The sequence below is a fragment of the Myotis myotis genome, unplaced genomic scaffold, assembly GCF_014108235.1.
Source record: "Myotis myotis isolate mMyoMyo1 unplaced genomic scaffold, mMyoMyo1.p scaffold_m19_p_5, whole genome shotgun sequence".
Lineage (NCBI taxonomy): Eukaryota > Metazoa > Chordata > Mammalia > Chiroptera > Vespertilionidae > Myotis > Myotis myotis.
Window position 1 is genome coordinate 83,571,631 of NW_023416357.1, and position 113,081 is coordinate 83,684,711.

Below are 113,081 nucleotides of genomic sequence, written 5' to 3' on the forward strand. Positions count from 1 at the left end.
TATCTCCCACCATGGTCAGCACAGCGCTCACCTGGGGCTGGCTCTTTGTAGACTGACAGAGAGTCCCATCCAGACTCGATAGCAGGGCCTGTGGAGACATCCCCTGGAGGTCACCCTGGGACCTCGCTCACTGGAATGAGAGGAGCAAGAGGCACATGCACACATTCAGGGAGAGGCTCCGAGAAGCAGAGACAAGCATGGCGAGAGGACCTTTCAGGTGCTGGTGTGCCTCTGCTGTGGGCGGAACGACCTTAACTCCAGGCCCCCAAGGCCCCCAGGAAGCTCCTGGAGAGGCCAGATGTCCTTAGAGAGGCGGGCACGAGAGCAGCTGCTCAGACACGGCAAGGCGCACAGGCTCGCATCGGACCTCTAGGTTGGATCACAGCCCCATCTTCTCCTCATGGAGATGTACGGTGAGTACCATGGGCCTCTGTTTCTAAATCTGTAATGGAGATAATGACAGCCTCGCAGCGGGGTTTCAAGGAGAAGTGTAAAGCCCCTTCACGGGGGGCCAATTGCTAGTTACTATTACTGATCCTCAGCGGGGCCTGAAGACTAGCAACAGCCCCAGACTCACCGAGGGGATGCCAGGTGCCAGAGGGAGAGGCCGCTGCCGAGGTGGGAGGAGCAGGCCCCAGGTAGGAGCTGGGGCCTGAGACCCGCTGACTCAGCGTGCATTTGTGACAGGGCCTCACTGAATCTCAGCAGCCATCAGTTTTCTCACCTGTCATAGCGCTTGGCCATTGAATAGCACTTTAAAAATTACCTCCTGCCCTGGCTGGTTTGGCTCAGTGCATAGAGCGTCAGCCTGTGGACTGAATGGTCCCAGGTTTGATTCCGGCCAAGGGCATGTACATTGGTTGCAGGCACATCCCCAGTAGGGAGTGTGCAGGAGGCAGCTGATCGATGTTTCTCTGTCATCGATGTTTCTAACTCTCTATCCCTCTATCTGTAAAAAATCAATAAAATATATTAAAAAAAAAAATTACCTCCTGATACCGCTGGTAGGATTGTATGTTAGCACAACCTTTCAGGACACAAGTAGCAACACCCACCCCGTGTATTGAAACGTTTATCAGAAAGTTACATTGGTTTTGCCTTGTGAAAATTACACGTTTGAAAAACCTCATTCTTCCTCAAGGTTTCAAGGTCACTCTACAAATCTTATTTTTCTTTTAATAACGCTGCCAAATTTTGACAATAACTTTTCAAGGTCTTTTTAGATAGAACATAATTAAATTCTCAGAAACATTTGAAATTATATTTACCAATTTAATATGTTTGATTTCCTTTTTAAGTATCTCCGTTATCTGACAAACCTTCCAAGTACTTAAATATATCTTACAAATCTAATAAATTAAACTTGTAGTATGTTGAATCTTTATTTTAATATATTTTTATTGCTTTTAACAGATAGGAAGGGAGAGGGATAGAGAGTTAGAAACATCGATGAGACAGAAGCATTGATCAGCTGACTCTTGTAGGACCCCTACTGGGGATCAAGCCCACAATCCAGGTACATGCCTTTGGCCGGAATTGAACCTGGGACCCTTCAGTCTGCAAGCCAATGCTCTATCCACTGAGCCAAACCGGATAGGGCAGTATGTTGAATCTTAAGTTTTCTTAAACATCCTAATGAATTTGGTAAATTTCAATATCAAATCACTTGTTCAACTTAATTTAATTTTGCATTTAAATTAGAATTATACATTGTCCCTGTTAGACATTAGTATGCCAAGTTCTCATAAGCATTTCAAATCCTTAATATCTATAATAATAAAAGGGTAATATGCTAATTAGACCGATATCTTTCAAATGTCCTTCCTGACGAAGTCGGGGCCCAAGGGAAGCCAGCCCGGGTGCCGGGTGCCGGAGGGAAGCGGGTGCTGGCAGCCAGGGGAAGGAAGGCCCACTCTTGCACGAATTTTTGTGCATTGGGCCTCTAATATCAAATATATAACAATTATCTATGAGTTCTACAAAAAACACTAATGTAAATTTTTTACTTTCTTCATCATGTCTGTACTTCCGAAACTCTGAGATTATTCCTTCATTCGAATATCCATGTCTGTAAAGTGCCAAGCACTCACAGTTCAAGGCACTGACCACAGAGTGGCTGCAACAGAGAAAATCCTTGCCACCTAGAAACCTATTCCAGTGGGGGACACACACAACGCACACATAATACACTACCAGCTAGTTATGCTATAGAAAAAGGAAAGCAGGGCAGGGAGGAAAGGACTTGGTGGGAGCAGGGAAGCAGAAAAGCCTCCGTGAGCAGGTGACACCAAGCAGGGACCAGGATGCGACAAGGGGTGAGCCATGTGGACAGCCAGGGGAAAGCGAGGGCAAGGTCCTGGGTCAGGATGTCCTTGGGCCTTGTCATGTGGAGCACGGAGGCCCATGTGACTGGAATCAGGTGTGTGAAGGTGAGGGTGGTGGAAAGGCAGGTCAAGAAAATAACGGAATGGAGGTAAGACATACGGGGCCTGTGGGGATTGGGGTTTGTTTTTTTTTTTTAATATATTTTTATTGATTTTTTACAGAGAGGAAGGGAGAGGGATAGAGAGTTAGAAACATCGATGAGAGAGAAACATCGACCAGCTGCCTCCTGCACACCCCCCACTGGGGATGTGTCCGCAACCAAAGTATATGCCCTTGACCAGAATCGAACCTGGGACCCTTCAATCCGCAGGCCAACGCTCTATCCACCAAGCCAAACCGGTTTTGGCGGGCTTGGGTTTTTATTCTACCCTGACCCTGAATATTCTGTGAGGATTTGTCTGGAGACCTTCTACAGAAAGTCATCCTCAGGATCCTTATTCAATGGAAGATGCCCTTACCGGGACCCAACAGCTCCATTTCCGGGTACCTGCTCCAGAGAAACTGTCTCAGAAACCCAATGGGATAACCTGGCAGAACACAAACGGATTCACTTGGCAAGTTTTATTGAGCACCTATTCTGTGCCAGGCCGTGAACAAAAGAGGTAATCTTACATTTTATAGGATGAAATAGACCGATATAAGTAACTCAAAGACATAATGCTAAGTGGGGAAAAAATAAATGGAAAGTTATTCGTAGAAGGATTCAATTGATGGAAATTTTTGAAACCCACCAAACAATAGTACATCATGTTAACAAATAATGTATGTCTCATCGAAGTACAAAAGTACATAAAACATACAGGTCCTGGGCTCAGACCGCCTCATCTAGATGCAGAGTCTACTTCCTACTCACCAAGACACCCTGGAACCACAGCTTGACCTCTTTGTGCCTCAGTTTCCTCTTCTGTAAAGTGGGAGTGGAAAAGGGAAGAGGAAAGAACATGGTGGAGAGCTTTAGCAGTATCCATAATGTTTTATTTATTTTTTTATAAAAGGAGGCAAAATTTAACAGCTGTCTTGACTGTGAGCACATGACTGTTGACATTATTTTCAATATGTTTTAAATGTTTTATAATTTAAAATTTAGAGATTATAAGATCATAAAACAACCCTAGCTGGTTTTGCTCAGTGGACAGAGCGTCGGCCTGTGGAGTGAAGGGTTCCAGGTCCAATTGCGGTCAAGGGCACATTCCCAGGTTGTGGGCTCAATCCCCAGTAGGAGGCATGCAGGAGGCAGATGATGAATGATTCTCTCTCATCATTGATGTTTCTATCTCCCTCTCCCTTCCTCTCTGAAATTAATCCTATATAATAAAAGCCTAATATGCTAAGTGTCCAGTCATCTGGCCAGCCGTTCAACCAATCAAAGCATAATATGCCAATGATATGCTAAGGCCACTCAACAGCTCACTATGACGTGCACTCACCAGCAGGGGCAGACAGTCAACCAGTTGACCAGTCGCTATGACCTGCACTAACCACCAGGGGGTAGATGCTCCGACTGGTAGGTTAGCTTGATGCTGGGGTCCAGCCAATCAGGACTGAGCTAGACGGGCTGGACACACCTGGAGTCCTCCTGTGGTCCCTCCCCGGCTGGCCAACCTCCCGTGTCCCTCCCTGGCCCTGATTGTGCACCGGTGGGGTCCCTTGGCCTGGCCTGTGCCCTCTTGCAATCCGGGCTGAGGGACCTGCCCCCCAGTGCACGAATATTATGCACCAGGCCTCTAGTGTGTGTGTCTATATATATATATATATATATATATATATATATATATATATATATATATTAGTATATGTATGATCATAAAACAAAACAAAACATTTCTACACACCTTTCCTCCACATGCACCCTTGCCTCCCTCTAGACTGCTTGCCACTTGGCAACCAGAGTGACCTAAAATGTAAACTAGGTCATGTAGCTTTTACCTGGCCTTCTCCAGGGGCTCATTGCTCTTGTCCTGTACTAGACTCATCTCTCTCCAACCTGACTCCCACTCATCCAGATCCATCTGGCTACTGGGTGCCCCCTCAGGACATATGGTGCACCAACTCTGGGCCAGACATATAGGCAACAGGGTACCATGGTGACCAGGACAGAGAGAGTTCCTGTTCTCAGAGAGCTGCTATTGGTGGTGGGGGTGGGGTGTGTGTGGGGGACAATAAACAGGGCAATAAATCCAGATAATTACAGATTGTAGGCAACTACTGAAGAAATGCCATGGGGGAGAGCAGCGAGAGACAGGGAGGTGGTTAGCAGGTGCCTTCCAGGCAAAGCCCACAGGTGTTCAGATCTCAGATTCAGGGTTCAGATCTTGGGTCACATGCCTGTCCCCAGCAAGGCCCTTTCAGATCTCCTAGGTGGGGCGGTACCCGATTGCTGATATCCTGACAACCAATCAGTGCCTCTCCTAACACATCATAATTATAATTAAGTAAACATATGATTGGCTGCTTGGTATCCGTTTCCTCTCTACCATCTAAGTTTCTTGAGGGCCGGAAGCTTGCCCTGTTCACGCATCCTGTACCTATCACAGTGGCTGTAGGCACTTAATCAACATTTGTTAAAGACAGAAACCAAGAGTCAGGCTTAATGATTACCAGCTTCCAAACTCCACAAACCTATTCAGAGTGATATTTGAGGACAAATGTTGCGCAAATGACAAATACTTGTACCATAGATATATTTAGAAAAATGCTTTTTCACTACATAATGAGCCTTTTAATGTTGAAAATGGAAATGTCAGCCTGGCTGGAGTGGCTCAGTGGTTGAGCATTGACTTAAGAACCAGGTTCAATCCCTGGTCAGGGTACATGGCCGGGTTGTAGGCTCCATCCCCAGTGAGAAGTATTCAGGAGGCAGCCAATCAATGATTCTCTCTCATCATTGATGTTTCTATCTCTCCCTCTCCCTTCCTCTCTGAAATCAATAAAACTGTATTAAATTTTAAAAAACCAAAATGTTAATGTCAGAAAAACTCTCACGGTGATGGAACACTGCAGTGTCTGAGAGAAAACAATTATTTCAGTAAAAGTATCACCTTTGAAAATAGCTAAAATTAATAAAGAAATCCACTGGAAAACAAGCGAATTTTTAAAAATTCAATGTAAACAAGGTAAACAGCATCAAGCAGGTCAACATTCTGGGCCAATGGGTGGGTTGGAAGCAGGCGTATCCAATAGCCCTGCTCTTGAGATGCCACCAGATTTTCAACCCCATCCAGCAACAGGGGAAGCGGGCTACATCTATTGGTAAAAGTCAACGTGTCATTTTGTTGTTGTTGTTAATCCACACCCGAGGATATTTTTTCCCCATTGATTTTTAGAGAGAATGAAAGGAGAGAGAGAGAGGAACATCGATGTGAGAGAGACACATCCATCGGTTGCCTCCCGCATGTGCCCTGACTGGGGCCGGGGATCAAACCTGCAACCCAGGAATTAAAGCCACAGCCCTTCCACTTGGGGGTCAACGGCCAGGACAAAGTGTCATTTTAACCAAGATTTATTGCCCGTCTCATGTGATCATTTTATTGGAAGGCTCTGGCTTTAGGCAAGGATTTTTGTTTTCTATTTTATCTCCTTTCCAGTCTTTCCTCTTTTGTATAACTAATTGCCCTCTTGTGAGAAAATACTCTGGAAGTTTAGCCTGGTGGTGAATTCAATATCCTGGGATTTCACAGATCTTTGGTGGTAAGAGCAAGAATTCACTTTGGCCCATCTTTGCTCTTTCACAAGAGCCTGTGGATTCCCCAACATGCCCTGGCTGCTGTGTGGCCCTAAGCAGTGATGGCGAACCTTTTGAGCTCGGCGTGTCAGCATTTTGAAAAACCCTAACTTAACTCTGGTGCCGTGTCACATATAGAAATTTTTTGATATTTGCAACCATAGTAAAACAAAGACTTGTATTTTTGGTATTTATTTTATATATTTAAATGCCATTTAGCAAAAAAAATCAACCAAAAAAATGAGTTCACGTGTCACCTCTGACACACGTGTCATAGGTTCGCCATCACTGCCCTAGAGGGTGCCGTGTGACCTTAGAGCAGCGGTTCTCAACCTGTGGGCCGCGACCCCTTTGGCAGTCGAATGACCCTTTCACAGGGGTCGCCTAAGACCATCAGAAAACACATATATAATTGCATGTGGTTTTTGTAAGTTAATCACTATGCTTTAATTATGTTCAATTTGTAACAATGAAAATACATCCTGCATATCAGATATTTACATTGCGATTCATAACAGTAGCAAAATTACAGTGATGAAGTAGCAACGAAAATAATTTTATGGTTGGGGTCACCACAACATGAGGAACTGTATTAAAGGGTCGCGGCATTAGGAAGGTTGAGAACCACTGCTCTAGGCTGTTTGATAGGTGCTTGTTGCTGTTTTAAATATATTTTTATTGATTTCAGAGAGGAAGGGAGAGGGAGAAGAGAGATAGAGACATCAATGATGAGAGGGAATCATTGATCGGCTGCCTCCTGCACACCCCCTACTGGGGATCGAGCCCACAACCTGGGACTGTGCCCTTGACTAGAACAGAACCCAGGACCTTTCAGACCACAGGCCGACGCTCTATCCAGTGAGCCAAACCAGCTAGGGCTGTTGTTGTTTTGCTTCCTGTTGGGCTCGCTGCTGTGTGGGATATTTGAAGTGCTAGATCATGGAGCCCACGTTAAGCTAAGAAGTCTTATAGGTACTGGGGAAAAATCTACATGTGCACACAGGATCAAGTAGGGGTTGATTAAATCTAAGAAACCTCCCCTAAGCCGGTTGACATTTCTTTCAATAGCAATCTGTCCGAGACGTTATTTCTCAGCCTGTGGCCGCACCTACCATTTCAACGCCACCTTCACTGCAAATGGGGTCGTTCAGCTGGGTCCAATCTGGCGGCTGGTGGTCCAACTTTGGGGGTGTCGTTTATGTCTTTCCTAATCTCCGAAGGACCCAAGTGTGGTCTCATTATCTGAAGAGTGTCATGAACATGTTGAGCAAAGCTTAGTCCCAGCACGCCCACTCACGCACGTACCTGCTCACCACATCCTTTGGGAATCCCCAGAGGGTGTCCTTTCCAAGAAGGTTACGTTTTCCTCATGCCTGAGGCTGTTGGGTGCAGGGTGTAACTTTGAAAAGCCTCCTTACCCTGGGAGATTCCAAGGCTGCCACTTATTCTGCTCCAGGAAGTGTCCTAAGTGCACAGGCTGTGGGGGAGGGTGTGGGGGACACAGGCAAGAAACAAGTGACTAACGCACAGCGAGTGTAAGGCATTAACACAGCGGGTCTGGCCTCCATGAGCAGATGTGTGGGAGTGAAGGGTTCCATCTGGGAGCGGTGGCAAGTCGAAGAGAGCCACAGACACAGGCAGTCACGGCTTCATCCACCCACCCATTCAACCATCCACCTATTTATCCATTCAATTATTCAACAAGTGTTTACTCCGTGAACAGGGGTGAACAGGGCCGGAGAGCCTGGGCCCTATCAGAGTGTGGGATAAGGAAGGGAAGGGCTGGGGGTCTGCACTGCAGGTGCTAAAATAGGAGAAATCTGTTCTAGGGACAGGGAGGAGGGGCTTCCCGCCCAGGTTCGGAGGGGAGGCCTCAGGACTGTCTCCTGGAGGAAGTGATACCCAAGCCAGGCCCTGAGAGCTGAGCAGGATCATTCTCCTCCCAAGGAGGCCCTGAGTTCCGGGGAAGGGTGCTGTCTGTCCACGCCAACATCTGGAGGAGGTCTCAGAGACCAGGGGGAGCCCACAGAGGTAAGTTCACACCAGGTGGAGCACCTGGAACAAGCAAAGGGACAGCACCGTGCGAGGGTACAATTTGGGGAGTGGTAGAGGGCTCCCCAAAGCTGAAACAAGGGGTGCCCAGATGTAGGAAGGGCAGGTGAGGGCTAGAGAGGAGGCCGGTCCTCTTAGAAAGCCAAACCTCAGTCTCCAGCTGAGGAAGGAAGCCCGCGATTAGGGAAATGGGATGAGGCAGAGGTGAAGCAGCAGCCCCTCACTTCAGGGAGCTGGAGTCCCAGCCCCGTCTCCAATCAGGGGTACAGCCTCCCCCTGGCCCCCACCCCCCATCCCATCACCCCACCAAGAGAGGAGATGGAGGTGGGCGGGTCCCAAGCCAGCATTGTCCTGCAGGTCCCCACATTGGACAGTCCCCGCTCAAATACCACCTCTCGGCCACCGCCCGCAAATATTTACATCCTGTTTATGCCGAGGCCTCCCAGGGCCTCAATTTTCATGAATAAAATATGAGTTTCTAGGCCGAGCCAAGAAGGGAAGAAACCCCGCCAGCTGGTAGGGACCAGAAGCAGTTTAGTGTTTCGGTTGTTGTCGCCGACCGTGTGGAATTTGGGGAAATTTAAATTGGCTCGTCAAGGTGACAGGGCAGGAGAATTGGCATTTTCTATACTGGGGGCAGGGCGGGAGGGGCGGGGCGGGGGGGGGGCATTTCCCCTGGAATTAAACTACTTGCAGCGCACATTCCCTGTTTCTTGAGAAACTCAGACGTTCGCTCAAAATTTTAAAAATATATTTTTTATTGATTTCAGAGAGATAGAGAAACATCAATGATGGGAGATCATTGATTGGCTGCCTCCTGCACACCCGGAGCCCCCAACCCCAGCATCTATCCCAACCCAACCAGAATCCACAGAAATCCACCTTGACCTCCTGGTTCATAGGTCGATGCTCAACCACTGAGCCAAGCCTGCCACGTAGACTTTCGCTCTTTAGCCTTCTGAAATGGATTTATATAGTCTCTTCAGACTGGCCTCTTTCGCTTGGCAATATTATGCACAAATAAGTGGAATGACAAATCAATGTTTCTCTCTCTTCTCTTCTCTCTCTCTAAAAATCAGTGGACAACAGTGTGGTGGTTGTGGGGGGTGGTGGTGTAAGAGGGCACAGAGGGGGTAAATGGTGATGAAAAATTAAATTAAATTTTTAAAAATGAATAAAACCGTACACTTGGCAAAACCTGCAAAAATAAAAATGATTTAAAATTTTTTAATAAAAGTTTTATCCAAATAAAAAGTGTTCAAAATTCTCCTCATTTGCAGAGTGGGATCAGTGTCAGTTATCTAAAGAAATACTCTTTTATGGGAAAGAAAGTTTTGGTTGAGAATTGCTTATGGAAAACAAAACAGGAAGTCAAGCATTCCAGCTTAAATGGACCATCTGGGAATATACTAGATTAGTCCTGCCATAGGCCTTTCGGTGCAGGCTTCACCCTGGGCTCAGGGAGAGGGGTTAGAGTCTGCAAACGGCCCGGGGCCAGATCTGCCTTCCATGGGGGTGGGAGTCAGGGTGGTCGGTGGGCAACATCTGGGCTGAAGCTGGTGGCACGGAAGAGAAGCAAGGAAGGCAGGAGCATGACACCACTCACCAATGGGGAAGCAGTGTGTGTGTGGGGTTTCATGGGTGTGTGTGCGGGGGGGGGGGGGGTGGGGGGGGATGGGAGGGCTGGGTAGAAGAGTTAATCTCAGGGGCATTGGAGAGCCTGCTGGAAGTGCACTGTAGGCATTTCCTCCCAGCAACCCCTTCTCCGGGAGCACATAATATGTGCACTGACAGCATGCCTGGCACTGTGTGAAGAGCCCTAGAGGAAATGCTCTCTCAGAGAGGGAAACTGAGGCACAGGGCAGGGAAGGTCGTGGTCCAAGGCCACAGAGACAGTGAGCAGCAGGACCGGAATGCTAAGGGAGGTTGCCGGTCCCCAGAGGCTGCATTACCCAGCCCTGCAGCCTCTGTGTTTGGAAAGACACCCTAGACCTCCCATGCTTCCCCAGAAAGAACAGCCGGACATGGGCCGGAGGTGTCATCTCATCTCCTACCTGGGGCAACACATTGAGGAACAGGGACGAGGGGTTCTGTGGCCTCAGTCTGGCTGGATGGTAGGAATGAGCAGCCGTGGGACAGGGGCTGCCTGGGAAACAGGATTCATGGGTACTTTCCCAGCCAGGGCCTCCTCGGGCTGGGGCCTCAAGGCTGGAAAGCTGGCAGGGCCCATGGGGCAGAGCCCTCTCCACCCCAGCCCACCCCTGGCTGCTGCCACAGGAAGGCTGAGCACCCAGTTGGAAGACAAATGGCCGTGTCCCCATTGTAACAGCCAGAACATCACCCAGGCGGAAGGAAAGGCTAGGTAAGGTTGGTGGGGACCCTCACCTTCCTGCTGGAGGTGCTGCTGTTGGCAGGGCCAGGGAGGTGAGGGAGACCCGGCCCAAAGAGCTCCTTGGTGGCCTTCCACGCCAGGCCCACAGTCAGGCCCAGGGAGACGGGAGGTCAGGCACCTCACTGGATGGAGGCCCCTGGCTGGGGTGACTGAGGTGAGTGTCAGTCTTCCACTTGTCCACATGCAGCCATTCGGGTTTGAGGAGTCCATCCAAGGGGAGGGGCTTCCCTTGGTACTACCCTCCGTGTCTAGGCAACTCATCGTCTGGAGGCCTGCTGTGGGCTCCTTGCATCTCAAGATCTCCAGAAAATGGACCTCTGTCTCCTACTTAATAAAATGAGGATATTTGGTCAAAATGTTCCAGGATCCTATAACATTCCAAAATACCGTGATTTACAAAATATATGTTTATTGATTTCAGAGAGGAAGGGAGAGGGAAAGAGAGATAGAAATATCAATGATGAGGAAGGATCACTGATAGGCTGCCTCCTGCAGGCCCCACACTGGGGATTGGGGCATGTGCCCTGACCGGGAATCGAACCATGACCTCCTGGTTAATAGGTCGAGGTTCAACTACGGAGACACACCTGCCAGGCTAAAAGGCCGTGATTTTTGTGTCATTTATACATTTGTTATTTAAAACAAGTACTAAGCTTACTCAGTTATTTTTTCTGGAAACTTGGATGAAAAATATATCTATATTTTAATTGCACAACCAGAAGATATTTACCAATGTTCTGAAATTACTTCCCCAAAACAAAGAATTATTTTCTAAAGTAAATTAACTTAATTTTATCTGGGAAAAAAAAGTGGCCGCGGAGTCAGCACACTCCCACACTCCGGAGCCCGGCCTGGTGGCGTGTGGCCGGCCTGGTTTCCGAGCTGAGCGCTGGGCGACCTGGGGCAGCGTGTGGAGAACGTCATTGATTTCTTTGTCTTTACTTTTCTTGGTTTCATTGCTGTCGTTGCAATAATGATTCAATTATTGAAACAAAATAAACACGAACATCGCATGTTTATTTTGTTAACTATTGAAAAATGTGTAGCATTAATCTCCCTGGCAATTAGAGCTTTGATTTATGATAGTTAGCCCAGGAAATGTTCTTTAAGGAAAGAACTGGCCCCAGAAGAGGGTGGGCATTCTGTGTGGGGATCTTTTGAACAAGGAGCCATGTTGCTAAAAAGTAAATTGAAAATCTCTGACTTAAACACGTTCCCAAAGACTTAAACTGTGAAAAAAAAGATAGTCAATTTTACTACATTCATATTAAAAACTCCTGTCCGGTCACAGAATATGATAAAGTTAAATGACAAGTCACTAACTGGGAGAGGTCTTGGCAATTCTTCAGACTGATAAAGAAATAGTGCCTAATGCCCTAGCTAGTTTGGCGTGGTGGATGAAGCCTCAGCCTGCAGACCTAAGGGTCCCAGGTTCAATTCTGGTCAAGGGCATATGCCTGGTTGCGGGCTTCATCCCCAGTAAGGGGCGTGCAGGAGGCGGCTGATCCATGATTCTCTCTCACCATTGATGTTTCTCTCTCTCCCTCTCCCTTCCTCTCTGAATCAATAAAAATATATTTAAAAAAAGAAACAGTGTCTAAGGCATGTAATTGATCCTACAAATCATAAAGAAAGAAGACAAACCACCCAATAGCCAACAAATGCATGGATGACTATTTCACAGAAGAGGAGACTTTTGAAAGCTGCCTTATTTGAGGTCAGGTTCTGGTTGCTTGTTTTGCTTTCTTTTTGTTTTTGTTTGTTTGTTTGTTTTTGTTTTTTTTAAAAAGTATTTTATTGATTTTTTTACAGAGATGAAGGGAGAGGGATAGAGAGTTAGAAACATCGATGAGAGAGAAACATCGATCAGCTGCCTCCTGCACACCCCTACTGGGGATGTGCCCGCAACCGAGGTACATGCCCTTGATCAGAATCGAACCTGGGACCCTTGAGTCTACAGGCTGATGCTCTATCCACTAAGCCAAACTGGTCAGGGCGCTTTCTTTTTGTTTTTTACAACAATCAGACCGGCAAAAATTAAAAGGTCTGACAATACACAGTGTTATTATGGACACTGGACCAAAAGAACGTGTACCCTCCTAGCTGTGCACCCAGCAGACGCCTGTGCAAGGAACGCCATGAGTTTTGCAAAAGCAGCAAAACTAAACACGACCCCAAACTGGAAGCAACCTAAGGTTCCGTCAACAGGAGGAGGATGTTGGGGACAGCACACAGTGGGACACTCCGTGCCACCCCCATCTGTGTGGCTCATTCCCGAACATCTGTTTGCAGCACAAGAGCAATCACAAGAATCCTACGGCAGGCTCCACGTACGTACGGGGGGAAGCATGCAATATGAATACAGCGCTGTTTGAGGGGGTGCACATGTAAAGGGAAGCAGAGCAAAGGGAGGGAAACCAAATTCATGACAGCGGGTACCTTTGGGGAGGAGATGGGACGGCAAGGTGCGTGTCGGGGATTCAAGGTCCTGGTAAAGTTGTCTTCTCCCCCCCACCCATTGATTTTTAGAGGGAGTGGAAGAGAGAGGAAAAGACAGAGAGAAACATCGATGTGAGAGAAATATATTGATTGGTTGCCTCCTGCATGAGCCCCAACCAGGGCCTGGGCCGGGGAGGAGCCTGCAGCCAAGGTATGTTCCCTTGACCGGAATTTAACCTGGGACTATTTGGTCCACAGGCTGACGCTCTATCCAGTGAGCCAAACTGGCCAGGGCAAGGTTTTATTTCTTAAGCCAGATGTTCTTAACATGGCTGCTCATTGTATTATCTTTGAGTCACGCTTATAAATGCGCTTTATATGCGTGATGCTTTATAATCAAAACCAAAGCAATGGACCCCACAGCTCTCCCATCTATGAACTAAGGGTGGCGGGGGCAGAAACCTGCCCAAAGTCACACAGTGATTCCGCCCTCACCCCCACCCTGACCTACAGACTCGGCCACTATAGGAAAACTCCCCGTGTCTCCTTGCACAAGCTAATTCACTTCTGACAGCAGATGTGTGGGTTTCCCACACCAAGCAATTATCTACAACTATTGGGTGACTTACAATGTCATTCAATTCTGACACTATCTCTCTGTACAGAGCTCACAGCTAAAGGGCTCAGTCCCACCAGCCTGCCGCCTCCCTCCACCTCAGACGCCAGTCACAGTCCAGGGGGTTGCCTGTGCTTCCGATGGGCTGGCTGAGAGAATACCCTCTAGCTTTGTGCAGCCCTCTGACATCTGCTGGGGCCTCCGGGGACTTGCCCTCCCAGGGCCGAGTGGAGGCTGGAGATGCAGAGAGGAAAAGGCGCGTCGGAGCAGGGGGGTGAGAGGATCGGCGGGGCGCTGTGGGACAAGGGATCCACGTCAGCACCCCCCCTGCACCGGCTGCGGCACGCTCGGCTGTGCAGGCCACCAGCCCTGGGAGCCGGCGGGGAAGGCTGGGGTGGAGCTAAAAGAGAAAAAGGCGAGTGGCAGTGATACACAGTGAGTGTAAGGCATTACTGAGTGGGTCTGACCTCCATGAGCAGATGTGTGGGAGTGAAGGCTTGGCTTGGTGGATAAAGTGTTGGCCTGCGGACCTAAGGGTCCTGGTTCGATTCTGGTCATGTGCATATGCCTGGTTGCGGGCTCAATCCCCAGTAGGGGGGCGTGCAGGAGGCGGCCGATCCACGAGTCTCTCTCATCATTGATATTTCTATCTCTCTCTCCCTCTCCCTTCCTCTCTGAATCAGTAAAAATATATTTTAAAAAAGAAATAGTGTCTAAGACATGTAAATAATCCTACAAATCATAAAGAAAGAAGACAAACCACCCGATAGCAAACAAAGGCATGGATAACTATCGCACAGAAGAGGAGGCACGTCTTCATAGGCCCTATGGAAGGTTTGCAGCGGCTGCTTACAGCGTCCAGGCTGCGGAAGGAGAGGAACCAGCTCCCTGATGACATTCACAGACACCCTCCCTCCGGCCAAAGACAGAAAAGGTTCATTTTGGTTCCTTCCTTCTCACCCTTTCGCTAACCCTTTGACCAGGGCTGACCGCTCTGGACTAACATTTCTGTTTCTTCCTCTCCTCGTTCAACCAGTGAGAAAAGGCAGGGGTGACCACGCTTTGTGCAGGAACAGCCCCGGGGCCCTGAGCTGCTGGCGCACCTCTTAGTCCCGCAGGTGAGAGTCAGACGTGGCCCCGGGCGCCCTGGCCGTGCTCCCATCAGAGCCGTGTGGCTGGACTGTCTGTCTGTCCTTGTGTGTGAGGCGGAGCCTGCTGTTTGCGTTTGGCGGACAAGGAGACTGAGGCCGCAGCCCGAGGCCCTCACGCAGGGCCCCACACCTGGTGCATCACATGCATGGGGCGCAGCTCCAGGCCCACAGGTCTGTGGCTTCCCAAGCCGGTGCCTCACTCCTCCACACGTACCCTTCCCAAGCTGCTCCCTGAGCTGAGCGTGCACTGGCACCGCTGTCGCCACAGCTCCGGAGGGCCCCCAGCTGGATGCCCCTCCCCCGACTGGGCCCCCTTGGGATCATCCTGTCTGTGGCATCACTTTTCTTTGGACCCAGCCTCCACAGTCGAGGGTCACAGGAGCTCTGTCCACAGAGCGGGAGGCTCTGACACAGCGTCCCCGCAGGAGCGCGTGGGGAATGCAGACTTTCACGGTGGGGCAGCGGGTTTGGAAAACAAGTATGTTCATGTCCCTGGCCCTGCACTGTGTGTGTGTGTGTGTGTGTGTGTGTGTGTGTGTGTGTGTGTGTGAATCCTCACCAGAGGGTATTTTTTTAAAAATATATATATTTTATTGATTTTTTACAGAGAGGAAGGGAGAGAGATAGAGAGTTAGAAACATCGATGAGAGAGAAACATCGATCAGCCCCCTCCTGCACATCCCCCCACTGGGGATGTGCCCGCAACCCAGGTACATGCCCTTGACCGGAATCAAACCTGGGACCCTTCAGTCCGCAGGCCGACGCTCTATCCACTGAGCCAAACCGGTTTCGGCCAGAGGGTATTTTTTCCATTGGTTTTTAGAGAGTTGAAGGGAGAGGGGGAGGGGGGGAGAGAGAGAGAGGGAGAGGAACAACATCGATGTGAGAGAGACACAGAAATGGTTTACCTCCTGCACCTGCTGGGGATGGAACCTGCAACCCAGGTACGTGCCCTTGACTGGGAATCGAACCTGTGACCCTTCGGTGCGTGGGCCAATGCTCTAACCATTGAGCCACCGGCCAGGGCTGGCCCTGCTTTCTTAGGCAGGCAGTTGAGGTCCGTCCTTCACTCCAACTGCAGGCAGTAAAGCCCTCCCCTCAGCGTCAGAGGCATCAGGGACTGGGGTCCCTTCTCTCGCTGGGAGGAGCTGGAAGCCTAGAATGTGGGGGTCCTGTCTTCCACGACTTGCTCTTCCCCAGGTCCCACACTGCTAGGCATAGAGCAGTGGTTCTCAGCCTTCTGGCCCTTTAAGTACAGTTCCTCATGTGGTGACCCAACCATAAAATTATTTTCGTTGCTACTTCATAACTGTAATGTTGTTACTGTTATGAATCGAAATCTAAATATCTGATGTGCAGGATGGTCTTAGGCGAACCCTGTGAAAGGGTCGTTTGACCGCCAAAAGGGTCGCGACCCACAGGTTGAGAACCGCTGGCATAGAGGCTGGTGTGGCTGGGAGCCATAGTTCTCATCTCTGTCCATGTGGGCACCCCCACCCCCTCATCTCTGCTGGCCCTGCTCCTCTAACCTGTCACCACACTGCCCCTATATGACCTAGGGAGCCGGCTTCAGGTCAGGTCCAGAAGCCCTCCTCCATGGCCCAGCCATAGGAATCTCTCTCCGATGGAAGCCTGCTGCCCCCCCGCCTTCCTCTCAGCTCCATTGCCTGTGCTCTGGTGGCCCGAGTTCTTCACGGCTCCTCACAACGGCACCTTTGGGCTGCTCCCTCTGCCCGCCACTCACTTAGCCGTCAAGACACATCTGGGCTGTCACCTTGTCCAGGAAGCGGCCCTTGATCCCACACATTGAGAATGAGATGTGGCCCAGAGCACCACCCAAAGCATCACAGGCAACGCCATCAGCGCTCTTACCGCCTCACACTGTGTGAGCCTGTGCACCTGTCTTGTCAAAGTATTCTGTAGCCATACCCTGGGCAGAAAAGGGGCTGAAGGATTTGAAAACAGTAAAGGGGGTTTTGTGGCTAGGACACCAGCAGTTTGAATATGAGCTCTAACTTTTGTGTATTATACATACACGGACCACATCCGTGGGCTGAGGGGCCAGTGTATGAACAACGAAGCACAGGGGTAAGCTGTAGAGACAGGAGACTGGTTGTCAAGAGGGCTGATAGCGTTCCTAATGGTGCTTTGTCTGACCGCACTTTATCTTTCCTGCTGAAAAACAACAGGGATTGGACAAATGACCTTCCAGCTTCTCTCCAAACATGTGGCTCACAGACATCCAAGGCTCAGGGGGCCCCAGAAGGGGTGTGTGTGTGTGGGTGGGAGGGATCGAAAGGGGTGTGGATTGGTCCAAGAATAGCCAAACAGATCCCTGCAGTTCTCTCAGGAAACCAAGGTGGCTGAGAGCATCAGGACTGGGAGCGGGGACTAGGAAAGTCGTGCCTTTAAGCCAGAGTGAACCTCCTTAGGGCGCTGCTTCCCCAATCTTCCAGGAACCGCTGCCTACCTTGACCAAGTGCTTTTCCATCAGCCACAAGCTGAACAAAACAAGGCTTTCAGGAAGCCAGACTGACTTAGTTTCAAGGACTGTTCTGTATCCCCAAGTTATGTTCCTTCCTTCATCTGGTGCTAAGGCAGCCTTTCTTGTAGGAAATGATGGCGATTGCATGGTTGTTTTTTCCAATGTCTTTTCATGGTAAAATAACTAACTGGTCACATTTCTGTCAGTCTCTAATTTTGGGGTGTTTGGTGGGTGACTGATGTGTGTGACTCCTCAGAAGGACCCAAAGACCCAAAAGAAATGTCCCCTTGTACCGGCTGCAGAGGAAGTGCAGCCTCGGGAGGGACGGGCAGCCCTGCCAAGCAGCAGGGCCAGTGAGCAGTGTCCTGGCGAGAAAGACACTGGCAGCGTCCCCGTCCCCGGCGAAGGCTCACATGCCTCCGGGCGTGTCACCACCTCAGCTGACTGGCGCATGGCACTGATGTGCAAACACGGGGGCCCAGGGAATAGCAGCTGTGAAGGAAGGCCGTGAGGCTGGAAACCGGGGGGCTGAGGGGAGCTCCCCAGCCAGCACCTTCTGGGCCAGGGGTGGGGAACGCTTTTCTGCCAAGGGCCATTTGGGTATTTGTAACATCATTCACGGGCCGTACACAATTACCAACTTAAAAGTCAGCCTGTAATTAGGTCAAACATTTCATTAACTCACCTCTAATGCCTTGGCAGGGCCAGGCCAAATGATTTCATGGGCCTCATGAGGACGTTCCCCACCCCTGTTCTAGAGACTTCCCTTGGCAGAAGGAGGCCGGGTGACAACCCGATGGCCAGGACTCGATCAAGTTTTTGCCTCTTCTTCCAACTCAGGACCAATTGGAAAAAGCCAAATCTGCTCCCCTCACCAATCACGGCGGTGACACACGTCCTGCTTCTGGCCACCCCGCGTCCAGCTCCCCGCACCATCAGCCTCCCCATCAAGACACCCCCCGCCATCCTTGTCCACTGCGAAGCTCTCCCACCCGCCTGCGTGCCTGCCGGCGCAGTGCTGGTGCCTGCTGCCTACTACAGCCAGCTCTGCCTGCACTGCCGCCGCTTGTTCCCACCCGGCTGGTCTTCATTTCCACAATCCATACGCCCTTCTTAGCTCGAAACCTGCTCGTCATAAGTTTACTTACAAATGCCAGCTTTTGTTCACTCAGCAGCCCGTAGGAAATGGAGGGGGCTGCATGCAAAAAGATCCCAGGACCTTGTGCATCCACACAGTAGCAGACACTTTAAAAAATGTATGTTTTTATTGATTTCAGAGAGTAAGGGAGAGGGAGAGAGAAACATCAGTGATGAGAGAGAGTGTCATTGATTGGCTGCCTCCTGCACACCCCACACTGGGGGTCAAGCCCACAACCCCGCATGAGCCCCAACCAGAATCGAACTGTGACCTCCGGGTTCATAGGCCGACACTCAACCACTGAACCCCACTGAACCAGGCCAGCTGGGCTGGGCAGTAGCAGACACTTCTTGTCACTGCTGGGCTCCCTCCTCCACAGGCCGTATCCACTTGTACCAACTGGAGGGAGATGCCTGGGTTTCCTCTCCCAGGCAAGGAAGAGCAGGACTCAGGCGAAGACCCCTTTGAAAGTAGGGGTGTAGCCTTCAGAGTGATGGACTCAGCTGATATCTCCACGGTGATGTTAACTCCAGCACCAGGCCACTGACAGCATCCAAACAATAATTTTTTTGTGTGTGTTTTCAACAGAAAAAGGTTTGGGTTTAAATTTTTCTTTTCTTTTTTTCTTTACTGTGTCTATGAGGTTTTTTTTATTCTTTGCTTAATCACTTCACCTTTTTCACCCAGCCCTCAAGCCCACTCCCCTCTAACAGCTGTCAGTCTGTTCTGTATCTGTGGGTATGTTTCTATTCTGTTTGTTAGCTTGTTTTGTTCATTAGATTCCACATGAAAGTGAAATCATATGGTATTTGTCTTTCTCTAACTGGTTTATTTCACTTAGCATATTACTCTACAGGCCCAAGGTCCATCCATGCTGTCGCCAAAGGTAAGATTTCCTTCCCTTTTACAGCTGAGTTCTTACTCTTCCATGTGTAAAGGTACTACAGCTTTTTTATCCACTCATCTACTGATGGGCACTTACTTGGGCTGCTTCCAAATCTTGGCCATTGTAAATAACACTGCAATGATCATGGGGTGCATAGACTAGTATTCTTTCGAATCAGTATTTCGGATTTCTTCAGATATATCCCCCGAAGTGGACTCACTGCGTCATAAGGCAGTTTCATTTTTTTTTTGAGGAAATTCCATACTGTTTTCCACAGTGGCCGCACCAATCTGCATTCCCACCAACAGTACACGAGAGTTCCCTTTCCTCCACATCCTCACCAACACTTGTTGTTTGTTGATTTATTGATGATAGCCATTCTGACAGGTGTGAGGTGGTATCTCACTGTGGTATTAATTTGCATCTCTCTGACAATTAGTGATGTTGAGCAGCTTGTCGGATGTCTATTGGCCATCTGCATGTCCTCTTTGGAAAAGTGTTTATTCAGGTCCTTTGCCCGTTTTTTAATTTGATTTTTTTGATGTTGAGTTTTATAAGTTCTTTATAGATTTTTGAATATTAATCTGTTACCAGATGTATCATTGGTGACTATATTCTCCCATCCAGTGGGTCGTTTTTTTCATTTTGTTGTGGTTTCTTTTGCTTTTTAGTTTAATGTAGTCCCATTTGTTAATTTTTTTAATTTTGTTTCCCTTGCCCAAGGAAATATATCAGAAAAAAATATTGCTAGGAGAAATGTCTGAGATTTCACTGCCTAGGTTTTCTTCTATGATTTTTATGGTTTTGAGTCTTACATTTAAGTCTTTAATCCATTTGAGTTTATTCTTGTGTATGGTGGGTTCCCCCACCCAAAGCCCAACACAATGACCAGTTTTTCCCCTCTACGGTTTACACGGTTGAGATTCTACCTTATACACAAGTTTTTGATGTGTGTTTTTCATTTGACATAAATACAGGAGCGTTTCCCCATTTATTACAAATACATTATAAATAGTGATTCAGAGAATATAAAATATTCCGTCATATGGGTGTCCTATTGGTCCTAAAAATTAAAATAAAACAATACCAAAGAGGCAGTAACCTGTAGGGCAGCCAGGCCTCGTCTGTGGCTGCCCCACAGCAGGCCTCTGAGACCTCTGCCCTGCCCCCTCCCCCCCATTATTCCTGATATGCTCTTCCCATAAGCCGCCTCCCCCACCTTGCTCCTGGTCATGGCCAGTGTCAGCAAGAAAATGATCAAATCAGCACTTTCCATGGAGACAAAAGGCTTGGGTGAGAAAGTCCCCCTCCCTGTAGTCCCAGCCCCCCCACCCCCCACCCCCACCATCCACAGGCCTGATGCTGAGGCATCGTGCCCAGCTCCACCCTCCATGTCCACATCATTTGTTTGGCTGCAGGTAGTAGAAAACCCAACAAGATAGAAACCTGTAGTCTCACCTAGAACAAGCCCAGCTGCCACAAGGGCAATCAATGCTCCTCTCAGGTGAGTTGTGCCTTTGCAGCTCCGCCCACCCTGTCCAGGTAAGGAGAGGTTAGTACCAGCCGTGGGCAAGCTACGGCCCTCGGGCCAGATCCGGGCCCGTTTGAAATGAATAAAACTAAAAAAAAAAAAAGACCGTACCCTTTTATGTAATGATGTTTACTTTGAATTTATATTAGTTCACACAAACACTCCATCCATGCTTTTGTTCCGGCCCTCCGGTCCAGTTTAAGAACCTATTGTGGCCCTCGAGTCAAAAAGTTTGCCCACCGCTGGTTTAGTATTGTGCAGGAACTGGGAGCTGGAGGGGAGGGAGGGGGCTGGTGGGTGGAAGGTGGCTGACGCGCTGGCTGGACACAGGTGAGCTCAGGTGCATCACAGCAGGATCTGTGTGATCTGAAATCCCTGCCTCTCTTTGAGGCCTCAATTTCCCCATCTGTGCAAGGAGGGGCCAGGATGAAATGATGGTTTCCTTTCTTAATGAGGAACCTTCTTAATCCATCTCTGATGGGTTGTTGTCCTGAGAACTTTGGCCTCTTTCCTGGTTCCAGAAGCCTCAGGTGCCAAAGAAGGGAGAAATGCCTCCAGGGCACACGTACCATTTGGTCTGGGTCAGAAACCCACTCATTTGGGCAAATCACACTCTCAGCTACACCCCATCTGCTCTGTTTTTTATGCGCACTCTCTCCTGCCCCAGAACTTCAGAGTGTCCGTGAACTGTCTGAACTTGTCTGCAAAACACTGTGTGTGTGTGTGTGTGTGTGTGTGTGTGTGTGTGTGTCTGCACAAGCATGTGTGCATAAGCATATCACATGTTTCTGGGGAGAGTCCCCATGGATTTCAGTCTCAAAGGAGTGTCCCTAAGACCTGACCTGGAGTGGCCTCTCCTTTGGTTTGCTCTGCTGCTCCCTCACCCTGAAGGTGTCCCAGCACCCCAGCTCTAGCTTGCACCCCCACAGCCTTCCAGCTGGTCTCTCTGGTCTCAGCCTGCCCCCATGAGCTGCCAGGAGAGCCTTCACAATGGCTTCTGATTGGGCCTCACTTGCTTTCCATCATCAGGACCCCCATGGCCTTCTAAGCCTTCCTGGGCTCCCTGCCCACCACTATTCCCAAGGGAGGGAGGAGCCGGCAGAATCTTAGGAGGAGAGCAACTGGAAAAGCCCTGCACTTCGCTCTCTGTGCTTCTTCCTCTGCATGGGAGAGAAGTCCCTGTTAGAAATCTCCAGCTCACAGGAGAAGATCCAGCCTCCTAACGTACAAAGTCCTTTTATGACCTTGCTCTTTGAATGTCAACTTTGCACTAGACACTCTGTTCTAAGCCCTTCACATAGATTAACGCATTCAGCCTTGACAACAACCCTAGGAGGCAGTGTAACACCAGCTCCATTTTACAGATGGGGAAACAGAGGCCCAGAGAGTATTGCGCATCAGCTGGAGGTGAGGGAGCTGGATTCTCACCACTGCCTGATGCCTTGGTCTTATCTCTTAATTAGAGGCCTGGCGTACAAAATTCGTACAGGTGGGGGGCAGGGGTTCCTAGGCCTGGCTGGCGATCAGGGCCTATTGGGGCTGTCTCGCCCAGTCCCGATTGGGGCCAGGCCAGCTAGGGCCTACCGGTTGCCGGCTGGGACCTGGGGGCCTGCTGGCACCTGCCAGCCAGGGCCTGCCAGGGCCTTTCTGGCTGGGGCCTGCTGGGGCCTGCCGGCTGCTGAATGGAGCCTGCCAGACTGAGGGAGGCATGGGAGGGAGGGACTGCGGGAGGTTTGCCAGCCAGGGGGAGGGACTGGGGAAGGTTGGCTGTGGAAGCGCACTGACCACTAGGGGGCAGCTCCTGCGTTGAGTGTCTGCCCCCTGGTGGTCAGTGCGTCATAGCTACTGGTTGGCCAGTCTCTCTGGTCTTTCGGTTGTAATGGTCACTTAGGCTTTTATATATATAGCTATCGGACCACTCACCCCAGCCCCATCCTCCCTCGGCCTGAGCACAGCCCTTCCCACCTCGAACCCCCTCCTTTCCTATGAGGTTGGCACCTCCTCCGGAAGCCTGTTCACCTGTGGGCTCACTCTGCACCCTCCTCCCCAGCTGGTCTCCAGGTCTTGCACCCTCACCAGCTGGGGGCCTCCTCAGCACTGGCCCGTGCCCAGCCTCCATCGTTATGCCAGTACATATTTGCCAGACTGAAGTGAAACACTATCTCAGTTTATCGGTGGGGAAACGGAGTTCCAGAGGTTAATTCGTTTCTCAAAGATTCTGGATACTAGGGCAATGGAAGGACGGTTGGTGCCAACTTAGCAAATTTATTCATTCAACAAGTGTCACTGAATGTGCACCCTTGGCCAGGCACGGTGGTGGGCACCTTCGGGGACATAAACAAGACTGTGCTGGTGCCCGCCCTCCGGAGCCAGTCTCAGTGCAGACATCACAGCCTCCCCCAGTACAGCCAGGTTCCCAGGCTGGGGGGGGGGGGGGGGGGGGGGGGGGGGGGGGGGGGGAAGGTGAGTTTGAGCCAGGCTTTGAAGGGGAAGGATGATTTGTGTAAGTGGGGCCAGGGGGCAGCGTTACCGGTAGAGAAACCAGCAAGGCAGAGGCTCAGAGGTTAGTTTATCAAGGGGGAAGGGGGCACAGAAGCACAGAGGCCAACCACAGCCAGGCTCCTATGGGTGTTGGGATTCATTTATTTCTCATCTCTGGCTGCCTCTTAGCCTCTGCTCCCCCACTCGGGGGGCTGGGCCGCGCAGCTCCCTTATATCACAGGAGAGAGAGAGATCCTTGCCCCGGGGAGAAGGGCTTGGGCTTCCTCTGTCTTGGGTACCAATTTCTGCAAAGACATGTTGGCAGCAAATCACCAAGAACCCTGTGTCATTTATCACCACCCCCTCTGGCCTCGGGACATCTCAGGAGGATCCGGAGTTCGAGCCTCGGCCACACTGTCCCCTCCTCATCGCTTCCTGTCCAGTCCAAGTCACCTCTTCCGCGAAGGCTTCCTGGAATTCCCCGTTCTCCCCGCAGCTTCCCAGGCCTCCCTCTTTCCCAAAGGTCTGGGCCATCCTCGTGAGCAGAGCCAGGCTGAAGCCAAACGCGACCGAAGACCAACAGGGGGCCAGCGCTGAAGGGGGTGTCGGCGCACCCCGACACCTCCAATTGCCTGCGGCCCGAAGACCAGCAGGGGCGCCGCGCTTCCCGCCCGCCCGCGCGCTGACGGCTCGGCGCCGGGGCCCGAGAACCGCGAGGCCGCGCGCAGCGGGCCCGCCCCCGCCGCGCCGGCCCCGCCCTCCGGCGCCCTCCCCAGCGCCGGCCCCTTTTGTTCCCTCCCGGAGCCGGGCCGCTCGCTCCGCTCCGCTCGGCTGCTGGGCTCGGCCGCGGGCGCGGAGGCGGCGGCGGGGCTGCCCGGGGCCGCTCCTCCTGCTTTCCCGCCGCCAGCCGGCGCACACGCGGCGCGAGGCCCGGTGCGGAGCGCGGGCGCGGTGTCCGGGCGCCGCGGGGCTCAGCCGGGGCGGGGCGGGGCGGCGGGTCCGGGAGCGGCCGCAGCATCCTCTCCCCCCGCGGCGGCGGCCCGCAGAGGAGGAGGCCGGCGCCCGGCCGCTGCCGCTCATCCTGCTGCCCGAGGGGCGAAGGTAGGAGCCGCGGGCGCCCTGGAGGAGGGGGCTTGCCGGGCAACAAAGGACCGGGGGCTCGGGAGGCGGCGGCGGCCCCAGCCTCGGCGGGAGCGGGCCGGCCCGGGGACAGCGTCGGGCGGGGGAGAGGCCGCACGGCCGCGGCTGGTGGGTGGGCGTGAGCGGAGCCGGCCCTGGGTGCACCCCAACTTCCCTATGCCTGCCAACGAGGAGGGGTGCTCTGGCGTGGGGAGGCGCTGGCCGGGCTGCGCGTCCCCGTGGAGAGGGCATCGTCAGCGCCTCGTCCCCCCATCTACAGACCAGGATTCGGCACATCTACCGGGGCCGCCCGTCCCCTCTCCCCAGGGCAGGGCGAGGGCTCTGGGCTACCTGGCCCGAGGGGCGCCTCCTGGTGGGCGCGGCCCCCAACCCCCTTCTGCAGACCGGGGTCTGGGAGGACACGGAGCCCTCGCCCGCGGGCTGGAAGCGCCTGGCTGATGCCCTTTGCAAAACTTGGTTGAAGTGCACAGCAGAGGAGGTTAGGGGGAGACTGGGGCAGGGCGGCTCCCCGCAGGGGGTGTCCCCCCCCACCCCCCCGAAGCTGGGCGCTGGTGGCTGGTGAGGCAGCAGATTTTCTGCCCTCCCCATAGGGAGGGGCCGCAGCCGCCTAGGATGCTTCGCTGGGCCTCCAGGACCCGCCCGTTTGGGCCCTTCAGGCGGGGCCTGGGTGGGGCGGGTGCTCACTGGGCACTGCCACGCTGGCTGTAGCCCCACCCCCTCCCTGGAGAGGATGGGCAGAGGGGCACCTTGTGGGGAGTCACACACACAGCGGCCCATCCCCCAATCTCTGAGATGCTACCTCTCCCTTCTGGGTGAGAAATGGGAGTCCACATGAGGGGTGCTGGCTGCCCTCACCCTTGTAAGATGCCCAGGGAGGCTAGGGGGCTGGCCTGGGGCTGCTGGCAGAGGAGGAGCAGGGTACAGGGAGCACCACGTGGGGCCGCCTCACCTCCTGTGAGCCACACACTCCCCACCAGTTGTAATGTAAACAATGAACCCTTCATTCATCCAGCTGCTGTCACCTGGCCCAGCTCTGCCAGGCGCTGGCAGGTACACAGGACTGGGGGCATCGCTGCCACTAGGGAGCAGCGCCCATCACTGAGTGAAGTGGTGTGGGCGCTGGGAGCAGAGGAGGGACACGTGGAGGGTGGAGTGGAGAGGAAGCTTGATGGAGCCCATTGCAGAAGTTTGCTGCCAGGATGCCAAATGGGCTTCAGACAGGGAAATAGCATGGGCAGGGCCTGGAGTCAGAGAAGGGCAGGAGTCCTGGTAGCCGCTGGGTTAGAGGAGCAGTGAAGGGTTTAGGTGATGGGGCATGGGGTCTAAGGCGGGGGAGTTCTGTTGAGGGAAGGGATTGTCTTGTCCTTCCTCCTTTCCCAGGTGGGGCCCCTCAGACGTCTTTCTCCATGAGCTGTTTTACCTGCAGTGCCTGGCCTACAAGTGATGGTGGGGTGCATCTCTATAGAGGGGGTTAGAGATGCAGAGGTGTTTCAAAGGCAGAAGAGCCTGGCAGAGGGCACCTGGGGGGAACCTAGGCACACAAGGGTGCATCTGTAAGCCCCCAGGGCCACCCGGCAGGCTGGGAAGGTGGTGCCTAGAATTTTGCACCCAGAGCCTAAAATCCCAAGTTGGGGATTCACCCTTGGGCACCAATTCTTTTCCAGCATCTCCTGTCCACGTTAGTGGTTAAGAGTTCAGATACTGGGCCCTGACAGCCTGCGTTCAAATCCCAGCTTTGCCACCTACTAGTGACAAATCACTATACCTCTCTCTGCCTCAATTTTCCCATCTATAAAAATGAGGCTACTTATGGTATCTACCTGTGAGGGTTATTGAGAGAATTGAATCAATGTGTGTGTGAAGTATGTTCACTTGATGGAGACATGCCCAGTGTTGTTATTGTGGCTGTGCCTGGTGGCCCTACATTCCACACACACATACGCACACACGCATACGCACACGCTTATTCCCTCTCCATCTGTCCACTGTCAGGCAGTCCTGCCTGTTAGCCCTGCCCAGGCCCTGTTCTCTGCCTCACTGCAGCCTCCTCCCCTCCTCCCCCTCCCCCCACTCTGGTACACCTCCCTTGGCAATGGGAAGGCCACCATCCCCACAGCTCTAGCCATCCGTGTTCCCTCCACTCTGATCCACTGTAGGGGACCGTTCCCTTTTGGCCTTCCATCCCTGGCCCTGCCACCCTAAAGATTGACCTTGCCGTTTTGATGCCATCTACTCTACCTCTGCTTCTATGCCCAAAGTGGGGGGAGCTGCATTCTTGACCCTCCTGGTTCCCCGTCATCTTAGCCCCTTTGTTTTAACAAAATACTTCAGACTTATACACAACAGAAACTTATTTCTCCCAGTTCTGAAGGCTGGAAGTCTGAGGTCAGGCTGCCAGTGTGGTCGGGTGAAGGCCCTCTTCCAGGTTGCAGCCATTTCCTTGTATCCTATGGTGGAAGGGGCAAGGGAGCTTTGTGGGGGTCTCTTTTATAAGGGCACTAATCCCCTTCATCAGGGCTCCATCCTCATGACCTAATCACCTCCCAAAGGCCCCACCTCCTAACACTATCACATTCGGCATTAGGCTTCAATATATGAATTTGGGGAGACACAAACAGTCCGAACATAGCATCTGGCCAGTTCTTGAGGGGAGAACAGCAGTCTGTGTGTAGGTCTAAAATAAAACAAAATACATATTGAGTGTACGCTGGGCCCTTTTTTGAGCTTTTTAAATGTGTGTTAGTTTTTGGAAATCTTCATCACATTCCCTATATTTTAAAGATGAGGAAATCCTGTTTGCCCTCCATGCATTTGTTAGGCACCTACTGTGTACCTAGAAGACATGCCCCTTTGCCATTTGACCCTAAAGCACACTTTTGGCCATGCTGTCTTCAGACACCTCCACCTCATTTGCTGAAGTACAAAGTCCAAATGCTCTCTGACTCTCAGGGCCCCGGCTGGCGGTGCCTTGCCTTCCCAGCATGCTCTTTGGTGCTGGCCCTACCCAAACCTGCCTCTCCTTGTAAACTGAGTAGCGAGCATGGCTTGATGATGGGCCTGCCCTGATCGGGAAGGGGAGCAGGCTCTGACCGTGTTTCTGGGATCATTTTGTCAGAAACCTCCAATTAGGTTAAGTGAAAGGAGAGTGAGGAGGGAAAGGGAACTTGTATAGCAAACAAGTGCAGGCAGCCTGGCTCCCCCAGGACTCGGGAAGCTGGCAAGCAACCCCTCCTCCGGCTTTCCTCTCTGGGCTGTGGTTTCATTTTCCCCACCTCTCCTGGTGCCTCTGTCCCTTCTCTCCCTGCAGGCTCGCTCTCTCCAGGTTGTTGGTGTGACTGAGCACTGCCCTTGGTCTTGGGGTGCCAGAGAAACCGATTGGTCTGGCCTGGGTGCGGGTGTCCGCCCTGTCCACTCCGCTGGGGGAGGCAGGCCACATGGTCTCTGGGACGGGGTGGGAGGCAGTGCTGGGCACAGCTGCTACAATGTGGGCTGCATTTCTGATGCGTGGTATGTTCTGGGGAAGGACGGGCAAATGGGGTGTCACCCTCCTTGAGAGCTCTCGATATGATGGGAGAGGTAGACCCATAGCTGATTTACCAAAATGCCACAGGATACGAAGTGGGATTCCTTGGGAGAAACTGGAGTTCGCTGATCTCAGGGGAGGATGGGATGGCTGTGCCCCAGGGGTCTCCCCGGCCCTGGCTTGGAGCTGAGGAGGCTGGCGTTCCTATTTCCAGTGTAGGACCTACCCTGTCCCCCCACTCCCTGCTCTGAGCTGTGCTGCCAGGGTCAGTACACAGACACAGTAATACAAAACCCATGTTTTCAGAAGAAATGCTTCAAAATGACAGTGAAATGGCTCCCTTCTGAGTAGAGAGCGGAGCACGCAGGTGGTTTTTATTAACAAGGCATAAGTGCGGGGCCTTGTCCACTTGCCGGCTTCCGTCTTCACTGAGCAGCCCTGGCTCCGTCCCTGGAATCTTACCTTTGACCCCAGCTGCAGCCAGAAAGACTTCCACTCCCTTCTTTGCCCTTTTGCCCTCTTTGCCATGAGAGGGTGGGATTGCAGGCTCCCACGGAGTGCCTGGTTTGCCGGCTTCCCTTCCCTAAGCCGCAGTCCTGGGGGTGTCCAGGGCTGATCTGCTCCTGCTTGGACCCACCCTGGCCCCAGCTCTTCCCTGGGGGGCCCCACCCTCGCCCCCAACATGTGTCATCAAGGATGGGTGGATGGCTGTGCAGAAAGCAGCCTCTCACCCCTACCTGGTTTGGCTTGGTGGGTGGGTAGAGCATCGGGTGCGGACCGAAGGGTCCCGGGTTCGATTCCCATCAAGGGCACATACCTCGGCTGCAGGCTCCATCCCCGGCCCCGGTCTCTCTCTGTGTCTCTTCCCCCTCCTTTCCACTCTTCTTAAAAATCGATGAAAAGATGTCCTCCGGTGAGGGTTAACCTGCCGCTCAGTGTGTAGGGAGCACAGTGCACTTCAGTTTTGGACCCTGCCTTTGAGGAGCTTTCACTGAATTAGGAAGATATCAGCACCCTTCCTGGAAATGTGAACAAGATCAGCGCCTCTGAGAACATTTGAGGACGAGTAGACGAGCTGCCTCAGTGCCCAGTGGGGCCGTTGCCCTGGCAGGGGTTGCGGGTGGTCCACAGGCACTGGGTGGGTGAGATGGCCTGGGGCTCCCTGGAGGACTAGGACTGGGCCCTGCCTTGAAGGAGGGGCGGACTTGGGGGAGTTAAGGAGGGCCTTCTGAGGGCACAAAGCAGGAAAGCGAAGGAGCAGAGTGTCTGGCTGGGGGCTCAGGAAGTCTGTGTCTAGTTGTAGGACCTAGTTGCGTCTAGTGGTGAGGGCAGGAGGGACACTGGGTGTCTTCGGGTTTGGGGCTGCCCTCTATCCTGCTTCTGCCCAGGTTCTTTTCTAACGTAGACCGTTCCTTTCATAAATCCTTTGCTTGTAGCTGCGGTCACTCAGCTCACATTCAGCTTCTTTCAGACCAGAGATGGTGCCGGGCTCGGGGAACGGGGAGCAGGGGAGGGGCGACATCCGAGAGGGTCATGTGTGCACTTTGTCTGATTCTAGAACGGACTTGAGGTGATTTGCAAAGATAAACGCAGTATAATGAGATGAAAAAGACGGGAAAAAGAGGAAACGCAGGGTAGCAAAAGCCAAACGATGCCCAAGGGGTCCTGGCACCCTCTGTGGAGGCAACTTGACTCTGCTTTCCAGCGGCTGGATCTGAGGGGGAGCGGAAGTTCCGAGTGGCTTTGTAGTGTCACATTGGCTCGTGTAAGGCCATGCTATGTATGAAACGGCAGCCTGAGCGAGGGATAGCACCTCCAAGTAGGAGCTGGGTAGTGTGGTCCTGGGACAGGCAGATGTCCAGAACGCAGAGGGTGGGAGGGAGGGCAGCAGCCGCCTCTGATCCTTCTAATCCTCCTCCTGGAGGGTCCAGCCAGCAGCTGTGGCTGGGCTGCTGCCTGCAGCCAGCCCCTCAAGTGTCTAATGGGCTCTAGGGGTGGATGAGACCCTGTGAACCAGGAGCCAGACTGGTCCCTGCCCCGAGAATCCCCACATCGTGAGAAGGTGTGGAGGGTCTGATACAGGACTGTGCCCACCCACTTGGTCCCAGGAGTTGGCTAAGGGATAGAAGAGGGGTGAAGGCACTCCTGGCAGATGGCGGAGGGTGTCTGAGGGAGCACTGAGAAGGTTAGGGAGGCTGAAATGTGGGGCTCTGGGGGCCCAGGAAACAAGGCCAGGGCAGGTGAGGGCCAGGTCAGCGGGCAGGAGTGCTGCAGACCGTGGCCCTGGCACTGAGGGCTGTGGGCTGTCCTCCTAACCTTTTGCCTAAATCTTTGCCCTTGTCCCCCCGACCTGGGTACTGGAGGAGAGTTGGTCTTGTTCTGAGGAAGTAAAGAGAAGTGATTCAGAGCGCAGGCTCGTGGCCAGGGGGCCTGAGTTCCCATGAGACCTCTGCCATTTGTCAGTTGCATCACCCTGGGCAAGTGGCTTGACCCCTCTGGGCCTCCGTTTCCCCATTAGTAAATTGGGGCTCATAACAGTATCTTCTTCACAGGACTGTTGTACAGATTAAGTGGGTTAATTTTATAAAGCGCTTAGACTGGTGCCTGGAGCAGAGCAAACATTACAGATCTGCAGCTGCTTACGCTGGAGCAGTTCAGTGGAGGAGGGTCTCATCCCACCCCGAGCACACAAGTTCAGAGTCAAGGACAGCGAAGAAGCAGAGTCCAGCAGCTTTGGGTTGCCCTTCAGAGAGAGAGGTGTGGGCATGATCACCCTTGCCCTGTGGTGGGCTGGCCCTGGGAGGTGGAGGTGCTCAGCAGGTCCCTCTTAATGTGGGTTTTGACAGTAATAGCAGTTGCATGAGTTTGGGAGAGCTTCCTATGGCAGCTGTGCCACCTGGAGCAGAACCCTGCTCCCAGAGCAGGCCTTAGTCTCTGCTCAGTCCCCTCCAGCGATGGGGGCTCACTGTCTCTTTGCTCTTTGGACCCATAGCGGGTGAGCACCCTGTGTGTGCTGTGTGCATCAGATGTGCTTGGTGCCGGCTTTTCTGCAGGATGCGAGTCATTAGAACCTTGAATTGCTCCTCTCTGTCCTTCCCAGACATGGCTTCAGGCCAGCCGGTGAGTGCCACCGTGGGGTGTGAACAAGCTTCCATGGCCTCCAACTGAGTGTGGGGAGGATAAGAGTGGCAGAGGAGGGCATTTTCATTCATTCGCCTATTGATTAAACATCCTGAGCTGTGTGTGCGCTAGGCGCTGTCCTAGGTACCGAGAGCTCAGCCGTGAACAAGATACGCAAAGAACCTGCCCTCGTCAGCTGCTGTCAGTGGGAGCTGAGGGGGTTTGCCAGAGGCCGAGAGGAAGGGCATTCTGGACAGAGGGAACAGCATGTGTAAAGGCCTGAGATGTGACAGTCCGTATGGGTGTGGGGCATTCTGCCAGAATTTGGTGGCTGGGGATAGTGGAAGGCAGGGGTTGCCTTTCTGGAAGCAATAAAAACAACATAACTTTGAGGATAGCTCAGGTTAGTGACTGGCCTGTCCCCAGGGCCATCAAGTTCTGCCGCTTCTTTACTCTCCCCTCCCCTGCCTTCCAGCAGCTTTGGGTTGCCCTTCGGAGGTGTAGATGGTGCCCTGGTCCTGGTTCATCCCCCTGGCTGGTTCATGCCTTCTCCAGGCTGCCACTCCCTGGCCCTTCCTTGTGGGCCTTGGTTTACAGCTCCTCCCAGAGCTGGCTGAGCCTCTCATGCCACGGAGGGGCCAAGCCTGGACTCAGTGGGTCAGCCTCCTGGCCCGCCCCCTGCAGGGGAAGGCTCCCGTGTGAGAGGAGGCCCTGTGCTGACTCCCGACCTTCTTTAGGGAAGGTTGGTCCTGGGAAGATTGTTCAGTGCCCACAGCACCACCGAGTGCCACACCCTGGGCACCTGAAGTCCAAGGGGCTCGGGCCTTCCCCAGGGAGCTCACAGAACTGTGGGGAGGCAGACGCTCAAGTCGGTCCACATGGTTAGGTGCTACCAGCTGGGGCAGTCTGATGGGTGGGAAGGTCCCAGAGCAGCAGGGACCATCCCTACGTCCTCCACTCCTGCCCAGGAAAAGTTTTAAAACTTTTTATTGCAGTACAGCCTCCATACAGAAGAGTGTACCTGTCCTAAGTGCACTGCTTGTTGAATTTTCTCAAAGCGAATGACTGTGAAACAGCAGCCAGACCCAGAATCAGAACCGGCCAGCTCCCAGAAGCCCCTCTTGTTATTTCTTCCAGTCAATATGCCTGGCCCAAGCGTGACCCCTTCCCTGATTTCTAACACCAGCAATAAACCCACGCTGCCTGCCCTTGAACTTCATTTTAAATGGAAGCAGACAGTCATACTCCATGCACTCTTTTATATCCGGCTTTTTTTCCACTTGAGATTATAATCCCAAGATTCATACACATTGTTACCTGTGGTTGCAGTTCATTCATTCTCATTGCTGTGTTTTATTCAATTGTGTGAATTTATTTACACACGTGACTGAGTGACAACTTATGTAGTCATTCTAATGGTGGTGGGTATTTGGGTTATTTTCAGTTTGGGAGCATTAGGAAAAGAACATGTCTTTTGGTGCACACGTGTACACATTCCTGTTGTTACACAGGCTGGTGGATGTATGGTGTTACCCTGATCACTACTGAAGGTGAACATCTTTGCATGTGTTTATTGGTCTTTTGGATACCCTGTTTTTGTGAAGTGCTTTTGCTGTTTTTCAAACTCGACTTGTCAGAGTTCTTTTTATATTCTGAATATGAGTCCTTTGTAGAACACAGGAATTGCCGATGTCTCCTCCCCCTTTGTGGCTTTCCCATCCCCCCTCTCTCAGTGTATCGTTTGATGCACAGAAGCTCTTAATCTTGTCCAATTTATCTATCTTTTTCCCTTATCTTCAGCACTTCCTGTGTTCTGTTTAAGGAGTCTGTGCCTGCTCCAATGTTATGAAGGTCTTCCATGTCTTCTTCTAAAGACTGGATTGTTTTAACTTTCACATTTAGATCTGCTGTCCATGAGGAATCGATCTGTATGTGTGATGTGAGTAAGTTTATTAGTTTCCTTTTGCTACTATAACAAATGACCAGACTCTTAGTTGTTTATTTACTTATTTTTAAATATATTTTTATTGATTTCAGAGAGGAGGAGAGAGATAGAGAGATAGGAACATCAATGATGAGAGAGGATCATTGATTGACTGCCTCCTTCATGCCCCCTACTGGGGATCGAGCCTGTAACCCGGGCATGTGCCCTGTCTGGAATTGAACTCAGGACCTCTTGGTTCGTAGGTCAATGCTTAATCCACTAAGCCACCACAGCCGGGCTCACACTCAATAGTTTAAAACAACATTTTACAATTCTGGAGGTCGGAAGTCTGAAACGGATCTCAGGCTAAAATTTGGATGTCAGCAGGGCTACGTTCCTTAGACTCTAGACTCGAGAGGCTCAAGGGAAGATTCTGTTTCTTCACCTTTCCCAGCTTTTAGAGCAGCCGTGGGCAAACTACGGCCCGCGGGCTGGATCAGGCCCGTTTGAAATGAATAAAACTAAAAAAAAAAAAAAGACCGTACCCTTTTATGTAATTATGTTTACTTTGAATTTATATTAGTTCACACAAACACTCCATCCATGCTTTTGTTCCGGCCCTCCGGTCCAGTTTAAGAACCCATTGTGGCCCTCGAGTCAAAAAGTTTGCCCACCCCTGTTCTAGACACAGCCTGCATTCTTTGGCTGGTGGCCCCTGCCTCCATCTTCAAAGCCAGCAGTGTTGGACTGCGTCCTTTGCACACTGCCATCTCTGATTCTTTTGCTCCTGCTTCCCTCTTCCACTTGTAAGGACCCTGTGCTTACATTGGACCTGCCTGGATAGTACAGGATAATCTTCCATCTCCAGGTCATCTCATTCGCAACCTTAATTCCCTCAGTAACTGAACTCCCCTCTGCCATGTAGGCATGTTCACAGGTTGTGGGGGCCGTTACTGGGGAGGGGCCTTATTCTGCCAAGGAGGGAGCAGGATATTTTTCCTGTGTGGCTATCCAGTTGACCCAGCCCCATTTATTGCAGCGGTTCTCAACCTGTGGGTCGCGACCCCTTTGGGGGTCGAACGACCCTTTCACAGGGGTCGCCTAAGACCACCGGAAAACACATATATAATTACATATTGTTCTTGTGATTAATCACTGTGCTTTCATTATGTTCAATTTGTCACAATGAAAATACATCCTGCATATCAGATATTTACATTGCGATTCATAACAGTAGCAAAATTACATTTATGAAGTAGCAACGAAAATAATTTTATGGTTGGGGGTCACCACAACATGAGGAACTGTATTAAAGGGCCTCGGCGTTAGGAAGGTTGAGAACCACTGGCTTATTCTCTGCTCACAGGTAATTTTTAGTTACTTGTTCAGGCTGGGTTGGAGAGAACCCAGGAGATGGGTGGCTTTCCTGCAGCCACCTGGCCGCGATGTATTGGATGGAGCTGCCACAGAAATCAGAAGGGGATGAGGCAATCATGAAAGACGGTTGGGTCCCTATCCTGGCCTGGGAGGCAGGACACTGGAGCCCATGCCTTCCTTTGTCCTGGTTGCTGGGTCATCTCAGCAGGGAGCCTCTTGCCCCACACAAGTTTTCTTCATTTGGGAGTTGAATCTCAGTGTGCTGTTCACTTGCTCTGTGACCTTGGGCGAGTCTGCTCTGGGCCTCAGCTTCTCATTCTTTGAAATGGGAATAAAGATGGGTCAGAGGGCAACTTGAGCTGTGCTGTTCCCAAGCCCTTCTCCATTGGGAAAGGAGGGAGACTCCATCTGTCAGAGCCAGGCTGATGCCTGACCAGCATCTCGGGCCAGTGGCAGGAGGGCTCCAGTTGTCTGATTGGCAGGCCTATGGGTTACCACACAGCCAGGAGCAGGCTCTTGGGCCATGGCTGTGCCCTGGTTCTGAACATGCCAACTGTGTGTGTGTGTGCACATGCGTGCGCCTGCATAAGGCAGGGAAATATATTGATGTTCCTTCCCCTCCCTAGACCTGACAGCCCTGGTCCCCGTTGTTCTTGGCTGGGAGACAGGATCCCTCCAAACCTGAGGGAAGATGGCCAAGTCCCATGTGTCCAGCTCAGGCTGCACTGGCCGTTCCCAGGCTCTGCAGTGGCCCCAGGTTGTTGGTAGGACAGGGAAGGTGCTGACTTTACAGAGTGGAGCTGCAACCCTGAGCTCGGAGGCTGTGAGGATGGAGAGCCTGTGGGACTGCAGCCGGACGCTGGACGCAGGCCCTGCTTGTGTCCCAGCTGCAGGTGCCAGAGCAGATGGGTTGGTTTGTCCTTCCCTGCTTAGACCAGGAGTGTCCCTGCGCTCTCCTCCACGCTGCTGGTACAGAGTGCTCTGCTCTGCCCCACCGTCCTTCCAGCTCCCTCCCGTTCTCCAAGCCCCATCTGCTGGGGAGCCTGGGTGCCAGCCCAGCTCTGCTCTGAGGCTTGGGCGGGTCCCTTCTCCCAAGGTAAGGGATGGCTGGCTCTGGATGGCTGCCAGGCCCCTTGGTACTCCCAGGGCAACTTGAGACCCCAAGCAGGGTCCATCACCACCCCATTCTAGGGCCCCCTGTCTCTACCCCAGCTGGCGAGTGTGCTAAGTGTGTATGGCCCTGGCTGCAGCTCCCCACAAGGCCTCAGTGACCCAGAGTGAGCAGAGGGTGGGTGTTGGGACAGGGGCCTAGGCAGACAGGCACCATCTTCCTGGCTCTCCCTGGTTGGAGGGGCCGCTAGCCTGAGGCTCAGAGCTTTGGCTTCTGACTCAAGCTGGCAGGACTCGAGGGAGCCCGTCCCAGCCCTGCCCTGCTCTTTGCTTGTGCCTGGGGATTCTAGCGTTACCACTGGTGCATGTTCCTAAGCCTGGGTCAAATGCAGACTAAGTAAACCTCCCTTCCCTTGGGTCCCTATCCTGGCCTGGGAGGCAGGACACTGGAGCCCATGCCTTCCTTTGTCCTGGTTGCTGGGTCATCTCAGCAGGGAGCCTCTTGCCCCACACAAGTTTTCTTCATTTGGGAGTTGAATCTCAGTGTGCTGTTCACTTGCTCTGTGACCTTGGGCGAGTCTGCTCTGGGCCTCAGCTTCTCATTCTTTGAAATGGGAATAAAGATGGGTCAGAGGGCAACTTGAGCTGTGCTGTTCCCAAGCCCTTCTGGATGGGATGGGCAGGAGGTGCCAGCTGGGAGTGGGCTCTTGGAGACGGTGGTCCACACTTCCCTGGGGCCTCTGCTGGATCCGGGGGTTGGGAGAGCCCTGGGTTTCTGGTGCAGGCATGACTGTTGGGGTACCCAGTGAAGCAGGGCTATGGGTGGCCCATGCCATGCTCACATAAGAACTCACCTTCCATTTGGTGGCCAGCATCTGTGGGGGTTCATTCTGTTGGGGGACTGTTTGCTCCCCCCTCCTCTTGTGTGTGTCTTGTTTTTTGTTTAAGAAGTGAGTATGAAATATTTCAGGCATTCAGATAAAGGCATAGAGAGCATGCAATGAATACTGTGTATATCCTGCAGGACTTAAGAAACGAGTCTTATAAATAGAAATGAAGCCTCAGTTACCCTGCCCAGTCCCGTTCCCATCCCCAAAACCGCATTTCCTGGCTGTTGCATGGAGGGCTGCGATAAGCACCCTGTAGGTGCCTCCCAGGATGCAGGGCCGTGGTTCCTGGCTGGGTCTTCTGCCTCTGCAGCCCCGCCCCCCCCCCCCCCCCCCGGCTGTGCCCACCCAGCCCACAAGCCCTTGCTCCGTGGCCTTTGTAGCACTGGCATCACCAGGCTTTTTGACTTTTTGCCCATCTGATTGGGTGGGAAATGGGAGCTTCTTTTGGCTTGGACATGCATTTCCCTGAAGACTAGGAGGCCCAGCGGCCCAGCCGGACAGTCTCTCCTCGAAAGCTGCCCCATTCATGCCCTTCTGTTATTGGGGTGCCCTCAAGTGTGTACCCTGCGATGCCTTTCTTCTTTCCCTTCAGCCTCTCACATTGCATACCCGTGGGTGCCCCAGGCCTGTGCTCCTCATTCTCCCCAGCGACTCCCCCAAGGGCACAACCTGTTTCAGGCCCCCTCCCCCCAGGTCCCTTAGTCACCTCGCACTTCCAGCCCCTGCCTTCTTTTCTCCTGCGTCTCTCCCGGTGGGTCCCTCCCAGTTTGAGAGATTCTACCACCTGCTGGAACCCTGGGCGCCCCTGCCCCTTGCTGTTTGCCACCAAATCCTACCCAGACTCTTTCCCCTCCAGCCTCGGCCTCTGTCCCAGTGCAGGGCTCACTGTGTGCCCTTGTCTATCACAGCAGCCTCCTTGCCCTCATTCCTTCCATCATCCCGTCAGCTCCCGAGAGCGGTTTTGCTAATGTGCACTTCTAGTCTGTCACATCCCTTGCTGATGTCCCCCATGGCCCCTCACCCCTCCAGCCTGATGCCTGGAAGTAGGTGTGAGCATTGGGGTGCCCAGTGGGGCAAGACTAGGGGAGCCCATGCCACACCCACATAAGGGCTCACCTTTAGTTCGGGTCGCCTCAGCCTGGCGGCCAGCACTGGAAGACCCCTCTCCCATCACTGTCCCTGCCAGTCCCCGAATCCCACTCCTCCACACACATTTTAGCCACTAAATCCTCGGCTGTTTGATTGACCTGGCAGGTGTGGTGTGTGCCTGGCTTGTTCCACGTGCTCCCCCTCCCCCTGCCACCACTCTCTGCTTCCTGTTACAGAGCCTACCCCCTCCCTACCCCACCCCATGGTGTGTTGTGGCCCTCTGGACACTATAATCCCCGCATTCTGGTCACAGGCTCAGGAGGGGAGCCGAGAGCATGGGTACCCTGACTGCCAGGACCCCTGCTGGGGAAGGAGGAGCAGCACAGGGAGAGCTGCCACTCTCAGGGGTGAGCGTCCCTGAGGCCTCAGCCAGCAGCAGTGTCCTGCCCAAGCACCACCCTCCCAGCAGCAGACCCTGCTGGTGGGCCATGGCCCAGTCCCCCATCAGAGTCTGGCCTGGGAGCCCCCTTCCGAGTGCCACCTCTCTTGCCCTCTGGGCAGGCTGGCACATAGAGATGGGCTTTCCACTGCCCTATTTGGCACCAACTGTCTTTCCGTCGGGGCCACACCCTGGGCTGCCGGTTGGCAGAAAGTTCTTGGTCCTCATCTACACTGAAACTTTGGTGTGCCCTCCCACCCCCCCCCCCCCCCCCCCCCCGCCGGGGGGGGGGGGCGGGGGGGGGGGAGCAACTGAAATGGAAACCCTGAAATGCAGCCCGGGTTTGTCTTCCGTAAATGGTAATTGAGGGCCACACAAAGGGGGCCTGTTGGTCTGAATGCCACCCGCCCTCTCCCGCCTCTCCCGCACCGTTGTCTGGGCCGGAGTCCCTGGGGGAGGTGGTGTGGGCATCCCGGGCCTTCGGAGATCACAATAGAGGCCCTTCCCAGCAGCTCCCATGTGCCAGGCACAGAGGGGCAGTTGTGGACTGCTTTGAGGCAGCCATACTTTTACCCCATTTCACAGGTGATGAAACCGAGGCACTGGGCCAAGCTCCCACAGCCACTCTGAGTCTGGGGTTTGGACCTCCCCGAAGCTTAAATCTACTTCCTCCCAGGCCTCCCCCATCAGCACAGTGTGGCCAAGGGCCAGTTTATCACCATGTCTAGCTTTTTCCAAGAAACCCTTCCTCTACCCAGGAACAGAGCTGAGTCACAAAGGCCAGTTTGCCCGAAGCCTCCTCCCCCTCTTCCTCTTCACCATTCTTCTCATCTCCCCTTCCCGTGCTCCCCCAGCGTTGGAGGCTCTAGGGGAGGTGGGGGTGGGGAGTGGGCTGCTTGCCTCTCCTCCCCTGGCCCTCCCCACCCCCTCAGCAGTAGTGGCTGGGGCTGAGTCAGTGCTGCCTGGTTCTCTCCTCCCACCAGCTCCTCTGGTCTCCTTGGTCAGCGAGGCGTGTGCACGCTTTCTCCAGAGGCCAGGGGTTTCACACATGTTATTCCAGGCCTGGGCCGGGCAGGGTGCGTGGAGGGCCCGCGCGGGATCTGGTCTCAGCCACTGAGCTGCGTGTGACTTTGGGTGAATCCCTGAACTTTCTGAGCTTCAGATGCTCTGCCTCTAAGATGAGCACTGCCTCCTCAGGGCGTGTGAGGACTCATGAGGCCACATTCCCACAAGGCCTGCTGCCTAACAGGTTCTTCATACTGGAGGCTGTGGGGATCATCAGGGCAACGCCTCCGGAAGCCTTTCCTGGGAGGAGCGCCCATGGGGATTTGTCCCCTGGGCCACCGCAGGTGTGCTGTCCATGGAGTTTCTGGATCATGGGCTCTGTGCCGGACATCAGGCAGGGGCTGAGTTCTCGAGAGACTATGGCCCCACCTGGGGCTGTCCATGAGCTCTCAGGAGGCAAATGAGAACAGTATCCTCTCTCCTAGCTCAGTGTGTGTCCTGAGGTTTCTGTAGGGTAAAATCCTGGGAGACTTCCTGGAGGAGGAGGAGGCATCAGGTTAGGTGTTCTCACAGGAGGTTGGAATAGGTGAAGCAGGTGGGAGAAAAGGCACAGGCAGAGTCTGGGAGGTGGGGAAGTGTCAGTTGTGTGGTAGCAGCAGCATACTTGGTGGGGAGCCTCCAATGCAGGGACGTGGTTATAATACCTGGTCGCTGTCTCCAAGGGCACCCTGGCTAGTGGAGAGGTCAGACCAGCTACGTGAAACACCATGGCATCAGCCAGCCAGCTGGGCTGATGACCACAAGCTACTCAGTCCTGAGTAGTGGGCCCTGCAGAGGTGAGGGGGACCTCCTGGGCCTCTTCCTGCCATGGGCTAGCATCATTCATTTATTCAAAGGTGATCTATTGAGCTCCTGCAGGCACCCTTGTCAGAACTAAGGGTGCCAAAGCAAACAAAACAGACCCAAGTCCCTGCCCATGTGTAGTGGAGAAAAACACAACAGGGTCAGGGTGGGGAGGACTGGGTAGGGGTTGCAATCTTAGAAGGGAACATTGGAGCAGGTACTTGAAAGAGATGAACAGCACACCTAGATATCTGAGGGAAAAGCATTCCAAGTAGAGGGAACAGCATGTGCAAACGGCCCTGAAGCTGAAGCGTGCTTAGTGTGATCCAGGAGCTGCTGAAGGCCAGTGTGGTTTGAGTGGTGAGGGAGGGTCAGCGGTGGTGGAGGTGAGAGGTGAGGAGGGCTTTGAAGGCCATTGCACTACTATGAAGACCCTTCGAGGATTTTTTAAATATGTATTTTTTAAGTTGAGGTTTAATTTACTCATTTTAAGCTGACGGTTTGATGACTTTTAATCTAAACATACAATTAATTATGCAGCCATTACCACAATCCAATTTTAGAACATTTCTTCCCCCCAGGAAGTTCTCTCATGTGTGTTTTCAGTCAGTCCCTGGTCCCACCACCAGGCAACCGCTGATCTGCTTTCTGTCTCTACTTTTGAAATTTTATATGAATAGAATCATACAATATGTATCCTTTTTTGTCAGATGTCTTTCACTTAGTATAATGCATTTAGAGGTTCATCCATATTTGTTGTATGTGTCAGTATTTTCTTACTATTGCTGAGTGCTGTACTATTGTATAGATGGACTGTTTGGATTTATATATACAAATATATATTGATTTCAGAGAGGAAGGGAGAGGGAGAGAGATAGAAGCATCAACAATGAGAGAGAATCACTGACCGGCCGCCTCCCGCATGCCCCACACCGGGTGGGGATCGAGCTTGCCACCTGGGCATGTGCCCTGACCAGGAACCAAACCACGACCTCTCGGGACCTCCCCGGTCACAGGTTGATGCTCAGCCACTGAGCCACGCCATGTTTGTGCGTTCACCAGTGGATGGACCTTTGGGTTTTTACCATCCTTTGGTTATTGTGAATAAAGTTGCTATGCACATTTAAAAATAAATCCTTGTATGGATATATGTGTTTATTTCTCTTGGGTGTTTGGGTCGTATGGTAGGTATGTATTTAAGTTTTTAAGAAACCGCCAAACTGTCTTCCAAAGTGGTGGTACCGTTTTTCATTTCCAGCAGCAACGTGCGTGTGCAGTTTCTGTGCCTCCCACCAGCACTTGGTATTGTCCGTTTCCCTGCTGCTAAGCCTTTCTAATTGGTGTGAAGTGGTATCTCTTTGAGGTTTTGGTCCTTGTTGCCTAGTGACTGATGATGTTGCTCATATTTCCACGTGCTTATTGCTGTTTGTGTATCTTCCTTGGTTAGTGAAATGACGTTCAGCTTTTTGTTCATGTATCATTAGGTTGTCATCAGTGAGTAGTAAGAGTTCTTTATATGTTCTGAATACAAGTCTTTTATTAGATATATGATTTGTAGTTTTTTTTCTCTGGGAGGGTCTTGGGCAGAGAAGGGGCCATGGGCATGGGGAGTGGGTCCAGGCTTCAGTCCCAGCAACACACTCTTCTCTGCCTCAGGCATGTGGGCTGCATCAAGATTTCCTGGGTCAGAGGGTCCCCTGGCTAAGCCACAGGAACAGGAAGTTTGTTTTGGCCACCCACAGAGTGGCCACCCATTTGCTGTCATCAGAGACCACCCTCACATGCCCTTGTTGGCTCAGCGTGTCCCTGTCAGGCTCGGGGGTGCCACCGCAGCCTAACCAGGCTCACAGAGACGTCACCAACTATGGGGCAGTTCCCCAGTGAACGAGCTTCCTGGAGGGCCTGATTCTGGGGAGCAAGGGAGCAGCCTCATGCTCTAGCCTGACCAAGTGTCTCCAGGCCCCAGAATTCCCGGGGTGTCAGAGTCGCGGGTCAGGGGACTGTGGTGTTGGGTTTGCAGGCTCCAGGGCCAGGTCAGGGTTGGCAAGAATGCCCCGTGCTCCTGTCGGCTCACCTGGGCATGTAGGCGCGGCACTGTGTGCAGTGGGGGAGCTTATTATCCTCTGTTCGTATGGCTGGCAGCCCCATGTAAGGAGCCGACCCTTCCCATGGCTGATGTTCCCAGGACAGGTAGAAGCTGCTGGCTCATCTTGCTGGCCTGAGAGCCATTCTGAGGACACTGTGCATTCCTGTCGTGAGCATTGTAGGTTGGCTTCTGTATTACTTAGGACTTTTGTGGTTGCAAGCAATGGTGTCCCTCAGATAGGTTTAGGCAAAAAGAGGAAACGATGCGCGTGTGCGCGCGTGTGTGCGCGTGTGTGTGTGTGTGTTGTGCGTGTGTGTGTGTGTGTGTATGAGTGAGAGAGGATGTGTTGGCTGATGTAAGCGAGGGCCTCAAGTGACCGTCTTCAGGCTCAGCTGGATCCAGGCCCTCCAAGTCCAGCCACTCAGCTCTGCTTTCTCTGTGTTGGCATTGTTCCTGGAGACTCTCCCAGGCGGTAGCTGGGGTGGCCCTGCAGTTACTGGCGTCCATCCCACACCCAGGCAGCCCCGCGGCGAGGAGAGCACCTCTTCCTAAAGGTTCCAGCCAGAGTCCAGGCCCTGATGCTCCTCGGGTCACGTGACTCCCCCTCAGCGAACCACTAGGGCTCTGACCAGGTCTGCGTCATGTCTACTCCAGGAGTGTGTGCGGGGTCAGCCCCCATAAGACATGTGGACCCAGAGCGGAGAAAAGGGTTCTCTAAAGGGGTAATGTTCCGTGACCAAGGGGGGATAGGGATATGGCTGGACAGGCACAGGGTTTGGCATCCCTGACTCTGTCGGAGTGGAGTGCCCAGAAGCTTCGATTTCCCCTCCTCAGGTCCTGAGGGGGTCAGGCTTTCATGCAGAATCCTCCATTCACCCGTGGTGCTCTGCACTCCCTCTCCCCACTGGACGGTGTGCTCCCGAGCTCAGGCACAAAGGGGCCAGGCCCGTGGTGTGGCCTCTGTAGACATCGGTGCAAGAGGGTGTGCACACAGGACAGTGGGGGAGGAGGCCAGGGGACGGTGGCCTGTCCTCTATGCCTCGGAGACTGGAGGCTTCCCCTCTCAAGGGTCCCCTTTGTAAAATGCTAGTGCCCCGTGCACCCCAGACACTGTACGTGTCACGCCCTTCCTGTTTTAGTCATAGAGGCAGGGAGCTGTAATGGTGGGAGGGTAGGCAGAGGCACGTGAGTCCGTGCTGGCGAAGGATGAGGCCTCTCTGTGTGCATGTCCCCGCACCGGTGGAGTGGGCAGTGCTGGGAGGGTGAGCCCAGGAGCGGGAGTGAGGGCTGTGTGGCGAGGCAGAGCAGTGAGCTGGTTGATGACGTTAGATGTTGCTTTGTCAGACGCATCAGGAGGGGTGTGGGTTATTGGCTAGTCCTAGAGAGTCTGGGGGCTGATGGAGGGGAACTCATTGGGTTGCCGTGCATGTCAGAATCCACACCAGCCTGTGCTCTGTGGTGAGGGACACGCTCAGCTGTTGGGGGCTGTGCAGGCCCTTGTGACCCTGGCCTGGGGTTTCTGGGGTTCATACAGCATTGCTGTAGACCCTAAGCCATTTTGCTCCTGATTCTCGCCTCCTGGGCCCAGGAGGTGGGCAAAGAGAACGTGCCCAACCTCTGAGTCCAGCAGACCAGGACACTTGTCGTGGCCGCACCACTGCCACACTGGGCCCACTCTTGCTGCTGCTGCTCTGTGCCTCAGTTTACCTATGTAGGAGAAGAGGGGTGATGGTAGTCTGTGCCTCACAGTGTTGGCAGTGTTGGAGTCCCGCGGTGTTGATATCGGGGTGACCTTATGATGTGATCACTCTTATTCTCTACCCGCAGGTGAGTGACGATGGCAGGGAGAACGTGACCTGCACGGGCCCTTTTCCACCCACTGAGTGGCACCACCATGCAGAAGCCCAGCGGCCTGAAGCCCCCCGGCCGTGGGGGAAAACACTCGAGCCCCATGGGCCGGACGTCTGCTGGGTCAGCCTCAGCCTCTGCCACGGCGGCAGCCACCGGCTCCAAGGAAGGTGCGCAGGGCCAAGGGTAAGGGGCTGGGTGGGGCGTGGATCTCCCGGAAGAGCCGCTCTGTGACCGACTGGAGGCCGGCAGCACATGGACGTTCTTTCTGTCTGACTGTGATCCCTTGAACAACTAGTGACAAGCACCGATGCAGGCTGTACGTGCGCCGATCTATTCATGCTCCCCCAGCCCGGGAGGCGGGTTCTACTGTGGATGAGAAAATGGGGCTCCAGGGAGGCCTGGCATCTTGCCCAAGGTCACTCAGACTCCACCGCCTCTCTGCCCCCATTCTCCCCCTTCCAGGATCTGAGATTGTCCTAGTGGAGCCAGCCCATTTTCCCACCAGCCTTCTTGTCTGCCACCCAGAACCGTGCCCTTGAACCTTTCCTTATCTGACCCTGGTCTTTCTGTTGGTGGCAGAGGACACCCTGGCTGGAGGAACCAGCTCCGGGGGCAAACAGTAGGGAATTGCTTAGTGACTTGCTTTTTCTGATCATAAAAGTAAGATGGACCCTGTGGGATATGTGGACAGTTTGATGCAGGAGTAAAATTGCCATTCCCTGGAGGCAACTATTATTTTGGTTTATGTCCTTACTCTTTTTTTCCCCCCTTAAACCTATGTGTTATCATTCTGCATCTATAACTTGAAAATCTGCTTTTTTCCATTCAATATGATTAGGTGAATTTTTCATATCATTAAAACTTCACATGCTCATCATTTTTAATGGCTGGAAAATACTCTGTTCATTCAACAAATATAAGTCAAGGGCCTGTTTGTTGACAGAGTCCTAACCCCTGACCGCTGGACTCTCATTCTGAACAAAACCGGATGTGGTCCCAGCCCTCAGGGCTGCCTGTCTGGTGGGGAGACTGAATGTCATGAGATCCTGTAATGGGGGCCTGCCCAGGTCTGGGAGGTGGGGACGTGCAAGCTGGGGTCTGGAAGGTGATGGTTTACTAGATGAAGAAGGGAGAGTATTCCTGGCAGAGGGAACAGCATGTGCAAAGGCTCAGTGGCAGGAGGGAGTATGGTGAATACAAGGGAGGGAAAGCAAGTGAGTGAGGCTGAATATGACCAGTGGGAAGCGTGCTGGTGAGATGGTGGACTGGGCGGGGGCAGCTTGGGGTTATGCAGGGAGTTTTACTGACATCCTAAAAGCAGCAGGACGCCACTGGAGGGTTGTAAATCAAAAGGAATATGATAGAAGGAATTGGAAAAATTTCCTTAACCCATTCTCTGCAGTTGAAAATTGAGACTGACTTTTATGTTCACTTGATAAAAGATGCTGTGATGAACATCTTTGGGCACTGATCCTTGCTCTGAGTATATTGCAGCCATCAAGGTCTGATGCTTCCATGTCATCTGATTGGCGCAGAAGTTGGGGAGATAAAAAAATAGCCAGAGGCCAGACTGGGAAATCCGGGTCCTGGGTTGGGTTAAGGAGAGTTTGAGCCAAAGGCTTGGGCAGTTGGCAGAACCAGGTCCCTGGCAGAGCCAAACAGCCAGCATGACAGGGTGAGGAAGCTGTGTGGTGTGGCCACGGGGGACCTACACAGGCAGGTCCAGACTCCCCGTCTGAGGTGGCAAACCTTCCTTACCCCTGGGAGGCTCCTGAGCAATGAGAAGAGGCCAGGCGGGAGAAAACAAGGCGGGACGGACTTCTAGGTGGAGAGAACGAGAGGAGCGAAGGCCGTGAGGCAGGGATGGACTGTGTTTGTTAAGAAGGAAGGCAAGTCTGGGCGGAGAGGAGTGTGAATGAGGCTGGGGAGGGCGGCAGAGGCAGATGATGAAGGGCAGGGGCGTTGGGTTTCAGGGTGATGGGAGCTGTGGGAGGGTGTTAGCAGAGGAATGACGGCACCTGCACATCCCTCAGGCCACCACGTGCAGAACGGGCTGCGGGGGTTAAGAACGGCTTGGGGAGACCAGTGGCAGTTGGTCAGATATTTCTCATTAATATCCCAGGCGAGGATATTTGTACTCACTGCCGGGCTCTGACCACCATATGTGGGTCATCAGGGAAGACTTCTTGGAGGAAGCCTGCAAGAGCGTAGCCTTGACAGTGGGAGGATGTATTGGCGAAGAGGAGGCAGTGGAGTAGAGTGTGGGCAAAGACACCGAGTGGGCTGCACTTGGTCAGGTGCAGGGGGGCGATGACAGTGGCGGTGGGTAGCCTACTTTCTGGAGAAGGGCAGCAGCCAGGCCTGACCCTGACCCTCTTCTCTACTGGAGAGAGTCCTTTCCTCATTGCTCCCCCTGGTCAAGAGGGGCCTGAATGTAGCTCTGATCCAGATGTAATGTGCTCTGCCCCTGAGTTACTTAACCTCTCCGAGCCACTAATGGGAGCATAGCATCTCTGAGATCGTGTCAGTGAAGGAATGTGAAGTGCCTGCAGGTACAGAACTCATTAAAGAGTAATTTCTTTTCCTTCCACCCATCTGTAATCTCATTACAGAAAACTGGAAAGTGGTAAAAGAAGCAGCCCTGCCCTGAATGTAATCACAGCCACCACTGTGACGATTCCCTTCCCGTCTTTCCCTGCTGCGCATATTGTTTAGTTGTTAAATCATGGGTTGTGCCCGCATTTGCATCTTCCTGTCCCACCTTGGATGGTGCCTGCGGTGTCTTTGCCGTCCTTTAGAACAGCTGCGTTGCAGTCCCTCCAGGGAGTGGGGATGGAGCACAGGTGTGGCGTGCTGGTTGCTTCCGGGTCACACTGCCAATGGCCTGGGAGCCCGGAGGGTGGGGGCCAGTGGTCTGACTTGGCCTGGATCCCCCCCCCCCCCAAGGGCTGTTCCAGAGAGAGGAGGTGCCACTCCATGAATGTCTATGATTGATGACAGAGCCATGCCCCTGTACTCCACGTGGGCGTGAAAGGCTGCAGCTGGGCTTGGCGGTGCCCTCCCTCCTCTGGCACCAGCTGCCTTTGCAGACACCCAGGCTAGGGGAGAGCTGGCAGAGGCAGAGAAACCCTGTGAGAGGGGAAAGGAGATGTCTGCCACCCAGAGCTGCTTTGTCCCTGCTCATAACAAGAGCCTCTGGAGAGGAGGGGTGGTGGGAGCAGCAGGGCAGGGCCCCTCAGGCTGCCTTCTCTACCCACTAGAACTGGCCATCTGCTCTCTGAGGTGCTGGAGGTGCTGCCCCCATCGGAGGCAGGGACCCTGTGTGAGGGACAGGGGCCCTGAAAGATGAGCCTGAGGAGATGAGCCTGGTTGGGGATGGGGACAGTAAAAAGCTGGAATCTGTTTTGGGAATCGGGGCCGTGGCTGCTTCCCAAAGCATGAGCTCAGCTTCCTGGCAGAGGGTCTAGCCAAGGGCTGGGCCTGGACGGATGCCCCTGCCCCCTTCCCCGTGAGATGGAGGGCCTGTGTCGGTCCCAGGAGCTGTGACACACAGAGCAGCAGAACCAGGGGGCCGTTGTAGGGGGTCTCTTACACTAGCAGGTGGCCCAGAGGTGGTCCGAGCAGGTGTGCAGGAGGGTGTCTGGGACAAACCTGTGGGCAAAGGCCTGAGTGAGGCAGCAAGGTCTGGGGCATCCCAGCCGGACAGGATGGAGCACTTGGAGGCTGCTCTGATCAGGAGGTCAGGGAGGGTCTTGCTCAGGAGGTGACATGGGTACAAAGATCTGAGTGACAGGAGCCAGCCCAGCTGAGGTTAGGGGAAGAACATCAAGGCAGAGGGAATAGTGGTTGCAAAGGCCCTGAGGTTTGAGATGTCGGAGAACCAGAGAGCAGTGTGAGTGGGCAAGGGGGGCGGTCACTAAGGTCCAGGGCATGAGTCAGGGCCCCAGATGGAGTTGGGGAGCTGTGCCTGGGACCACCTGGGGGTTTGGAATCTATCCTGGGCCTGAAGGAGAAGGGGGTTCAGGCCTCTAGGCTGGCGGCCCAAGACTGCTGCTGGCATACGGCCCTCCCTTTGGGCCAGGAGCAGCCTGTAGTGGTTGGCAGGGTGGGGGCTGTGGCACACTGTGAACAGGGGCCCTTAGCCCTTCCACGGGGTTCCCTCCTGAGCCCCAGGTCAGGGCAGGCCAGGCCAGGTGTCCCATTTGCTCCAATAGGAAGGGCTGACTGCAGTGGCCTGGGGTGGACTCTGAGCTGAGTGAAGGGACAGACCACAGCCACTGTCGCCCTCCCCTCTGCCTTTGCTCCGAGGGGGCAGGCAGGCCTTGAAGAACCTTTCCCATCCCTCACAGAGTGGTCCAGCCCCTGAGGCGTCCTCTCCAGGAGGGACAAAATTTGACACTTGCTATGTCACAGGCAGGCTCTGCAGCAGTCATCGTATCACATTTCTCATTAACAACCCAGTGAGATAACTGCTCTTCTCTCCATTTTAAAGATGAGAAAACTGAGGCTTGGAGCTCTCAGCTAAGTTGCCCAGAGTTACAGGGCCAGAGAGCCACGGGGCTGGAGCTGAGACTCAGGCTAGGCTGGGTCTAAAGCTGGCTCAAGCCACTGGCATCTGGTGGGGTGGCTGGTGCCCCAAGTTCAGTCCCAGCTCTACACACTCAGCTCAGACCCCGGACAGGTGGGCAGGGTGGGAGGAGTGGGCTGTTCTCATTAAGCTGGTCACACCTGTCCCTAAAGTGCCTGCGGCCATTCCTCATGCTGCGGACCCAGGACACAGGAGGTCAAGGAAGAATGCGTGGATTTCCCCTCAGATAGGGAGCGGGCTGCTCGGGGTGGGGTTCACGCCTATATCTTCATCCCCACAAAGGGTCCACCTGGGGCTGGCCCCAGAGCTTTTAGTTCTGGCTTACTGAGTTGGGCCTGGATACCCCTGCACTTCCTGGGTGTTCCAGACATGGCAGCCAGCCTGCCCTGCCCCAACGGGGCCCCAGAGCTGGCCTCTAGTCTTAGACACTGACCCCACCCCACCCCACCCTAAAGGGTTGTCTTTCACCTTGGTACCCCTGCTCCCTGGGAGGGCAGGAGGCATCATCCCTGTTGTAAGTGACTTGTCCCAGATGCTGTGCAAACCTGGGCAGAACTAGGGCCGCCAGCCCTGCAGAGCCAGACCAGCCAGCACAGCCCCCAGCAGCACTCCCTCCCTTCAAGGTCAACCTCTCTGGCTCTCCCCAACCACATCCTAAACTTTTTAATGGCCTCAGGATGGGGAAAGCCAAGCTGAGCATTTTTGTGGCTGGGCTGTGGAGGGGAGGGGCATCGAAGCCTCCTAATGCTCCTGACGTCACTGGTATTGATCCAGGGGGTGGGGGCCCAGCTGCCAGCACTGCCTGCCCCGGTGTGTGGCGGTAGCAGGGCTCCTCCATGGGGAGCTGGCTCTGCTCTTTCCAGGGTAAGCCACCCACTTCTTTCTTCCCTGGGTCCCTGGCTGAGTCTGCGGGGAGGTGGCTTTACCCTCCTGATTTGGGGGTAGAGGGAATGGCATGGGGTTTCTGAGTTCCATTTGGCTCTAGAAGGATGATGAGCAATCCCTGGGACTGAGGCCCACCCCTTAGTGGCTGAGAGCCGTCCCTTCTCCAGGGATGGGTGGTTGGAGGCAGTGCAGCAGCGGGGTGCAGGGCCTGTGGTAGCCAGAAGGGATGGGCCCTGCCTTGGTCAGGGTGCGCTGGGACGGATGGACTCGGCTCTCCCTGAAGGCCATATTGGACTGACCTCAGGGTGAACTGGGCTGGGGGCTCATGGTGGCAAAGCCAGGCTTCCATGAGGAATGCATGGAGACCTGTCCCTTCTTCGTGCCCTATGCCTTGAGCGCCAGCTGGTGAGGAGGGGGAGCTTAGAGCAGAGAGCCTCTTCAGGGACTGTGGGCATTTATGTATGTTGCTTTGGGGCCACCAGGGAGGGGAGTTCAGCATCACGGCCAGCCTGCATTTCAGTCCTGGGGCTCCAAGGATGGGGAGAGGAGTTGGTATGGGCCCCACCTCCCAGCGCTTGGGTTCTGGGTGGGGTGCAGATGCGTATCCTGGAAGGCAGACTCTGCAGAACCAAGGAAGAATGGAGCCCTGGCGGGTGGCTGCCGATGAGGGCTGTTGGAGCTGGTCTGATGGGTAGGCAGGTTTCCTTAGGGAAATGACAGAGGGAAATGCTGTACTTCAAGGCCAGGGCGGCCATGTTCGGCCTGGGGCAGCCCTAGTTTACACCTGTGGTCTTGGCATGATGCTGTCTTAATAACACCTCCTTTCCCTCCAAGGTGCCTGGTTTTGGCTGATGAATCGTGTGGTTACCTTATTTATAGCCCTTCCCAAGTGGCCACAGTGCACTTTAAAGGCTCTGAAAAGTCCTGCAGCAACATAACCCTAGCTTTGTTTAAGCCACTGGTTCTCAAGCTTGTTTGCAGTTTGAGATTAAGTTTTACTTTTCACTGTACTCATTAACACCCTGTGGAACTATTTTCTCTGGAACATTTAGGAAACGGACCAGCTCCTAGAGGGACCAGATCCTAGCATAGGCGCGCTTGGTTCCCTCTGGCCTCTCACGGCAGGGGCAGACTTCACAGCACAGCTGTCCCTGTGGGTTCCTGCAAAGCCCCTGCTTGTGTTTTTTCAAATGGATTCTTTTTTGTCCTGACCCTGTGTTCCCATTCCCCCAACCCCAGGCATTTGTGCCTCAGTGCTGTGTGTTGGGACACCCTGAAACCTTGCTTTCTCATCAAGCATCACATCAGAGACATTTCCTTGCGAGAATAATTTTTAAGGGTGGCTTGATAATTTGCATCACTGTTCCCCTCTTTTGGGGCACTTAGACTCAGGTTTTGTTTTTTGTTGGCTTTGTGAATGACAAGACAGTGAGTTAGTTTTTTCTTTCTAAATTATTTCATTGGGAAATGGGGCAAAGATTACCTTCCTTATTTTAGTTTTTCTTCTTGAAAACATTGTACTTCATTGTTATTATATTTCATTACAAAAGTAGCATTAAAAAAGCAAAAAGGTAACATAAAAAGTGATCTGTATCTAAAGATTTCAAATGGACGGGGTGGAGGGATGATGGCGTGATTGGGTTTGCCTTGCAGAGGGCTCACTCTGAAGGCTTTGGAGGAGGGCCTGGAGCAAAGGCGGGCGACTAGAGTCTGGGAGACCATTTTGGAGGTTGCTGTGCTGAGCAAGGTGTGAAATTTCAAGGGCCTAAACTTGGGAGGGGCCTTTGAGACCCTAGACAGAAATGTGGATTTAGGAGTTATTTCTTCTGTGGAATTGCTGGATCTTGATGGGTAACTAGGTTGTTGGGGTAGGAGGGGAAGGAGCAATGAAGGTCAGGGCCTGAGTAAATGAATGGGTAGGGGGCACTTCCGAGATGGGGAGGACAGAGGAAGAGCTCTTAGAGGAGGTGGGGGGAGGGGGTCCTTTGGTTCAGGATGTCGATTGTGAGATTCTGGGGGACATCCTGGAGGAGGCAGCTGCTAGGTGGGCAGGTCTGGTATCCAGGGAAGGAATCTGAGCTGGAGAGGGCAGTTAGGGCCCAACTTCATTCTATATCTTCCGGTGTCATTTAGATCTTTTACAAGGAGGATTTATCAGTGTCTTTTAAAAAGCAGAAGTATGTCAGTATACAGGCAGTAGCTGAAGCTTCCGGAGAGGGTAGGGTTACGTGGGGGGCACAGTCACAGTGTAGGTCAGGGTTCCCCAGGCACTGACCGGAGAAGGAGGCCATTTCTCCTGCCTCTCCCCTCTCCCCCCTGCCCTCTGAGTGGAGACTATCAGGGACTTGGTACTTCTCTGTATCCTCTTCCGATCTCTCATTTGTGGGGTATGTAGAGAATGTATACGTGTCTTGGACCAGCCACCCATCCAGGGTGTGGGCTGGGCTGGAACTGGTGGTGTGGTAGTGCCAACCCATGCCCGCTCACAAGGACCAGTTGTGAAATTTCAGGAATTTTGCCAGTCAGATGTTAATCACAGCCATTATTCTTTTTAAAGCAGATGGTGTAAATTTACAATTAAGTAAATTCTATTAAAAAAACAAAGGTAATATGTTCAAAACTCATGACTTCTGGTGGTACTTCTGGTAGTGTTTGCACCCTCATACTGCTATTATTTTACTCATGGTAAGATTTATAATATCTGTGTTTTTGAGGTTATTTATTCTGTGGTGGAAATACTATATCATTTCTTCCAACACCATGTTCAGTGATATCATGCTGGTAGTTTGAAATTGGCCAGGGTGGGAAAATTTACACCATGGAAATTGGCAAATGCTACAGATCAGAGTTATTTATTTATTTTATCCCAGAGAGTTAGTTGTTCAGCCTTGACCAGCAGCTACTGGCTGGAATTAGGTGGGAGGAGGAATGGACAGAGGCTGCCCTGTTGGGAAGGACCACCAGGGTGGAAGAGGCAGAGAGGCCCCCCAGTCCTGTCACAGAAACAGGGAGCTTTCCGAGAGGGTGGACAGCAGGGACAGCAACCACAGGTCCGGAAGGGGCACTGTCGACCTCCCTCCGGCAGTGTCCATGGGGAGGGGTCGGGAGCTGAGGGTCAGAGAGGGCCTGGGAAGCAGAGTCTCCTCAGCGGATGGAGCCGCTTCCTTCGATGGTGCCGGATGGAAAACACCCACCTCTCCAAGTGCAGGAGACCCAGTCATATCTATATATGGCCTCGCTTGTGCTTTCAACTATGCAGTACATATGCATGTACATATAAGGCCTAGAGAAACACACACCAAGGCGTTGACTGTGTTATGTCTGTATGATAGGACTATTGGTACTTTAATTTTTTAAAAATCGCTAACCTATGTTTTCTAATTTTCTTCCGTGGCATATGAAAGACCTCTGCGATAAACATTTAAATAGAAAGGAAAGCTTGATTGCTGGGAAGGCGAGTGGAGGACAATAGGAGGAGAAGCTGCTGTTTCATGGGCCGGGGTGTTGATGCCACGGTGGGCTCTGTTGGAGAGCCAGTTGGGGGAGAGAGAGATGGGGAGGCAGCTCCCAGGAAGACCAAACGGGAATAGAAGTTTGCTTCTGAAGAGAGAAGAGGGCTCTTAGCTTTCCTCTAGGATAGCGGTTTTCACCAGGGTTTTGCAGCACACTGGTGTGCCACGCGAAGTTTCAAAACATACTGTACCTGGCTCTGAAGTCAGGGGCACTGACCTCTTGACCCTCAGCGGCTGAGATGGGCAGATGTGGAAAGGACCTGTCCCTGCCTCCCCAGGCAGGTGGGACTTGAGTCCTTGTGGAAAGAGGGGAGGATGCCTTCTCACCTGGGCCTCCACCCACTGTGGACCAGGCCACCAGCTGCTGTCACTCCACACCGTGTCCATTAGCCCTTTCCATCCAAGTTCTACTTTGAACTTGAAACCTGAAAGAAATGTCCTCATGCCCTCGTCTAGGAAAGGATCAGCTGCTCCTGTGAGCTTTAAGTCTCTCGCTGCCTCGGGGGTTTGCTGAGACCCCTGCTGCTCTGTGCAGGAACCTGGAGGGAGCAGGACCCAGATCCTGGCTTCAGGGAGCTTCCAGGGCCTGCCTCAGAGCCTCAGAGCCGTGAGGGGGCAGCCAGGTCCGAGAGCTGGAATACTCACAGCAGCTCCTCCAGGAGAGATGGGGTCCATAGAATATCAGTGCTGGCCAGGTCCCTGGCTATTCTGACCCAGTTCTTAGTTGTCCCACGGGGAAACTGAGGCCCAGATAAGAGAAGGGGCTTGGCCAGGCCTAGCCAGCATGTTACAATGGCTCCCTGGAGGGAAGGGGACTCTAAAAGGGTTTTGTTTTTTTAAATTATGTTTTATTTTATTTGTTTGTTTGTTTGTTTTAGTGAGTTTTAAAAAGCATTTATTGGGGTGACATTGGTTCATAAAACCATACAGGTTTCAAGTGTACAACTCAGCATAACATCACCTGCACTCTGCATTGTGTGCCCATCGCCCCAAGCAAAGTCTCTTTCTGTCTCCTTTCTCCCCCTTTGCCCACCTACCCTCCCCACCCCCCTTCCTTCTGGCTATCACCACACTGTTGTCTGTCTGTATGTATGTGTGTGTGTGTGTGTGTGTGTGTGTGTGTGTGTGTGTGTATATATATATTTTTTTTTTTTAATTTTTTTTCTTAATCCCTTCGCCTTTTATCCAGCCGTCTAAGCCCCCTCCCCTCTGACAGCTGTCAGTCTCTTCCGTGCATCCATGCTTCTGTTTCTATTTTGTTCGTCGTTTTATTTTGTTCATTAGATCCCATATAAAAGTGAGACCATGTGATACTTGTCTCCCTCTGGCTGGCTTATTTCACTTAGCACAGTGCTCTCCAGGTCCCTCCATGCTGTTGCCAAAGGTAAGAGTTCCTTCTTTCTTGGCCCTGGAAGGGTTTTCCATGCCTCCCCACGTTCAGGCTGCTGAACGCTCCCCAGTGTGAGAGGGGGATTTGATGAGGGTTTGCTAAAGAGGAAAAATGGAGCGAAATGCCAGAGTGCGGTTGCCCCAGGGTTTGACCTGGATTTTAGCAGCTGTTGAAACAACTGGTCCCTGGGCCTGTGGCCCCTGGAAGGGGCGGGTGGGGGAGAAATATTACCTGAGGGTCTGCCTGAGCCGGGACAGCTGGGTGGGAAGACAGCTGAGTAGGCAGCCTTTCGCCAAGAATAGCAAGAATAGCTGGGTTCCCTGGGACCTGGGACTCTCCTCTGTAAGCAAAGGACAGGCAGAGAAGGCTCATACCTGGACCACCACCGTTCAGTTCCGGTAACAGACATCAGGCAGGCCCTTGGCACAGGGAAGTGTTGTAGAAATGGATACTGAGACGACACTGACACCTGCTAGGCATGTGTGCCTCCTGGGGCGTCATTGAGAGGGAGGGCTCTGGGCCAGACCAGCAGGGCCCAATTCCTGCCTAGGTAACAGGGGCAAGTCCCATAGCCTCTGTTTCCTGTCTGCAAGATAAGAATGCAACATATTAAAAGCCTGTTGGGGCATGCACTGGCACTTCATAAATGCTAGTTGCTGCTTTAATGGTGATCACATCACACCTCATTGTTGATGGGCCCACCGGCCCCTTGGGCAGTGTTAGGAGGGGGTGGGGGCTTCTTTCCCTTCTGCCTGCTTTTCAGAGCAGCTTTGCCTAAGGGAGGGGCCTGCCTGACCTAGGTCCCAGCAGAAGCTCTTTGTGGTACAGGATTGTCCTAAATCCTAAATCAAGATTGAGGACTCCCAGGAGCTCGGCCCAGGCACAAGGAACCAGCAGGATGGGGTCTGTGTCAGCTGACTTGCACTCGGTGTTTTATGTCAATTTCAGAGGGTTCGGACCCCCCACCTCCCGCCCCCCTTATTTTACTCAGGGCTAGAGCCACTTGCCCAAGATCATCAGAACCTGCCTGGAAGCTCTTCTTCTGCCTCCTGTGCCTTTTGTGATTTTTAATTTTTTTCTAGCCCCTTAGTTTTTGTATAAGTCATTCTCATGAAATAACAAAAGCCAGCACTTGTGGGCACTCGTATGGACCAGGCAGGCACCGTCCCTATCGTCACACAACAGCCCAGAAGAGAGGTGCAGGTGAGCGCCACAGGTGGGCGGGGGAAGCTGGGTCCCAGAGCAGGACTGCTGGGCTCCAGGACCTGCCCCCTCAGCCACTGTGACCTCCGCCTCCTGGGATCTCGGTGGTGGAAGAGAGCCTTGGGCCCCAAACCAGGGTCCCACTCAGGCGTCTCATCTCCCAAGAAATGAAGAAGTAAGAGATGAGATTGTTTCCTGATTGTGGGGAGCCCTAGGGTTTAGCCAGATTCTGGGAAATAGGTCCATTCAGGGGAGTCCATGGTTTGGGGTGATGGTAGTTTGGGGCTGGGCATTGTGGGCACGTTTTTTAGATGATTTGCAAGTGCCCTGCACCAGGAGCCAGAGGCCTTTGGCCAGGGCTTGACTCTGCTGCCTACTGCTTGGGAGCTGAGATGAAGCACCTGCCGCCTCTGGGCCCGTGTCCTCAGCTGTAAAACTGGGACAACAAAATCCCTTCGCAGGGTTAGCTGTGAGGGCTGGGTGGCTGCCGCATGCCAGCCTCCATGCACAGAGCATCCGTCAGTGGGTCTGATGACTGTGGTTGTTGATCAAATTCAGCATTAAAGCTCGTTGATCTCCCAGAGCCCAGCTCCCAGGTGAGAGGCGGTCCCTTCCCGCCTGTCAGGACCCCGTCCTGGCTGCTGGGGCCTGGGTGCCACGTGCTTTCCCACCACCGCTGCCAGTGCCAGAGGGAGACCTGCTGCTTGGCCTCCTGTGTTGGGCCTGCCTTGGAATTGTGTGGCTTCCTCGTCCCGGAAGCTCTGTCCTTAAGGGTTGGTTTCCAGCCTGAGACAGCATCCAGCCAGGCCGGGGCCCCGGGGCCCTTGGCCTAGGATGAGAGGAGGACTCAGGTTGGAGCTGCTGCCCTGGGCCCCCTCCACTGGCTGCCCATGGAAACATCAGGGTCAGAAACACCTGCTTGCCCCGTCTCCATCTGCGTTTCACAAGCCCATCGCTTCTGGAACAGAGAAGGACGAGCTCTCCTCTGCTTGATGCGTGGTCCGGCAGGAAGGAGGGGCAGCCTCCGGACCTTGAGGTGCAAACAGCAAAGCTTTCTGAGCTCCCACCTTCCCAGGAGCCTAGGACCCAGGAGCCACACACACTCAGAGCACGGTGGGGCCAGCTCAGCTTTGTCCTTTCCTGAGTGACCTTGAGCAAGTTGCTTCCCTTCCCTACCTCCTGGGAGGTAGGCCCCTCCCAGAGTTTGAGTCCCATTTCTGCTGTGTGGCCTTGGGCGAGGCCTTTGCCTCTCTCAGCCTCAGGGTCCTCCTTCCTACAAGGAGGACTGGGTTAGGGGGCCCAGTTCAGGCCAGAGAACCCCACGGTCAGTCCTAGGAATGAGGTTACACACTTGCTTCCTCCTCCTGCCCTCCTCCCTCCCACTTATTCTGGTCTGCACAACCCTGAGGCTCAGACTTGGGAAGGAGGAGGAGAGGGGAGGTTTAGGGGTGGAGTAAGATATTTTTCCTGGCTCTTTCTTTGCCCCAAAATGTCTGTGGATGCCGGGGTCCAACCCCAGCAGGTCCAGGGGTCCCCAAAGGTGTGGATGGAGTCGGCGAAGAAGGAATGACACAGAGACAGCGTTCAGTTGATCAGCAGCCTAGCCAGGATCTCTAGCCAGGATCTCCAGCGAAGTTCTGCTGTTTATTGTCTTGTTACATCCGTATTTATCCCAGTTGATTTTAATCCTGTCAATTTCTATTACAAAGGTTAGGGCGTTTCTTATCTCCATTCCAGGGAGTAAAGATTATGTAGCTTAAGCATGATTATTCATAGTTAAAGTGATTCTCAGAGAGGCGACCTTGGTTAAAACACATAGTGCCAAGAAGGTGAGTAAACATATTAAGAACAGTATGCCATATATGCCAGGTCCCTTGAAACAGCAAGGATGGACCGGCTCCCAGCATGTGGCTATGGCCAGCTGTCAAGGAATGGCCTTTTGCTGGGGCACAAGGTCCATGAAGAATGAGACCTGCCCAAACCCACACTGCCAACCACACCTGCCTCAGTTTCCCCATCAGGTAACCAGCACTGGCACCTTCCAGCTCTCACTCAGCCCTAACCATTGCCTCTCTCCTCACTCTCCAGGCTCCCCACTGCACAAGCAGGCCTCGGCACCCTCTGTGGCTGTGCCCGCTGCCTCTGAGAAGCCTGGCCCGAAGGCAGCCGAGGTGGGCGATGACTTCGTGGGGGACTTTGAGGTCGGCGAGCGGGTATGGGTGAATGGCGTGAAGCCAGGTGTGGTGCAGTACCTGGGCGAGACACAGTTCGCACCCGGCCAGTGGGCCGGTGTGGTGCTGGACGAGCCCGTGGGCAAGAATGATGGCGCTGTGGGCGGCGTGCGCTACTTCGAGTGCCCGGCCCTGCAGGGCATCTTCACGCGGCCCTCCAAGCTCACCCGGCAGCCCACGGCTGAGGGCTCGGGCAGCGACACCCACTCGGTGGAGTCGCTGACCGCCCAGAACCTGTCGCTGCACTCGGGCACAGCCACACCCCCGCTGACCAGCCGCGTCATCCCGCTTCGGGAGAGTGTCCTCAACAGCTCCGTCAAGACAGGCAACGAGTCGGGCTCCAACCTCTCGGACAGTGGCTCTGTGAAGCGGGGTGACAAGGACCTGCGCTTGGGAGACCGTGTGCTGGTGAGTCCCTTCCCCCCACTGCTGCACCCCACTAGGCAAGCTGGAACCAGGGGGCTGGCAGGGGTGGGGTCCCGGCTGGGTCACCCACTCCTTGTTAGAACCACACAGAGGGACCAGGGAGACAGGTTAAGTGGGCTCTGCAGACTGTCGCTGCGTGACCCTGGGCAGGTGTCTTATCCTTTCTGGGCCTCAGTCTTCCCATCTATAAAATGGGAATTGTAATAGTACCTTCCTCATAAGTTGAAATGCATTAATATGTATAATGCCTTTAGATGGTGCCTATACTTAGTAAGTGCCCCATAATGTTAGCTATTATTGATGGTATCCATTGATCTGGGCCACCATCATGGATGTGCCAGGCCAATACTGAAACGGCCAGGGACTAGAGTGCTCAAGACCCCTGGCCCAGGGTCGGCGGTTGGTTCAGACACCTAATTAACTGTAATGGAGAGTAATTAATCACTGTTGCGGTGGAGGAGAGAATTGGGTCACAAGAGCCCACGGGCTCTCTAGGCAAGTCTGCCTGCCAGGGTCCCTCTTCTCCGGTACTCCCGCTATTGGGGCAGGAGTAAGAGGGGGCAGTTGCCCTCAAGCCCTTCAGAGTCTGGATTCATCCTGTAGTATGAATGTGGGAGTGTTTTCCTGGCATCTGCTGTGAGCCAGACCTAAGCTGGGGGTGGCAAGACACACAGAATAGGGCCAAGACCTGCTGTGCCAAATCCAGGGCCCAGGTGGCTCCGGGCTGACCCTGTCCTTCAAGAACCATGGTTTTGGGTAGGTGAGAATAACACCACGCGAGGAGGCCGGCTCAGCATCTTCTGCTTCTCCCAAGCAAACAGCATCTGGTCCAACCTTAAGTATCGCTGCAATGACACCATCCCAGAGTACTTCCAAGAGTTCCAAACCCAGAATTGCAATCGCCTGGATACGTAAACCCAAGGAGCAATTCATAACTGCTTTTCCAAACACTAAAGGCATATATTTTTTAACTTCCTACAACTTTCTTTATATATACAATGGCTTTCTTTTACCAGCCCAAAATATATCAAACTTTTTATATGAATGTAGCAATAAAGAAGAGATCATTTCTAAAAAAAATTACCTGAAGGGTGTCAGGCAGGCCTGGGGTCTGAGGAGTCAAGGAAAGGTATCAGTTGGTGGAGGGAGCTGTTCCTGTGCTCAGGTCAGGTGGGGGCGAGTGGAGGGGTTTCCCACCTCAGGGTGGGGAGCACATGGCCGGAGCTCTAAGGCTGAGCGGGGAAGGGTTTGGCGGGCTCTGGAGTCCCAATGTGGGGATCCCAACAAGTTATCACTGCCTGGGATACTCCCTCCCCACTCCAGAGACCTCGCACAGGGCCGTGGTTTCTCCTGGAGGCTTCTGGGAAGCACATTTGGGTTGGGGGGACGAGAGGAAATATTTATACCCATTTCCCCATTGAAACCTAAGGCCTTCATCAGAGCTGGCAGCAGTAGCAGCAGACGCCCCATTGACTTCCCAGCCACAAGTGGGCTGAGCCCTCTCTTTGAGACATGCTTTCTGGGGGGTGTGCCCCATGCTGAGCACCTGCCCAGCACTTTCTGTACCTTGTTCCTGTGGGTCCTCCCCTCTGCCTTACGAGATAGGGGTTATCCCCCCGTTTTACAGATGAGGAAACTGGGCTCAGCCTGGGAAACAGCCTGCCCCGGACTCACAGCCAGGAGCTGATGGGCCATTCATCCCTTTATTCACTCATCAGCTGTGCCTGCCCGGATGCCCTTGCATTCTGGTGGGGGAGAGGAATCTGAATGAGGGGGTTGTTTCTACCACAAGGATTGGGCCTCACCTGCCCCCCACCCCACCCTCGCCTGCAGCTGCCCTTGGGTTAGTCCTCCTGGCTGGTCCAGCACTGCCAGGACCCAGCTGGCTTGCTGACCCTGGACCTTGCTTTTCTCCCCTGGACCTGCTGTGAACACCTGACACCTCTCCTTCTGGTCCCTGTCCCACCCTTAAAAATTATATCCCAGACATGGGTGACTATAGAGGCCTGACCTTACACAATTTGAGGATGAGGGACTCTAGGAAAAACTATATGAAAAACTGCTTTTGAAAATTTTGTAAATCATGTGATTCCCATGAATGCATTGTCCGGGCCTTGGAAGAGGCCAATGCAGGTGAGGGTCCCTGTTGCCTGAGCTGTTAGCTTCACCAACCACAAGTCCGCTTCTGACCTGGGTCAAAGGTGTGAGCTGTGTTCCTTATTTTTGAACATAAGTAATGGTATTTGTGCTTACTAAGTTGTGCTGCCCTTTAAAGATACCCCTGGATCCTGGTTTCATTTGGGCCTCAACACTACCCCATAAGGTTTGTGTACTAGATAAGTAATCATGGGCAAGTTATTTATCCTCTCTGCCTCAGTTTCTTCTACTGTAAAATGGGGATAATAGTTCATCTGTCTTGCGTGGCTCTGTGTAACCTCTGTGAAGTGTTAGCTATTCTCAGCATTAAAGTCCGTGTTGGGCCTGTCCAGTGTGGCTCAGTGGTTGAGTGTTGACCCATAAACCAGGAAGTCACGGTTCGATTCCCAATCAGGGCACATGCTCCGATTATGGCTCCATCCCCAGTAGAGGGTGTGCAGGAGGCAGCCGATCAATGATTCTCTCTCATCATTGATGTTTCTATTTCTCTCTCCTCCCTTCTCTCTGAAAATCAATCAAAACTTTTTTTTAAATTCCATGATGGGTAGGCATTCTCCTCGGCCAGGGGGTCCTGGGTGCAGTGAAGTGCTCAGAGATCAGGGAGGCTCCCTGAGGGCACACAGTGGCTCACGATGGCCTGAATGTCCTTGGCTTCTATTGGTCAAGCGCTTGCTGTGAATGGAATCCTGTGCCGAAAACTTTACACCCACCATCGATTTCCTCTTCAGCCCTGAGAGGCCCTGGTCCCTGGAGGAACCTCTGGAGGGTGAGAGGGAGACCTGGAGACCACAAGAGAAACATGCCTCCCCTTCCCCGAATAGTGTCACCTAAATACTGGAAGTTGTGTTACATGCCTGTCTGACCCGATTTTCAGATGCTGTTTGGAGCTGTGCATTGGGTTTCTGGATCACCTCTTGTTCTCACAGTCGCCCATTTCACAGACTGAGAGGCCCGCGTTTCCCACAGCACCTACAGTGGAAGCAGCCGAGCTGGGCCCAGAGCCTGGCTGTCCTGCCTGGCTTTCCCACCCTCTGCCCCTGCCGTAGCCCAGGAGGTGGTCTGTCTGCATGGGTTTTAGGGAAGTCGGTTTCAGAGGCAGCATGGCTGGTGTGGCAGACGCAGGGACCAGCCACACAACCACCAGTTTAGGATTGAGGTTGTTGAAGACAAAAGACATTCCAGGTTGGAAATGCAGAGCAGCAGGAACCGAGGGGGCAGGTTGAGACCTGGTGACAGGAGGGATTGGGAAGACAACCCCACCTGCGGGTCATTGACCAATGAGAGCCGATCCTGACTCAGAGAGAGGCCTGCTGGGGCAGAAACCACCAGGCCCTGATTGTTGTTTGAGTGAGGACAGTGAGGCCCAGAGAGGGCAAGTACTTGCTCAGAGTCACACAGCAGGGCATGGGCAAGGCTGAGATGGGGACTCTGGGCTTCTACCTACCAGCCCAGGAACGTCCCCTGTGTCCCCCACCTTCTGTGTGCCCAGCAGCCTGGGTGGGGGAGCAGAAATGTCTTGGTCATCTACCATTGACACTGTGGGGCATAATTAGCAAGGAACAGAGAACGTTGTCTCAGGAAGGAAGAGGCCTGGCTGGCTGCTTGTGGCTCCAGGAGTCACCCTGGGCCAAAGACGTGGAGACAGATGCGAGGTGGTGGGAGAGCTCTCTGACCCCCAAGGACGTCAGTGGCAGAAAGGCTGCCGTGACAGGTCGGGCTCTCCAGGAGTAGCTGCTGAGCTGGGCTTGCGGTGCAGATGTTGAAGGATTTCAGCATCTATGGGAGACTGGGCAGAAGGAGAAGTCAGACTGCACGCAGGGGGATAGAGCTTGGCCAGCCCGGGAGCTCTAGAGAGAGACTGTCCATCACAGCACCCGTGTTGAGCCAGGTGTCCACCTTTCCGTCACTTGGTGTGGCTGCCCCAGCAGAGGCCTCAGCTCAGGTGAGGGGGGCCTGCAACAAGGGCCAGTCCCGAGGGGCTCGAAGCAGGGCAGCCAGGCCGTCCTCGAAGCGGGATCTGAGTGGAGCCGCTCCGTGTAGGTGAAGGCTCCGTCCCTTCACGTTCCTTCACGCAGTGGGCGCAGAGGCAACCCGAGAAGGGTGGGACCTTTCCAGAGAACCACCTGCTACCCTCGCCCAGCACATATTTTTTATAATGTTTTTATTGATTTCCGAGAGGAAGGGAGAGGGTGAGAGAAATAGAAACATCAATGCTGAAAGGGACTCATTGATCGCTGCCTCCTGCATGCCCCACACTGGGGATCAAGTCCACAACCTGGGCATATTCCCTGACCGGGAATCGAACCATGACCTCCTGGTTCATGGGTCGGCACTCAACCACTGAGCAACACTGGCCAGGCTCCCAGTACATCTTAAAGCTCACAGCCGAGGCCAGCCTAGCATGCAGGTAACCGGAGTGTACCAGCCCACCAGGCAGTCTGACCAGCGACGCTCCCCCACTGGGCCGGTCGGTTCTCCACAGGGCTGTGTCCCTCCAGGGTCCCCTTGGCAACTGGCCCGATTAGGTACGGGAACAGGGTCCTGAGAGATGAAGAATGAGGTTCTCTCTCTACCAGTCCTGCCCCCACAACTCCTAGGTCAAACACCCAGCAGGGGATGTCGAGGTGGCAAAGTGGGAAGGTAGGCTTAGGGGTTGTACAAGCCTGGGTGTGAGCTCAGCTCTGCCCCTGACAGCAGTTTGATCCTGGGCAGCATAATAAAAACAGTAAATAGAGCCCTAGCCGGTTTTGCTCAGTGGTTAGAGCGTTGACCTGCAGACTGAAGGGTCCCAGGTTCGATTCCGGTCCAGGGCATGGACCTTGGTTGCGGGCACATCCCCAGCAGCTGATCGATGTTTCTCTCTCATCGATGTTTCAACTCTCTATCCCTCTCCCTTTGTCTCTGTAAAAAATCAATAAAATCTATTTAAATATCTTACTTTTCAAAAAATAGTAAATGGAGAAGGGGCAGTTCTCATCACTGGAGGGCAGGCCTGGCACACACGTGAGGGAGCCGCTGCAGAATCTCTGGGGCTTCAGGGAGGTGAGCTTCCCCAGGTTGTGGTGGCCTGGGCGGGGCTCAGGCACCAGACCCGTCCCCTCTGGAGACTGTCCCACTCTTTCCGCTCTGCTCCCATCTCTGAGGATACCTGTCTGGTTTCATCCTGTTAAAGACAGAAAGGGACAGAGGATTCCGCTCCGGAGGCAGCTGAGGACTAAGGTTGCAGCAGCACCTCGCTGGGGCGGGGGCAGGCTTGTTAGTGCTCTAGCCAGACTCCCACCCCAGGGGAGAGGGGCCCTGAGTACTGCTTGCTTGGTCATAGCTCTGTAAACCCAGATCGATCAACATCCCTACAGGGTGGCAAGCCCAGAAGTAGGTGTGAAGCAGCGGTGATGGGCATCTTGCACCTCCCTTCCTTGATGGGAAGTCAGTGAATGGCACCCAAAATTGAAAAGGCACAAAGTAGCAACATAAGCATGCCAGTTAGAAATATGGAGGTAAAATATCAAGCAGTTCAGCTTAAAGAGTTACAGTTTTGCTTCTGGGGAGAAGTAGAGAAACTTTCAGGGCAGCTTTAGAAGTATCTGACTCTTTATGTATAAATAACTTTAATTTTTTAAATAACTATTTTTACAGTAATAGTCTCACTTAGTACTCTATCCTGTGAATTTTTTTGACTGTGGTAAAATACACATAAGAAAATGTACCTGCCCTGACCGGTTTTGCTCAGTGGATAGAGCATCGGCCTGCGGGCTTGAGGGTCCCAGGTTCGATTCCAGTCAAGGGCATGTACCTTGGTTGCGGGCACATCCCCACTGCGGGATGTGCAGGAGGCAGCTGACCGATGTTTCTCTCTCATTGATGTTTCTAACTCTCTATCCCTCTCCCTTCCTCTCTGTAAAAAAATCAATAAAATATATTTTTTAAAAAAGAAAATGCACCTTCTTAACCATTTGAAGTGTACAGTTCAGTATGTTAAGTACATTGACGCTGTCGTGCAACAGATCTACAGATTTTGTTCATCATGCAAACCTGAAACTGTTCCTTAAGCTACAACTCTTCGTTTCCCTCTTCCTGCCAGCCCCTGGCAACCGCCATTTGAAACATCCATTTTAAAGGATAAGATGTATTGAGACTCTAGTATGTACTGCACACACAGCGCTTAGCCCTCACAAACTCCCTTTTCACAGATAAAGACGCTGAAGCTCAGAGGTTCGGTAGCGTGCTCAAGCTCACACTGCAGAGTCTGAATGCAGGCCTACCTGTCCGTCTCACAGCTCTTGCCAGGGGCAGCCCTGAGAAGTACTGGGTATAGCCGTATCCCTCCTCACCCCAGCTCTCCTCTCTCCTGCACATTGGAAAGGAGGTGTGGGGTGAGCCTGGCACCTGGGTCCCTGCACCACCTCTGCCTGTGCCCACTGTCTGCTCTAGCCCTGAGTCTCTCCGTGTGCCAACAGGTTGGCGGGACAAAGACTGGCGTGGTGCGTTATGTGGGGGAGACGGACTTTGCCAAGGGCGAGTGGTGTGGCGTGGAGCTGGACGAGCCCCTTGGGAAGAACGATGGGGCGGTGGCGGGCACCAGGTACGGCGGGCTTCCCCCAGGAGTGTGGGAGGGGGCTTGTCTTTGCCTGGGGTGGGTGCAGGGGACAAGGATGGGGCAGCTGAGGAAGCCAGTGTTGAGTGTGTGGGTGGCTGTGCCAGACACCACAGTACAGATGCTGCCTCCATCCTGTCACAGCAGTGTGCGGGGCAGATAGTGGAGCTATCATCCCCATTTTACAGATGAGGGAATGGAGGCCAGAAAGGTCATTGCTCAAGGTCACACAGAGTCGGGCAAATGCTAGGAGAGGCAGTGGTCCCTGCCTCCCTGGGATTTCTCTGGGCAACACAGGAAATCAGACAGTGAGCTCTGCAGGCAAGGGTGGGGTCACAACTGGTTCTATGCTCCATGCCATCTCCAGTTAAAGGGAACTGACTGTGGGAATGCAGGGTCAAGAGGATCTAAGACTGTGCCTCAATCATTGGGGATGGGGTTGGGTGATATGATGGGTGAGCAGTGTCAGGGATGTGGGCTTGGGCTAGATGGCCTGTGTTCCTGCGTTGGCTATGCCTGGATTAGCTTCTGTGGCCCAGATGAGTCTGTGGCAGCCCTGAGAAGGAAGCTATGCTAGGCTGGGGGACAGCCCGAGCAAAGACCTTAATGCAGGAAGAGGAGGGGCGGGGTGGTCGTTTAAAAGTGAGTCAGAAACTGGACAGAACTAGCTCGCCTGGTCCCGTGTAGACTCCTTGACCGGAGAGATTTCAAGAGATCACCCAGAGTTTCCATAACAACACTTTGCCTTCCTGTTTTCAAGACCGATATTTCTCTCAACTTACTCCTGCTTTCTGACCTCAGGGGCAGGTTGGGTGGCAACCCCCCACCCCCACCCCCAACACACACACACTTTTGCTTCTCTATTCAGGGAGTTCCATGGCAGAGAGCTGATGGGGTTCCTTGGGTCTGGGGTGAACCATGAGAGTGGGGCTGCAGATATGCCTGGTGGCCTCTGAATGGAGCCAAGCATAGTCGGTTTTGGAGCCCAGCAGGCTAGAGGTTCCAGTCCCAGCATTGCCACTTGACCAGCTGTGTGACTGTGAGCAAGTTACTGAACCTCTCTGAACCTGTCTCTTCATCTGTGAAATGTAGACAATAGTGGAGTGGTTGGGGGCTTAAAATGAGCATTCATGAAAAGGGACTGGGGCAGAGCATGTGCTCAGTAATTGTTATTCGCCTGCCTCCCCCCAGATATGCCCAACAGCTGTTCCCAACCCCCATACATACACCAGGACACCCCACCCCAGGAATCTCAGGCCCTACTTACTCTAATCCCTTTCTGGGAGTCTCTTCTACTGGTCTTGGGATATGGGTGATTGTACCATAAGGATGAGCCTCTCTACTGGGCTCTGAGGAGGTGGGGAGGCAGGTGAAGCTGCAGGCTATGCGGCCATGATGCCAGCATGGGTCTCTCTTGCTTCCCCAGGTACTTCCAGTGCCCACCCAAGTTTGGTCTCTTCGCGCCCATCCACAAGGTGATCCGCATCGGCTTCCCGTCCACCAGCCCAGCCAAAGCCAAGAAGACCAAGCGAATGGCCATGGGTGTGTCAGCGCTGACCCACAGTCCCAGCAGCTCCTCCATCAGCTCCGTCAGCTCTGTGGCTTCCTCTGTGGGGGGCCGGCCCAGCCGCAGTGGCCTGGTGAGGGTGGGGCTGGGAGGGGTGTCCTGATGTATGTGTGGGGATTGAGGACAGAGGGATCCAGGTGCCCCTGACTTGCACTAGCGCCAGGCATCCTCAGACTGGAGTTTTCGAGGAGAGATGAAAGCACATATCTTTTAACGAGGAAAATTGATCCATTTACATTATTGTTATTTTTATATTACTGATTTGTCAGTAGCCTGAGCCTTTCCTGGGAGTTGAGGGTCATACAGATGCAGGGCAGGTCATACAGGTGCGGGTTTCGAAAAGGTTGCCACAGGCACCCTGGATGAGGGGAAAAGGTGAGGCTGCCCTTCTGGGCAGAGAGCTTCTAGCCAAGCTCAGTCTAGGGCAGTGGTTCTCAACCTTCTGGCCCTTTAAATACAGTTCCTCATGTTGTGACCCAACCATAAAATTATTTTCGTTGCGACTTCATAACTGTCATGTTGCTACTGTTATGAATCATAATGTAAATATCTGATATGCAGGATGGTCTTAGGCGACCCCTGTGAAAGGGTTGTTTGACCACCAAAGGGGTCGCGACCCACAGGTTGAGAACCGCTGTTCTAGGATGACAGGTTCCTCCTGACCCAGGAGAAGGTGGCCCGGGAGGGAGCCTCCCAGAGGCAGAGCCCCAGCTGTGACTCTCCTGGGAGGGGGGAGTTTCCTGAATCTGAAATAATATGCTTCTGCCTGCACCCATGCCCTCCTGCAGCTCACGGAGACCTCTTCACGCTACGCCCGCAAGATCTCCGGCACGACTGCCTTGCAAGAGGCACTGAAGGAGAAGCAGCAGCACATTGAGCAGCTGCTGGCTGAACGGGACCTGGAGCGGGCTGAGGTGGCCAAGGCCACGAGCCACATCTGCGAGGTGGAGAAGGAGATCGCCCTGCTCAAGGCGCAGCATGAGCAGGTGGGTGGGCAGGCGGGCAGTGGGCACCCAGAGGGGCACCAGCAGCCTCCCCAGGCCAGGCTCACAGGTCACTCACACTCAGAGTGCAGACGATGGATGTGCAGAGAAGACTCCTCCTCCAACTGGTGGAAGTCCTTCCAGTGGATAGGTTCACATGCTTTCAGAAGCTGGATAGAGTCCGGTCGGTGAGGCTCAGGAGTTGAGTGTGCACCCGTGCACTGAGAGGTCACGGTTCGATTCCCCGTCAGGGCACATGCCTGGGTGGCAGGCTTGATCCCCAGCAGGGGTTGTGCAGGAGGCAGCCGATCAGTGTTGATATTCTCTCTCATCAATGTTTCTATCTCTCTCTCCCTTCCTCTCGCTCTTAAAATAAGTAACAACATCTTTAAAAAAAGAAAGTTAGAAAAAAGAACCTGGAAATAAACTGTCCCCTGCTTTTTCCTACCTCCTCAGTACGAGCCTTTCCTCGGTCATGGAACATTCTTCCCCATCTGAACAGCTAGCTGCGTTGTCGCTGTCACAGGCTGCGTCCTTGCTGACGTGGCCAGTCCCCTGCTATTGTTTAAATTGTTTCCAGTTTCTCACTTTTTCAAAATAACTCTCGTGCACACATTTTCTGTGTACACCTGTCCTCGTTTCAGATTGAACTTTCCAGCAGATTCGTGGGTTGGGCTTCAGGGAAGTAATCCCCTGCAGACAGCCTTGAGTCATCTGCTGTCGCATGTCTACTCTTCCCTGATGTTTGTCACCTGCGTGAGAGCCCCCTCCTGGGCCACTGCCCCCATTTGGGGCCAGCTCACCCCTCTCTTGGGTGCTGGAATTAATAAGGCCAAGTTCAGACCTAGCCAGTTTGACTCAGTGGATAGAGCATTGGCCTGCAGACTGAAGGGTCCCGGGTTCGATTCTGGCCAAGGGCATTTGCCCAGGTTGCAAGCTCAATCCCCTATAGGGGGCAGCGTGCAGGAGGCAGCCAATCAATGATTCTCTCTCATCTTTGATGTTTCTCTCTCCCTCTCCCTTCCTCTCTGAAATCAATAAAAATATATTTAAAAAATAAGGCCAGCCCTGACCGGTTTGGCTCAGTGGATAGAGCGTCGGCCTGCTGACTGAAAGGTCCCAGGTTCAATTCCGGTCAAGGGCATGTACCTTGGTTGTGGACACATCCCCAGTAGGAGGTGTGCAGGAGGCAGCTGATCGATGTTTCTCTCTCATCGATGTTTCTAACTCTCTATCCCTCTCCCTCCCTCTCTGTAAAAAATCAATAAAATATATTTAAAAAAATAAAATAAAAAATAGGCTTCCTTCACATTAAAAAAAAAAAAACTTAAAAAAAAATAAATAAAAATAAAAAATAAGGCCAAGCTTATGTGTGCTGTGGCAGGGGCCTTCTCAAGACAATGTGTTTTAGGTCCTTGGGAGTTGGGGGAGGTGGCAGATATTGGGGTGCTAGATATGGGGGCAGGTGGACTTGAGGTTCCCACTGGGTGAGGCCGCAGCTGGGCCTACCCATCACATCAGGCCCACCCCTCACATCAGGCCCACAGTCCAAGCTCACCTAAGGCTGGCAGGGGAGTAGGGGTGGCTAGGGTTCCAGGCCTGACTCCTTGCACCCACCCCTGCTACCTCCCACCCCTCCCCCACTTGGCCCCCGGTCCCCAGAAGGAGGCTGACCCTGTTCTGTCCTTGCTGGGGGCCCAGTATGTTGCAGAAGCAGAGGAGAAGCTGCAGCGGGCCCGGCTGCTGGTGGAGAGCGTGCGGAAGGAGAAGGTAGACCTGTCCAACCAGCTGGAGGAGGAGAGGAGGTATGTGCTGCCCCTGCCCTGGTCCTGGGAGCACATTTTCTCTGAGCCTCTGTAGGATGACCCAGGTCCAAATCCGGCTTCCACCACTTACAGGCTGCATCCCCTGGACTAGTGACATGAGCTCTGTGGGCCTCAGTCATCTCATCTGTAATGTGGGCTGGTGATCCCCATATCTACAAGCTGTTGGGGGCACTTACATGATAATTCCAGTAAAGCTCCCAGCATGTGCTGAACACATGGGGACACTGTCCTTCCCACCTGTGTGGGTTCACTGTTCCTGCCACACACGGCTCAGGAAGCCTGTCATGAGGAGAATGCCCCGTGGAGGGGGTGGCCCGTGCCCCTAGGGCAGTGATGGCGAACCTATGACACGCGAACTCATTTTTTTGGTTGATTTTTCTTTGTTAAATGGCATTTAAATATATAAAATAAATATCAAAAATATAAGTCTTTGTTTTACTATGGTTGCAAATATCAAAAAATTTCTATATGTGACACGGCATCAGAGTTAAGTTAGGGTTTTTCAAAATGCTGACACGCCGAGCTCAAAAGGTTCGCCATCACTGCCTGAGGGAGATATGCACCATGAGGAAGAGCCAGTGCTCTCACCCCTTGAACCAGCTCAGGTCCGCGGAGTGCCCCTCTGGGGCAGGTTCTGTGCATGGAGCTCATAGCTCCTGTCCAGAAGCTCTGTTCCCATTTCACATGTCAAGAAACTGAGGCTTAGAGAAGCAGCAGCAAAGGGATGCTTGAAACGCCTTGCACCTGGTGTCAGCCCCATGCTGAGTGCTGTACCTGCACTGTCTCAACCTCACTATTAGCCTAGGCAGGTGTTAATTCATGTCACTCGTGAGAAACTGAGGCTCAGGGTAGGAAAGGGACTTGTCCCAGGCCACCAGCCTGTTCATCATTCGCTGGTTCTTTCTGCCCAGGTTCGGTGGCTAGTGGGGCTGTGGTTCCCTTTCTGTGGGTACCCTGGCCTGGCTTGGTCCTGGGTCACATGGGGGACAGGGTTTCCCTTGGCCCAGGAGCTTCTCTGTCTCCTGGCTGACACAGATTTCTGTGGCTTCCTTCCCTTCCCCGTGTAGTAGGCAGCCCCCCACCATGGGTCTGTTTTGGGACTTTCAGCCAGGCATGTGCTGCACAGGCTGTACCATCTGACTGGGGAGGGGAGGGCTTACTTAAATCTGCCAGAGATGCTTGTCAGGGTCCACACATCTGGTTCCCATGGCAACACGCCTGCTTGCCTAAAAACAAAAGCAGATCTTTAAGACATTGTGGGATTTGTGTTCAGGAAGGGCCTGGGTACAGGACCCAGCATTGCCCTGGATGCGCTTGGGCGGGTCCCTTGCCCTTTCTGGGCCTCAGTTTTCCTCATCTGTATGCTGGGAGCTGTCAGAAGCCCAAGAGCCGCTTTGTGAGCTGTAATGTGCCTGTGTCTCCCCTGTGGCGTCTTGGCACACGGGTGGGTGAATGTGTCTCCCCGCGGGTGGTGCCCTCCACATCAGGGAGCAGTGGGGATTGGGACTGTAGCCCCCAGTTTTGAGGCCTGTGAATGAGTGTGGGTCAGCAGGGAAAAGCCTACCCTCCTTCCCTGCCTCCCCCCACTGCACCCCCCGCCCTCCACTATTCTGTGTGGCCGTGTCCGTCCCCTGCAGTGGTGAAAACGGAGTGGCCACTAGCATCACTCTGTGTTCATTTATTCCCACAGCCACCCTGGGAGGAAGGATGTGGCATTGAGCACTCCCATTTTAGAGAAGTCGGTGGTCTCTGCGTGGAGCACAGGCCGGGAAGCTGGGAGGCTGGAGGTTTGCAGGAGATTCTGCCCCATCAGCCGTGTGGCTCTGGGCAGGTGTCCCCTAGACGGGGACAGCACCTTCTGTGTGGTCTGACCTCGGACTCTGGGCCATCTGTGGCCTCATCTCTCTGCCGTTGCTGACTTGGGGAAGCCCACCTGTCTGGGCAAAGCCCGCTCAGCTCCTTCTCCCCCCGCAGGAAGGTGGAGGACCTGCAGTTCCGCGTGGAGGAGGAGTCCATCACCAAGGGAGACCTGGAGGTAACAGTCACAGGCACCGCCTGGCTTGCTCGGCACCCCAGGCCCAGCCCTTGTGGGCAAATGGCCATGCGGTCCAGGCAGCACTTCCGGGTCCCCTCGGAGGGGCCATGGGGGTTTTGAGGGAGAAATGAAGAAGGGCCAAAGGTCATACTCTGGGAGAGTGGGGAGGGGTTGGTCATGAGAGACTCAGATGTCACAGGTGGGAATGGCTCAGCTCCCGGAGCCTGAGGGGCCATGCTTCTTGTCTTGGCCATCAAGGCATCCACAGGCCTGAGGACGTATTGGCTGGACTCCCCAGTCCCTGCCTTGTTGGGTAATGGCCCTAAAGGTGGACCCTGGGCCCTTAGTTCATCTTAGATTCCAGGTAAAATTTTGGCTAAAATTAGCTTGTTGTTGAGTCACAGAAATTATAGATGGAAAAACAGACTCAGAAAGGCAAATGGACTCACCCAGTAATAGAGCAAGTCAGTAGCCCCTGGGACCGGGGGCCAGGACTCCTGACTTCTGAGCTCAGCCGGAAAGGATGGCCATTATAGCACCTCCTTGTTATAATGCCTGGACAAGTGGTCTAGACACAGTGGACCTTGCACTCTTCAATCCAGCCCACCCTTTCTAAGCTGAGGGACGGGGGTGTTCACATCAATTAGTAAGCACCCCACCCTCCCCATCCCGGCCCTCCTCACGAAACCATGCAGATACCACAGTGCGTTCAGTCCCTCCCCACATGCTGAGCTGCCCCAACTGGCCTTGGGCAGCCTCTTCCCTTCTTGAGCCTGTTTGCTCTACTGTAAAATGAAGAGGTCGAACTAGGTCAGTGATTCTCAAACTTGAGGATTCATCACCTGGGTGGCTTGTTCAGCTACAGAAGGCTGGCCCCAGCCTCATTCAGCTGGTCTGGGTGGAACCTGAGAGTTCTAACGAGCTCCCAGGTGCGGCTGTAGGGTCACACTTTGGGAATCACTGCACTAGATCATTCTGAGCTCAGATTGGAAGTTGCAGTTTTTGATTTTGTAAAAGAGCTGTAGTAATATCCTTGTAAGTTCCGAAGCACCGCAAAAGCATGCGAATGGTTGTCCTGTCCCCTAGATGACTCCCGCTGGGGAGGGACATGTATGATCTGCACAGGGTCACTGCCAGCTGCCCCTGTTGGGGCAGGTTTTCCTTCTCAAGCTTAAAGGATGGATGTCAGGGCACAACATGGCGTAGGAGCCCAGGCCAGCGTCAGGGGGTTCTCATGGATGTTCCCCTCTTAGCCAAGGGGGCAGGTCATGGGGTTGTTTGGCTGGCTTTCCCATTGGATGGCTATCTCCTGCAGGGCTTGGGGTGGGCTTCTGGGAAAAGTGCCTGTAGGTGAGAAGAACAGAGACCCCCTCCTGCCAACTCCAGTCAATGGGGAAAAGCCTACAGGGAAATCCCACAGGCAGTTCAGGGAACTGGAACAAGAAACAGCATTAGGATCCAAGCCCGTTCTCTCCCACCCAGGGATTTCCTTCTTCTCATAACATGTGGTCAGGCTTCGTGTCTGTCTGTCTCTCTCCCGTGTCTCCATGTCCCTTGGTACATCTGTTCCCTCTCCCCACCACCCACCCAGCCTCCTGGCCCCACTCAGGCTCCAGCATCCACTAGCTACTAGCTGTCCTCTCAAGAGAATCTGATTGATCTCAGGATAGCCAATGAGCTATCTGACTTTAGATCAGCTTCCATCCCAGATCCAATTGTTCTTGGCTGGGAGAGGCAGGGGGTGGGACAGACAATGACTGACAGCTAATTCAGTCCAAAGGCAGTAGAGTCCTGTTGCTGCTGTTTTTATTGTGACCATATTCATGGTAACCAAAAGGCAAATTGTCCCAAAGTTCCATTCATCCCCACTCATCTTAAAAGTCAAAAATAAAACTCATAACACCTTCCAGCTATATCACCCCATCTCTCTGCTTGTCCTCCCCCTGACCTTGCTCCCCCAACCACAGGAGGCGCCTCATTCCACCCTCACAGCCTCCTTCCTGACCCCGATGTTGGCCTGTCCAAGGGCTCAGTCCGGGCCCACTTGCCTCTTGGTCTACGCTCTCCCTGAGAGCTTCCAGTCTGTGACATTAAATGTCCTTAATAAGCCCATGATTCCCCGGGTCTTCCCTGAGCCCTGCACTGGCGTGCCACCTGGACAGGTAGGTGACAGGCCCCTGTAGCACTTTCCTGGGGCTGCAGTAAAATAAAAAAAATTACTATAACTCGGTGGCTTAAAACAACACTAATTTATTCTTTGACAATTCTGGAGGCCAGAAGTCTGAAATCAAGGTGTGGGCAGGGTCATTCCTTTTGGAGGCCTCAGGGAGAATGCTCCATGCCTCCCTCCCAGCTCTGGTGGGTTGCTTGTAGCTGCCTCCCTGCCTCCCTCATCGCATGGCCTTCCTTCCTGTGTGTTCCCGTGTCTCTTCACGTGACCTTCTTACAAGGACAGTCATTGGATTTCAGGCCCACCTTAATCTAGTCTGACCTCATCTTAACTAATTACATGTGCAAAGAACCTATTCCAAACAAGGTCATGTTCTGAGGTTCCAGGTGGGTATGAAATTTGGGGGATGCTATTCAGTCCAGTACAGGAGCCCACATGTGACATGTCCCAAACAGATCTGTTTGTTCCTGTCTCTCCCTCACACCACCCCCTACCGTTCTCATCTCACAACTGGCCCACAATCCACACAGATGCTCAGGCCCCACAGCTCAAATTCACCTTGAACCTTCTCTTTCCCTCATCTCTCATCTGACATCCTTTTGACCTTGCCGCCAAAATGATCTTCATCCCCACGTCCACCTTCCTGGGTCAGCCACAGCGCCCTGCCTCGGACAGCTGCACAGCCAGCTGGCTGCTCTGTTTCTGCTCTTATTCCTCAGCTGTCCGTTCTTCACACTGAAGCCACGTAGCCTTTTTAAAAATATCTTTTTAATTTTTAACATTGGAAAATTTTGAACCCTCTTTTACACATTCAACGATTTTCACCTCATAGTCACTCGTTCCAGCCACACTCCCCTATCCCCCTCCCATGTTATTTTGAAGCAAACTGCAGACATCATATGACCAAATCTTTTAAAAACGTAAATCAGATCCTGTCCGTTTTCTGCTCACACATCCGTGCCACCACCCTAGATAAAAGCCAGGCTCTGGAGAATGGCCCGGAAGACCCTGGGGATCCCGCCCCGAGCACCTCTGCTCCAGGCACAGGGGCTCCTCTGCTTCTGGAACACCCCACGCTCTGTCTGCCTCTGAGCTTCTGCACGTGCTGGTTCCTCTGCCGGAAACACTCACTCCTCCACCCCTGCCTGGGTCCTGCTTCCCCTGCAGGTCTCACCTTGAGGAGGCCTCTTGGAGAGCTTCCGCAGCCTCCTCCTTTACCTCCATCCCACTTGCCCGCCACCCGGTGCTCTGTCCCTATTTCGAGCCACAGCCTGAAGTTATCTTCCCTGATCATTTATTGTTTGCACCCCTCCCTAGAGTGTGAGCCCCTTGGGGGTGGGGACCCTGTCTGTCTTTTTTCCGTTTATGTCCCCGAAGCCAGAGCAGAGCAGGGGCATGGCCAGTGCTTCTCCAGGAGGGAATCCCGGGTCACAGGCTGGGATGTGTTTTGTGGTCCCCACAGGGGTGTTGCCCTGTTGCATCATAGAAACCTGTGCCACTCCCTGACACCAAGGTTCAGGTTATTTTTTGTTAATTAAATAGCCCCTCAGTGTTTTTATTCATTTTCATGTAACAGAAAGAGCCAGTTTTATGAACGCAGAATCAGCTATTGGTTGAGGAGGATTTGGTGCGAGGCCTGAAGGGACATCTAGAGGAGTGACATGTGCCCATGACCTTCAGGAGCCCCTTGTGCAGTTGGGGAAACTCCTTCCCCATTTAATTAATAATAACAATGTGCCAGGCGTGGCTGTGTGCTTTGGATGGGGTGACACGGTCCATGTGAGGAGAAGGAAATGAGCCGCAGGCCCTTCAGGCTGGACTGAGCTCCAGGACAGGACTCAGGAGTCTGTCACTGCTCCCGTTGCTGGTGGAAACCCTGCCTCCCCTCTGAGTCCAGCTGGTCCGGGAAAGGCGCCAGTCCTGGGTCCAGCGGCCTGAGTCTGGACCTTGTGCTGCCCGAAGTGCGATTCTGAGCCTGAGGCTTTTTCTGCCTGTAGTGACCTCTCCCGCAGGCTGGGGAGACGGCCTTGATAGTGGCTTTCAGAACATTAACTCCAGGGGCCCTGACAGTGTCTGAAACAGGAGTGTGGTGGCCCCCCACAGGCCCTGGGCAGTGCCCTGGAGCAGAATGGGAGGCCAAACCGTCCACCCCACCTAAAATCTAGCCTCTGAGGCTGCCCCTCAAGCTCCTACATCGAATTTACCTTAATTAACTGAGCACCAGAGCAATTCCACTGAGCTCCCCTGTGCCCCCACAAAGACCCCGGTCCATGGACCAGGAGGCTAGATGTTCTGAAGGTGATGGAGAAGAGTCCCCTTGGGGGGGTGGCAGGGACACACCAAATGAAATTGCCCTTAAATTGTAAGGCTCGGGGCTTTTCCTTGCCTGTGGGGCCACCAGTAGGGCATTTATGGTCATGCTCCGTCTAGCCTGGGTCTCGGGCAGTGCTGCTGTGCCCACCATTGGGGAGAAGGGGGCAGGGTGATGGCCTGCGAGGCTGGGATGAGGCACCATCGTCAGCCTGTGATTTTCTGGAAGAGACTGAGCGTAGCTGCTTGTTAGCATTGCAGCCTGCTGCCCTCTTGAGAGAGAAAGAGGGAACCTTTTTAGTTCATTTAGGAAAACTCAGAAATATATAAGGTCACAGGCCACCGGACATGAACGTCTCAGTAGTTCTTGATGAATTGCAGACGTATTTCAGGAACGGGAGGTACCAGCTTACCCAGCTGCCCTCAGCCCTGCCGGTGTCGGGTGTGTATTCTTCTTACAAATATGTGCACGTTGGTGAACCTGCTTCTTCAGAACTGCCCCCGCGGACTTGCTTTAACTTTGTTTCTCCTGGACGAGGAGGGGACAGGCGGGAGGGTAAGGAGGACCATGCCTCTCCCTACCGTGAACTGGTCTCCATGCTAGTCTGGGTGCTCACCGATCTGCTATGGGAACCCAAATGCCAGCCCAGATGCCCGAAGAATGCCGGGCTTTGTTAGTGTGTGAAGTGGGAGTTGTGAAGCTGGGACAGAAATGCCCTTGTGCTTTCGGGAGACTGGCTGTCTCTGCAGGGCCCGGGGTGGGGGGGATGGGGGAGTGGCGGGGGGGCGGGTGGCCACCACAGGCCGGGCTTGGGGCTGGGCAGTGGGAGGCACAGCTCAGCCTCCACCAGGGAGGCCAGGCTGGGAGAACCATGATGGTGTGGGTATAGTTTTGAAAACCTTCCATTCATTTGGTTCATCCACCTTCAGCACAGGCCTGAGGGCCAGGAATCCTGGGGTCATTTACTGTTCTTCCATCCTGGTGGCCTGTGTGCAGGACCCTGGGCCTGGCCTGAAAAACAGCCCGCAGAGTCCCCGTGGGGAAGGGGAGAAGGCTGGCACTCCTCCCCAGAGCTGCAAAGGGGAGGGCCACCTGGAGGTGACAGAAGGGACCCAGGGTGCCCTTAAAGAAACCCAGCCAGGACACAGGGCAGGAGGCAGGCCCACCTCACCAGACCTCTCTTTCCCTCAGCCACCTCCTCTCCTCGACCTGTTTTCCTGTCTTGTTCATGGTAGATGACACGGCCTCTCTCTCTCTCTTTCCCTCTCTCTTCCTCCGGCTTCCTTTCCCTGTGCCCTCTGCCCTGCCCCTCCCTCCCACCCACGGGTGGACCAGACCCAGACACAGCTGGAGCACGCGCGCATTGGGGAGCTGGAGCAGAGCCTGCTGCTGGAGAAGGCGCAGGCCGAGCGCCTGCTCCGAGAATTAGCCGACAACAGGGTAACACGCCTGCCGCCTCCGCCCACCAGCGCCGGCCCCTGGCGCCCCGGGGCTCCCCTGTTTGATTATTTTCTCTGTCCTTGGCTGCTGTCCTCATTGTTTCTTCCCTTTTGTGCCCTTTCTAGGAGGGAAGTGGTGACACGGATGTCTATTGGGGAGGAGGGGGCTTAGCTCTCTGGGACTTTGCTCCCCAGCCGGTCCCATTGGCCGGGAATGTCCTGTGAGACCCTCCGCGCCCTCCCTCCCATGCATTGCCATGACAAGGCTCGGTCAGGTTCAGAAATCAGGGGTCTCTTGGGACAGGTCTGCCTTCTGCGGGCAGTCATGGAGACAACCTATCCATGCCTCCCTTCTCCCAGCTGGGAAGGTGGAGGTTGGGGGACTTTAGATCCAGTTTCTCTAGTCTGGAAGGTCTTAAATATGGTGCTAAGAGGGGCCCCCTGAAGGACCTGGGGCTGGGGGAGGAGGGGGTGTTCCTAGGTTAGGGAAAGCTCTGTTTGGGAGTGGTTCCCCCCAAGTCCCAGGGCCTGGTTCCAAGTCTAGACTCCAGGCCTAGCTGGCCCCTCCACAGCCCATGCATGTCCCGGGACTGGCCCCCGTGCAGGTACACACATCCAAACAGCTGGCTGGCCCAGCCCAGGGGACAGTGCAGCCACCGTTCTCCTGGCAACGGCGCTAACAGCCAGCGAGCAGTGATTGGGGCGTAAACAGCATGGAGTGTGGGTGAGCAGCGGTCAGTCTCTGCATGTTGGCCTCAGCACCAGGGAGTGTGTGCATGCGGGGGTACCGGGGGACACAGAGGGCACTGCACTAAGCGTTGCCCGGTGACCGTGTGCTTGTGCAGTACACACGCGTGTGCACAGAGGCTACTGGCAGAAACTGACCCAGTCACAGTTAATAGGCTGCAGCCCTTCACACCCAGGCACCCCAACCTGATTGAAAAAAACAAAAACAGGTTCATTGAACTAAAGGTCAGCTTCAGAAACAAAAATGTTTAAGCTTGTAACGGATTTAAAACGCTTAAATATTTGTTTCCAAATCTGTGACCATTGACATGATCAAGGTGAACCTCAGGAGGGTGGAACCTCTGATCTCAGAGTTTTCCCTCAGGAGGCAGTTCTGGGAGCATTAATTTTGTTCTGCTTTAGGCATTCGACCGGCCCTTCTTTGGCCACCCCCTGCAGACAGCCCGAGTCCACCCATTCCAGCTGGGGGACTTGCAAACTTCCCTGTCGCCTCTGCCCTTTAAACTGAAAGCCATAACCTCGAATAAGTGGGGTTTTTAACCATCAATTTGCCCCACGCCTGGTGCAGTGGGGACAGTTGACTCCCTGAATCGCTGGGGTACAAGTCAGGGGGCTCTTTCTGGGAGGTGTGGTGGGCAAGGCCATGAGAAAAGCCAGCACTTGGGTAGGAGTGGATGCCCTTCCCTTCTCACGACCTTACCCCACGGGGATTGGAGCCCTTGCGTGGTGAGGAAGCCCCCGCACCCCTGCGGATCACCCTCGCTCTCCAGCCGGCCAGCTCACCGTCTCCCTCTCTCCCGGTAGCTGACCACGGTGGCCGAGAAGTCACGGGTGCTGCAGCTGGAGGAGGAGCTGAACCTGCGGCGGGGCGAGATCGAGGAGCTGCAACAGTGCCTGCTGCACTCCGGCCCGCCGCCCGCTGACCACCCCGAGGCCGCGGAGACCCTGCAGCTGCGGGAGCGGCTGCTGTCGGCCAGCAAGGAGCACCAGAGGGAGAGCGGTGTGCTGCGGGACAAGTACGAGAAGGCCCTGAGGGCCTACCAGGCTGAGGTGGAGAAGCTGCGGGCCGCCAACGACAAGTATGCACAGGAGGTGGTGGACCTCAAGGCCAAGGTCCAGCAGGCCACCAGCGAGAACATGGGGCTCATGGACAACTGGAAGTCCAAGCTGGACTCGCTGGCCTCGGACCACCAGAAGTCCCTGGAGGACCTCAAGGCCACCCTGAACTCGGGCCCTGGCGCCCAGCAGAAGGAGATCGGGGAGCTGAAGGCTGTGATGGAGGGCATCAAGATGGAGCACCAGCTGGAGCTGGGCAACCTGCGCGCCAAGCACGACATCGAGACGGCCATGCACGTGAAGGAGAAGGAGGGCCTGCGGCAGAAGCTGCAGGAGGCCCAGGAGGAGCTGGCCGGGCTGCAGCAGCACTGGCGGGCCCAGCTGGAGGTGCAGGCCGGCCAGCACCGGCTGGAGCTGCAGGAGGCCCAGGACCAGCGCCGGGACGCCGAGCTGCGGGTACACGAGCTGGAGAAGCTGGACGCGGAGTACCGGGGCCAGGCGCAGGCCATCGAGTTCCTCAAGGAGCAGATCTCCCTGGCCGAGAAGAAGATGCTGGACTATGAGCTGCTGCAGCGGTCAGAGGCCCAGAGCAAGCAGGAGGCTGAGAGGCTGCGGGAGAAGCTGCTGGTCGCCGAAAACAGACTCCAGGCTGTCGAGTCCCTGTGCTCGTCCCAGCACACCAACGTACGCAGCACCTTCCTGTGGGCTGTGCGGGCCCCTGGGCAACAGCAACTCGGGCTTGAGAGCTGGCTGGGGAGGGCCTAGTGTTTACTGATCCCTTTTTTCAGCCCAGGGAAGTGTTTTCGTTGCCCCCAGGTACATGCCCATTGAGATATGGGGGCACTAGGCTCAGAGGAGGAAGCCTCTTGTCCCTCTGCGAGAAGGGCAGCCGGCCCTGTGACTGTAGGGACCCATGATGGTCTAAGCTGACCTGGCTGGGTCTCCCACAGACCAGGCCTGGAGAGAGATGTAACTCAGAGCAGAGAACAGGCTTCCTCCAAGTCCCCAAGTCCCTGATGTGCCGACATATGTCCTACTGTGAGTCCCTGTGCTGTGGGCTGGCATTGACGTGGACAAGCCCTGCCCATCCCCGGGCTCCCATCTCCAACAGGAGCGCTGACCCAGGGATCTGAGGGCGCCCTCTTGCTGCTGGTCCTAATGAGATGAGCCACAGTCCAATGGTCACTTTCCCAGAGTGTGGGGTCCCGGGAGTGGGGTCTGGAAGGCTGGAGGGGTGGCCCTGGAGACGCTACTGCTGCCAGTATCAGCTTTGCTCCAAATCCAGACGTCCCGGCTGAGCACGCTAGGGAGGCCCAGACGGGTTGTGTTCACTCCAGTGGGCTGGGAAGGGCCTTGAGTGGCTCTGGGCACCACACCTTGTGCCAGGCCCTATGTTGCCCCATTTCAACTTCATTCCCACGAGGTCAATGCTCCATTTCATAGATGATCCAACCAAGACCTCAAGACGAGTAACCTTCCCAGGGTTTCTGCCCACCAGTGGCAGAGGTGGTGCCCAACCCTGGTGCCAGAGGGCTGCCAGAGGGTGCTCAGGATGACAAACGTCAAGTTTGATGTGAAGGGACAGATAGCAGCATGATCGTTGCCTTTTTACAGGCCCCAGGGTTCTTGGGCTTCCGGTTCCCCTTGTACTTTTACACTAGCACTCAGCATTCCAGCAGTAAGTCTTCAGGAGGTCCGAGGACAGGGTGCCTGTCATGCCTCGAGGTCCCACTGCAGCAGCCTTCTGGCCCCTTCTGCTAGGAAGTGACGTGTTTAACAAGTGCTCTCCCAGGATCCTGGGCAGAGGGGAAGGAAGAGCCCAGGTTAGCCTATGTGCATACGGCCCGATTGGCTTCTCAGGCCGGGGGGTCAGGCCTGGGACCCACACATGGACTCCCTTAGCGGGAGAGGTTTGGGGCTGCTGTAGCTCCACAGAGCATGGGGGACAGAGGTCTAAGGGTGGCCTCCTGCTCCTCAGTCACAGTCCTCGGGTAGAGGAGGGGGTAGTGACCTCAAGAAGACCTCTCTTCTACATGCACAGGGTCTCAGTCTGGACCCACATGTCCAGGTACAACTGGATATTTAGTCTAATGTAATAAGTATGAGAATTTTTAAAAGATGTTTTAGTGTGTGCCTCATTTTCCCTGCAGTGTTTGTAAATAAAGATCTAGGGGCTTAGTTATCACTTGCTGCGAACAAAATGGGGCTTGGGATGTATGAGAAGAAGTATGAAGGGCAGGTTGATGGAGGTGACTGCCTCCTGATCTGCAGTGTTAGACTCTGACAAACTGCAAGCTCAGAGGACAGCCAGCGTGGACAGGAGGCCAGAAACTTTTGGAGAAGGAAGCAGTAAGGGGCCAGTTGATGTTTGCCCAGATTTTTTTTCCTTGATCTTTTCTTCTTCGGCTTCTGAGTTTATTATTTAGAAGACGTGTTAGAGAGAAAGGAAGTAGCATTTCTTGAAGTCCCTCTGGGAGGCAGTCCGGAGTATGCTCTGCACACACTGCCCCATGGCAGTCGATACTTGTTTCATGGAGGGGAAACCGAGGCTGGAATCTTGCCTCTGGATGTTGATGGGAACCAACCTCTGTAGGCATCCCAGGGAAGGAGATGTCTGTTCAATATAATACACATTTTCAACAGAGGTAGGGGCGGGAGGTGTTCACATGGCAGCTACACAGCAGCCTTGGGATGAGGGGAACAGAGGAGGGTCCTCTGTTGTCAGGAGGGTCATCTCAAGGACATCTGTGCTCCCTGCCACTGCAAGTCCCCTTATGTAGCGTAGGCGTGAAGTATGCTGGGCCGGCTGGGGCTGGGGGCAGAGGGGCGGCGAGCGTCCCCCTTACAGTCCTCTTCTTTCAGATGATTGAGTCGAACGACATTTCAGGGGAGAAGATCAGGATGAAGGAGACTGTGGAGGGTGAGTGGCCGCTGGGCAGGCGGGACCCGGGCTTTGGGGACAGGCTGGTTGGTTCTGCCTTGGAGCTGGTGCCACTTGGTTTTGCATCATCTGCCGTTTGGTGAGAGGTGCCTACTGCATGCACGAGCCATCACCCCACCCCACAGGTGAGGCGGGCTGCAGCTCTGTTTATTGAGTGCTGGGCGTACCTTGTTGTTTGTTTGGTTCTACATTGTTTTTAAAATAGGTGTAAACTACAAATGGGCCAAAGGGCATAAGGTGAAGGGTCCTCTTCCCTGTTCCCTTCCCAAAGGCACAAAGTTGGTCAGCTTCTGTCCCCATGCAGAGAGCGTTTCCGCACATACAAGCGGACAGGTAACAGATGGTGCCATGGCTCCCACTCTGCTCGGTCCCTTACTTTTTTCCATTTAATAATGTGTCTTGGAGACTCTTCCTCATCACTACATTCTTTTCCGTGGTGCACAATATGCCATTGTGGAGCTGCCATCCTGTATTTAGCCAGTTTCCTGCTGATGGGTTGTAGGTTGTTTTTACAGTAAATTACCTCCTCCCTGGGCTCAACCAATTTTAACTCCCACTGGCTGTGGTTGAAAGTGTGTTTCCCGCCCAGCCAGTGTGGTTCAGTGGTTGAGCATCAACCCATGAACCAGGAGGTCACAGTTTGATTCCCGGGCAGGGCACATGCCCAAGTTGCAGGCTTGATCCCCAGTAGGGGGCGTGCAGGAGGCAGCCAATCGGTGATTCTTGCTCATCATTGATGTTTCTAACTCTCTCCCTCTCCCTTCCTCGCTCTGAAATCAATAAAAACATATTTTAATAAGAAAAATAGTGTTTCCTCACAAGCCTCCCCAACAATGTTTCATCAAGCTTTGTGATCGCTGCCAATCTGAAGAGTAAACATGTTGCCTGATGTAATTTCAACTAACCTTTCGCTCACTGTGACTGGAATGCCATTTCCATTTCTACTGCATCCTTTACCCATTGTATTCCTGTTGTTATTGATCTTTTTGTTCATTTTTTAGAAACTCCTTATTTGTGACATTGCAAACATATCCCCCAAGTTGTGGTTTGGTTTTCTTATAATGGTATTTGCCATGCAGATTTTCTTAAATCGATCTTTTGGGGGGGGGGGGGGGCTTTTGTATTTATTATTTTCATTAATTATCTCATGGTTTCTTCTAGTACTTTTTAGTTCCATATTCTATGTTTAAATCTCTGATCCATCTAGAATTCTAGAAGGTGTGGGGTAAGGATCCATTTTTATTTTTTTCCTAAAAGAGTACCCCATATTTGAAAAATTTATCTCCCCTTCTCTACAGATTTGAATTGCCAACCTTATTATTTTTAACTTTCCTTATGTAACTGACTCTATTTCTGGATTTTCTATTCCTTTCCAATGACTTTTCTATCTGTTCATGTGCCAATTCTATCATTTTTAAAAAATTTTTATTGATTTTGGAAAGGGAGGAAGGGAGAGAGAAAGAGAGAGACATTGTTGTGAGAGAGACATCCACCGGTTGCCTCTCACACCCGCCCTGACTGGGGATCAAATCCATGACCTTCTGCTGTAGAGGACGATGCTCCAACCTACTTAGCCGCACCAGCCACGGCCTATAATGTTTTAATTATCCAAGCTCTGTTTGGTTTTTAATTACTGGCAAGGCTACCCTTGCCTAACTCTGCCCTTTCAAAATTCTCTTGGCCATTTTTTTTTTTTAATCCTCACCTAAGGACATGCTTAGAGAGAGGAAGGGAGAGAGAGAGAAACATCGATGTGAGAGAAACATCTATTGATTGCATTTCATTCTGGCTCCAACCAGGGATTATATCCACAACCCAGGTAAGTGCCCTGACCGAGAATTGAACCGCAACCTCCTGGTTCATACATCGACGCTCAGCCACTGTGCCACACCGGCCCGGTTCGTCTATCCAGTATTGAATGCACAGGGCCTAGTGACATGGGCACCATTATTACCATCTGCATTTTTCACTCGAGGAAACTCTGAGAGTTAAGTTGCCTGAGACCACACAGTACTGGAGCCTTTAATTCAGAGTGAGCTACCCAGGGGGACGGGTGGCAACCACTGGACCCCAGCGCTGGACCTGGAGCATTAATGGCCCCTCATCTCTCCCTTCTCCCCTAGGCCTGCAGGACAAGCTGAACAAGAGGGACAAAGAGGTGACAGCCTTGACGAACCAGACTGAGATGCTCAGGGCCCAAGTAAGTGGTAAGTCTCGCTCCCGCAGGGCAGATGCGGGGGCTTTCCTCGGGGCCACTGCCAGTGGAGCGCGGGGAGGGTTGGCATCTGGGCCAGGGTCCCCTCCTGCACTCCGCCTTGAGGAGGAGTGGCCTGGGCCAGTTCACCTACACGAAACTTCCATGGGCAGCAGGGAGTGGGGGGGATAGGAGCCCTTTCTTGGTCCATAATAGAATCAGGGACCCTGGCCAGCTTCTCTCGCAGCGGCCACTCTGTTCTGAATACCACCAGGACGTTTTAGTTTCTCAGGCCACTTGGACACAGTCTGTCTGCCCCAGCCCCTAGAGGAAATACCAGGGTTTTGGAATCGGGGGAAGGGCACAGGCTGCAGCAGAGAGCAAGGCACAGGGGAAAACTGGCTCCCTGCCCAGGCGCTCTGGTGGGACAGATTCCCACGGCGATCCTGACCCCCCCTTCTTTCCTGCTGGCTGACCCTCAGCGCTGGAGAGCAAGTGCAAGTCGGGGGACAAGAAGGTGGACGTCCTCCAGAAGGAGAAGCGGCGCTTGGAGGCCGAGCTGGAGGCAGTGTCCCGGAAGACCCACGACGCCTCGGGCCAGCTGGTGCTCATCAGCCAGGAGCTGCTCAGGAAGGAGCGGTGCGTAGCGGGCAGGGTGCTCGGACCCGCCTGGCCTGCCTTCCCTCTGCCTGACCCTCACCCCGCCTGACATTAGCCAGTCTTCTCCAGAGGTGGGCGAGGATGGCCTGGGTAGGACAGGTGGCTGGCACCACCAGGGGTCTCTGTGCTCTCCTCTAAGCTCGGGGGAGGCCTCAGAATCCTCCCTCCACAGTGCTTTCTCCAAGCAGAGCTTACAGGCAAGACGCGTGGTTCCCAAGCTTCCTGGCCTTCACTGCTACCTTTAAACTCTTAAAATTTATTGAGGATTCCCAAGGAGCTTGTGTTTGCTTATTCTGTATTTGTCATATTAGAAATTAAAACTGAGGAATGTAAAAATATTTATGAACTCATTTAAAAATAATAAACCAATTGCATGTACCATAAATAACATGCTTTGGATAAAAAGTAACTGTTTTCCAAAACAAAAAAAATATTTAATGAAAAGAGGGGCATTGTTTAACATTTTGTATTCAGTCTTTGCAGTTTGTTGTTTTACTTGAAGCATATTATGAAAATCTGGCCTTACAGTGATTTGTAGTTAGAAAAGAATGTATGTTAATATTGTTTTCAGATCGCTAATATGCTACATGACCCCAAGAAAAAATTCATTGTATGTGCATGAGAAATGATAGTGAAAATAGTTCTGACCCATGGACCCCTTGAAAGGGTCTTGGGGGCCCCTGAGGGTTCCCCATGCCACACTTTGAGAACCACTTGGTTCCATTTTATGGACATGGTTTGTGTAACCCATATGAGGCTTTAGAGGGGAAAAACACCTAGATGAGCATTTAAAAAATCAGAAGATTGCACATAAAATCTAGATTTCTCCAGAAGTTCTGACAATAGGCTGACTCCCAGCATAGTAACAACCAGTCATTGCTGGGTGGTCAGGGACGTCTCGTGACCCCCGTCCTCCACCCTCTTCATCATTTTACTTACACCCCCTTATGGGCATGGTTCGCCAGCCCCTGTAAACATCTGAGGTTCATCCTCCGATTGAAAGGAATCTTGTTAAAGTACAAGCACCTTTTTATAAAGGAAACCGTGTCTCTTCCCTTCCCCTGCTGTTCAGTCTGATGACACACTGGGAGTTTCTGTGCTAGATTTGCTTTAAATTTAGCACCTCTCTAGAAAATGTGGCCCTTCCCAGGAGGGAGGGAGACGGGTGCAGCTGGGGAACGTTCCTTCCCAGCATGAACTCACAGCCCGGCGCTCTGTCAAGGCCCCACTGCTGTCTTGCCCCCCATATCCTCCCTGTCCAAATCAGATACTTTTTCTCGGTGCTCAGCCCAGTCTTGCCTCCTCTGGGGAGTCTGTCTTCCTCTATCCACAGGCTCATTTCCTCCTCTGTCTCTCAGCACTTACTCAACTGCTACCTTCTTCTTTTTGGACATTTCACTCTGTCCAGTCCATTCTCGAGGCTTAGCTCTCAGCCCAATCTCCTTTGAAGCCTTCCTTTATCGAAGTTGGCCACCATGAGCTCCTCCACGCGCCTGTGACGCTGAGGATGGGAGTGGAAGATCAGCTAGGAATGTGCTGGCAGATTAACCAGTAGAGATTTACTTTCCTCACAGAACAGAAATCTGGGAGTAGCCATGGATGACGGTTCAGTAGCTAAAAATATCAGTGCTAAGTGATTGGTTCTCTTGGACTCTTCCTCCTGGTTGCAAAGTGGCTGCTGGAGCTCCAGCCATCACATCCATAGCAGGAAGGAGGAGGAAAGGGACAGTACTGGTGGACTTCCACTTTGTTCTCAACTACCCATGGCCACCTAGTGAGGGAGCTTCCGTCTCCTCTATAGTAGTTGCAGGGAAGGGAAAAGGCGTAGAAGGAGTGTGTCCTATTCTCAGCCTGTGCCCATTGCAGACATCGCTCACTGACTGCCGCACTCTTTTCTGCAGAGCCTGGATGTGCCTGAGAATCATCCTCATCACAGTATTCCAGGCAGCTACTGCCAGCTGGTTAAGGGTTGACATAGGAAAGAAAACTCATCTGATTTCAGCCGTTTAAAATGTCTTGCCTCATGGGTGCCCTTGGATGAATATTGTGTGTGCTTTGCTTAATTTTTTAGTTAAACAAATATTCTCTTTTAAAACACAACAACTTTAAAAACATTCTAGGAAAGGCCAAGTCCTCTTCACTGCCTGTCCCTAAATCCTGGTCCCTCTTGGGCTGTGGTTGCATGATTTCATGCCTCATGTTTCCAGTCCAGCCCCTTCTGGCACAGGTGCTGTTTTAATAGCCAGTCTCCCCGTCAGAGTGGCCGTCTAGGCATTTGGCAGATAGCTGGAGTGTGGGAGTGACTGTAGCTGTTCTGTGCCCCCCCCCACTCCCTCCCCCAGGAGCCTGAACGAATTGCGGGTATTGTTGCTGGAAGCCAATCGCCACTCCCCAGGGCCCGAGAGGGACCTGAGCCGTGAGGTCCACAAGGCTGAGTGGCGGATCAAGGAGCAGAAACTCAAGGATGACATCCGGGGCCTTCGTGAAAAGCTGACTGGGCTGGTATGTCGGGGCAGGGGAATGCGAGGGTGGGACTGAGACTGCCCTGCTGTCAGGCCAGGAGAGTGGTGACCTCCTGGAGCCATCCCGGGAACCTCCAAGCCTCCGAGAATTCACAATCCCCTAGAACCACAGGGTCAGCGATGTAGCTCGTGGAGGGGTCACGGCAGCTGCTTTTGCAGGCATCGTGGCTGGCTGCCGTGTGGCAGTCTAGGTGATGCAATGCAAAGGATACTGTCTAAGAATCTGACCTATCCAGAGGTAAGATGGGCTATGTAGGGTGGTGAGCTCCCCGCCCAGTGAAGTAATCAACCAGAAAGCAGCTCCTTGTTCAGAGTCCTGCAGGGGGATTCACACATGAATGTCAGGAAGAAGGGGGCCAGTTTGTGTAGGAACAAGGCAGATGTGTCTCCAGAGACCATCATGGGTGGGGCAGCTGTGTCCTGCTGGGTAGGGGAGGGTGGGTAGAGAAGTCACTATAGGATGGGGTCTGGGGTCAAGAGGAGGGACCCATATAAGACAGTGGAGGGAGTAGGGAGAATCAAGAAGGAAAGAGGAAGGTGCCTGGATTTGGGGACTTGGAGGATGTGAAGCATCTGACAGAGCCTACTTCAGTGGGGACCCTCAGGTGAGGGAGGGGGGCCGGAGGAACATCCCCGTGATGCTCGGGCCTGGCCCAGAGATGGGGTGGGGCCAGGAGAATTTTCTGCCTGGAGGAGGTCACCCTCCCCTAACACATGCACGCTGCACCCTCACGCATGCTTTTCCTTTCTCCGGCCACTTCTAGGACAAAGAGAAGTCGCTGTCGGATCAGAGGCGCTACTCCCTCATTGACCCGTCCTCAGCACCTGAGCTCCTGCGGCTACAGCACCAGCTGATGAGCACAGAGGACACACTGCGGGATGCACTGGACCAGGCTCAGCAGGTGGAGAAGCTCATGGAGGCCATGAGGAGCAGTCCCGACAAGTCCCCGGTGAGCCATGGGCCAGGGCTGGGCTGACCAGGCAAGCCAGTGGGCAGTGTCCTCATGGAGCAGGGCCCTATCCTGGGAACCCCTGTCTGCAGGGGAAGGCAGCCCTGTCCTCAGACACCTAGTCTTCAGGGGGAGGCAGCCCTCTCTATCCTGGGAACCCTGGTCTAGGGAGAGACACAGGCATGTGCTCTGAGAGCCCCAGCCCAAGGGTACATGGCTTTGCCATGAGGGTCTCAGACCAAGGGGAGAGATGCAACCTTGCCCTGAGAGCTTCGGTCTACGGGTCCTGGGACCCCCATTCCGAAGAGCTCTGGTCAGTTTGGAGCCTGAGAGGATCCTATCAAGAAGACATCGCCATCTAGTGGACGAACGAGGAACTGTTGTCTGGTGAACCTCACTCAGCATCTGCCCGTGACTCTTACAGGCCATTGGCAATTCGGGTTCTGCAAACGGCATCCACCAGCAAGACAAGACCCACAAACAAGAGGTAAGGAGCTCTCTGGTCCCGGGGGACACCGTGGCACTCCCACTGCACAGGCAGAACAGAACCTGACAAGTCACCAAAAATACAAACAAAGGTGCATCATGCAGAGGCTTCACAATAGAGTCTCTCACAGAGGAACCCATGCAGTCCATCTTGATCCAGAATTCCTCTTGCTTTTTAACCTTGTTCCCCTGTTTTAAAAAGTGTTTATTATAAAGTAATACATGCCCCTCGGGAAACTTTTGAGAAAAAAACCAAAAATACATAAAGAAGAAAACACTAGTAGCCCTCCCACTCAGAGATGACCAAGGTTAGTGTTTGTAAGTGACAGCCTTCCTGAACTTTCCTAAGTGTGTGTATGTGAACACATGTATATGTACAATCAAGCCTCATTATTCACAGATTCCATATTCACAAATGTGCAACTAAAATGTATTTATAACCCAAAAACCAATATTTGCAACAATGTTGTGGTCACTTATGGACATGTGCAGAGCAGAGGAAAATCTGAGTTGCCCGACCTGCATGTTCCCAGCCGAGGAGTAACAAGGCTTCACTCTCCCTTTTTGTTCCAGCTCTCATACTGCAAACGTGTCCTTTTTGAAATCTATTTAGTGCCACCTTTTTCACATTTTTGTGCTTTTACTTGGTGATTTCTGCTGTTTACAATGACCCCCAAGTGATGGCTGTGTGCCCTACAAAGAAAATCTGTGTGTTAAATAAGCTTCATTCAGCTCGGATGATGTGATTCAATGGCTGAGTGTCGAACTATGAACCATGGAGGTCACAGTTCGATTCCCGGTCAGGGCACATGCCCCGGTTGCAGGCTCAATCCCCAGTGTGGGGCATGCAGGAGGCAGCTGATCAGTAACTCTCATCATTGATGTTTCTCTCTGTCCCTCTCCCTTCCTTTCTGAAATCAATGAAAATGTATTTGAAACATAAATAAATAAGCTTTGTTCAGGCGTGAGTTATACAGTAAGTCCTCACTTGAGATCATTGGTGGGTTCTTGGAGATTGCAACTCTAAGCGAAATGACATATAACAAAACCAGTTTTACAATTGGCTAATTGATATAAACAAGAGTTAAGTTCCCATGGCATATTTCTGGTCACAAAAACATCACCAAACTTCTAAATAAAGACCCCAAACACTTCTAATATTAAACATTGAAATAAATGTGAGCTCTACATACATTTAAGAAGAAAAAAATAGGTAAGATCATTATATTCCAACCTGCTTATTCCAGTTCAGGGTCACAGGTGGCTGGGTCTCTCCCAGCAGCTCAAGGCACAAGGTGGGACCCACCTGGACAGGACGCCCTTCCATCACAGCGCCACTCACACCCACACCCACGCGGACTGGGACAGTGTAGGCACGCCAGTTTATCTCACATGCACGTCTTTGGAATGTCGGGGGAAACCAGAGCCCCCAGAGAAAACCCTCGCAGACATGGGGAGGATGTGCAAATGCCACACAGACAGTGGTCCCGGCCAAGAATCGTCACCGTCACCATTATAACAAAACGATGTTATTTGAAGACCTGCTGTCCTGTTGGCCTTGAGTTGTTAATGAGTCAACAGCATGTGTTAAGATGTCTTTACACAGAATCACACATAAAACATGGTTACGTAGGATCAGTTGACTAAAACGTCCTGATCAGAGGTTTGAGGGAACTTAAACCCATATTTCCACCTGGAGCAGTGGCTCGGTGTTCGGTAATTCAGTGCAGGTGGTGACTTTATAGAACATTACTGTGAATAATGAGAAGCTGTTATACGTGTATGTATATGTATATGCATGTGTGTAAGCATTCACTTTGTTTGGAAATCATTTCAAAATTACCAAAAAACTGCAAGAATAAAAATAGTACCTGGCATGTCATCTACCCTTTCCCACCTTGCATTGTAAGCATGCTGCCCTGTCTGTTTCATCTTTTGCTCTCTATGTGTAGATGTGTGTGTAGTAATGTTTTTCTGAACCATTTCAGTATAATAGCATGTCTTGGCCCTTAACACTTGGCTCTGTATTTTCTGAGTAAAAGGACATGATTATACATAACAACAGTGCAGTTGTCAATTTCAGCAAATGTAACATTGATGTAAGATTTATATCCATTCTACTCTCCATACCCATTTTCCCCTCTGTACAGGATTCGTCACAGGTTAGGTCAGCTTATTGCACTTAGCTGTTGTCTTGTTAGTCTCCTTTAATCTGGAACATGTCCTCAATTTCTCTTTGATTTTTATGATATTGACATTTTTGAAACATAGTCCCCACTCCTTTTTAAAATATATATATTTGTATTGATTTTTAAAGAGAGAGGAAGGGAGGGTGAGAGAAACACAAACCAATGCGAGAGGAATATCCATCAGCTGCCTCCTGCATGCCCCCCACCCTTTTTAAAATAGAACATTCCTCATTTGAGGTTTGCTGGTGGGTCCCCGTGATCTGAGCCAGGTCCTGCATCTCGGGCTGGAACACGTCGGCAATGTCGTGTCCTCCGGCATCCCGACTGGGCGCACGATGTCCAGCTGCCCTTCCCTCCTGATGTGCACTGTGATCACCTCGTCCAGGAGTTTTCGGATTTCTCCACTGCGTAGTTACTGGCTCTTTTCTAACGGTCAGTCTGTGGGGACTGTAGGGCCCTGTGGATACCCTCTCACTGAACCCCTCCCCTGGACTTCGCATCCGTGGATGACTCTGGCCCAGCCAGTCTTTACTGTGATGGTTGCAAAGCACCACATACATCATTTTAATAGAGTAAGTCTCACACTATATTCAATTTCACCTCCTGTATTTTTCACTGAATATTTTAAACAGCATGTTCTCTCTTCCTTAAGCAATCTCTGTTAAGCCTACGTTTTCTAACATTATGGGTATAAAATTGGTTTTCTAGAACTGCATGGGTCTAAAGGTGCCTGTGATTCCTGTTATTGTCATGTCTTTGGTTGACTGTTGTGTTTGTTTTTTTTAAAATATATTTTATTGATTTTTTACAGAGAGGAAGGGAAAGGGATAGAGAGTTAGAAACATCGATGAGAGAGAAACATTGATCAGCTGCCTCCTGCACACCTCCTACTGGGGATGTGCCCGCAACCAAGGTACATGCCCTTGACCGGAATTGAACCTGGGACCTTTCAGTCCGAAGGCCAACGCTCTATCCACTGAGCCAAACCGGTTAGGGTGACTGTTGTGTTTTAAGAGGGTGCCTGGTGGCCCCACCCAACAGTTAACACCTGCTTTTACCCACAGTGTTATAGGCACCCACCTGGGGCCCGGCTGCCAGCCCTGTAGGTGGGAAGAGCCCAGCACTGGCTCTGTCCTTGGTTTGCTATGTGACCCCGGGCAAGTGAAGCTGGAGGAACTTTCCTTCCACCCTGGACAGGAGAACCCCTGGGCACACATGCTCACCTGGAGATAGGAGAACCTTGGACATAGAATCTGCCAAGGGCCAAGGAGAGAACTGGGTGGGGAGGGGCACAGAGCTTAAGCGGGGAATGTCAGGGTATGAGAGCCAGCCCTATGTGGCTTCGTCTACCCTTTGAGGCACAGGGGTCATCCCAGTTTGCAGACATGAACACCGGGGCTTAGAGTCTCACCTCCAATTTTTATTTTCTTGTATCCAACCTCCACACAGGAACGCAGGGCTCTGTACACCCACCTGCTCTTGCCTCTTCTCAACTTCCCCTAACAGCTCCCACCCTCCCTCCTATCTCACCATTCTTCCGCACTCAGCAAAGAGACTTTTTTCTGCCCCAGGGCCTTTGCCCATGCTGTTCCCTCTACCTGGCACCGGTGGGTTCTCCTCCCTCAGCCCCTCCTTTTTTACCTCCTCCCCTCTGCCACTCCTGACGACACTTGCTGATCAAGCCCTTGCTCTCTCCAGGACAAGCACTGACCCTGAGGGCCATCATGGAGCAGCCCCGTCCACACCGGAGCCACTCCTTTCTGCCCCAGTGGCGCCGCGGCCAGGACTGTTACTTTGGAGACAAGAACAGTATTTGTAACAATAATGTACCTACCGTCTGGACAATCCCCACCCTCAACCCCCTGCCGGACCAGGAGGCTTCCTCAAGCACGAACTTCCACAGAGAGCGGTACAGCCCGGAACCTGCAGCCCCGACACCCGGACACCCAGCAGCTTCTGGAATGTGTTTGGGGGAGGCTGAGGCTATCCGACCAGGCCCTCTCCCCAGAACGAGCTGCCCTGGGACCATCCTGAGCTCGTCCCTACCCTCCCTTTCTTCCCTTCCTTCTCCAGGGTCCCCCTCGGATCCCAGAGAGCCATGGTCCCAGGAAAGGTCAGAGGAGGCCCAAGGTCTCCTTGCAGGCACCAAGGAGCGAAGTCCGGGCCTCAGGAGCCACTGAGGACCCCTTTTCTGCACCCACTTCCAGGCAAGGCAGTTCCCAGGGCTGCTTGTCCCCACATTTTGAGCCTCCTTCAAGCAGTGGTACAAGCTTCCCTTAACCTGTCTGCCCAGCGAGTCCCAGGTTCAGGGTGTTGGGGTACAAGGTCCTTTCCCCCCAATACCAACATACACAACTCCAAGCTGCTGGCCAGAGGGTGGCCGCCAAGGCCAGGAGCACAGTATTAGGAAAGTGGGAACCCTGTCCTCACCCTCACATCGACCTGGCTTGGAGTGGGGCAGGATGGCTGCAGGGGAGTTGAGACCAGTGGCCCAGGCATATTATAACTGGTCGGTAATTCGGTGTCCCCTGGGCTGACCAGCTGTTCCAAAACTGGGCCTCCCCCTGCAGGTGCACTTGTGCACACCCTGACGTATGCACCCACTGACCCTTGACTCCCGCACACTCACAGGGTCACACACGGCCATGCAGGTGGGGTGTTTGCATCAGCCATGCTCAGGCCACACAGGTGCACACACTTGGGTTCCAGGACTGAGCCCCAAGCCAGGCAAGGTAGTGACCGCACACACCACAGACATTCCTGCAACCTGGCAGTGCACGCACACACCCGGGTACACGCAGTGAGTGTCCAGGGGTGTGTGTGCCAGGCACAGGCATCAGGATGCATAGGTACCAACAGCCCCTTTCAATCTTACCAGGCCCCGGCCTGGAGCCTTTAAACTTGTCTCCAGAAAGAGAACCCAAGGGATGTAGTTGGCAAGAAAAAGCTACGCACCTCTCTCCTCGAGCCCTGAGTCTCCAGGCCTGTGTGTGGCAGGAGAAGCCAGCTCTGGCCCAGCGGTGCCCACCTCTAGAGCTGGAGGGCCCACAGGCCATGGCCTTGTGCCGCAGCACCGCTGCTGGGGGGTACAGGGAGGAGCCTAGCACCCCATCACGGTGTTCCCAAGGTGCACCAGGACGGGTATGCAGTCTGTCCAGGGAGCAGCCCAGGTAGCCTGCAAGTGCTCCCAGATACAGGTGGGTGGTGCTCACCACCTTGCCATCGTGGGGGCAGCCAGTTTGTCCCATCAGCCCCTCCCCCTCCCTGTTGGCTTTTGGTAGCTCTCGCATGCTGTTTTATTAACAACAGTCTAGGAGCGATGCTCTAGTGGCCTAACCCAGAGTTAATGCTACTCTTTTCAGCAAATTCAGGCAGCTGCCCCCCTAAAGGAGGTGCTGATTAGTCTACTAACAGCCAGAGGCCCACACCGGAGGGCTGAGCCCCAGATGGGTTTGCAGGTGGCAGGTATCACAGAAGCGATTTCCAGTGAGCATCTCTGACCAGTGTGGACTCAGCCACATCCCTGCCAAGTCCTCCCCACGCCCTTCCCTCCCCAAAGTGGAATTGTTGAAGTGTGGCAAGTCCGTGCTCGAGACAATAAAGCTTGTGACTGAGGTCCCAGGACCTGTGCCGTGTCTGCTTCTCTCTGTCTGTGCCCTGGCTCCCAGCTTGTGGGCACGCTGGTGCCAGGACTTGGTCTCAGTCCTGTTCCTGGTGGGCTGCCTGCCGATTTGTCTCGGGTGTGAATGGCTAGTGAGGACCTCAGAGGGCCTGGTGTTGAAGACGTCCGGGGCTGAGCTGCCTGGTTTGGGTTTGAACGAATCTTGTTTGCAGCAGTTCTTTGAGAGGCAGAGGTTTGAACTTGAGCCTCTTAGAGTTATAAGTGGGCCTGCAAGAAAAGAAAAGTCCCCCAATATGCGAAATAGGGATGGGTCAGCCAACACCAGTTTGCTGAGTTAGGGAGAACACTTTCAAGTTCAGAGCCAGTTCTGTCCTACCGCCAGCTGTCTGTGGGTCACATGAACAGCCAGCGTCTGCAGCTCTGTGGTCCTTTTATAGGCTTTGTCCTTGAGGTGGCCTCCCGGGAAGATGGAGCAGGCCCTCGAGGCTCCCAGCTGAGGGTCCAGGAGCACCTGCCATTTCTCAGGAGCTGCATCGGCAGGTCCCGGGACAAGCGGTGGGGCCTCAAGGGGAGACAGGGCCTGAAGGGAAGAGCCGTGTGTGCCGGTGCGGACAGGACTAAGGAAACCCACAAAGGGCTCTGGGAGCCATTCCTGCCCAAAGGGCAAAGCAGAGGGGCTGTGACTGGAATGGGGCCAATGCTGCAGCTGTGGGGGGACTCCAGCAGGTGGGGTGGCCCCAGGAGCTGGAGGAGGAATACCCTGGCCTCCTCCTGCCCTCCCGATGCCTCTCCCGTTAGTTAAACCCAAAGCCAAGGCCAGGGGGCCTGTCAGGCGGGCAGAGGCCGGCCCTGGGCCCAGCCAGGAGGGAGGGAGTGCAGAGCGGGTAGGAATGGAGTGGATCAACACAGTATCCATCACAAGATAGATTTAAACAGTGCCCTATTCTCTGGGCTTCTGCTGCCTTGAATATAAATGGTCTCTGTCCTTCCAGAACTTTCTTACCAGCCCAGCATCTGAAATTCAAAGAGCTGCTGCGAACACCACTCCTCTTCAGACCGAACACCACTCCTCTTCAGACCGAACACCACTGTGACCCGTGGTTCCTTTCACCTGAGGCACCGGCTCAGCCCAGTCACTTGAGGTCATGACACCAAATATGTGTGTGTGTGTGTGTGTCCCCCTCCCACCCACCCCCCATCCCAGGGACCACTTGCTGCTGCAGGAGAGAGAATTAGTTCAAGTTCATGGAAACTCCGGGTCAGGGGCTGTGGTCAGAGGAGAGCAAGGCCCCTGCCACGTGTGGCTCCCAGGCCAGCAGTCTAGCTCCGCGTCAGCTTCTGTGCAAAGGGTGCTGGGTGGGGGAGGACGGAGAGGGGAGTAGGCGGGACTGCCACAGGGAGAGAGGTGGCTGGCCTCCCGGGTGGGGGCTTCCCTGCTGTCACCAAGGCTGAGGGGGCCAGGAACTGGAGGCCCGGTGGCCACGGACTTGGATCTCACCGAAGGAGCTTCCTGAGCTGTCTGCCCACGGAGCACATCCAGGAGGCGCAGGACGAAGGAAAGCACCAGGAAGGAGAGGAGGCCTCCAAGGGGGAAGAGGGGTGCGAGGTGGCCATGACAGTCCACTCCCCAGAGCAGCCTTCAGTGGCATGGGCCGCTTCGGGGAGGTGTGTACAAAACCCAAGGTCTGGAGGCAGCCTCCACCCTTCAGAGCGGTAACCCTGGGGGAGGCTCTCTCCCAGGACCACCCTGCTAAGAGCTGGCACTGGACACCCTCTGGCTGTGCGGGCCAGGCCACTGCTCCACTTGCTTGTGGGACGGAAAAAACAAAACCGATCTCAGGCAGGTGGAGTCCAGATGCTGGGAGAGATGGACACTGACCACCACGTGGGTCAGGGCCCAGAGAAGCCCTTAGGCCAGTGGTTCTCAACCTTCCTCATGCCGCGGCCCTTTAATACAGCTCCTCATGTTGTGGTGACCCCCAACCATAAAATTATTTTCGTGGCTACTTCATAACTGTAACTTTGCTACTGTGATGAATCGTCATGTAAATATCTGATATGCAGGGTGTATTTTCATTGTTACAAATTGAACATAATTAAAGCATAGTGATTAATCACAAAAACAATATGTAATTGTATATGTGTTTTCCTGCGGTCTTAGGCGACCCCTGTGAAAGGGCCGGTTGACCCCCAAAGGGGTCGCGACCCACAGGTTGAGAACCACTGCCCTAGACTAAAGGCTCAGCCCAGTGGTTTCTCCCTTCTCCCCTCCTACGGGGGAAGTTGCCCGTTCTCCACCCGGGGCCCCACCCCAGCTCGGTGGGCCCCTCGACAGTCCAGCAGATTGCTCAGCCAGCGTGGGAGGAGTCCCTCGCCCCTGCCCCAGGCACCCCTGCCCCAGGCACCCCTGCCGTGACAGCTCAGGAGCCGCCCACAGGTCTGGGCTTGCCTTATGCAGGGATGAGGCTTGGAGCCGGCCACTCGGACAGAGGGTGTCCCCACACCAGCCCTGCATGGACTTTCCTAATTTTTAAAATTTCAGATAATTTCAGACTTAAAAGAATTGTAAAAATAGTGTAATTCCTGTATCCCCTTCACCACCTTCCCCTCCCGTTACTCTCTTGCACAACCACAGTTCAGTGACCCAGACTAGAAAGCTGACGTTGACAGGGCGCACCTGGCGGAAGCACACACTTGGGATTTCATTAGTTTTCCTCTGATGCCCCTTTGCTGTCCCGGGATCCCGTCCAGGACCCCGCACGGCACGCCTGCGTCACGTCTCCTCCATCTCCACTCTGCAACAGTTTCTCCGACCTTCCTGGTCTCTCACAACCTCAACGCATCTGAAGAGCCCCGGACAGTGATTTTGTTGCACGTCCCTCCGTTCGGTTCGTCTGGCATTTTCTCGGGATTAGACCGAGCGCAGAGGTGCCGTGCCCTCGGCGCACCGTGTCGGGGGAGCCCGATTCCGGTCATTACCAGTGACGGTCACTAAGCCGACGGGAGGGTTCTCCAACGTCCACACAAAGATGCGTACACAGCCGTTCGCAGCGGCATTACTCACAGTGGCCAAGAAGGGGACGCAGCACCGGTGTCCATCAGTGAGGAACGGATGAAGTGTAACACATCCGTACGATGAATGTTATTTGGCCGTAGAAAGGAATGAAGCACTGATACGTGCTGCCATGTGGCTACACCTCCGTGAGGGGCGGCCTGGGGTCTGCCCGCCTTGCCTCCATCCAGCTCCAGGCCTGCTCTCGTGCTCTGGGATGCTGTAAGGGGGTGAGGGGGTGAGTGTCCTTATCTGGAATGACCAAGGAAGCCCCAGCTTCGCCATTACTCTGACATCTAATGACAGAGCCGTCCAGACCACACGCAAGCTGACATGCAGTGGAAAATAGCCCGTTGGATCCCCCTTTGACGCGGTATTCTCTAGGATGGAATCCAGAAGACAAGACGGATCAGACATTTTACAACGAGCCCCGTGGGCAGAAGAAACCCTCGCAGGGTGGTGATCTTTACTTCAGTGCTGGCTGTGCAAGAAAACCCAATGCAACCGATTAAATAAAAACCGGAAGAAAAAGGCAGCTACAGAACGGAAAGGAAGCAGGAGCCGAGACGCAGTTATTTGACGGCGCTCCAGTACAACCGACGAGTTCTTAGGCTGGAAGGCCAGGTTTGATGCAGGACTCTTGGAAATTAAAAAAGAAGTGAGTGCAAAAAGAACAAGAAGGGAAAAAGTAATTAGGTGGGAAACAGCGATTCAAAACAGATCATGACCGCCTGGCCAGCGTGGCTCAGTGGTTGAGCGTCGACCTATGAACCCGGAGCTCAAGGTTCGATTCCCATCAGGGGACACGCCGGGTTGCAGGCTTGACCCCAGTGTGGGGCGTGCGGGAGGGAGCCAGTCGATGATTCTCTCTCATCATTGATGTTTCTCTCTCACTCTCCCTTCCTTTCTGAAATCAATAAAAACATATTAAAAAATAAATAAATAAAACAGATCATGATCTTCACTTACCAGATATCCAGTTGCAGGAGGCGCTGCAGACAGCGGAGGGCCACGTGGCCTTGGGCCAGGACACGGGTGACTTGGAGCGAGAGGGCGAGGAGGATGGTCCAGGCTACAACCCCGCTGATCAGAGTAACCAGCGGCCCGTCCCCACCGGCAGGCCGATGTCACGGCGTCTGAGGCTATGCTGAGAGGGTCTTTATCTTCTGTTCTTTTTTTCTGAGAAAAAAATAATTTTAGGAGAATATTCTTCTGATAACATTCATCATCAAACTTCATAAACTGACCTTAAAATTTCAAATAAAAGGAAGAAACAATGACTCCCAGGTTAGATGGAGAACCCACCACGCAGCGTCTGCCGACTTTCCAAAGTAACGACGGCGAAGACGGATGGAGCGGGAGAGAGCGGGCACCTCGGGCTTCGGGGGTGTCCCCGAACTGAGGTCGTGATTTTTTAAATGTCTCGTAGAGGAATGATCCTTTATAGTAATGTGAGGGGTGTGAGGAATATTGTATAACACTTCCTTTATAAACTTGGTGCCCATGTTGGTGAATGTGAGTGTGAGCCAGTGGAATCACCACTAAGATTTAAAAAAAGAACATTTCCAACTCCAAGCAGGCTCCTTCCGCCCCTCCCAGCCCACACTCGCCCTCCCCACTAAGAAATAAGCACTGTCTCTGCCTCCGTCATCACAGGGGAGTGTTGCTCGTGTGCCATTTGGGGTCACATTGCACCTCTGAGATCCGCCCCTTTCTTGTGTGTGGTAATGACCCACCCTTTCTCATTGCTGTGTGGTATTCCATTGTGCAGTGTACCGCAGCTCAGTCATCTATTCCCCCCCTTTGGGACTGTTTGTTATTTTCTAAACTGTGATATGATTAACATGGAGCATGATGTTAGTTTTAAGTGTACAGCATAATGATTGCATATTCGTATATACTGTGAAATGATCGCCACCGTAAGTGTAGTTTACACCCATTACCTCATATAGTCACAGTTTTGTGTGTTGTTGTTTTTTCTTGTGATGGAAATTTCTAGGTCCGCTCTCTTAGCAACTTCCAAATGTACAATACGTATGATTAACGATAGTCACCGTGCTGTACATTACATCCCATGGCGTTTATTGTGTAACTAGAAGTTTGTACTTTCTGATCCCTTCACCCATTTCGCTCACCCTCCACCCCACGCATCTGGCAACCGCCAATCTGTTCTCTGTATCTGTGGTTTGGCTGTTTTGGGTTAAGATTCCGACTATAGTGAGAGCATACCATATTTGTCTTTATCTGTTCTTCTCTTGGTACACAACGGGGTTAGAAGTATTGTGCACTCTATCCAGGAGACCTAGGACATGATGAAGGCTCACAGTAACACTGTACAATCAGATGGACAGACAGCCTGACTCCAGGACCTGGGAGGTCTGGCGACATGAATCAAGCCTCTGTGTCCCCTGACCCAGACCTCGGGAACTAACTCCACGTGTGCTGGGGAGGGAGGCCAGCACCATGGCAGCCTCACAGGAGGCGCCAGGCCGGGAGGCCGGGCTAAGGCACACACTGAGTCTGCCACCCATGTCCACCTGGGAATCAAAGCTGGACAGCAGGAGTGGGCACACGGAGCCCTCACTCTGTCTGTCTGCGCTGACAGAGCCGTTCCCAGAGAGTCAGGAAAGAGCGGGAGCAAAACTCAGCTGTGTGGGCCCATAAAACACCACAGAACAAAGGAGGGCAGGGCATTTGGGAGACTCAGAGCAGAAGACGGAACCTCTGAAAACGATCGACCACAGAATCCAGAATTACAAGCATGTGCCTGAAGACACGGTGAGACTTCTGTTTGGGGCAAAGCAGCAGACTGAACTTCATTTGTAAAAATACCTCGATATAATTTCTCCTGATATGATGTGCCAGATAAAATATACCGCACATGCTGTTAAGCATATGCTGAGCCTGCAGGAACGTCCAGGAAATCCCCAAGGGCTGAAAACCAGGGTTGGAAGCCAGAGGGGTAAGCTTATTTGTGAGCTGTGACTGCCCAGGCTGTTGCCCGTATCAGAAACCCAAAGGCTGGGGATTTTACAGCCACAAGGGACGCAGAAGACTGGGCTTTGCAAAGTGGAAAATTGGAACCAAGACTCTTGCGAAAGTCAAAACTACAGAGCTACAACCTCCTGACAAGCATGGACTAGAAAATCTTTGCCCTGGCAAAGGGAGGTGACAAGGACACTTGAGTGTCTTGGCCTCTCTCTGGGTGAGGGGGGAAAAAATTCACAGACTTTCTAACAACCCAAGCCCCGTAAGAGATTGGAGTCTGAATATGCCATTGGGGTGATTCAGGAAACAATAAGCAGGCAAGTGGCTTTCAAGTGGTCCTGGTGCAGAGCACCTGGCAGAAGCCAGTGCAACCCCCTCTGAAGGAATGTGCCGTCATCCCCGGCCCCCAGCATTCCCACTGAACATGGGCTCACAAGCCAAAACTTAATACGCAAAGCAAAAGCCAGGAGAAACAGCATTCAGTATTTCAGATACTGGGATTATTTAATACAAAATACAAAATGCTTATCTTTCGGTTTTAAGGAAATAAGATTGAATTAAAAACAGGAGCAAGGAAACATGATACTATTAAGAAAAGAAAGAAGACCAGACTGGCTTGAAAATATCTAATTAGAAATTCTAAAATGGAAAATCTCATTACTGAAATTAAAATTCAATAGATACTTAAAGCAAAAGATTAAACAAAGCTGATGGGGAATTGGAAAACTAGAGATATCTCAGAAAAAATTACCTAGAGGTAAAAGATGGAGAAGACTGGTTAAGATCCACAAGGAACCCCTGGCCGAGTAGCTCAGTTGGTTAGAGCATCGTCCCCATCTGCCAAGGTTGTGGGTTCAAGCCCCCATCAGGGCACACATAAGAATCAACCAATGAATACATAAATAAGTGGAAAACAAATCATTCTCTCTCTCTCTCTCCTCTCTTTCTCTCTCTCTCTCTCTCTCTCTCTCCAGTTTTAACAAAAGAAAAGGTCCACAAGAGAGCTTGATCGTGCTTGGCATTGTGCTCAATAAATATTTGCTGAATAAATAGAAGACAGAGAGAATAAAAGAAAAGCTTATATGTGTGTAATTGGATTCCAAAAGAAAACAGAGAGATTGAACAGAATTGTTTAAAGAGGAAACACCTGAGAAATTACCAGAATAGACAAAAGGTATAAACGTGAAATACATAGAATCACGAGCATTATAAATGAAAAGAACCCCAGGCTCAGGCTCGTCTCCTTGACATTTGCAGAACCTGAAAGATAAGATCCAAGCAGAACTCACAGGATAGAGCCATAACACAACTTTATTTTTGTCTCCAATTTGTCATGAAACCTGTTCAAGTGGGGCTGCTCCTGCCCCCCCCCCCCCCCCGCCCCAGAGCTTGGGCAGACCCCTCCACCTCAGCAGGCACTCAAAGGTCAGAGTACCAAGGTCACTTTGATTGCAAGCATAGGCTCAATTCACGACTTAAAATAGTGGACACCCGCCCACTGTGTCCCCCAACTTCGAGGAAAGCATAACGAGCTCTCCAAGGGCTCTTAAAGCCCCACCTCCGCGGCTTCAGTGGGGAGGTGGCAACCTCACGCCCCCACGCTCTCCAAGCCAGGGCACCTTCCCCAACCTGCCTTTCCCCCGAGGGGACACTTGGCAATGTCTCCAGACACCTTGGGTGCTCAAGACGGGGGTGGGGAGTTGGCGGGGAGGCGTGCTACTGGCATCTGTGGGTAGAGACCAGGATGCAGCTTCGTGGCCTGCAGTCCACAGGACAGACCCCAGAACAATGACTCATCCAGCCTGAAGGCCAGCCAGGCCGAGGTTGAGAGATGCTGCTCCGAAGCAGCCCTCCTCTGATTCTTTCTCACCTGCGCCCCCTCTTATGCTCCTGATGGGGTGAGCCGCCTGAGGGGCCTTCGATGGCTGGCAGGGCCTGCCTTCATCCTCAGGAGGCAGTGCTATGCGGCCGCTGAGGCCCAGGTTCCGCCCCCGACTCACTAGCCCACCTGTGGCCCCGGGCGCGGCCTCGGTTTCCCCATCTGTAAAATGGAGCGCGATGCCCACTCCTCCGGGGATGGCGCAGGCAGGCCCCTCCTAGGGAAGACTAAGTAGACCTTGGAGCAGCCGTGTTCGGGCGTGGGACTGAGTCCCCAGAACTGCAGTGAGGAGTGGGGTGTCCTCAGCACAGCTCTGGCCGATGCACATTGGCCCTTGGAGGGCGCCCCCTTGGGACGGACGGAAAGGCACCTGATCAGGCTTGAGAATGAGACATCTTGGTTTGAATGCCAGCTCAGCCACTTACCTGGTTTATGACGTTCGCCAGACCCGTACACTTCCCTGAGGCCCTGCTTCCCGCCTCCACTATGGTCAGGACCATGAAATGCATTGCACGGGGTCGTGGCCATCAAATGCCGCATTCCCTCCCCACGGCGCAGGCTCTAGCTCAGGGAGGGCCGGTCGTCTCAGACACCGGGACCTCTCTTGTCCATTTCCCTTCTTTGCTCTGCCTGCCCCGGGAGACATCGGTTGGACCATCTAGGTCAGCGGATCTCAACCTGTGGGTCGCGACCCCTTTGGAGGACAAAAGACCCTTTCACAGGGGTCGCTTAAGACCATCGGAAAACACATATATAATTACATATTGTTTTTGTGATTAATCACTATGCTTTAATTATGTTCAATTTGTCACAATGAAAATACATCCTGCATATCAGATAGTTACATTACAATTCATCACAGTAGCAAAATGACAGTTATGAAGTAGCAACGAAAATAATTTTATGGTTGGGGGTCACCACAACATGAGGAACTGTATTAAAGGGTCGCGGCATTAGGAAGGTTGAGAACCACTGATCTAGGTCCGCTGAGAGGCCTTGGCCTTCTCCTGAGGGGACTGGGGGTGAAGTGGATGGTGGAACAGGCATGGGGACTCCATGGGGACTCATCAGCCAAGCCTCGCTTGTGGTGCTTTCAATTTACCACCAGGTGTCGCCCTCAGCCCTCCCACCACTGTGTACCAAGCCGCCATCCATGGACGCGGCGGGGAGAGAGGCCCACAGCGCAGATGGCAAGTTCACAGGCCAGAGCCAGGTGGGGACCCAGGCATCCGAGCTGGTGGCCCTAGAGCTCACTGTCCCTGTGGCCTCCCAGACTTGGTTCCCACCTGTACATGAATATGCACTGGGACAGAGGCCAAATAGGGGGCGGATTTTCATTCCATCACCAGGACCCCATACAAACCAGGATTTGACCCAGTATCCCTCCTCCCATCATGGTGGCCTCCTGGGGTCCTGGTGTGCCCCTCCTGACTCCAGGCTCTGCTCCCCTCCCTGGGCTGCCTCCTGGACCTGGAACTCTGTCATAAACCCTATCTTTACTTCCCCCTGGCCAACCCCAACTCGGGGCACTCACCTGGCCCCTCTTCTACTCCCCAGAAGTGACTGAAAATGTCAAAAGACAGAAGTTTGGGGTCCGGTGTAAATTCAGAAGGCAAATACCCTCCTGTATGGGGTAAATAACCGAAAGACTTAATTCTAGCCTGGCTGGGGCGGCTCAGTTGGTTGAGTGTCATTCTGTGCAGCAAAAGGTTTCTGGTTTGATTCCTAGTCAGGGCACATACTTGAGTTGCAGGTTCCATCCTCAGTGGGGGCATACAGGGAAGGCAACTGATTGATGTTTCTCTCTCCCTCTCTCTCTCTCTCTCTCTCTCTCTCTCGTCCTTGGGTGAGGATTAAAAAAATGAAAGACTTAGCTCTAGAATCTTCTCTGGAACCTTGGGCAAAGCTCTCTGCTCTTTCCCTCAAACATACCAATGAGGGAAGAACCTACTATCTCACCAGCTGCCCCAATATCCATCTAGACGCCCCTTACAGCCCCCCTTTCCCAGCTGCGGAGGCTGCCCTTCCCTCGGACCCACGCGGACCACTTGGGATCTGATTTCCCAGAAGCCTGGAGCCTGAAATTTATTAGTATCTTCATTTCCCCCTCCATAGGTGCACCCCTGGACTTCATTATATCCTTCACCACCACCCTCCTGCCTAGACCTCCCCAGCCCCCTTCTCTTGCCTCAGCCCTTGGATCCTGGCTCAAACCCCACATCCTCGGAGAAGCCTTTCCAAGTAAACACACACACACACACGCACACACACACACACACACACACACACATTTCCCTCCCCAGCACTCTTCCATCCCCTCATGCCGTGCATCACAGTCTGAAGAGACATTCTCTCTCCGAGACAGGCACTGTGTTTGGCTCACCTGTACCCCTAGCTTTTAGCTCAATTAACAGTTGTCAGATGGATCTATTCCCCTACACACACACACACACACACACACACACACACACACACACACATGCACACACACACACACCTAAATCTTCTATCTTGTCCTCTTCTTTGCCATCTTCCCTAAGCTCCAAACATTCCCATATTGGCCACCATTCTAAAATCAATCAATCAATCAATCAATCAATACCTGGCTGGCATGGGTCAGTGGTTGAGCGTCGACCTATGAACCAGGAGGTTACGGTTCAATTCCCAGTCAGGGCAAATGACTGGATTGCAGGCTCAATCCCAGTGTGGGGCGTGCAGGAGGCAGCCGATCAATGATTCTCTCTCATCATTGGTGTTTCTATCTCTCTTTCCCTCTCCCTTCCTCTCTGAAATCAATAAAAAAAATTTTTTTTTAAATGCCCTTCTCCTGTAGCCTTTTACAAGTCACTTAATTGTCCTCTTTTTTTTGTAATCTGAGTTTATTTGACCATCTGTATCTGTAATCTTCAAGTTTCTTGCTATTGTTTCCTTTAAAATAGATTTTTCTCTTAATTATCTTTAAAGTTTACTTCTTGTTTAGAAGATAAACATAATTGTCTTCATTCTTAATGTCAGTTTTTCATACACGGTCCTGTCCTCTTGAAAATCCCTCTTCATCTCATGGGTGGTCGTCCAAAACTTCTTAAACTCTTACATCTTTAACTTTCCTTTGTTTAATCTTTAAATCTCAGCCTTTAGGCTTTGATCTTCTAACTTAAATTACATTCATTTTGTCACTTTATTTTATCAATATTTTAAGCCTCTTAACTTTGATCTCTTGTTAAGGGTAATTTTTAAGCCCAACTTCCTGGTTTTTCATTTTCATTTTGTATTTGCTAATTTTAACTTTGCATTACAGTTTACTTCTCCTCATCTTTACATTTTAAAGTTGTCATCTCATTGGTCCTAGTCTTTCATTTCTTTCACGTTAACATTTTTTCATTATTTAAAAAGAAAGTTCTTGATTTTAAGTCTTTTGCTGGCATTTGATTTTTCTCAGTTTAAAAATCCTTATTTTTCTCAGTCATTACTTCTTCTTAATCGTCTAGGCATTCAGTCCTTACACATGCAGCCCATGTTCCATATCCTCAACCGTGTTTCAGAGACGAGCAAATGAGACCCAAGGAGGGTAAGTGTCGCCTAAAGTCTCATGCACCCAGGCTTCCTCCAAACCCTGCGTGTTTTAGAGTCTGTGGTCTCTGACACCCATGGCCATGGGGTCAAGGCAGCCTATGCCAGGGGGGTACCAGGAACCTCCAGTAAGATACCCTGTCCCAGCACTTTCCTGCCAGGACCAACACTGGTCACCAAGACCCCCTGGAATGTCCATCTGTTATGCTTGTTTGGCTCTTCCCCCATCCCCACCCCCACCCCCTACCCCCATCCCCACCCCCACCCCCACCCCCAGCTATAGACAGTTGGGAGCTGCCAGGATCCACGTGTCTACAGAATATAACAGGCAATGGTGTCTATGCTGTTGGAAGTCCAGGTACTTTTCCTCCAAGGCGATGCCCAGCAGAAGGTGTGAGGGGACTTCTGGGGGCCTGGCACATTCTATTTCCTGACCTGGGTGCCAGTTGCTCAGAACTGTTCAGTTTGTGAAATCCACACTGATGGTTTGTGTACGTTTCTGTATGTAATACCTCAAAACAAGTTCTTTAACAAACCCAAGGAGGCATTCTCCTGCAGGCAGAGAGCGCTCTCCCGACGCCTGGCCCCTGTCGGGCCTGCCCGCTAGTCATGGCCATCAGAGGGCTCAGACCCACCAGCCCAGCTCACGGCCGGGAAATGCTCAGATTGCACAGACTGTTAGGGGATGGCCCCCTGAGCTCCAGCCTGATTTAGAGCCAGTTTATCGCAGAGGACTTGCCCGGAAGTCTCACGCTCACACCCATGCACCGATGAAGCCTTCTTACGTGTTCCTCTTTGTCCCCCTTTTATTTTTTAACAGCTTTCGTGAGATATAACTCACATACCATACAATTCAAAGGTTTTTCGTGTAGCCCCAGAGTTGTGCAAACATCACAATTTTAGGCTATTTTCATCACCCCAGAAAGAAACCTTGTGCCCCTTAGCCATCACCCCCCCCCCCATCCTTCCACCAATCCCAGGAGCAGCTCTTTATCTGGTAATGACATGTTTTTATCTTTTAAATAAAAACTCATCACGTTCCCCTCTGTGCATCAGTTGCCAAAAGTTCCAATGGAAAATGTGTGGCTCACCTCCGACAAATATACCGGCGCTCACCTCTGACTTCATCTTATCTTCCTGCCCTTAGTCTCCCTCTTTTCCTAACTTGGTGTGTGTGTGTGTGTGTGTGTGTGTGTGTGTGTGTGTGTGTGTGTGTGTGTGTGTGTGTGTGTGTGTGTGTGTGTGTGTGTGTTGTGTGTGTGTGTGTGTGTGTGTGTGTGTGTGTTGTGTGTGTTGTGTGTGTGTTGTGTGTGTGTGTGTGTGTGTGTGTGTGTGTGTGTGTGTGTGTGTGTGTGTGGTGTGTGTGTGTGTGTGTGTGTGTGTGTGTGTGTGTGTGTGTGTGTGTGTGTGTGTGTTGTGTGTGTGTGTGTGTTGTGTGTGTGTGTTGTGTGTGTTGTGTGTGTGTGTTGTGTGTGTGTTGTGTGTGTGTGTGTGTGTGTGTGTTGTGTGTGTGTGTGTGTGTGTGTTGTGTGTGTGTTGTGTGTGTGTTGTGTGTGTGTGTGTGTGTGTTGTGTGTGTGTTGTGTGTGTGTGTGTGTGTGTGTGTTGTGTGTGTTGTGTGTGTGTGTGTGTGTGTGTGTGTTGTGTGTGTGTGTGTGTGTTGTGTGTGTGTGTTGTGTGTGTTGTGTGTGTGTGTGTGTGTGTGTGTGTGTGTGTGTGTGTGTGTGTGTGTGTGTGTGTGTGTGTGTGTGTGTGTGTGTGTGTGTGTGTGTGTGTGTGTGTGTGTGTGTGTGTGTGTGTGTGTGTGTGTGTGTGTGTTGTGTGTGTGTGTTGTGTGTGTGTTGTGTGTGTGTGTTGTGTGTGTGTTGTGTGTGTGTGTGTGTGTGTTGTGTGTGTGTGTGTGTGTGTGTGTGTTGTGTGTGTGTGTTGTGTGTGTGTTGTGTGTGTGTTGTGTGTGTGTGTGTGTGTGTGTGTGTGTTGTGTGTGTGTGTTGTGTGTGTGTTGTGTGTGTGTGTTGTGTGTGTGTGTGTGTGTGTGTTGTGTGTGTGTTGTGTGTGTGTGTGTGTGTGTGTGTTGTGTGTGTGTGTTGTGTGTGTGTGTGTGTGTGTGTGTTGTGTGTGTGTGTTGTGTGTGTGTGTGTGTGTGTGTGTGTGTGTGTTGTGTGTGTGTGTGTGTGTGTGTGTGTGTGTGTGTGTGTGTGTGTGTGTTGTGTGTGTGTTGTGTGTGTGTGTGTGTGTGTGTGTGTGTGTGTGTGTATCTTTGCATGTATAATTTGAAAAGCCCACAGCAGGATTTGATTGAGGTGGTATTGAATTTATAAATTGATTCAGGGAAGAATTATCTTCCCATCCGTGAGCATGGTAAGTCTTTCTATTTATCTAAACGTTTTTAAAAAGTTGCATCCCTAAGTTAATTTTACAATGTTATCTATAAAGGTCTTGAACAAATTTTACTAAAGTTATTCCAAAATACTTTCTATTTTGTTTTGGGGCTATTCAATAAATGATGCTAAGACAATTAGCTGTACATGTGGGGAAAGAATAAAATTAGATTCCCACCTCCCACATAAGCAAAAATCAGCTCCAGAGGAGGTAAAGAGCTATGAGTAAAAAGTAAAGTTGTGAAACTTTTTAAAAAATATGTTTTTATTGATTTTTAGAGAGAGAGGAAGGGGGAGAGGAACACCAACATCGATCGGCTGCCTCCTGCATGCCCTCTGCTGGGGGCTAAGCCTGCAAGCCAGGCACATGCCCTGCCTGGAAATCGAGCCAGCGACCCCTTGGTGCGTGGGTGAACACTCCGCCGCTGAGCGACACCGGCTGGGCAAAGCTGTGAAACTTTTAAAGAAAATGTGAAATAGGGACGCGTATTGGGTTAGAAAACTCAAAGCAGTGGTGGCTTACGTAAGCCCTCTCTTACTTATGATCACTTCTGTCTCAGGTGTAATCATTCTAGAGGTAGGCAACAACATCAACAAAACCAGAAAAACTATTATGACTGATTCACAGTGATATCAAGAAATAGGCTTCTAGCCCGACCAGTGGGGCTCAGTGTTTGAGCGTGAACCTATGAACCAGAAGGGCACAGTTTGATTCCCCATCAGGGCACATGCCCAGGTTATAGGCTCGATCCCCAGGAGGGCATGCAGGAGGCAGCCAATCAATCTCTCTCTCTCTCTCTCTCTCTCTCTCTCTCTCTCTCTCATCAATATTTCTGTCTCTCTATCTCGCTCCTTTCCTTTCTCTCTAAAATAAAAAAAAAAAAGATAAAAGAAATAGGCTTCTAACTTTCTGCCCTTGCTTTCATACAGAAGTCACCTCAGAGCACAAGATGACTTCTGGAGCTCCAACCATCACATTTACCTTCCGGATGGCAGAATGAGGAAGGTGAGGGAGGGAATGGCACTTTTATTCACATCCCATTGGTCAGATGTCTGTCTAATGGCGCACCCAGCTGGAAAGGAGACTGGGAAATGTAGTCTTATAGCTCAGTGCAATATGTTCAGATAAAACCTGGAATTTTGTTATTAAGGAAGATGAGTAGAATGGATATTGGACACCACCAACAGAATTGACCATAGAAAGTTTTTCTGAAACAAGATATAAAGAGGCACAAATGTTAAAGGCAAATATTGACAATGTGACTAAATTAAAATCTAAAACTCCTAATTGTTGTAAATGCTTCCCTCCACGTCCCGCGTGGTTCAGGGTTTGGGATTTGGAAGAAGAGCCGCACACAAATGAAAGAGAAAAGACACGAGATAATTTGGGAATATTGGGGGACCTAAATAAAATATTCAAATTCTATTAATAAATAAGTAAGTACTGAAAACCAAATGAAAGATAAATCTGAGTTTGGGAAAAGATTTGCAGCACATATAACTCACAAAGGATGGGGATCTATCATATATAAAGAACACTTACAAATCAATAAGAAAAGGATAAAAACCCAGCACATGAAACTTCCCCTCATACACCCAACAGAGACCAGAGAGGATGGCTTTGGTGTGGGCAGGGGTGCCAGACAAACCAGCAACGTTAACACTGAGCCTCTGTGTGCACAACGGGAGGCTGACGTGGTGACCTTAAACACTCTGCAAGGGGGCGATGTCGCTTCCTAATGCACAGAATGACACCTTGTGACATGAGTGTTAAATACATGTGGTTAGAAGTGGCTCTAAATCCTCTCTGGAACGAGGCGCAGTCCAGAGCACTGAATAAATGAGGGGGTGAAGATGCCACCATTTCCCACAGACCCTTACATCTGGGGCATCTCAACCTTATAGCAGCGGGCACCAGCCTGCCCCGCCCTCTCGGGCTGCTTCTCACACCTTGTCTGCTACGCCTCTTCCCTTCCTGACCCAAGTCAACCCCAGAGAAAGAGGGAATCCTGGCTGACTTCACTTGGACTCCCCAAAGGTGTGGGTGCAAGTGATTGGGAAGAGACACTAGGGTGCGCGTGAGGGGTGGGCCAGGGAGGCAAGTCAGCGAAGAAGAATGCGTCAGCGAGAGGGAGAGGGGGACCTTGGGGGCTCTGTCTTGTTAGGGACCCTCTGGAAGCTGGGATGCCTCAGGATTTTCCCCCCCAACATGGGGGCAGCTGGGGGGTTAAGTCACCAGCTCCCACTCCTTAATGGTTGAGGGTCCGCACGGCATTTAGGCCCTCACCTGGCGACAGACATCGCCCTCTGGCAGAGGCACAGAGTCAGGCAGGGGACTTCAGGTTGGGAACAGCCTCGGCCACGTGGGTAAAAGTGCCACTGAGCCACGCCGGCCTGGCTACAGCCATCTTTCAAGCATTCGCTCAAAGGCACCTCCCCAGTGCCTGCAGGCCAAGCTGGCTGCTCTGGCTCTGTTCTTCCAGAGACTTCTCCTATGGCACCTGCTCTTGGTATCAATGTGTCTATGGGTCTGGCCACCCTGAGCTACTTGCTCCCTGAGTTCCCAGGCCACATCTGGACTCCCCCCCCCCCCCCCCCCCCGTCCTTGTCCCACTCAGAGCTGCCTCTTCCGATCTGCACAGGGAAGGTTTGGGGTATATGTGGGGGAATGACCAAGGCTCACCTTCTTGTGCCCTGCCATGCACCCCTCCCTCCAGAGGTAGTAGAACAGGTCTGGGCAACTCGGCCCCCACCCCAGCCTGTCCTCAAGGACAACGGGGAGAGGAGAGGGGAGTGGGGCGGAGACTGGTTATTAATTAAAGAGCAAGTCATGTGCAGGTCCCACTTCGTTCCAATGAAAGCGTCCAGGGTATTAATTACCAGATCTGGCGATAGACGCAGGGTACGTTTACTCAGGCTGGGTACAGATCCGGACGGTCAGAATGTCAATGAGCACCGGCCTCTACGGCTCAGTCTGGGCTGAGGGCTGGCAGGTGAGGGGCACCTTTCGCGGATGACCGGTAATAAATACAACATCACCAGGCAGGGGCCACGTGAGCACCAACACAGCCTCTGTCATCTCCCCATAGCCTCTTGAGATCGGTCCTATTTTTATCCCCACTTTGCAGCTGGGGACATTGGGACACAGAGAGGTTTTGTAGCTCTACAGGGTCACACAGCTGGCAAATGACAGTACCAGGACAGCAGCCTGTCCTCTTAGTCACACGGACACAAGGACCTAACATGCTGGCTGACGTCGTCAACGCAGTCTTTCATGACACAGGGGAGGAAACTGAGGCAGGAGGGGGCGTCACCTGCCACAATCATCCTGCACATTGGTGGACAGAAGCCGTGTCCCCTCCCCTGCAGCTCAGTGTGTGTATCAGGGTCTCCACCAGGCAGGGACAGGGGGAAGGGGACTCAGAGGGGCCAGAGTTTGGGGGCTGAAGCCACCTCTCCTTTCCTGCCTTTTTCCTTCCTCCCTCTACCATCGCCCCAAGCTCTCAGCAGCCCAGCTGGGCTGAGCCAACCCAGTGCTTCTGTGTCAGCCCAGGAAGGCGGTCGCAGCCCAGCACCAGTCCCCGCTGAGTTAAAATAGGCCTGACCCAAATACAAACACAATGCAGCGCTGGAAATGCGGCTGCGCCAGCGAAACTCCCACTGGAAGGGAACCAATGCACCGGGGGATGAACACCCCACCTGGAAGGGGGCGAGGCTGCCCCAGGCTCAGGGACAGTGAATCTGCGTGACCGCACACACTTTAGGTAGTTCCCTAAAGTGTCCCCACGTGTGGCAAAGAGGTGGATGCGAGAGGACAGCTGCTCCCCGGCCTGGCTGATGGTCAGGGAGCCCATGGCACCACCTCTGTCTGAGCCTCAGAGAGCGGAGGTACCCACCCAAGGGCGCACAGATCGTGAGCAGCAGGGGAGGGGAGGCAGGTTTCTGGCTTCCGGGCGGGAGGAGGTTGGGGAGGGGAGGCAGGAGAGCAGATGGGCTCTGGAAGCAGAAGCTTGGGCCCATGAGCCAGGGAGGCCAGGCTGGGTAATGACTTTGACTGGCCTCAGGTGGGGGCCCCTGGCAGGCCTGCCCTGGGCCCCTAGGGCTCTGGCAGAAAAATGCAGTCCTGTGGCTGGATGTGTAATCGGGCGCATGAGCAAATTTGCTCCCTTTGGCAGGGCTGGCTTCTCGGGCCACACAGGGCCTCGTGCTCCGAAGGCCTCCACGCTTGGTTAAGGCTCTGCTGTTGCTGTCTTGGAAAATCTTAATCATTTCATCTCTGAATGTGTGTTCTGTAAGTGAAGGCCAGAGGACAGTGAGCAGGAATGGGAACGGAGGGGGAACTCAGAACATGCGTGTCCCTGTTCCATGCGTCATGTTCGCATCCAGTGTTGGTGATGCCCAGGGCACGGAACTCCAGTGGACCCCTGATGTCATATCAAGGTTCCCCCGAGAGCCTGGAGAAGGCCCGCTTTCTGTTCAAACCAGACCTTCTCCGCATGCAGAAAGGCAATGGCTTTCTAGGAAACACGAAGGACTGAGAAACCCTATCATATCCTTACTTGTTCCTTCTCCATAGTAGCCAAAAGGATAACAGAGACGGGAAAGGAAAGACGGGGCAACTCACAGTTTCTTTTTCCTTTCAGTCTGTACACATCCTAAGCCAAAGGTAGAGGGAGTTGGGGAAACGTGTGTCAAAAAGTGAAGCCCTCCCTGCCGGTGTGGCTCAGTGGGTTGGGCATCATCCCACGCGCTGAAAGGGGGCAGGTTTGGTCAATGATTCTCTCTCATCATTGATGTCTCTGTCTCCCTCTCCCTTCCTCTCTGAAATCCATATGTATATTTCACCTGTGCAGGT

The 113,081-nt window shown here is 52.9% G+C and overlaps 1 protein-coding gene across 7 annotated transcripts; it reads left to right on the forward strand.

The window, feature by feature from the left end:
- The first annotated feature begins 24,060 nt into the window (after positions 1-24,060).
- CLIP2 (CAP-Gly domain containing linker protein 2) lies at positions 24,061-94,360 on the forward strand. Of its 7 annotated transcripts, XR_004967383.1 has the most exons (18): positions 24,063-24,378; positions 43,651-43,841; positions 57,341-57,891; positions 64,524-64,648; positions 66,087-66,300; positions 67,016-67,213; positions 68,912-69,015; positions 71,011-71,071; positions 76,888-76,992; positions 78,543-79,478; positions 81,657-81,714; positions 83,859-83,942; positions 84,412-84,568; positions 86,932-87,091; positions 87,876-88,061; positions 88,486-88,548; positions 90,698-91,308; positions 92,435-94,360. XR_004967383.1 is itself a non-coding variant. In XM_036308022.1 (17 exons), the coding sequence occupies exons 2-17, from the start codon at positions 43,718-43,720 to the stop codon at positions 89,196-89,198; spliced, it is 3,204 nt and encodes a 1,067-aa protein (XP_036163915.1). In that variant the 5' UTR covers positions 24,063-24,378; positions 43,651-43,717; the 3' UTR covers positions 89,199-90,606. The 7 variants fall into 7 exon arrangements, 6 of the variants coding, with proteins under 6 accessions (XP_036163921.1, XP_036163915.1, XP_036163919.1 ...); XM_036308022.1 differs by lacking the exons at positions 90,698-91,308; positions 92,435-94,360 and adding an exon at positions 89,121-90,606; XM_036308024.1 differs by lacking the exon at positions 90,698-91,308 and having other exon boundaries at positions 24,064-24,378.
- The last annotated feature ends 18,721 nt before the right edge of the window (positions 94,361-113,081 follow it).

Coding starts and splice junctions, on each gene's coding strand:
- CLIP2 (XM_036308022.1), top strand. CDS start 43,718: ATGCAGAAGCCCAGCGGCCTGAAGCCCCCCGGCCGTGGGGGAAAACAC. Junction 69,016..71,010: donor CAGCTGGAGGAGGAGAGGAG/GTATGTGCTGCC, acceptor CTCCCCCCGCAG/GAAGGTGGAGGACCTGCAGT. Junction 83,943..84,411: donor GCTCAGGGCCCAAGTAAGTG/GTAAGTCTCGCT, acceptor GCTGACCCTCAG/CGCTGGAGAGCAAGTGCAAG.